The sequence below is a fragment of the Cygnus olor genome, chromosome 10, assembly GCF_009769625.2.
Source record: "Cygnus olor isolate bCygOlo1 chromosome 10, bCygOlo1.pri.v2, whole genome shotgun sequence".
Taxonomy (NCBI): domain Eukaryota; kingdom Metazoa; phylum Chordata; class Aves; order Anseriformes; family Anatidae; genus Cygnus; species Cygnus olor.
In genome coordinates this window covers 19,360,055-19,469,990 of record NC_049178.1, presented here as the reverse complement: position 1 = coordinate 19,469,990, position 109,936 = coordinate 19,360,055, and the positions used below count along the sequence as shown (strand labels likewise).

Genomic DNA, 109,936 nt, shown 5'->3' with positions numbered 1-109,936 from the left:
GTGAATACCCTTTCTGAAGGAAGAACACTCCTTTCCTGCAGCTATTTTTCTGGGCATTCATCAGTACCGAGTGCAACCTCTGGTCAGAAAGGGTGAATCCTCCCAAAATATTCAGGAACAAAAGGTTGCTGAAGAACCAGATTCAAATACAGGCTCTGTTACAGTAGAAGAGATTGGACCTTGAGTATTCCACATATCACTTAAGAAAAAATCAGGTTTTCAGAATTTATATGTTTTACACAAATAAAACAGATCCTTTGGGCATCTAGGCTGAGAGAGAAAGAAAGAGAGAAAAAACGACAGGCTTTGCTGATGTAGGCTTCTACTCTTTTTCTGCCTAACCCAAATTTAAAGAACATTTGCAGAAGAAATTCTCATTCCTCTGGTTATCAAGGTGCATTTTGAAGCTGCCAACGATTTATAACCACATTCAGTTCCACAATAGTTGCATACTTTGAAACATAGAGACATATAGTTTGAGAAACTTTGAGAAAAAAAGTTTCTCTGATATTTTTTATTTTGAAAAATCTCACAGTAGCAGCCTCCTAAGGAGATTTTACGTGATGCTTGCGTTTGGTATTGATCAGTCATTGCTGGCATTTCCTGTGTTGCCCTGGAGTGTGTCTCCAGCAAACACTTTGGGTCAAAGTATGCTAGGAAACCTCAGACAACATGTTCCCTCAGTGCTGTATAGCCAAGAAATCTTAATGAGAGTCAAGAATGAAGACTGACTTCTAAACATTTGTAGAAATTAAATATTTAGTTGTATTTCTGAATGGTCCAAGACATTGTAGTTGTGACTTACTGACGCTGGTCACCTGCCCCATACTCTCTTTCGGTCCTTGTTTGCTATCTTTCTAATCTGCCAGGCAATTTCTATGGGGAAGCTATTTTCACCTTGAATTATAGTATGATGTAGTAGCTGGCAACTATTATCTCTGCCTGGATTTCACCCTTGAAACATTCAGTGATTAGAGATGTGTTACACATTGGCCTGGTAAGTGTTTTGAGATAAGAATTAGATAACTAACTACCCACCAGGCAAATAGCCTGAGCTCTTGAAAAAAAATAACAGATATTCTACAGAATGCCAGCCATGTTTCAGGTAATATCATTTCTGTGCTCTGCTTTTAACTATTTAGGAAATTTACTAATTAAAATTAGGTAGAACCTCTAGCTCCAACATAACTCCTCTGGTTATGTGCAGATAGTATTTTTATGGTTTCTTGACATATTTTGCAAAGATTTAGGAAAAAAAATAGTGAATATATATTTTTTCTCCTGCTAGTGGCATCTAGACACAGACATGACTAGTCATGTCATGTCTGTCCTGACACATTATACATTAGTGACCAAGGGTGATTTCTGGATCTGTCCTTGAGAGGGCCCTGCTGCAAATGTCCATGCCAGGGACAGCCCTGCCTTAGCAGCCTGCCAACCTGTCTTTCTATTGGGATTTTTCTTCATTTTTACTTTCCAGAAAAGTGTTCTTGCTCATTTGCACTCTCTCCCTAGAAGCTTAACCCAGCTGCAGGACAAAATCCAGTCAGATATTCAATAATACAGCATGTAGCACTTAGCAGACAGGCACGCACTTGAACATAGGCTTAGATGAGCCTGAAAAGCTGATTTTGTTGTATTTTTTTTTTCTTCCATCCTGATAGGTTATAAAAGCCTAAGAAGGTAGATCTGATGAAGAAGGGGACGCTGAAACTAAAGAGCTCAATAGAAAAAGAAATACGAGTTGTTAGAGGAAGGGAAAGAGCAGGTATGAGTTTCCCCAGAGGCCTCACCTTTGGCCCAGCCACGTCTCTGCGGGCTGCTCATTGGGGTGAGGTGGCTGATAAAAGCAGACACATGCTCAGCTCTTGGAGAAGGAAAAGCAGAGAACGGGAAAGGTTTGTCTCCTCCAATTACCTGCAAAACTGCATTAAGTAATGCTCATTTCCAGAGCAGACCACTAGACACAAGTTTAGAAATAATCCGCAGAGAGGTTAAGTGTCCTGACTGGAGGCGATGGGCATTTTCCTGCCCAGCCTTCCAGAATTTCTGTTCTTTTACACAGAAAAACAGTGGAGGAATAAGGTTACTATTAACAGCACCTTTGTACACCTGTTAAATTCTTCATTAGGATGTGATCTGGAAAGGAAGTATTTGAATCTTTACAAGGCAAATAAAGTTTTGTAAATACTTAGAAGTTCTGTAAATGGAAGACATAAACATTGTCTCCTATTTAAATGAAAGCAGCCACCTTCTTTCATATTGGCATGCTCCAAAATCCCTGGTTCATGACAGGAACCCTGAGACTGCAGTGAGCACAGGGGTGGGCCAGGGCTCCCACTCTCAGCACACATGCAATAAAACCTTCCTGCTCCTATGTTCATAAAGGAGGTTCTCACAAAATGCGTGCTCCCTCAGCTAAGTCTGCCACTGAACTGGGTCACAGGGCAAAAATCAGAAAATTGAGGCCATTTGGGGTGTGTGCTGTGGCTGAGGGGATAGTGGCAGCCACCAGGCCCAGCCCAGTCACCTGGGCAAGCCCTTGTGAGCAGGGCCTGCATGCTGTGGAGCAGTTGCTGAGGCCTGCAGGCGTTTTCTACCAAGCAGGCCATGCCAGCCAGTGTGGTTTTGGACAGCAGTTGCTGTGGCAGGGCAGCCCTGTGGCAAGACCCCCCCCCTCTCTATGTCCCAATTTCAGGCTCCCCCAGGAGAGCTGCTGCCAGTCTGCAGCCCACAGCATCACACCAGCAACACCCCCTCACCAGACACCTCATGTCTCTGGCTGCAGTGAAATACTAATTAATAACCCAGGCGTTAGAATAAAAACACAAAACATTTAATTATATATATATATATATATTATATATATATTTGCTGCCAAGGGAGCCCTTGCTATTTTTCTTCATCCAAAGCCGTGCAATTTGCCATTTGTTTGTGTGCATGATGGGAAGGTTCATGGCTGGAGACACCATGCTGTTTGTGGAGGCTCAGAGGACAACTTGCTGCTGACTTAAGTTTGCACACATACACATTTTAGGTTACTCCATGGGGTTTTGGAGGGAGATCACTGATTGCTGGAGGAGATGTTCATCATGTAGATGCTGCTGGGGTTGGAGGGGTACAAAGCCTCATTCATCTACAGTATGAGAGCTGGAGCCCAGGCAGCCCTCACTTGCCTTCCTCTTCAGAGCAAAGCTCCCCAGTAAGCTCCCAGGTGCGTGGGTGAGCTCACAGGCTGGAGGGGTTCTGCGTGCTTCAGAAGAAAAACAAAAAAAGCACAACGTTTCTACTGTAGCCAGCCATCTCACTAAACCAGCTCTGCCTGAGGAGCGTTGCATATGAAGTAGTTGTCCTCATAATTTCTTTCAGTACCCTGTGGCTCAACCCTCTGTATTATCTTCTGCCTTCCCAGCTCTCACCTGCAGCTCAAGGAATATGCCTGAGCAGTGGCCCTAGACTTCATTAAAAAAAATAAAATAAAACTGATCTATTTTTATTTTAGTTTCAAGAAGGAGGAAAAAATGTATCTTCCACAGCTTGCTCTCTTGAATATAAGACTTCCTTAAGGGATGTGAAAAGTTGAAACAGGCAGGGTTCTTGAACTTTCCTCCAGCCTTAGAAAACAATGATGGTAGTAGGAAGGCACCTAACGGTGTAATTGCTCAAAGGTGTGTTTTATAGCCATTTACAACAGCAGGTTGAGATCTCTGTGGGGACAAGGAGGATTAACCAACTCCCTGGGAAGAAAACCCTGCTTCATCCCACGGCATTAGTGCAGCTGGCACTAATGGCAAAGAGGAAGTTCAACTCATTTAAAAGTTGGAAAAGAGGCAGGGATTGATTTCTTAAGCGTTTGATCTCATTTGCAGTTTCTGTTGACCGTGAGGAGAGGAGAAGAAAGAAAAAAAAAGACAAAAAAGGGATGTAGAGAGGAAAAAAAAAAAAGAGAGAAGTGGCTTTGGCCCTCATGCTGAGGAGAGGTGTTCTGGTGGGTGAGTAGGCTGTCTCTTTTTTGTTCATTTTAAAACTGCTAGGGAACTGCATTAAGACTTGGCTTTGGACTAGTAGGCCTGCTTGTTGTTAAATGGGAGACTGTATGATGTTTTCTATTTCAGCCCATTTTTCATGTTCTGTTCTCAAAATGATTGTATAACAATTCTGATTCCCCTGAGGTTAAAAACTATACAATTCTCCTTCTTAAGGTAATGAGAGAAAACGTAGCCACAGGAAGCAGCATCCTGTGTTATTTTCTGTTTGGATTAATGGTCCTGATGAAAATAACTGGAAAAACAAGGCAGGCGGCAATTAGAATGGCATAAACAATGAAACCTTGGGTTACATTTACATGCCTTCTCTGTCATTACTTTCTTAGATGTCATCCCTAATGTTTTTGTTATATAATCCAAATTTTGTTTGTAACATATTCACAAACACAAAATGACACCATTAAGTAAATTCTTCACTGCCTCGTACTCTCTGCATGTTTAAGCAAACTGGAGTAAGTTGCTTGTTATCTCTGGCTTCTGTGACTACCAGATACTGCCCAACCCAGCTGACACAAGTATAGAAGACCATAGGAAGCCTCTACTCAAAGATGAGATCCTTGCTAAGGTGTTTGCTTTGACTTACCGAGGCCTGAAAACACCTTTGTGTGTGTGATTCTCTTGGATGTAAATTTCTGTTGATTAGGAGGGCTGCTGCAAATTTTGGTGCTATGAGGACTTGTTTGTATTTGGCAACCGTTTGCTTTCTGTCTTGCTGTGCTAGGTTTAAGAAATAGAACTGTGGTACTTTATTATTTTTGCCATGAGAACTTTCACCTTGTTTTCTGATTTCATATATATATATTTTTTTCCCCATGGTGTCTGGGTTTTAGTGGCATTGTGAAGCAGAAGTGATTAGAAGGAATTTTACCCTTGCTTCCATGAAAGATCAAAGGTTTTTACGATCTTATCACAAAATGGCTATGAATTGATAAGAGGAAGGTCACTCTTGCCCTGAATTGGTGGTCTCAGTATGAAGCCTCTGGTGAGCCAAAAGGCTGCCAGAAGAACTGAGCCTGTAGCAGTTCCTCCAGAGCATTCAGCTAAGTTCTGTTATCTCTTAGGTCATCAAAACTTGCCCTGACATGGGGCAAGCTGCTGTGTTTTCTCCAAACTCAGTCTAGATTTGCTAACAAGTCTGTGGAAACTGTCCTTCCTATGCCACTAAATCAAGTTTCAGTTGGCAAAGAAACCTGATGGTGGTTGAACTTTAGTGTGTTCTATATTTGATTTCATCATAACATCAACATTCTCGTTGCTACATCATTCATTTCTGAAAGAACTATCAAATAACTCTTGCAAATAAATCAACAGAGTACAGCCACATGTGAAACAGTCTCAGTAGGTGTATTTAACCTCATGAATCAGTTTCAATTCATACATGCTTAGTGCTTTATGAAAACTTGTTTTTATCTGAATCTTGCAAATTCTTCAGTGTATTAATTTTTTTTTTCATTGACTAAAGGTCAAACATTTGACAGATAGTCTAATGAATTATTCTCCTGAATGCTGATCATTACTAAGTGGGGTTTCTTGTAGGCTATTTAAAAAGAAAACAAAAGGCATCAGTCAAGCTAGAGGACTGGGCTCTCGGTTAACACCTATCCCCTCCCCACAGTAAGGGTACTGAATTCATGCAACTACATGAGCTATGTTCTTCTAGTGATGCAGCTCAGACTGAATCTATTCTCCTGCACTTCTGAATTGCTGAGAATTTGCATAATTGGGGGGGGGGGGGGGGGAGTTCTTAAGCTATTGTTGCTAGGGAAACTGCCACCTTGATATTCGCCTGGTGAGAACAGCTGTCTCTCTTTGTATCTAAGCAAAGGAAATCTGGGAGCAACTCTTAGTGATGGCAAGGTTGGATATATTATGAGAACTGTGTGGGATTAATGATGGTGCTTGCTCAAAGGGAGTTAGCCTGCTGCCGTGGGTTGGGGTGGAGGGGTACTTTTGCTAGGTAGCCTGGTGATCCAAGCAACCTCTGTATCATTATTTCTAGTTATTCTTTTTAAACTCATGGAGAGCATAGATCAGTGCTCACCTGTAAAGTATATCTTTCCTTTTTTTCTTAAATAATGCTATGATTTATAAGCCATACCAATGAGTATTATGGTACTGTTCTGGTTATTTTTTAGATCCTATGGCATCTGCAACAAAAAGATAAATTGTTTTAAAATTCCAGTGAGTGATAATTGAGCTGTGAGAGTAGAGCATCGGCTTACCTAGAAAACTAAGAACTTCAAGCTATTTACAAAAAAAAAAAGTATAATCTAAGATAAGTTTTCTTTCCTTTTCCTTTGCTTAGATTTAGAGTTCTAAACACTGCCCATAAGGTTCTTCCTAGTTACAGTATACTCGATGGAGATAGCTCACAATCAGACCTTCTCCAGTTTTTTCTAAAAAAAAAAAAAAAGCTTATGAAGAAATCCCCACCCAAAGGGGTGGGAAAAACAAAACTTCTTCAGCCTTACCTTCCTTATGGAGACATCTTACTGTGTATCCCTCTGTGTTATGTCATCTACTAGTGGTTATAGTGTGTAAAACTTCTTAACTTCTATTTGAAAAAGAAATTTGAGGGAAAAGTATCTTTGTAGTCCCATCATGTTTCCAAGATGATCTCTGCCTTCCCGCCCCCCCGCAACAGTCGTGTGCACTAAGACTTTCATGATTGTGTTTTTCAGGCACTAACTATTGGTTTAACAGAAGTCTTCACAGGGTATTATATTCCTGAAAATATATATATATATATGTATATGTATTATCCATATCTCTATAACAACATTAATTTTTAACAAGTTTGGATGTTCATCTTATCAGAGAACTGCTTGAAATAGAATAAAAAAGAATAAAAGATTCAAGCTTAAGATACAGAACACTTTTTTGTAGAATATGGCACAAAAGTCTATTAATGTTTGAAGTGATTTTAGCTTTCCTGCACTCTTTGTGTGTCTTTAGCATTCTCTGGTCTCTCTAATCTATACTGTGTCACTCAGTGCTTTTAATCTTAATTCTTTGTGCTTGCACTTTGAGCATCAAAAAGCACATTCGATGCCCAAAAAACTTCACTCTGGCGTTTGCTCTTCAACAGAATAGTTTTGATACATGGATAGGGAACAAGAATAAAGTGCAAACAGTGTAAGGAAAGACAAGAATGAAAAGAAGAAATGGGCTCTAATGAGAAAGACGGTGAATGTACAGTGAGTGCAATGCAAGAAAAAGATAAAAGTCCATGTAACATGCTGAAATAACACTATTTGTTATTTCTAAGAAACTCATTCTGCATCTAGTAGCAATCTGTGGAGCTCTCCAAGGCCTACCCAAAGCATTTCAATTCTGTTTTTAAAACAAAACAAAACCCCTCAACTTCCAACTAAGCAAACGATTTTTTGAGGTTTGAGCAAAAACATAAAGTGCAAACAGTGACTTCCCTGATCTGATAGGAGGCCAGGTACAGCTCTATCTAAATGTGACCATTGCCCTGGCCTGGTCAGAGCTTTGTTATGGAAGCATGGTCAGTGACTTAAGTAATCTTGGAGTTCCCTTGACCTTGTTATTCCCTAACTTAAATTTGTGTAGTTCTGCATCTTCTTGTCTTGTGTGCAACTCCCTGTAACAGAGAGAGCCTCTCAACAGTAGGGGAGCAGCCAGCCTTTGTCTAAATACCTTCCCTTTCAGTTTCCAATGTAGACCTACGCTGCTGTGCTGTAGGGATTTGTTTTCCCCTCTCTCCTTAAAATAGAGGCTTAAAACAGCTTTGTAACCTGTGGGACCATTACCATTTGGACGACTGTACAAAAAACAACTGTGAAATGGTGTGTGGCAAAACCCATGTGAGATGTGATGCTGGGGAGGCAGCTACCTCCAGATGAGGAGAATGGCTGTACGAGTTGTTTCATAACTTAGTGTTCAAATATAAGCACTCTTTCTGTGAATTTAATAACTGAAACAGTGGGCAGTCTCTTTCAGTATTCCTACCTGGAAGAGACAAGGCATGTCTTCTGCAAATAATCTTTGATAAAAGAAATGAAATTAACAGCTTAGGAAAATTTTAAGCAGCTAATTATGGTCCACAGAAGAGGTATCATCTGGATTATAAAGCTGATTGTGCCAGAGAAGAAAATATGCATTAACTTAGCTAGAGTTTTTAAATGTACATTTTTATCATGCAAAAGGACCATTAAAGAAGCCTTACAAGAGTCATAAAAACTATTCCAGGAGATTTCACTTATTAAAAAATTGAAAAAGGAAGCAAGACAGAAAGAACTAGTGAAGCTTTCTTTTTGTCTGAGCTTGCTCTCTGTTCATTGCTGAATGTTTTACTGGGTTCATTTCATTTTTAATTCTTAATGTATATTCAATCCTAACTGTAATAGCAAAGGGGAAAAATGGGAAGGTAATAAAAGATGCATTTTCTGACAAAATGCCACTCTTTTTTACTTTTTTTTCCTTTCCTGATCTAGAATGATAATCTGTCCACAGACTGAAGGTGCTGATACCATAATTCTTGCCAGGAAAAATACTGATACTGAGAAGGTGTTGTAAAGACATGTACATTAGAGCAAGAGCATAGAACGTAAAAAGAACAAAAGAGCTTTTCTTTGAGAAGCAAAGAACAAACCTAAGTTAAGAAACTACCTAAAGTAGTAGGGGTGGGGGGCAGTTTGATTCTTAGAGCCCAGGTGTTCCCTTGGGAGCTGAAGGTACTTGGTGAGGCTTTCCAAAAATACTAAGCACCATTCAAGGTGGGCAGTGTGCTTTTAATAGTTTGGATTAGACTGACAGCATTAGGTAAGATGCCAAGAGTCTTTACTTTGAATAGGTCATATATAGAGCAGAGCACGTTTTGACACGTGATGCTTGGTGGTATGTGCGTGTTTGAAAACTGTAGTCAAGCCCAAAGTTAACGCTTGTTGCTTTCTCTGTGTGACAAATAGATTGGTTGTGATTATGGTTCTTCTGTTTATTTATATATATATGAAATGTGTATATATAAATAAATATACACTCAGACTATTAGAAGTGCATGATGTAGGTTTTGCAATGAAATTATGTTCAGTGAGTATCTTCAGAGTCAGACAGGAGTTAATTCTTTTCTAAATGGTCATTTGTAAAATGGACAAGTTTTGTAGAGGAGAATTCAACTAGCCAAAGCCTTCTAAAATTTATCAGGGCTTCAGGTCAGCTCAAATAAGTTTTCAGATGTGTTTTTGTCAAAAAAAAAGACTGATTCTATCACTTACATTGTTTCTGCATTGAAGCATCACAAACCTGAATATTCATCTAATAAAAAACTGCAGGAATCCTCGGATGTTAAAACTTTCTGAGAAACAGGCTACTGTTTATATCTTAAGAGCAAGGACGAAGTGAGAATTCCTTTAATGTCTTTACCTTCATCAAAATATGACATTTCAGGAAAGATGATTCTGTTGAAATCTTCAACCTGTTCCATCAACAAGAATGGTCATGCTGTTTTTCCAGCTTCTAACAATCTCCATTCCTTCACATTTCTGTTTTTGTTCTGTGAACAAAAAGAAAATTGCAAGTTGATTCATCACGGGCTGGCTTTCCTGTCCACAAGCAGCCTTGTTTTAATTGACTGCAGTGGGACTCCCCTTAGTACCAGGGAAGGCTTTGTGTGTACAAAGGAAACGATTCAGGAGGGAAGAAAGTTATTCTTTGACTATTTGACTATATGCTGTGTTGATATACTTTCCTGTGTCAATAGTTGGTAGAAATACTTCAGCAAGAAATATTTTAAATGAATACCTGTTGGCACTGTTTTAGCATGTTAACTTTAGCGGAGGTAAATACAAAGACACTTGAGAGGGTATAGATTGGGGCTTCCCCTTTCTGTATGAGCTTTCAGAAGATGTTCAGCTTTAAAAATCATAAGAAATAAAAAGACAGTATTTAAATTCCAGTTTACACCAATATTTGAATAAAAACTACATAGCATGTCATGGATGTTACATTTTATTTATAGTGATACAGAGAGATCCCATAGAATTTTCTCAAAGTACTCTTGAGCATTGATTCTCCATAACTAATATTACATGTTTATGGGTGGTCTCAAATGTCCACATACATGTTCTGGGAATATTGCCCTCCATATCCAGAGTTCCTCTTGCTCAGTATTCCAGTATCTGAAACAAAGCTTACTGGCAGCAAATGATACTGAAAGTGTGCTTTTTCTGTAATAAAAAGTCAAAGGGCCATGTATTTCACAAATCTTTCTTCTCAGACACAATGCAAGTTGGAAGACTTGTAGAAAGGTGTTTGAAGCTGTAGTTCAAGACAATGAGTAGTGTGGTTTTGCTCTACGTGCAATCTTTCCTGAGTGTCAGAATGTGGATTGAAGACATGTTTTCATTGTTGGCTCTATAATATGCAAAATAACTACATTAAGAAGCAAAATAATGATGAGGAAGCAGAAATCCATTTACTGGACGTACTATAAAACCACTTCAGCTGTCTAAGCTGGCTACAATGAAATGGTTGCTATTGTTTCTGTTTCCTATACTTGTAGGACATCCAATTTTGAGCTTTGGAAGAACAGGAAAACAGCCAGCAGGATCTAGTCCAGAGTGAAAATTAACCACATGTTAAAAGTTGAAAGTGCTAAGGGTAGGTCAAGAAGTAATTCTTGCTTATGGTCTATGAGATTCTAATTAATTCTATTACTTTAGTATCCATAGGGCTCTCAAAAAGACATCTAAGACACTAAGGCTAGAAGTATATCTTGTTGGTGTATTTAGGAAGAGTTTCCTAAACTTGGCCGGTGGGGCGTCGTGACTCAAGATACTTTTGTACGTGGCTAACAAGGGACTTGCTTTCATTCTGATGTTGAATATAAAAGGTATTACGTTGCAGATGATTTGTACCTAACCCAGCCTGTGTTAGTGAACAAAATTGAATAAATTTGCTGTGAACCTGAGGCTGTTAGATAGGTAGGCTTTCTTTAAAATAATGAGCGGCTTTCTCTTCCATGCTGTACACTACCTCTGTACATATGCCTTAAGAAGGCATTTCCCAACTTTGAAAAACAGCCTATGTATAAGGGTCTAAATTATCACTGCAAGCCTTGAGGTGCCTTAATTTCTAAGTCTGATTAAACAGAAGGAAAAAAGGATTGTACAACTTGTGTCATAAATAGAGTTTAAGATGTTTTATAAAAATGTAAATATTTGCAGCTCATTGACAGCATGCTTCATCAGACATACCCAAGCTGGCTTTGAGGATGGTTCTTGTGCTGTTCAAGAGAAGAGTTGTATTTCTACACAATTAACTTGATTGGTTTAAATATCTGAATATCATTCAGATATTTAAACCAATACTCGATACTTTAGTTGGAGATGCAGAATATTTTCTTTGCACATCTAATAAGAATCTGCAGATCTATATCAAGAGCCTTAATTCAGATAGTTGCATTTCTTAGGGAACATGTTAAAAAAAAAGTATCTTTCAATAACTTGACCGGGTATACTGCTCTCATATGAAGTCTGTTTTCCAGCTAACGAGGTTGCTGAGGTGGCTATATTCAGCTGTGGGTAGACTGTTTTGTTCTTAAAGGGCTTTTTCCTCCTACCCAACCCCTTGTTGTGTAGGCTCTTGGTGCGAGATTGAACACAACTAATCTGATCTATAGCGGCTTAACAAGTTACCACTTGTCAGCTGAGCTGCTATCAGTGATTCTGTAAGTGCTGTTAACTCTATCTCACTGAGCAATACAATGCATTCACCTAAGCCATCTATGGCAATGCTGAAGTGAATGCGTTTTACCTCACAGTTACAACAGGCAACATGATTAATGGCTGTATGATTAGTGAAGGAAGCTCAGCAGGCAGAGGAGAATTGTGTTGAATCTTGTACCTTTGCCCCACCTTTGATATACTGTAGTTGCTTGAGTTTGGGGAGGAGGCGTTTTGTCTTTGGAAGTTAGCATTTTCTTTTTAACTCAAATTGGAGCGATGAGAAATCCAGATGCAGCAGCTCTAAGAATGTAGGCAGCTGGCATCTGGGCTCAGACACCCAACAACTATGTTCCATATGGCTCAGTTTTAACACCAGAGAATTTTAACAAGTGAAAAGGACAAACAATCCATCAAGCCTGAGTACTGTTCACTTATTTTTAAGGAAAGCAATTTGTACTATATTAAGACACGTTGTTTGCAGTTACTTCTCTTCAGGAGCATTTATTCTAGCCTGAAATAGAGGAGAAATGCAGGTATGATTTCCTTGAAAAACACTTCAAGTTTTGCTGGAATAACATGTTTGAATATACCTTGAAGGCTTCTCTATTTTTACAATAGAGTACACAAATTAACGCCGCAGTTGAATGAGCACTGGAGGCTGACCAGGGCTCCTGTAGCTTCAACACAGCAACTGAGATAATAGCAGAGGCCAAGCATCATGCTGAGAAGCTTGCTGCTAGTGCTGCCCAAGCTAGTTTTTTTCATACCTCTGAACCAGACACAAGATATTGCAGGGTAGTCATCCTTAGTGTGGATGTTCTTTCTTATTGGAAATGCTTACAGTGACAAATACTGTCATTAATGAACCTTGCTGCACTCCTCTGCAGATTTCAACTGCACTGAATCAGTGCTAGCATACAAAAAAGTGTTTATTACCAAGTATGAAGAATGCGTGAGCAACCTGGTGGTTTTATACGTATTATTCTGGGTGTGGAAATTGGAACTGGGGGCAAGGGTGGTGGGGTGATGTGTTGTAACCTCATCATCTCTGTTTCAGTGGGGGTTTCCCAGTCAGGTAAAGGAAAGTCTTCCCTGCTTAAGCTCAACAAATACTTCCTCGGCATCCCAAGAGTGGAGTAATCAGCCACGGAAGATCTAATGGACCCCTTTTCCTCAGGCCCTGGTTGAAGGAGTGGTGCAAAAAAAGAGAGCTTTCTCAGTTTCAGTCTTGCTTTTCCTATAGTGTTTTTTATTATTTTCCAGTTATGGCATTGGCCTTTCAAAGCTCTTTCAGGTCAAAACCCACTATTCTTAAGCTGTTTATAGCTGAACACTTCACAGATAAGTCAAACTGCAGATAGTCTGAGGAAAAATAAGGCATGTCTATGTAGGCAATAGATGCGTCTATCCTCTAAGAAAGTACTTGGATAGCAAATTTTGGAGGTAATATAGAGAGGCCTTCATTTCCTGAGCGCCTGGTTATTAGGGAAGAGTTCTTTTCTAAACATAGATGGTATAGATCACACAGAAGAGTAATGTATAGGTAAAATCTAGAAATTATCCTGTGGCACTTTGATAAACATAGCAAGAAAGCTTGAGGTGAAACATCCAGTAGAATGACAGAAATTAGAATTTACTTGAAGTAAAACATGACAAATAACTTTCTCTCCTCTGCCTCAACTTGTGTTCCATCCTCTGCAAAAAAAAAAAAAAGGGGGGGGTGGACACAAATGTGGGGAAAAATACTCTGAAATTCCGTGTCTTTTTTGAAACTTTGTAAGCCAAAAGAACAAATTCATTCTGGAAAATTGGGAAGTGATGTTATTAAATTTAAAAAGTCATTAGTCATCTGTATGCGTGAGCTGTCATCACATGAGCTCTTAACTCTTTCAGAAGAAGCAGCCACCCTTCTGGGCATTCCCTGCACCATGTAGGTCTCGTTATTAGTTAACTAATACTAGTACAGATGTTCTGCATGATGCAAATATCTGCTGTGTTGACAGATGGTAAAATAGTTTAAAGCTCTTCAATTAAGTAGCTTCTTTTCAACATCAATACCACAAAGCAGTATTCTACAAGAGAATATATTTTCTGTAATTTACAATAACCGAGTAATTATGTGGTAAGGATGCAATTAGATCTAATTTGCTTATGTAAGTGAGCTGAATAAAAAGATCAATATTCAGTCTACACCTAGTGCAAAAAACAATTAGTTTAATTGACAAACTGTTTCAGCTTCAGCTAATTACATAAAAATGACCTAATAGTAATGCAAATTAGGGTTATTAATAGTACATGAGTATTTTAATTACATAAATCATCTTTACCTGTTAACTGGTATTCTCACTGTTAACTTAGGGATTTAATTTTCAGGAAAACTTCATTTATCCTGTTTTCACAAAGTTCTACATTGCTTTCAGACTACAAAATACATTTCTCTTAGGGTTTTAACCTAGAGTGAGATCCTGTGGAAACAATGGAACATCAGAAGTCATTGCTCTGATGGTCCAACTAATAATTCCTCACTAGGCAAGAAGGCCAAGCAAGTCTGATACCATACTGATGCATGGTATGGATGATATGGACACGCAAGTAGAGGCTATGAGCTGCACGGGTAATTCCTTCCTATTGCCAAAGCAGAGAGCAGTGGCGAGGGGGACAGGACTCCTTCAGAAGTAATTCAGAGCGCACAAATTAGTTTCCTTCTACGATTATTTAGAACAGAAACTTCTTGCTTCCTCTTCAGTCAAAGGAGAGGAGACAGCTTAATTCACATTTATCTATAATTAGGCTGTGCTGTACTCCCCATAGCATGGCTGAATGTGGAGATTGCAGTTTTAAGTTATTTTCCAATTTACAGATAACTGTTGCACGTTACCTGGCTGCGTTGTCAGATGATATGGTTCTGCTCTGAGCCCTTCACATCCCTATTGAATGTCACTGTTGTGATCAATGGATGTTGTAAAGGTGTGGAGGCGGGGAGGGAGAGGAGGGGTTGAATTGCTGCAGAAATTGTGTTCTGGTGACCCTCAAAGTTGAGGCCTTCCATGGGATATAAAGGGGTTTGGATTAAGCCCCAGTCTCTGGCTCTCACCTTACCTTCCAGTTTCATAGCCACATTCTGTACATTTCAGTAATGAAGCAAATATAGGCCAATGCGGTGGTTTTGGTCACTATACATAGGCATAAATATGTTTCCAGGAGGTGCTCAGATCTTGACACATCCCTGTTTTTCTGTATCTATATCTTAAATTGTTATTTTTTTTACATCCTCTTTTCCATCTAGTTTGTAAGTACATGCAATCTACCCTTGGAATAGGAGACTTCATAAAACCGATTTAATCATTCTTAATTGTCATCATTTATTGATACATAATATGCTATTCCATATAAAGTCTAGGGCTCAAAACTCTTCCAACCTTGCAATCCAGGAGTGTGTCTTGTATTTTTTTTAATGGGTCAGAAAGTAACTTAATAGATTCTTACCCTGCAGAGAACAAAATTCTCTGCAGAACAGTTGGTATTCTCTGGCTTTGAGTACTGCATGGTAATGTAAATGTCAAGATAGCATAAGGTAATAATTATGAGATCGTATTTTGCTGTTTAAAAGAACCAAAAGGTTTTGAAAAAAATAAATAAAACTTGTCTCTTACATTAAAAGCTCTCTCAGCCAGTACTCTGTTTTCATATGCTGGTGGACGCTATTTAGTGCTGTCTGATTGCAAATGATATTTATTATTATTATTATTGTAAGAGCTGTTTTCTTACAATTTCTTTCTAAAAGCTTACAGCCCTACAGCATTTCAGCTACCTAGCAAGACAAAATCTTTGGATGCTCATCTTCATAAGCATATGCCAGATGAGTTAAGTCGCTCTTGATTCCAGAGGACAGGCAGAGACAGATAATTAAGCATGCCTCTGTCAGTGGGGTGAGTGGTGGTTACCATCTTCTAGCATTTTCTTAAAGGTCAGCAGCAGTACTCAGAGATTGCTATCAGAAGAAAAGTACAAAACATGGTAATTTTCTTTTAATGTAGTGAGGTTTGTCTTTTTAAACCAAGAAGTCTAGGTAAAAATGGTGGCAAAATAGAAATCGGGTAAACTTGGCCTTTGAGTCCTAGTTCCCTGTCCTGTCTGCTAGAGTACGCTGACTGCCCATCACTCTCCTAAGAATTAACTAACCTTTGAAATGGCAAGGACTGTCCCTGCAAAGGAATAGAGAGCCCACTTTGGAGCAGAAATGAGCATCAAAACCTAATGTTTTTGTGCTCACAGGCTGACAAAAGAATCTTTATTTCTGCTGCTCCTTATTCTTCCTATTTGTCATCAAAAAACGTTGTACTTTACTACATGCTGCTCTTCTGCACGATGCATCATTAGTATGCGGGGGAGATTTGAGCATATTACCACAAATTACATGAAGGTGTTAAGCATGAATCTTCACAATGCCCAAGTGCATATTACAACAGTCCTGGTGACACTGCGAGCTATGTTACATTTCTTGTTCTGAAGGGGTGCTCCTCCGAGAGGAGGTAGAAAGCTGTATGCTGTCAGGGAGCCTTGAAGTGTTTCTAGCCATAAGTTTCCCACTTGGAGAAACAGAGCAAGGTGTCTGCAGGAAATGCCCTGACCTTGTGCTGGGCTGTTCACCCATAGAACGAAGGACTAGCGTGATGGTTAGACCCTCAGATCTTAAAGAAATGAGCAAAATAAGGTATCTTGTGAATTTTTACCTACTACACCTAGTGCTTAGCATGTCTGCTCCAGCTCAGCAAGACGGGGCACCATTTCATGCTTGCTGATAAATTCCCCCTCCTACTTACGGTAAACAATTTTCCTATACCTGCCAATCTCACAAATATTTACATGCTTTGAAATGAATTTGAGTGATTCACTTGTCAATCTCATGTGGAGCTGTGACCTAATGTATTACTGTGCTAGGCTGTCTCTTGGGAGACCGCGTTGTCAAACGAGTCTAAACAGAACTGCTCGGTTTCTTTGCAGGCTCCGGGCTGTGAAAGCTCACAGCTTTTCTTTCTGCTGGGATCACAAAGATCTTTGCTTCCACTTGAGTTAGAGCCATACAGGATTTTGTGGGCTAAAGCTGATGCTCTGCAGATAATTCAAAACTGAACCCATGCCCAAATGATGGAGCAGAGGTGAATGCCATTCACCAAAGATTTCTAATAAGTATGTTGGCATACATGTTGCAATTTACTAATGGTTATAGAGTAGATAAGTGCTCTTTGCTTTGATTCTTTGATGTACACATCTCCACAACACCTTTAGCTACCTTACTTTTAGTGAGATGAGTCCTTGGGTTAACCATGCTGCAGTGGTGGGGAAGACAAGAAACTCGAGTGTTTTTCAAACCTAGCCTCACTTCTGCATGTCGCTGAATGAGCTGGGGACTGGGCAGGAGTGGATTGCTCGGGGTTATTTGGGTGCGGCTGGAGGAGTTTCACTTTGAATAAGAAGCACTGTTGATCATTAAAAATCCTAGAGAGCTTTTTCAAAAGTGCCGCTTCCAGTGGCCTGACCAAGTTTTGAGCCAGGAGTATGCTCTCCTGCAAGCACTAAATAAATTCTCCCAGCAGATTCAAAAGTCAAAGCGTTCACATGCTTCTGGACCCAGAGATGGTTTCCCAAAGCATGGCATTTAGATTCAAGGCTAGAGAACAAGCCTCTGCAGATGCAATGGAGTCTGGTCATTTGGAGCTACTGTTGTGAGCTGGTATTATCCATCATAACAGCAGCTGCACATCACGTAGGACTTCGTTAGCTGTGAAGTTGAGCTCATCATCGTCACAAGCCTGTGATGTTAAAGGTAACAGCAGAGAACGAAGCACTATCATGTACTTCACTGTATCGTGTATGTTTTTATTTTTTTAATCAAAAGAAAACAATCACAAAACTAATACTAGTTTGTTTTCAATTTGTGCAGTTTTGCCTGATGACTAATTGGAAAACATCCTTTTTTTTTAACTGTGACTCTCAACTTTTGCTCACTTAAAATAGTTCTGTGCATGCTTTCAAGCTGTATAAAGCTGTAACAAAATTGGAGAAGCCTTTAACCTTCTGCTTTTGAACCCCTCTTAATTACTAGCATACATGAAAACACTTTAAAATGTAAAGGAGGCTGAATTCAAAGGCGTAAACAATATCTAAAGTCATTGAGCTGAAAACTTTAGCAACAGGATTTTTTGCAAGTGACAAACCATATACCTCTAAATATCTCTACAAATGCAATGAAAGGTTTCCTGAAGAAAGTATGTGTGGGGGGAGAGCCTTTGCATATGGGGGGGGGGATGGCCTTTAAATTGAATCAAATTTAATGATACTGCTTTTTGACTGGGAGCTGTTGTTTGCATCTTCTTATGTCTGTAAATAAGAACAGATTTGTTGTTACTCATAACAGTTTTGACTAGGGTTTTCTCATAATCTATGTTTGTGGGTATGTTAGTCTTGGGAAACACAGTAGTTGTCTGTCAAATCAAGACTTGTCAGATCTATGTGCTTCCATACCATTAACGTGGAAAACGTAGGTTTCCTGTTCATTTAGGGAGGGGGAAAAGAAAAGTTCATAAAACATGTTAGCCATTAGGGGAAAAAAAAGAGGGGAGGTGCAGATTAAAGTAGCACTCATTCAGTAAAAAAAGTGTTTAATGGATGGAGAGTGTAGATACCTGACTAGCAAGTTCTGCCTGAGTTGGAGTTAGTTGTCACTAGTGACAAATACAGCAGAAGCACTTAAAAATATATATATATATTAGATGATTGTTCTAGGACAGTACTATTTATTGGTAGTAAATGGGTACATTCAGAGACAGCACTTTAGTTTCCATTCCTTTGCAGTAATCTTCCTTGAGTCTAAGCAGACTTATCTGAAATGTACATGCTCTAGGAGCAAAGAAAAATCCCTGGATTTGTCATATGTTTTGATTATGTATTGCCTACTCTTTTTAGATGAAAATTCATGCTTTACTGCTTATTATATATGTGGTAGCAGCATGTTATTTTGGTTGACCGCTTAAGTTATTTTCTAAATTGAGTCCAGTATGTGTTGAGAGGGCTCTGATTACTCACCATAGCACAAGTCTCCTGGCTTAAAAATGTTTTAATGGTCTCGAGATCAGGTCTGGCAGGCACCTGTCCTTACATTCTTGTGTCTACTTTAAATTTCATGTTTCTACTGATCAGACTTTCCAGAGCCACATCTGCAAACATGCTCATTCAGCAATTTTTATTTCTGCATTTGGGCACTAATGATCGGTTTCAATCCAAAGAACTATCAATATTTAAAATCAAAAGTAATTGTGCATACAAGCTTTAGCATTACTGTAAAATGAATGCAGGTGTCTGTAATGGTCAGTAAGGGGAAAAGAAAAATAAAAAGTTGGCCATAATGAGTCTGGGGAAGATGCGCTCTGAGCAGGCATGCTGAAGAGTAATTAATATACTTTTGAGTATGATTGAAATAGCATTAGCTGTGCAGCAGAGCTTCATTTTGGACTAAAAGCAAGTATTAGTGAAAAGTCATTAAACACTGCGGAGATCAAGTTTTTGAGATAAATTCTTTCGAGGGAAATCTGGCACTGAGCCAGCAGTAACATAGCAGAGAAGCATCAAGTGCTTCCAGCTGTACACATGGTACGTTGGGTCACAGGAAGGTTTTTACAAGCATGTACTACCTCTAAGTAAATGGTAATTCACAGAATTGAAGGGTATGACAAGAAAATCAATTCATGATAACCCTAGTATGAAGCTATTTGCAGGGGAAAAGAAAAAAGAGAGAAAGGTGCTTCAGTACTTTCTCATTTAAGAAGAAAGAAAAGGAAGTCAGTCAAATCAACGAAGTCCCAACCCCGTTTGTTTGAACTGTCTCCTTATCTTTAAGAGCAGCTATTCCTAATTTATGGTGCAGATCATCAGTGTTCTGTTGTGTGAGTGATGTGATAAATAAATTATCAAAACTCAGATGTATTTAAAACCTTTAGCTTAGGCTTAAGTTCTCAGTCTTCAGTATCGGCTGAATGATGCCATGGTGCTGTGTGCCCATTTTTCTTGGCTTAGACTCTGAGGTCAGACGTGGACCCTCTGTACTTCATGGAATATTTTGAGAGTAGCTGACAGAATGTTAATCAACATTCATATGTTAAGCATTAGTAAAAATAAATAATAAGAGAAAGCACTTCAACATTTCCTTTTTCAAAATTTTGCTTGGAAAAGGCAAGGTTCAAGAGTTAAAAAAAAAAAGTAGAAACTGAAGGACAATTCCCATGGGCAGACCGTCTTAATACATCCTAATACTCTTGCAGAGGCTGGTTTGTGTATTACACCTGTTTGCCTAGCTCTTTTAACACTTCTTGACACGCTCCCTCCTCTTTCCATAAACATCCGTACTGAATTTAAATTTTGCAGACTAAAATGAGCTATCGTGTGTGTAAGCATGCGGGTCACATCGGCCTCTCTGCAGAGCAGCGTGTAGGGAAGGCTGCTGCTAATGAGAATTGTCAAGGTGAGAAAACGTTGTGAGCAAGTTCCTGGGGCACACTGTGATTATAAAGTGCTCCGTTCCTCTATGTGTACTTGCAGGCAGGTAACTGGTGAATACAGGCTTGTAAACCTGCTGCACAGATCATTGTTTTACAGTCAGCCTTTTTACTGTAGATAAATTACAAATAGGCACTTCAGCCACCATGTTTGCCTTTGCAGGTGTTTAGACATAACAGACCCTTAATCAGAGGAGAAGATGTTAGCCTCTTACACTTGGGGTAGGTCAGGAGCACCTTGAGAGCTCTTGGACTAATCTCTGCTTGAGACTACATCACTGCTGCTCACAGGAATGCACCTTGGTGAGGGCTGCAGCACAACAAATGTCAAAAATATTCCAGTAAATGTAACGCTGAAAATAAATGGAAAATTAAAGTTCATTCGCTGACTATTTCAGTTCCACAAAAAATAGACCAGCCTCAGGTTTTCACTGCCTGTACTATTGGTATGTCTCAGAGCTGGTGGAAGCTGAAAATGTGTCCAGACTGTAAACCTGGTGCACCTAAGTAGACGTGCCTTCGTTAACTTCCATTGTGGCTGTGCGCTAGTATTATCCATTGTGTGAATTAAGGCAATGAATGTTGGTATTGTGCACTGATTGCTTTCTGAAATCTTTTTCTGCTGGTAAGTATGGCTGAAATTCCTTATGCTTTGAGATGAGTAATCTTGTGAGGAGAGTTCTGCATCCCTCACTTTACTCTAATTTCACGATAATAATCAATGGTTTTAAAAATGCTTTTCAGTCAAGAGCGTACACAGGTGCAGTGGTTAGTATTTAGGTTTCTTTCAGAAAAACATCTAAACACACAGTTAGTTCGAGGAAAACTTCTGTTGGACTCTTTCCATTGCTTCTCATAATAACAACACCCTTAAAAATAGAAAGGAAATATTTCTTAACGTTTTAAAAATAAAGATTGAGTTTTATTTTAGACATGTCTGTACAGTAAAAACTGGAAGAGAATTCCTAAGTCACATTTCTAATTTTCGTTGGAACGCTTCTTTTTCATGGTAATGACTTAAGCCGTTACTTTCAACTAGTTTTATGTAGGAATCACTCAAATTCAGTGGCAATGGCTGTAATAAGGCAAAAAGCTTTTGGCAGCAGTAACTAAATAAAAGGTTTGCATTTATTTTAAATGGCTACCTTTTTAATGTGCATAGCTACCAGGGCACTTCCATGAAAATAGATCTGTTCTTTTTGAAGTCTACTGGTTGATGTGTCATAGGAACATCAGACTGCAGTTCCTCTTATCTAGAAGGAATTCTGCTTGTATACCACAAGATATTTCTGGAGGATTTATGTTTTTCCTTAATTTTTATTACTGAACTGATTTGCATGAAAATAAGATCTTTGTTCCATAGGGATTCATTGGATCCAGATGTTTTTCTATGTGAAGTCATAATCTTGTTTGTGACATTGCATTGGTTGTGGCAAAATGGTGATGATGACAAACAAAGGGTTATGACTTGTGCAAGGGATAAGCACCTGCAACTGATGGCTTCTGATTGAACAAGGACCCTGCTTCCATGCAAATTTGTTGTGCAATATGAAATTTAAAAAAGGGAATGAGGCAAAGGAAACACTTATACAGAAGCAAAAAGAGTTAAGCTTTGCCTGTAAAAAGCCTGCCTTGCTGCTTGGTATGTCCTTCACTGCACCAAGGGTGCCCTCCCCATCTCACTACACCCTGAGCTTCTGCAGCCTTCCTTGTTCCAGCATTGTCCTGCATTGGGAAGTTTGTCTTTAAAGGTGGGAGCTATATCAGCAACATGCTGTTTGGACATCTGGTCAGGCTCTTTTCCTCAGCCCTTCTGGTGCTGATCCATGTCTGGTCAGGTTTTAAAATTCCCATTGCTATTAGGTGTTAATTTTTTCTGCCCAGCATCTCCAGTTCAGAGGAATTGGTGTACAATATTTTCTACTAGTGACACAGGGAAGTTAGTCTGCAAATTAAGACTTCAGGAGAGATTTTGCCTGCTGTCTATCTCCAGGGGTTTACAAGCAACACCTTTTACTACTCCTCCAGCTGTCTCCCTGGTTAACTCGAGTAATGTGCCAAAATCAAGGGGATTCCTCCTCTGCTCTTCTGGTTCTAGCTATTATCTCTAGATATTACCCAGTTCAGCTGGGAAGTATGTTTTGTTGCTCGTGATACACATGCACAACCTCTGGAAAAGGAAACTTGGCATAGATGCTAACATCCTGAAATCCTCAGAACACACTGCAGCAAAGAAGAAATGGAAAAGAAATGCCAGGGTGGACTTCTTCAAGAAATTTCATTATCTTGTCTTCACTTGTGTTTGCAGTTGGGAATCTTATTTTGGAAACTAAAGCTATGCCAAGCATACTGAAGCTGTTCATTCTGTTACTTCATCTTGTCCTGGTCACTGTCTCTCTTTGGAGAAGGAGGTAATAAAGTTTAGCGTTTTATCCAGGATTCATTTTAAAGTAATCCTACATCTTCACTGTTTTTCTTTTTTCTCTCTGTATAAGTAAACATCTGATTTGTTGACCAACTCTATGCCTGTAGGCACCAGTCTCTTGACTCCACTTTATTCCTCCTAGATTAAACTGCAGTGTGCACTTAGTTTTTTTTAAACAAGCATTCATTGTCTGGAACTCAACAATGCCTAATATTCTTGCTACCCTTTGCAGAAAATTCCTAGTTTAGCAAAGTCCTTTGACCTCTTCATTATCTATGATCTGTGTAACAGCAATGTCTGTTTGCACATTCCTATCTTTCAGTTTTTATTTTTTGATAGTGTTTGGTATCAAATAAGACTGATTCTTGAATGATTCCATTTTATGATTTTTTCAATGCTGCAAGATTCCAGTTAGTATAAAATGTGTTTATGCACCTTGAATTAATGTTTAGCCCTTAAATGTGCTTGCAAGTTAGTCTAGACACAAGCCCATGCTAAAAGTTTATAAAGGCAGTCTGTTTCAGTATCATTACGCAGGAGATAAGTTTGGGGCTGCACAGTATAATTTGTAATGCTGGGTGTTTCATCTTTATTAGGTTTAATGGTGTCAAATGTTCTGATTGTTTTAACAAGCTTGAGATGTCAAATCTAGTTAGCATCATTTATCAATAAAAATTAAAAAATTTTTGCCTCCAGCCTTGGGCTGGCAATTTTATTTGTGCGTGTCTTTGTGTAATGTATAGAGATTCATTGTTAGCTGTAAGAGAACAGAGATTAAGGCTTTAAAACCTAAAATAGGAAATCACATGCAACAGAAGGCTTGAGGGAATGTTAGAAACCATGAGTATTTGTCACTTCCAGGCTAAAGCAAAGTGGTTATAAATACATTGTTCACATTAACATCACACTTTCTTTTCGATAGTGCACGGAGGACTTAAAATAATTGTAATGAGGGAACAAAGTTACCAAAAAGAGTAGAGTTACTGGTCATAGACAGAAAGGTAGTGGTTGTGTACTAACCATGTTTAGCTGACTGTCACTGTAGAGAGATGAGAGGTCCTACCCAAAGAGTGATCTAATTGGTCATCATTCATCATTTCATCATTCATGTTGCTTATGAAAATGTCATCTTAATTCTGTATTTTCATAAGCGTAAGAGCTCAGGAGGAGAAAGTTTTCTCATACTTAGCCACTTAGTGCTTCATAAAAATTTGGAATAATTATGGCAAAAATCAAAAAGAGGAAGCCATGTGAATGGAATTCTTCACTTGGAGAGAAGGACTGGTACAGTGACAATGCTGGCAAAGTTGGTAACTCCCACTTCTGTGGGACTCGCTGGTGGTGACTTGTTTGTACTCAGTCTTGTGTTTCCCACTCAGAAATCAACTTGGAGGTTTAGCCAGTATGGCCTTTGCCTTTTTGTTTGGGGAGAAAGCAAGACTGACATCTTTGAGGTTGACATCACTGAAGGACTTTAGAACATATAGCCCATGTCCTAAAAGATCCATTAGAGGGATCAAAAGTGTAAATCAGGTGGGGGGAAAAGCCTGGCTCCTACGGGCGGTGCAGGGCATCTATTCTGTACCAGCAACAGCTAACCTTGGCCAAGCACAGGGTGTGAAATGTGGGCATTGTCTGTGGCACTGGGTCCTGTTCCAGGAAATGAGTTAGGAAGTGGTTGGATGGACATCCTGCTGCTCTCCCCAGGTCCCTGTTTCAATAGGTCCCTCCCTTCTTTAAAGGACAAGAGAGCTGTAGCTGAGAGAAACAGCTGAAGAAGCGACCCTGAACGGGAATGGAGAGGTGGAGGGAGAAGGAGCTTGCCCCACTACGTTCATTTTGTCACCATCTTTTGTCTCTCCTCGACTATTGCCCTTAAAGTTCGTAACTTGCCTTAAAGCTTTAGTGTTAAGTTCACTCCAAAACAAAAACTGTAAAGGCAGCTAATATCACCTGTGACACAGAAATGTAGAAAACTGAGGCATATGTTTTAGGAAAGATCTACACTGAAATTCAGTTTCTGCAGTGGTGTAACCGCTGCTCTGGGCTTTGCACGTCCTACTTTAAGCTAAAGCATCCATTTGGCTCCTGCACAGCACTGATCAATCTCAGGGCATCCTTAGCCCTTTGCAACTTGCAATAGAAAAGTAAGCATGACTCTCTTAATCCTGAATCAGTTCCAAAATGATTAGCATTTATTATGTAGCCACTTAATGGCTAGTGGCTATCCAGTCAAAGGGGATTTATATCTCCTTACAGCAGCTTAATGTGTACTTATGATCCCCCAGGGTCCATTGTCCAGCTGAATGGCCAAAATGAACATGTTCAGTGCTCTCTTAGAGCAAACTGTAGACCCACTGGCTACTTGCATGTGTTTATCTGATATATCTTGTCAAGGATAATGCTAATGTCAAGCTAAGCCATAACGGCAATTCTTGTGCAGGACCCTGCCTGCAAGAAACTGTTTTTGGAGACTGTCCTGAGCCGACAGAGCTGGTGATTTCACTATGTAGAAGACTGTGTGACACCATGCTACCATTTGGATACAAAATGAATTTGTCTAAAACTTTGGTTTAGATGGAACATTGAACAGCACACTCTCTATTAGCAATTTTTATCCTTCAAGTTAGGACATGCTTAGCATGGTGTGTGTGACCTTCAGGTATCCTTGTGTGAAATGCACATTTGGAGCTCCAGGAATGACCTCTGAGCATTTGATCTGAAGAACAATATAGGTGTTGAATGTACAGTTCACATAACTGTTCTTATTTTATGGTAAATATAATAAATATAATTTTACTATATTCTTGAGTACAAGTACAGACAGCCCTACTGAGGTGATAGATTAGCATCACAGCTGCATAGCATGGCAAATAATGCAGTTTAAATGAGTGTACTGAAAGAAACCAGTTGGAGCTGATGTTTTCTTGAAGGCTTTCTCTGAAAGCCCACAGTATTTGCTTATTTTTACGCTTCCTGTGAGGAGAGGTTAGTCCTTATTCGTGACAGAAACACCTCTGATCAAAGAAACCTGCTAGCTTCTTCCTGGGTGCGTAGCCACTCAGTTCTGGAACAAGGCCCAGTAGGACTAAAAATCCAGGGGGTGGGGAGAAGTCAATGGTAAATTTTAAGTGTTGACAACTGATATTTTTTTCTGATCCTCAGAAGAAAGGGAAATAGCCAGCTGCCTACATGGACAAGCAACTACCTGAATACTTCGTTCCTTATTGTCTTTGGTGTGTGCTTTGAGATTAGGGAAGAGTGAATCTAATCTTTCAATAGTTTCTCCTGTACTTTCAAACTGGGGAAGAAGGACTGCATAAGGAAATTCTCGTTGGTGAAGCCTACTGTTGAAGGGTAGCTGTGTATCATGGGGAATGCTTTTAAATTTCCTAGTAGAATGTCTCAAAAGGCTTGCAAGACTAATGCATTAAATCGGTTGTTGTCTGTAGTCAAATTTTTTGCTATAGGATCATTTGAATCCCAGGCCTATTTAATTAGAGCAGTCTAATCAGCAGTACTCGGAGAGCTTCCTGGCTCTCTTTGATTCATTTCTCCATTGTCCCACAAAGACAAGTGCCTTTAATTTTGCAGCAGTTAGAGAGCTATGCCAGTTTTACCTGGGACTTTGTTCTGGGAAGTAAACAGGCTCCCCAAAGCACCCACTCCTGTGCTGCCTGTAGCAGAGCTGTTTTGATGTGAAGCATAAATGACATAAAGCTGTATTAAAGACAGTAGCTGTCCTGCTTCCAAATGTAAGTAAATGTGTTGAGCCTCAGTGCTCAGAAAGAAAATAGTGTACTTTGTGCCCATAATCAGCATGTTTCCAGGAGACTAGCAAATGTTTTATGATATTATTCACAACTGTCGCACCATCAGGAACAGGCCAGCATTTCAACCTAATTGAACTACTGCTATGATACAGCCAAGCTCTTCAAGTGGTAAAATTGTAATTATAGAGTGCGCTTCTCTGGCAATTTCCATTGGATAGCTGCTTTTAAAACATTAAGCCTTCCCAATACCTCTGAAGGTTTTCAAGGGAAAACTTTGGTTGCACAATTCCTGTGCCAAGCTCCTGGCTGCCCGTGTGAGAGAAGAGCAGCATGTATCGTTTCTTGTCACGGTGCATCCTAATCCCATTTCCTTGCACAGCTAGTGTTGGGCTAACTCTTCCCTTTGGGGCAGGATGCTTGGAGGTAAGGTGGTACCCATGTTATTTCAAGCACAGGCCCTGTGATTGCTCTAGTCTGCATAGCAAAGTAGAGTGAGCACGTGGCGAGTTTTCCTATAATACAGCTGTGTTATGAAGTGTGCCAGTCTTCTGTAACTTAATGTTAAGTGTGCATATAAGCAGAGAGAGAACAGCACAGAGCTGGTGGTGATGTTAGAGCTGCAGTTAACTGTAGATTTGCAGCAGTTCCTAGGCAAGATGCGTTCACCCAAAGGTCTCAATTTTAAGCTGTCATGAGTTGTTTCTGCAGGATGTATGTATGAGAGGCAGAGTGACCCAAGTGCCTGTTTGTACTGGATAATACAGAGCTAAAATTAAAATGAAAGGTCTGCCATCACCTTCTGCTGCACTGAGTGAAAACGGTAGCACTTTAACATGTGAACTGGAAGAGTGTAGAAGTAGAAAAATGAAAATGTGGAAAAGTAGCAGCAAGTGTAACAAGGGATCTCCTACTTTCCCTTTATCTGCTGGTACTGGGGAACAAAACCATTACAGAAGCTCCAATTTCCAGGGGTCATGTGGGAACCATGTGAAGTGAAATTTGCTTTACCTGACCTCGTCAGAACACAGATACCACAATGGTAGATATACAAATCATACCTGATGCTTTCCTCCCATGTGACAGAATCCACCTTGTGGTTTCGGAAATTCTCCTGTTTCTGTTGTTTTGGTGGGGGTGCCTTTTTTCCCCTCTAACTTCAGCTGTTGCGTGCTCTGATGTTCATGATGTTCCATTGCTGTGAAAAGCTCTGGGACATCATCTGACATCCACTACTCATGGTGCTATATCAATGCAAATCATTGCTGGCTTTCCTTTCATACTAGACAGTCTGGCATTTTAATTGCTTGGTTTTAATATTTTCTGTCCCAAGGCTATCCATTTGTTTTCAATTTCTCCACCTGTTGGGTTGGCTCAGGTATCCCACAGAGTTTTGTCCTAGGCATCCACTACTTAAGTTAATTTATTATGCTCCCAGCTCTGGAACATAGGCACCCTGAAGCACTTTTACAAACAGGATTGCATTACATGGTTGTTTTTGTTTTTTTAGAGTTTTTGGCGGAGATGTAGTTGAGTTTTCTTCTCTATTTTCTGCATGTAAGCATTGTTGTGAAGCTAGTTATTATTGTGCTACATAAAATTAAATTCTTTGATGGATTTTCTGTTTAATAATGTTGTGCCCATACATTTTCACAGTGCAAGTGGAAAAGATAGGGAAGAGCACCTGAAGAAGTTTGTTTCCACATAAATTTATCTGCCTTTCCTGTGGTTAACCTTGAAAATGACTTTGTAAGTGGATGGAAACAGGCCAAATTTTGCTTTCTGCAGGGTGGGTTTCAAAAGGCAGAACTTAGCCCAAGGAGAGGCACTGGAAAATAAGCTGAAATGGCATGGCTAAAAGGAACAGAAGGAAAAAATGTTCTGTCCTCTTATCTAGAGTTCAAAGCCTATTGCTCTACTGTCTCAGTATAGGCAGACTAAGAACAGCAGCAAAAGTCTTGAGCTACTTCTGCATTAGGTATGTTGAGACTTCTTAGGAACGTATCTGTAAATTAGTGTCTTAAAGGCTGATATAAGAAGTTGTTGGCCAGAGAAGACCTAGCAGCTAGAAATATATAAAATACTGAGACATGAAAGCCACATACTTCTCATTCCGCCATGTCCTGTGTACTGTCTGAGGCCCATTTACCCTTTTAGGGGATGAGATGCCCTTTGCACAGGGGTAGTTTCCAGACAGCACTTACTAGGAGAAAGGCAGAGGGAGTCTATTACCACTAGATCAATTAAAATATCCAGAATAGGGCCCCAAAGCTTTATTCTAAGTTCCATGTAAGAAGTTAATTGTTCATATTCTCCATCTAAGGAGAGAAGTTGTTCATTATGTGTTTAATAACTGAATATTGGTATGAACTGAAGAGAGGTTGTAGGACAGCATGGTTAAGCCTTTAACCACCTCACTGCAAGCATAGATAGGCCCAACAGAGAACTATCCTTCATGGGCAGGATCTAGCAGTCAGTATCCTTGATTGTCTCCTCAGCAAAGATTCAGGTATAAACTGGAAGATCTGTGTTTTTATGAAGAGATGCAAGAAAAAAGTCTTTACAGGATCCATTCCATGATCTTTTGATAAGAATGTTAAGAAAATGACTTCTGTACAAGAAAAATCTCAGTCACCTTGGTGACAGTGGCCACTGCTAAATTGCACTCCATATAACCTACAATTTTTCACTCTTCCCCCTTTGATATATTAATACTAAAATATTGAATACTTTGTCTAATCTATCTTCCTTTTCTTCCTAGCAGACAAAGAAAGTAAAAATAGCTTGAGCAGTGGGCTTTCTGTTTTTGCTGTGGTTTAGTCAATTTAGTTTTTGATTTGTGTGATCCAAGAATGTTTGGGGCAGGAGGTCTAAGTAAGAAAGGGAATGAAAGCAAACCTTAAATCTCTTAGTAAAATGCTTGTTCTGCTCTTTCTGCTGGAGGAGGAAAAAAAAAGATAAACAGCAGAGCTATTACAGCTTGGCCTGAGTCCAATCCCTTAGTTACATCTATGCCTTTAACTCTGCCTGAGAAAGTCATTTTAAAGAAATACAGTTATTACATGCATTAGTCCTCGCATCCTGGGAGGTACATCTGTACTCTTCAATCTTTCTGGATTACCTCAAATGTTTCCTGAAGGCTTTTAAATCCAGTGAAGACTGATCTGAGACAATTCCCTCTGCAATTCTTTTCTTCTGCTGGCTTCATAGTGAGAAAGATTCTGCAAATGGCTCACAACTACATTTTGAAAAACAGGAAACCTAGCAAGAAAATTGAACGTGGTCTGTAAAACCACTGCAGACAGGGAATCTGACAGAAGCAGAGCTTTCCCCTAGAATGAAGTGTGATTAACTTCTCAGATTCTGATCTCATGTCCATGTTTTCTGAGAATACAGGCTGTTGGCTCAGCTGGTCAAAATTATCATGGCTTGCCTGATTTCAGTGAATATGTACCAGCTTACTGGTGCTGAAAATGTGACCCTGCAGGATAAGCGTGTACAGCCTTCAGAAAAGACTCCAAATCATACACTTAATTCTGATAATGCTTTAATTTGCCTTTCACTGGTGAAACTCAATGGTGTGCTGTTCCCAGTTTACATTGATGTGAGCTGAAACAGGATCAAGTCCAGCATCATGAAAATTGTGATCATTTGGATTCTGTTGTTGGGCATAGATCTGAAATATGATCAGGGATAATGCCCACTCTCTGATGTTCTGATGTAAAAAATAGGCCAAAACTGAACTCTTTGTTATAATGCATTTTTCAGTAAATGCCTGTCTGTTTGCTTGGAGCCATAACAAAATCCCAATTATATTCTGCAAAATGATTAATCCAAAAGACAGTTGTTAACTAATGCTGCTGGTCCTACTGATGCCACTGGTAACGTTGATGACACTGCTCCATGTCGCATCCCCTGCTATTGGTACTACTGTGCATTTGACTTCTGGATCTGGGCCACAATGTATTTGCCATCTGCATAGCCTGTGTGGCTTGGCTTCTCTCTTTGATGCTCTTCCTCCAGGAAGAAGCAAATAATGAGCAGGCCTGGTGATGGTCAATTGAGCCTATGGAGAAGGTGGTTAGGACACTGGGTTCCCCACCATGGCATACAGATGTATACTATCCTAACAGTGCCAAGAACATTGTCTGAATGGCTCGTCTGTTGTGGAAAGCAGATGGTTTGCCTCAGCTAGTGGAGAAATGTGAATTAAAGCACAGTCCTTAGTGCGTTATAAACGGGAAGAATGAGAAGATCTATAAAAATTGCTTATTGTGTTAAATACTGTATTTGCTTTTTCTGTGGAAGTTTCCCTGTGCCAAAACTAGTTGTAAGGGACTTGACTTTATCTGCAGCATAACTTTCCAAGAGTTCCTTCTTGACTCTTTTCTTTCACATTAGCAGTAAATATTCTTTATTATAAACTAAACTGATATGTCACTGATAGGATTTGTTTGGGTGATTCCCTTCAAGCTGGTATTAACCATTCCATGAGAACAATCCTGCAGCAGAGTTTTCAGGCATTGGGGTGTTCTGCAGATCTTGGAGCCTCAGTGGAGACCTGAAGTATGTTTTCATGTGAAATGCCTTACAGCACCAGAATCTTGTTGTCTGCAGATTGACTCATCTGCGTGGAATACATAAAGATGAAAATTTAAAACGCCAAAGGAATGATAGGATTTGCTTTTAAGTTAGTGTTAGGGAATTAATGCACAATATTAGCACTCATTACAGGCAACTTTTCTTATAATGTTATCATGAAGCTCTTCTACTCATGATTTAGTTTATGTGCAAGACAAACCTGTTTTTTGCTTTCTTGTAAATTGTACAATTCAAAGGTCAATAATGGTATCATGTATCACAAGTCAGTTGCTATGCCACCTAGAGCTTAAGGGTGCATGTTTTAATGTCATCTGTGTCAGCCCCTAGTTAACACATTTAGTACTTGTAATATATTAATAGTTTCATTTTTAGATTTAGCTTTCAACCCAAATAACAGTGGGAAATTGATTACCAGCTCGGTGGTTTCGGAATGGAATCAAATTGCTGGCCATGAATTACAACCACAAAAATCACAGCAGGAGCCTGGATGGGACATGACAAACAGTAGATGCTTTATGCATTTGCAAAGCCTGGACACACCTGCTTTCATCAGGGTAGTCTAAAGGATAGTGTGAATTCTGAGGCTTAAAGAAAAGCCCAGCTGGGAGCCTGGGTTTCTATTCATGCAGCGCAGCACATACAAGAGGGTCACTGTTTGCTTCCTCTTGGTGCTGAGAGGCAGAAGGCTCAGTGTACCCCAAAGCTCAAGGCGCAAAAATCATCCATCGTGCTACTGAAGTCAGTATCAAAACTCCACTGACTTTACAGAGGCCCAAATTCTTCTTCCTATGCTTACTCTAATTATTTCTCAGATTTGAAAGAACGGGGGAGATATTTGCCAATGACCATGGTCTCTCTGTTCACATTCTGCTGTGAAAGGACGGGTCACTTACTAATTTTTTTAAAGGAAAAACTCATTCTAGGCTGAATAGTGTTGCAATTAAGTAACAGAATCATCCCTTAATGATAGATAACATGCCACATTCACCTACAACTCAAATTAGTATTTATGGTGAGTGCTCTATCTTAAATACTGAAGGAATAATAATTACATGTCCATGTAAATGATGTTAGTCAATCATATCCCAAGGATGCTGACTTATTAAAACAGAATTATCAAATTGTTAAGTAGTTAATTCATTTAAATTGCTTTTATATATTCCAGTTTCTAATGGGAAAACTTTCTATTTGTTTTGGTTCTAACAAATCCTATTTGCTCTCTAAATCAAAACTCAGGTATTCAGTAATGACATGGAAACTGAAATGTTCCAGCATACAGCAGACATGTTATTATATCTGCAGTAATTATTTGACACAACCAAAACAAAGTCATTGTAAAATAACATTGTCAGATCTATCTCCTAAAATTATCTCAAAATTGCAATCATTTTACAGAATATAAATAGCTTCAGAATCTCACCCTTTGTAGTGGGAGCTGATGTCACCCTGCAGAGCTGTTCTTTGCACAGATGTCTGTCTTGTTATTTTAGCATTCCCTGACTATTAAAGTGGTCTTTCTGTTCTTTTCTAATCTTTGCTCTTTACTGTTTGTATTTGGTTTTCTACCACCTCATTTTCTGAATTTTGCTATGCAAAAAAATTTTTAAAAATAAGCATCCTAAATTAATTCTTTCTGTGGAACTTTTAAAATTCTCATAAATGTTTACAGTAATCTTCAGGTTCTCGTCTTGATAGAACTTATTAAAACTGCTAATATTTTAAATTTCAAAAGTAGAAACTTTGCAGTGTTATTTTAATAACTTCAAGTATGCAGTTATAATGGTTGGACCAGATGATCCTGAAGGTCTTTTCCAACCTTAATGATTCTATGATTCTAATGGTAAAACCTCCAAGTGCTATTAGCTAGCTTTCTCACTGAAGCGTAGACTCCTTGAGTTGTTAGCTGGTTTAGTTATTAACTTACTGTTATAAGAAAAAAAGTGTTAATAAGAAAGGTCCAAAAACAACTAAAATATTTACTTATACAAAATTCATTTACAAGTACAAATATAACTATCCTATAGTACAGCCATTCCGTGGGGATGCGGTATTGCAACACATTAAAGAAAACTTAGCAGAATTATGTATTTAAAGTGTTTTATTTAGCTCAGGTTATCAGCTTGGCTTATGGCATCCCCACCCTGTTTACTTACCCTGTACCAGCTTTTTCTTGGAATATTTCCTCTGTTTGGGCAAAACAGGGCAGGAAGTCTATTAAAGTATATAAAAATATCGCTTGTAGTGGAAGAAAAAATTGTGTTCCCACTTCAACAATTTGAACACGAAAAATGCTTGTGTTCGTCCCCTGTTTACTAGGCAATGTGTGCTCATTCCTTTCTGCTAAGGCAGACACATTTATTGGGTAAAAAGATCTGCTTTCTAATGGTTGCTACTGTTTCCACTAGCTGAAAAAAAAGCCCTTTAATTTTTGTTTCATGACATTATAAAAGCTCTTGTATTTTTTCTATATTGATTCATAAAAACCTATTCAGAGTAAAACTGGCTGAAATGAACGTTATTTGCCACCCTTTTATGCATGTATGTCTTATTCATTTAACTTTTTTCAAAAATTTCAGTGCTTCAACAAGTTAGGTCTAAAGTGCTACTGGAGTCATGAAATGATGACATGGGAACTGCAGGAACTGAAGCTTCTGCCTGCAAAATAGTTTTGAATGAATTTGCTTTATATGTTGTGTTAGCTCAAGGTAACTTCTGAGCCTCATATCATGGAGGGGGAGCTAGGGGAAACACCCTGAAATATTACAGCATCCTCCAACACGGCAATGATAAAACCATCTTCCCTGGTGGACAGGTGCATCCATTCAAAGAGCTGTGTTTGCTTCTCAGATCAAGTAAATTAGAAGAAAAATGTCAGAGGTGCATGGGTGTGAGAGACTGTTCTGACATACCTTCTCCTTATGGGGTTGAAGTAAGTGGGAGTTCTTCCACTGATCATATTGGTCTTTGGATTAAATCTTTGGGGCTTTCTAGTGTCTGCATAAAGAAACTGATGTCGACATCTTCTAAAACCCAGGAATTCTTGTTGTTTTGTAAAATAGAATTACACCTGTTTTCAAATCAAAATTATTTTTGCTGAATGTAAACAGAGGCAACTTTTTTGAGAAAGACAAAACGGTCATATTACAGGGAAAGGAATAAAGATGTTAGAGTTGGCTCCATTTTGCTGAAATTAAAAGGCTTCTAGCTAAGTTTACAAAGCGGGACTTTCCATCGTTAAAGAGACGGTTGTGCCAAAACCATCCACCACTGTTTGCCTTCAAACTCTATTTCATCATTTATGCTCTGTTTTCTGCTGATCTTCTTTTGTACTGTCAGCTCATCCTCTTTCATGAGCTGACTACAAGGCTCAAAGATCTTGATAGGAACATAAAATCTTGTATAAATTGTCAGCAATAAAATATTTGTTTATTTAACCATAAAAGCCTTACAATATAGCTAGCCCAACAGTAACACACTTGAGCAATTTTTAAAGAGCATTACCCTCTATCAGTTACAATTGCTGGATATTTCTTGCCTTTCTTTGACTGTCTTTGACAAGGTAGGAAATGAAAAATAAGCAAACTCATGTCCTTGGTTGCAGATGTTTGAAATTAGTTTCTGATTATTAGGTTTTTGTTGCTTTGATTTTTTTATTTAAAAAAAAAGGCAACAACATAAAGAAAAAACACATGATTTTGCTAATGAAACAAGTTGCAGATATGAATCCCGAATTTTTGTAGGGAAAAAAAAAAACAAGCATTTGGCATGAAGTGGACTTGGTTGAATTCCTTCTGCTCCCACCTCTGTCCTGGGCTAAGTTGCCAAAAAAAAATGAGGAACAGCAGCAGTGAGGGAGTGGTCAGATGAACATCAGAACTTGTCAGCAGATGTGGAGCACCAGAGAAGCGGTGTGGTATGACTGATGGTCTCTTCTTGGCCATATGCTGGGACAGGGCAGCATTGTGCAAGGGTTAGGGGATCTGCTGTCCTGGGGAAGCTGCTGGCACACACGGGCACAAGGGGTTGTGCTAGAATGTCCAGCCACAGTTAACCCCTGTATGTGTGAAGTCCAACGTTGCAAAAAGTTAGCAACCTCAGGCTAGAAGTGAGAAATGATCTCTGCTGAGTGGGCTTGCTTTCCAAGCCCCTTCATTGAGTGAGTCAGACAGTGGTTTTCAAGACTGTTGCTAATATCTCATCTGTTTGTTTTGCTTCTGGGTAAAGCACAACCTTTCAAATCCCAGGTCTCTGCAAGGAAATTGGAGAAAACTGGCTTATCTAGAGTGCCATAAGTCATTTGTTCTCCCTAGATTAGGTCTATTCAGCAGCTTGTAGTCTTTAACAATCAATTATTTAAGAGCAGACATACCAAAACTATTCTCTTGTGTCCTTAGCATAAGAACTGTAAGGCAGAATACAATAAAAGATAATCATAAGACAGTACAGAATCACAAGATATAAGAGTACAGGTAGTTCATAAAAGCACAATGGAATTCATAAATCATATTTAGACAAGTTTCCCCAATTCGTCACACAGCCAAACACCGCTAAATGAGATTTTATATTGGCTTGGGGGCCTGAAGTTTGTAGCTTCAGAGAAGGTTGTATGTTCTTCTATCACTGCTGACCAGAATACTTCTGAATAACAAATACCTCATGAAATCCTTGATGGTTGTGGAGTTGTTGTTTTCCTTAGTTATAAACACGGATTTCAACCATGTTTTCCTATGATAGGCAGACAGGGCACAGCCACAGTCCAGAGAGGCTTTCCATGTTTGTGTTGGAAGTAACTCAGAATTACCCCTAAACTAAGAGAAGTAGGAATAGAATATATCTGTTTAAGGAATTAACTTGTCCAAAATATTTAGCTATTTAAATCTCTCCAGAGTGGTAGTGAAGCATTTTGGTGTTCAGGAAAGGTTAGTCTTATGTATAGGGACTGCCTGTGGCACCAAGGGTAGCACTTTCTGTGCAACTGGAAAACGAAACGAGGCTACTGAAAGGGCACCAAAGAAAACAAACCTACCAACCTACCAAACAAACAAAAAACACAAAGTGAACAAAACAAAAAAAACTAAATTGCATCTCAAAATGGGAGTGAGCCTGAATCATAATTTAGGTTTGCTACCCCTTGTCAACTACAGCCAAAGCTCAATGCAAAGTGTATTGAACTAAAATATGCGGTAGTGCCCCTAGTGTCATTTTGGCCAAAGAGCTGCTGCTTCTTCTGTGATGAGGCAGAAGGGGAAGAGCCTGTGCAGTGGAGATGGAGAGTGTGAAGCTTGGCAGAGCAGTTTAGCAGGAGGAAAAGGCACGACAGTTACCCTCTTCAGCCAGATTTCCCTTCTTGTAGATGAATTCCTTCTATTAACTCAAAGCAAACAGTCCAATTGAATATGTTTTGAGAAGTTTTTGAAACAGCAAAGGAAAGTCTTGAAGAGCTTTAGGTGTTTCATCTGGAAATAGCAGCTCCTCTCCACAAACAGAGCTGATAGCTGGGAAAGACTGGACCACATAGCTATAAGGAGCGTGCTTTACTGCAAGCTTCCTTCTCCTTTAGCAGTACTCATCTCTTCTTATTCATTACTGTTTCCAGATGTAGTGAGCTCTGATTCAGTGAGTTTTATTGGCACTTGGCTGTGGAATCACTTTCTTTATTGTAGTATGTATGTCTCCCTTAGGGAGGAAAGGGGTGCTGGGGTTTTTTGCAAAGTCTTCAAAACCAGAGACTGCCAAGCTCACCTGGGTTTGTATTGCATGATGTACTCTAAATCTTCACAACAGAGAAATTAAGCTCATCAGACATCCTAAATGAGACTGCAGAGAAAGGGGAAGAACACCACAGAGACAAGAATTAGACTCAGGGGACTGCCACGTGAGTCGGGTGGATGATTTGGTCTCAAGGGATCCCTTCGTTACGCTGACTAAACCCATGACTTAGGTGTCTTACCATGGGCAATGTGTGTGAAGTCATGCTCTGTTATCTGTGGGCACTTCTGCAAAAGAAAGAAGGGGGAAAAAAGGCCTAAAAATTCTGAAAACCAACATACCAGTTTGGCCCAAAGCCTGCTGTGTAACCTGACCTATGGTACTGTAAGCGTGATGTACGCCTGCAATGTAGGCTTATATGTATCTCACTCACTGCTTGCTCATCCTGAGCCAAGCCTGTAAACTAAAAGCCATGTCCTCAGCTGGTGTAAATGGACAAGGAGATGAACTTGGTTTTCCTGAGGCGACTGCTGAAGTCACGGATTAGGCAGACCTGTTCTCCTGTCACCCCTGGCCTGTCATAGAGGGGTGCTGCTTGGGCCTCCCTGCTGCGTGCCTAAAGCTCTGGTTACATTGCATTCCCCCTCCGTAGGCAGAAATGTGCTCACAGATTCTTTAAGGGTGAAATTATCGAACAGGTTCTTGTTGCCTTATTTCCGTATGTTCATGTTTTCTGTATCTGGGTTGTCTCAAGTCCCTGCTACAGTGGTGAAGGGCAGTGAGTGACCTGAGTGGGATAATCCGTCCTGTGATCCAGTCTCTGTTGTACAGGTGTTTGGTTCGTAACGAAGTCCTTTGCTCAAGAAACCCCCAAAGAGGGAGGCATATAAAAATCCTAGCTTTAAGTTATGATTCCTTAAAGAGCAATGGCTACAGAATGTGCTGTTAAGCTGAGGATGTGATGTGGGCATAATGCTGCTTTTTTTTTTTGAAACAAAATTAACTACCAAGTGCCATCATTTTAAGACTATAAAACAGTGTAACCTATAAAACACTTACTGGGAGTCTAACTCTTCTTTTGGATATCTTAGTGAAAGGAATAAACATAAAACTGAAATCAGATGCTTTAGGATTTATGAAGTTGATACCATTTTTTTCTAGCGACCGTTTTAACAGCCTATTAACATCTTCCCCACAGCAAATATATAACAAAATTGATATTACAGAATTGAGTTAGGATGGTTCCCATGAGTGTACTTAAATATACCGTAAACATCTAGCACTATTCATCTGTATTATGGACTGTGCATATAAAGTACATCTCTATAAATTCTGCTAAAGCAAATTCTTCTAAGTTCTTCCTGCGGAATAAAAATTAAAGGTCTGATTCTGCAAAGGGTTGAGCACTCCTGCTAAATTCCCAGCTCTCATGTAAAAGGATGGTTCTTGCTCAGTGCTTTCAGGGCTGCTCACAGAAGGCTAATTTTCTTCTTTTCAAGTGAAAGCAGCTGAAATCAGTTGTCACTGTAGTAAAAGTCTTTTTACAGATGATTTGTCTTGTTAATTTTTTAAGTGTCAGACATGAGTGCAACTAATTCATTGCAAAAGTGAAAAGGCCATTAAATGTTACTAATAAAAGAGGAACTTGATGGCTGTGCTGCCCAACATGGCTTTAACATTTATCTGTGTCCTGCAAGCCCTGTTATAATATTAGCATAGGTTTACTATAGTAGCTAAGGTTTTAATTGTGCATATTTTTATCATGTCTCATCCATCAAAATTGAATAAATACTTTTGAATTAGACCAGCTGTTTGATAAGCCTGAGCTTAGGAAACAGTGTCTCCTTTTAGTTCTTGCTTGAATTTTTAAGAGTGTTAAGCTTGGTGGTAAGGACTGTGTTAAAAATAATGCAAAGCACTTGTTTGTGTGCATGGACAATTCAGCATCCATCTCAGCTGGTCTCCTTTACCTTCCCTACTTATTTTGTTTGTTTTCTCTTTAGATTAGTAAAACATATCTGAGAACAGTAAGTTGTTTGGAATAGAAATAGCTGTGTTGCATCCACAGTGGCATATATGTGTTTATAGAAGATTTGTAGAAGGGATTTAGATTTGGCTTATTTAACTCTGAAATTTCAGAAGAGTATATTGATTTCTGTACAATTAAGACAGGGCTCCTTCTGGACATGTATATGCTGACATCGGTTCAATTTTATAATTAAAAAATAAACTATATGACTGAAGATTTGTATATATGGGGCACTTGTGACCTCAAGCAGAAAAAAATCCAGGCCCTTCTCTAGAAAGGAATTCTGAATGGAAATCTTTCCCTGTAGCTGAACTAATTCTATTAATTCTTCAACTGTTTTTCTGTAATACACTGTTCAATCTGAACATGGGTTCCATTGAATTACTTGCAGTTCATCTCTGATCCATTTAACATAATGGAGTGAATTTTGAGACAAGATTAATTTGATTTGACAGAGTAAAGTAGTGATCTAGTTGGCACCAAAGTCTATAAACTACCCAATGAGGTGAATCCTCTTCTGCAAGGGATGTTTAACTATTCTTGCAGTTTTGAACAGCAAGAGGAAGACACTACAAGTTAAACAAATCAAGTTACTCAATTACGGCAAAGATTGGAGACAAAAAGCTCTGTATTCACAAATAAATTGAGATTTATTCTGGGTTTTTAAGTGAAAACACAGTATTTAAAATTTTGTGATTTCAGAGAAGTGGCTGTACTGAATGCATGCAAAAGTAGAGTGAGGCATATTGATAGGGAAAAACTCAGTGTGGAAAAGCAGGAGTACCGCTGCTTCAGGAGGCATCTCTCATCGGTTGTAACCTTTTGCCTGATACAGTAGTTTTCTCTTAATGTTTGGCTAACTACCAGAAGGTCAAGAAAATCAGAGAAACAAAAGCTTCAACTGCTTGTCAGCTCATTCTTTTTGAGTCTTAAGTATTACCAGCATAGTGGCAGAGAAATTCATCTGTCTTACTGATGATGAGACTGGAATGGGACCTCTTTGCATCCTTATGACTCTCCTTAAGTTAAAACACGTAGCGTGGTCAATGAATAACCAGCCTTGGCAAGTCAGGGGTACCATTGACTTACGAGCATTCAAGTATGCTTTGCAAAATTATCAAGTCTTCATAGAAGACCTTGATAATTTAGTTTGTGCAGCAGGATAATTTCACTAAGGATTGGATTAAGCATGGTACTTTGGGAAATTATTAGCTTGAAGGCCTTCCATGAGACTACTTGATGTGAAGAAGTTTGAAACATTTTAAGTATCTTGCTCGTCCTGTTGGTTCTAAGTATTGACATCACAAGTTTTTCTTCCTGTAGCTGATGCTTTGGCTGCATCTGTCCATTTGCAAAAAAAAAAAGGCAGAAAGCTGGATATGAGCGTTCAGATCTGCCTATTGTTATCGCTTGAGAACATTAGAGTGAATGAAATTTCGGGTGATAGTCGCTACGTGTGATTGGATTGAATCTCCTTTATGCAAAATATTCTTTATTTTTGGCAGTGATCATGATCTCACACTGCTCTCTGGTTACAATGAGAAGCTCAAGTTTCAGAGTACTTTCAACTGATCCTGGCAGCAATTACAGCTGAGCTAGAGGCAGGAAGGGTGAGTAATCCCAAGCAAGGTCATTCTCATGAGTTTCAAACCTCTGCCAGATACATACTCTCTAGAGAGTTTGGGTAAAGTTTGTCAACAACTCCTACTCTAGCTAACATGGCGTCAGCTTCCAAAGCACTTGAATTTGACCTTCACAGCTTCTTATGGATCATTTCTCAAAAGCCTGAGAGATATTTCATTTTATAATATAGACTTGGACCAAAACGGAATTAATATTACACTTCAACAGCCTACACTGGTCATTTCACATTTCCTTTAAACAATAATATTTTTGTAATTTCAGAATACAAGTTGGTAACCAAAAATAGATTGCTCTCAGGCAAACTAATCTATTTACAACATGCATTGCAATCAGTCTACCACAGAAAGACAAGATGAATTGGAGCAGCTGGCTTTGAGCGTGGTCCTCATTTCACCCATGTTTCTGGCTCAGTGTGATTGTGAAACAAGGTTGTGTAGCTGCCTCAAGGTTGCCAAATGACCTGCTCATAAAAAGTAATGAGGTAATGAAGGATTTGCTCGTTCCACCCTACAATGTATATGTAGAGAAACTGATGCTGAACAAGTCCTTGGTGATTTGAGGATGGAGGGAAAGATTTAAGCTTGAGGAAGGGAAACGTCCAGAGGGATTAATCCTTCATAACCATAATTTCTGTTATCCCTAATCTCTCACTTTCTCTCAAAACAAGGCCTACAGCAGATCTGTGGGGATTCAAGGTAATGCACTGGCTTGTCCTTTTTCCAAAGACACATAAGACAAAGCTGATACATTAGCCACGGCTTTATCAGCAATGTAGTGGATGAAGAACACAACCATTGAAAATAATTTTATTTGTATTTGGAGGGCAAAGGACCTTTGTAGATGGGTCCAATAAAACACAGAAACCTAAGAGCTGAATTTTCATAGTAGTCATATTCCTAAATATACAGATCTGTCAAATGGAAATTTCAAAGGAGCTTGGCTGCATAACACCTCTGTAAACCACTGCAATGACATGTTTATCTGCGTATGTGGTTGCTTTTATCTTTAATTACTTGGTTTTTATTACTCAAATAAAAGCACTGATTCTATAATGGGTTAATCAGGGAGCTACTTTTGAAAGTCCTGCTGAGTACTTTCCTGTTTTTTAATACCACAATATCTTGGAAGATTAGGTTTACGTGATTACTTACTTTGCACAAAGGTGATAGAATCAAGCTTGTAATATGTAGAAGAAATTTAACTTCAATTTCTCGTACGTTCAAATGCATATTTGTATATGTGCTTTATGTTAAAATTATAGTTCAGCTTCTTTTCCAAATTTCTAAATTCTATTCAGATGAAAATAGTAGATCTACTGAGCATTAAATGGGAAGACATTAGTATTTACATACAAGTTTCTGTACTGTAAATTAAAATGTTATTTATTGTTTCTCTTAGAAACATGGCTGTTTTAAATGCACATTAATGTGACATTCTAAGGATTTTTATTAAATTCCCCTTAAATTCATAGTTGTTAGGTTGTATGTTTTTACAAAAAAACACTTATTGTTTTTCATAAGACTGCTTTCATGGCAAAAAAAAAATCTTCTGCTTTTAATAAGCTTCTATAAATTCTTTGAAATGATATCAAGATCAAATGGGCTTAATTTCTTCAAAGTAAATTACAGTGTTTTCCGAAAGGAATTATAAATCCTACAAGCATGTTACTGATTTTCAGAATGGCTGTATTGTGAGTCCAAGACATGTTAAATCTTCAATCGCTAACTGTTTTATATTACTAATAACTACCTTTTATTTAAGTGCTTTCTGAGATTCTTGTTTTGAAGTGTTGTAATATGCTTCATCCTTATTTAGCAGAACATAACTCCCAGAATTTATTAAACTGAGATCTACCACAGTACAACCTGACCTGAAGCGGTACAAACTTCAGCTTATATTGCTTTTATGCACATGGACAACCTGCGTTATCTTAATACTGCTTCAGCAGAAAAAGATATACATCTTATACAGAATTTATTTTTTTGAGCTGGTGTTAAACAAGCATCCTGAACAACAAATGCAGACATCTAGATTGACCACTTTCAGTGAAGTTAAATGTGCTTTGCTTTAAATGTGACTTATTTTTTATACCTGCTGACATAAACAGGGAGGGCCCCCCCTGCTCCCCTAGCTGAAGGTTTGTCTGTCCTCTATCATCCGCTTGAGTTGTTTCCCCCACCTATTTGATGGTATGTTTGTTCTGAGTTTTACAGATTGTGCGTGCTTTTTAGTTTATTGCGTGAGCAGAGGAAAAGACGTGTGACTGCAGCGGGGCTACGCTGAGCCCGTGCCAAGCCTGCACCCAGAGGCATGGTATGGAAACGTCCCTGTTCCTCTCCTGCCTCGTGCACTGTGGTCTGGCTTTGCGGCTTGTAGGAGTCATGACTGGTGACTAAATCCTCATTTAATCACAGTCCAGCCAGAGGGAGATTCCAAAAACTGGTAAAAGGCTCTCAGGAAATGATTAAACAAAGTCATCCTGTCGTGATTTGCTGTAGGAGAGCAGCAGCTGGTGGGGTCAGCGTGTGGCTGCCTTCACACAGCTTGCAGACTGCTGCTCGAGCTCTGCTTTTGTGTAGTGCCAACCAGGTGGACATGGACAAGGCGTTCATTGGGCTGGGGGGACTGTTTTGAGGACAGCATCTAAACAGTGACGTTACATGACTGAACGTGGAAACTACATCTGGCTTTAAAAAGTCAATTGAAGACCGAGGGGAAAGATTGGATGATTTGTAAGTGTAACTCGAATAGCAAAGAAAACTTTCGATCACTTTTAGGGGTGTTTTCACTCGCAAAAATAAATACTGTAAACATAGTGTGTGAGAAGAATTGCAACTTGTCTGCCTAAAAAGTCCCAGTGATGTTTTGTTCGTATAGTGAGATAGGCTTACCTCATTAACCTGCCATAATCCCCATGCGTCATTAATCACAATGTCTATCACTTTGTCAGACATCAGATTTTTCCAACAAGATAACTGCCTGTCATCTTCATGATCTATAGACAGCTTACCCTTTTGAATGACAAAGACTGTTTTATCTGTTTTTTTCATGAGGCTCCAATTCCATAAAGAGACTTGCAAGTCTAGTCCTTAACACAACTCGTTCACGTTTTGCCAGATGTCAGTAACCTGTTTAGAATTTTATATTGATAACTAGTGAGGAGCTACAGTAAACATGATTTTTCTTTTTTCTGTAGATATTAATACCTAAAAAGATGTGCATTTCTATATTTGTTCATTCCAGATGTAGCCAAATTGTTCTGAAAGTTATTGTGAAGTATGCATAGCTGCTGTAAGTTCTTCTCCAGATAAAAGAAAAATACTAGCAAATGCTGCCAGGATGTGTGGGAGAAGGTGTGCAGTACACCCAGCCACGTCCACAATGCTGCCTGGTGTGGGTCCCCTCTGTGCCCAGGGACACCCCCCTCGCCTCCCCTTCAGGACCACTGAAGCCAGTCAAAATCAGCTGCACTTGGCAGGTAGCAGCACAGAAGTTAAGGTAACGTGGGCTCAGTTAGTGCAGATCAGTCGTGTTACCCCAACAGGAGCTGCCTGGGGATGTCTCTGCTGCAGGACTTGGTACAACACATGCCTGGTGCGCTCCTTGCACGTTTTCTGATAGCTGTAGAGTGAGATAAGTGTGCCTTCTGCCAGGCAGTGGATTCTGGGTGGTACCAGCTTCAAACTCAATAATTAGACATCAATCCCTGAAACACCAGGGACTGGATAACTACCAGAACTTGGAAGTAACTTCTGTTCTCTTTGATATGCTGGAGTAGTTCCCATGTCTTGGGTCTTATTCAGAATCAATGAATGAATTAGTCAGGTTTTCTCTCTCACCTTTTAAGTATAGAAATCAATGATTTAATGTTGGTGGAAATCCCATCTTTTACTCCAACATTTTAGACAAAATAGCTTAGTAAATGGTAACAAAGAAGCAACACAAACATACGTTTTTCAATCTTCTTATATTACTTACAAAGCCCATGAAGTTGTAATGGTTCATAACAGAGTTCCTAGACAGTTGCTACCTTTTTTAGTTTAAAATATATTTTTCCCCAACTAATCCACCAAAGATGCATCTAACAAGTACAATTAAAAAGTTGTTTCATCTCATGTGAGGCTTGAAGATAGGCGGCTAAACTTCTCCATGCTGAGCAGAACTTTCTAATTTAATTTCTTTTATGGGGGTCAAAAAAAAAAGTACTCCAGCTGTTTAGGCTGAAATAGTTAAATACAAGAATAACAAAGATCAGTAATCTGCAAAATGCATATGCTGTGGTTCTTATCTCTGCTATGGGGAATTGGCTAAATAATCAGGTGGAAAAAATAATTTCCTCAAATATGTTTGGGGGAGTGGAGGCAACTCTTAGTATTCATAAAGAAAGGAGATGAGCATTGGTCTTGGAGTCAGTCCAGAGTTCTTGGATTGCTTTATTTCTACCCAATATTAAGGTGTCTTCCAGTGAAGAGCTCTCAGCTCTGCTGAAACCTCTCTAATTAATTGCTTCCCCCTTAACACACAAATGTGGAGTTAAAGCACTGGGAAGAAAAGGCACCTAGAGGTGCTGATTTTGTGAAAAAGGCAGGATTCTCAAATAGGCTGCTGCAAACTCCCTGTGCCCTTATTTGTGGTGCATAGGACAGTCAGACAGAACTCAAATTATTAAATGACAGCACGTAACAGCATGTGGACATCTGTGAAGGCAGACAAACCTGCCCAATAGAGCTTCACAGATTTCAAGACACCCTGGTTCCAGGCTGTTGTTCTGTTATTTACTATAACAACAAAACATAAATGTACAATATTGTATATATGCAGTATGTATATACTTGTATATTTTTTAGGGTATTTACTGAATACTTGACAAAATACTTCAAACTTTGTTTTATTTTGCTAATTTTTCAAATACTGTGTTCCGTAGGAGCTTTCCCCTGAAAAGCTGAAAGTGAAAAAGAGCCTCCTGAGATGGCGACCATGTTGGCTCCTTGGTTGGCTGTGACAATGCTGATGAACGTCTGTGAACAGTGGCAACCCTTCTTGGTGGCTTCTGTGATTTTTCACTTACAGAGCTGGTGAACTGGACACCTATGGCATGTCCCTCACCACCTGTGGCCCTTTACATACGTGTCATAGTTGTAGGCTCTGTTGTATGGTCTGTTTAAAGGTGGGAATACACGATGGTTTCTGTGATTAAGAAGTTGCATAACACCTATAAAAGATAACCATGATCTTTCTTTTGGCCCTAGGCCACATCACAAGTAGTTGCAATAGTAATAATAATGCTTTCAGGCTTGGAAATATAGCTTGTAAAACCTTTTGTGAAGCTTGCTGACTGCTGTAGGGTAACTGCATGATCAGCATCATATAAATGCTAGTCATTAAGAAAAATAATAATGATCATCAGTATAATAAAAATTAGTCTGTTCCTTGCTTGTCTAAATACTGTGGTAACTACAGACAACTCATCCTCACTAAGCTACTGGTGGTACAATGACCGAGCTTTGTATAGGCAGCGCAGCTGATCAATAATGTAAGCAGAAGCAATCACTTTCATTGACTTGAGCAGGTAATTTGTGTTCATCTGGCAGTGCAGCTGCATATGAACATGGCAAGCAGCAAGCTGATAAAAGTGGCAGCACATCAGTTGCTGCTGGTGGTTGGGGACAATTATTAGAATTAAAATAACCTTTTTCAGACTGCAGCAAGATTAGCTGTTGACCCTGTTGGCCTAATGCATTTACTATTATACTTATCATCAGTCCTTTCCCCTGCCTTCTCCCTAAATGAAGGTACCCATGCTTGTATGTGTTATTTCTGCTGCAGCCACGTTCTGTGGATTTGAAAAGTGCCAACATCTTTCTATTAGCAGAGCTGGAGGATGCTAGTGTATAAAACAAGGGGAATTCAATTCAAGGTTTAATGGATAAAGAAGGCCACTAAAACCATACTCATTGAACTCAATGAATCTAAGAAATATAAGGACTCTAATAATCTCTGCATTATATGAGACTCAATTAATCCCTTATTGCATATAATTTTTCTCCATTAGAAATACTTTTTTCTTCTCTCTGTCTAATGAAGTGCAGGTAACCACAGAAGGATATCACAAAATGTCTGAAAGCCTCCAGAACTGGTGTTAATTCATGCCCCATCCGTAGATTCTGTAAAGGGGAAATTAATGATGCTGAGACCCTGATGGGACTCCCCAGGGAAGCAGGACTTTGCCCCAGCCTGTATCCGTGGACTTGCCTTGCACCTACTGACTTCAGAATGATGTTTTAGAGTCAATTGGGCCTCCTAATAATACCTGTATGTCTGAAGCTTTTTAATATATTGTCCGTTTATTATTATTGTTTCTAAGCTGTAGGAAATTACACATATCCAAATTGTCATGTATCAGACCTGGCACATGATCTTAGTATGATCATGATCACAGTTGAAGGCACAACCAGAGCATGCTAATCCTCAAAAACCTCTGAACTGTCAGAGTTAACTGTCTCAGTGATACATTGTATATTTTCAGTGAGGATGAAATATCTCATACTTTTACGTAGAAAACATGAATGCATGGTCTTGTGCCTGACTGGAGGCTTTATAAATGAAATGGAGAAGATGCCTAACTTGTCAAAAAAGATTCCCACAACCATTGCATGGAAGGACTGTAGAACTGTTTTCCTTGTTGATTTTGTTGCATGGAAACTGAGCTCATCCCAAGAGACTGCACTTTAAAGGCTGAAAAGCAAAATTGACCACTTCAAACTCTCTGAAACCTTTGCACTTTTCTCTTCCTGCAGTGACTCGCATGTTGCCTTATTTAAGTTACATTGCACAGTCTGTAACTAGAAGGTCAAGCAGCAATTGTCATCTCCTAGGTAGTTTCATAATAATTTATTTTCCTTTGTACAAAGATACAGGGAGAATAAACTCAGGAATCAAAAGGGCACTCAGCTCTTACAGCATTATTTTTCATCAATTCATCTCAGTCTTTCAAAAAGGAGGTAAGTATTGCAGTTTCTCTTTTATAGGTGGAAGATGCAGACTGGCTACAAAAATGTCTCTTTCCCTAAAAGAATTTATCTGATATACAAGCCATGAAAATTATTGTTAGATAGGGGCACAATAACAGACCAAACAACTTCTGGATTATCAGTTTTCTCTTGAGAGCGAATGAAACCAACTGGGATTAGAGCATATGTAGTGGAAATGAGAAACCATGAGCCACGCCTTTGCACTGACAGTGAAATGAACAGCCATTGGGAAATCTGCGAATACAAGTTCCAGATATGCTGAAAGCATGAGTGGGGGCTGAAAACACTTCCCCAAAGGGAGATCCTGTTGAAACAGCATGACATAATATTGCAAGAGGAATAAAATCACTATGCAAACCACTCAGCTTAAGGGAACAACCAGCTACTGTGTCATTAGGCTTGAATGAAATGTCTAGCTTGCTCTTGGGGAATTGGAAGTGGAATGTCACCGTCAGGAAATATGAAATGTGGGATTGTTTTTTTCCCCGCAAGAATACATTTCAACAGAGACATTTTCACAGCAGGAGTGTAAAAGCCTCTCAGGAAGGAAAAAAAAAAAATACAACCACAACATCATAGAAAACAATAGCTATTTTTTGAACTTTCATGTAATTCTTGCTGTTTCCTACCTGTTAAAATAAATAAATAAATAAATTGAAGCTGTAATTAATTTAAACACATGTACCAGTGTAACTTGTGCAAGAGAGCCATGCACTTCAGTGAAATGTATCCTAAAGTATTATTTTTTTAAACCTGTTTTTCTGAGAATGAGAGATTTAGCTCTTGGGTCTATATTAATGTATATCCTCTCTCTGAGTCACATATAGTCTGGAATTACAGACTAAGATGTTATATTTATACAGACTATTTTACAGAAGTTATTGAAGGTGAGTAAAGAAGATAAACTATTCAGAAAAAGTACATGAGATTAAGAACACAAGGTCAAATCTTATGAAATAACTCAAGTCAGGTATAATAAAAATAAAAGGAAAGACATAGACCATAAAAGTGATTTGAAGGGACAGGATGTTAGGGGAGGACTGGATGCGTGCTAAGCAGAAACCCAATAAACCCAATTACTCTGGTTATTACTTCCTCCACTACTGCTACAATGGTAGTTCAGTAACTCATTAGTCATTCCTTGCAGAATTATAATCTATCATAGCCTCATTTTTTCCTTACTCCTTTGAGAATACAGAAAGGAAAACAAATCTGTAAGTTACCCCTTCCACCTGTTCCCAAAAGACCATTAGAAAAGCTTCCTCATCCTTCAGAAAAACAGTCAATATTAAGCATCTTTTACTTTGCCAATGATTGATTCTTCCTCATTTCCCATTATTCATAGAAAAAGGGACATTTGTTTTATTTATTTATTTTAGGAGATTATAGAGATGGGATGGGTATCTGGAAAGTTCATGAAAACTACATGGCTATTTCTTATACAACTTTGACAGCAACCTTGAATGGGGATGCCCCAAGAATGAAAGTTTTTCTTATAGTAGCTATCCTCTAAACTTCATGAACATGCAGTAGTAGACAAGGATTACAAGAGTTTACACTTCATATTATGAATCCTTCTGTTACCATATATCAAAGAATTTTGAGGTTATTCTACTTGTAGGATTTGCAACTTGAAATCAGATACTTTTCAGATTCTGCCAGTTAGTAAGAAAATTTATTCTTATTCAGATTTCTCAAATAATAATAAAAAAAAAAATCAATACTAAAGTATCTCTTCAGGTAGATTTAAACCGGCAGTCTGACTGCTGAAATTACTGGGATTTCCAGATGATTGTTATGTTGGTACAGATATAAATCCCACAAATATAAAACAAATAAAAGCCCTTCAATTTTGTTAATCTGTTTTTGAAAGTCCTAACTACTGGATATGGTAGGAACGTAGACCTGAAAAGACCATCTGTGTTACCAAATGCAATTCCTCTATAATTTCTGGAGTTCTGCAACAGATGTTTAGTTCAGAATATGTTCACAGTCAGCAGAATATTTCTTGGTGTTGTAGAGCAATTTCAGAACCTTTAGCAAATGTTGAAAAATGCAACCATAATGTGTCACAGGAAGAGGAGGAGATTGCAACAATATCAGAAATTCTCCCTGCAGTGGTAAGAATAAAGATTCTCAAGAAATTTTGGGAAGTAAACTATACACTTGGCTCTTGAAAGAAAGCAAAGACCTTTGTGTTGAATACTGCTTTTCTGACTTTTGGGGAAATTCTCTTTCCATCTTAAAGGAGCAATAATTAAAATAATGCATTAGGATAAGCAGTCTGCTTTTATTGATCCACTTCAAGACTGTATGCTATTGAGTCTTCAGCAACGTTTTTTTCTACAATGTTATTCCTTCTGACTATAATAAAGTTAAATCAAAGTCTAGAATATTGTGCTAGGCATGTTCAATTAGTTCCACAGTGTGTCCGTGCAAGTTAATGAGATTTGAGGAAAGCAGAACTTGAGTGCTCGTATCAGATCTGTGTTCATTTTTTTTAAATTCAGGCAGATCCTAGCATATGTCTGAATAGACTAATTTAAAATTAAATGACAAAGAAAAAAGTTTGCATCCATTTACAATGATTGAACAAAAAAAAAAGAAAAGAAAACTGTATCTTTTTGTTTGCTTGGTGTATAGTATTTTGGTAATGCTATAGCTCGTCTTCCTAGTGTCCCCTCAGCTCAATCTGCAATAAAATATGCAGACACCAGGCAGTATATTTTCATTGCAAAGCTTGCTTTTAATTAAGCAAACATTCTAAGTTAAACAAACATTTGGATAACACGGTGCTGTCAAATAATCAGAGGAACTGAAGAAAGGGAGTAAGAAGATACTGTGTTGGCCTTCCTCAGGCTTGAATTTTAGCTACCCAAGTATGGGCTTCAGTTATTTAGGAGAATCAGTAGTCCTAGCTCAGAAGTACCTCCATGTACATTGAAGGAAATAAGGAACTATGTTTCCTGTGTGGGATCAAATGATTATTCCATCTAATTCTTTTCTAGAAAAGACATTTATAGAAATTAGAAATTTTTGAGTATTCCCTGCAGTTTTCTTCAGCTTCAAAGTTGTGTCATAAATAAGGGAAGAAACTGAGATGTTTGTGTTCTGAGGGCAGTTCTCCTGGATTCCACCTGTGGAGGTGCCACCCTGCTCCTTCTGTTAACTGCTAGGGACTTCAGCATGATTTTGGTCCAAAGATAAGTAAATATCTCAGGAAAGATGAATCCAGGCATAGGCATGAGTTATGACTCAAATACATTTTTAATGAGTTATCTTTTACCAGAGATCTTAAACAACTCATGACTTCTACCCAGCTGGAAATCTAGTCTTTATAATTCATGATAGTCTTTCCTTTATATCGTAGAATGTTTTCATGTGATCCTTTCCTTTCATGTGTTAGCTACACCAGGCAGCTATAACCGTAATACATTTACACAGCTTGGTAAGCCTAGAGCCTTAGTGAGAGAGTAAGGTCTTGAGGCACAAAGCCAGTTATGGGACAACAGCTACCAGGGAAATCACCTGTGACCTTTGTTAATTGTTTCCAAGGACTCTGGGGAGCAATTTTAAAGTTAAATTTGCCATGTAGAGGTTCTGTTTGCCATGTTAGCAGCTTTCTGTACTGGTGCAGAAGGGGTAATCACACTAAATGCTCACTGCTTTCAACTGCTCCTTCCATTGTCTCTGGTTCACTACTTGTCTTATCCAGAAAAAGGGAGATAACTGATGAGAGTGTCCTAATTCTCCAGCTGTGAATCTCTGATAGTGACCAGGGTCATTCCATATAAAGGATCTGAAATAAAATAAGTGTTGTCCTAGGAAGCACAAATCAATACAAAAGTTGTACTATTCAATATTCGTGGCTTTCTCTGAAACTTAGAGGAATGAAGCTCTAATTGCAAATAATTTCCAGGGTATGTGAAAGGTAAGAACATGTATTTGTATTTTAAATAGGTTTGTTTCCTTTTCATTAATTCTGAGCCATGGCTCTTGGGGCCAGCCTAGGTGACTGTATTCGGCATGTAAGAGCAGTCAGTAGCGTGGCTCTAATGCCACAAGTTTAATAGGGTGAGCACACTTTCTGTAATAGAGAATAATGGCACAGTTTAAATCTACTAATACATTTGTTCCTTTATCCAGTAGAGCATATCGTGCTCTGTGTGTGGCAACCAATTAGCCTTGGTTAATTTTAGCATTTAATATAGATAGCATTTTCTTGGAAAGATAAAGTTTACGCATCAACTCTGCAAACTTCTCACACTCTCTTGTCAAGGTTATGGAGCCTGGCAGAAATGAGCTCATGGACAAGGAGTAGCAGCAGGTAAAGGCTGAATTCAGGGAGGATGGAAGCATTGTTGTTCAGAAAGGGGAAGTGCTTTAAATTACCAACCAAAACACTGTTCCTCAAAGTACTGTGAAATCTCCTGGATAAATGGGTGCCAACAAGTTAGCTAAACACGCTTCTCACCTGCTGCTCCAGTCTGAGCTTTGCCTCTTCTTTCAAATAATCTGCCACAACAACACACAAAATTGTCATCTTCAGCCTGCATCACTGGCACTTGTGGATTACCAGATTTAATTTGCTCCTCTCTTGCTGCAGTGCCAGACTTCATACATGGGGAACACACGTCTGAAGAGAAATTTAGCTATTCAATTAGCTTTCCATAATGCTTTGAAGTAATTTTGTATCACCAGTGGTGAGGGATGTAACACAATTTTGAAATCCCTCCTTGAGCACATTGTATCTGAAGCAACAATAAAATGGATGGGGGAACATAAAAACTAAAATACAGTTGATTGCATGGAATTTTTGGAGGAAACAAGAACACTACTGCTTCTAGTCCTGGGATAACCTGAAGTTATGTGTTTAAGGGCTACATGAGCTAACTCCAGCAAGGCCAGGAGTAGGATTTTAAGCTTGACTGGCTACATGGAAATAGGGGGCTAAATGTTCCTCTGATCTGCTTTCCCTCTGCTCCCCTCTTCTGCAGAAACAAGGCATAGAAGCTGAAATGGTCCCTGAAGTCCCCATTAGATGTCAGTTGTTGTGCTGTAGGACAACTCTTGCCTATAGAAGATAGATATATGACAGCAATAGTAATTATTTTTAACTTGCATTTCAGTAATTTCAGTAGTCAGGTTATTACATGTATAAAACTTCAATTATAATTTTAAAAGGCTATTTGGATGTGCTCCAATGTGCGCTGTAAAAGATGAAATATCCATTGCCCCAAACCTATCAAACCTGTAATGCTTTCAAAAATCAGTAGTAGCTGAATTTTGGTATCATTTTTATTTTGGTATTAGGTAGAATTCACAGAAAAACAAAACATAGTCACCAGAAGGAGGAGGAGGAGATTTACACTTCTCTGAAACAGAGTTGTTTACTAGCAAGTTAAATGTAGGAGATGATTTTCTGATGTGGCCTCAGGATAGATCAAGAAGTTTTTCTTTTATTTATTCACCCATGTAATTTGTTACCGAGTGATCTACTTTTTATGTTATAAATATACCTATCTATACATTTCATTATTTGGAACTGGATCGCGATTCGAGATAACTGGATAACAGTAAGACATTCTTCCTCTTAAGGCTTAGTGAATCTATAAGCAGGTATCACAGTTTTCCAGCATGTGCTCCAATATATCTGATAAGTATCTTATGGAATAAATATCAAAGAATTTAACATAATGAAGATTTTTCATAAGATGTTTTCTGGTCAAGGCAAGAATAGAATTTGAACGTTAAAAGTGAAGAAATTGCAGATGAGGTTATGTGAGAAATAACCAAACTCAATGTTTTGTTTTAAACAGAAGGCTGGGAAGAAGCTGTAAGCAATAGACTTTCCATTTTTGCCTCCAGCAGAAAACTGTAGAAATGATGCATGAAGTAGCATGAGAAGGAGGAGAAGGAAAACAGACTGTCAAGTGTTGCTCTATTTTGCTTTTAATGAAGTGCACAGAAATTGTTGTAGACAAAGGGCATAATATATTGGTATCTGAAAAGTTATGAACCCAGTTCTCCTCCTTACCAATACAGGAGCACAATCTTGTCCTTTAGAGCCACCATTGCATCAAGATCAATCGCTTTCATCTCTGACTCCCAGCCCTGCTGTACTGCTCTGGGAGAGCAGAGCTCTGCTTACCTTAAGCCTTTTCACACCTGGAGTCTTTCGGTAGTTTTTCAGGAAGGAAAGCTCCACTAATCATATCATTCTTTAATAATTTCTTTGTCTTGAAACATACACTCCTTTCACTTACCTCCCATCTCTGCTTTGCAATTAGCATCTCCATGGGGAATTGTTGCCAGCAGGTGTGTGCTCACCTTGCGTCTCTGACAGCTTTTGCCATAGCAGCCTTCTCACCGCAAAAGCTCCCGAGAGGACTGCATTTCCCTTCCTGCCTTAATTTTGACAATTTAGGAGCTTTGGGGTCTGTCTCAGCTATTCAGAAGCATGAAGGCAAGAAAAGAAATGTATTTCTGCAATTTTACACGCACTTCATTTCTGTTCCAGTAACTTGCAGTCTGGGTAGAAACAAAATCTAGACTTGCCAGATTTTTCTTTAGTCTTAAACTATATGGTTTGGAATATTCCACTGAATCTCATAACGTATAGTCATATTTCTGAATGATTTTTGTTTAAAAGAGAGCTGAAGAACTGTCAAACTACCAAAAATAAGTAACAGAAACTACTGAAACATAGGTGTGTAAAAATAAATAATAACAATAAAAAGGAATCAATAGGGCAAATTCATTTTGTCTTTAATAACTAGGGAGTCCTACAAGGATTATATCCTGACATAAAACCCAGCTTGCTGGCTGACCATTAGAAGTTCATTCAATTATTTAGATCCTTATCATTGCTGAATTATGACTGTTCTTTGTAACTTCAGAGAGGATTGTTTGGGGATTGGGATTTTTCCCCGTTATGTGCAATATGGTATTTTATTTATCATTTCGTAATAGTCAGAAATAAAGCTGAGATTGTCCACAACCAAAAAGCAAACAACAGAACAAAATAAACAAAAACCTGCACTACCCTAAGAAGGACAGACAGGAGCTGCACTTAAAATTCAATGCCACGTATGTATCTACCACATGCATACCTACCTCAGTTAATCTCTTTAACTGCCAGCTCTAATTTTTGAGCTGGCCGAGTGATAGGTTCATCTGCAAAGCACAGGCTAACCTAACCAGACACACATTTGCAAGTTTTCTATTTAAAGGCATAAATCCCTATTACTGTCATCATCAAGTTTACATACCCATGTGGGCATGGAGTTTCTATGTGCAGATGTAATTCGTTTCTTCAAACAGTACAGATATTGAGACTCTGAGTACACACGTTGTATTCTGAGAACTTCCTGTGCCCTCCATTCACAGCGAGGACTGTAGAATAGCTCATCCTTTCACTGAAAGTAATTATTGGCAGTACTATGAAACTTGAACACAGTTATTCTCTTTGTGGGTCATGTTGTGCTGTTTATGTTACAAGCAAGGTGGGTCGAGCTTTGGTACACAAGAATAAGATTAAAACATGGTATAGCCATTCATGAAGACCAGTTAAACATTCCAGACTATTCCACAGCTAACTGGAAACCAAAGAGCATATTTCTTGAGGATTCTTCAGTTTGTCATATGGAGCTAATTCTTGAAGAATTTTATTCATTTGAAATGATTATAAAGACAGCCATAGGCTAAAAAATACTGTGCTTATACGAGTGACAGATATTTAGAAAGGCTTTTTGTTGTTGTTGTTTTTGTTGTTGTTTATTGGTTGGTTGATTTAATTTTTTTGTTTGCTTGTTTCTCAAATGCATTTCTGTTTAGTGCTAATGGAATATTTTCCTATCCAGAGAGATTTACGTACTCAGAAGTCTTTGATATACAAGTAGAGGTTTATGTGTCGATGTGATTCATTAATCAAAATGTATTTGTCTGTGAGTACAAATTTAGGCCTTTTTCAGGCTTTTCTCAGGCATCTGTAAACTCTCCACATATGCCTGGATGGATACAAACTATAAATGTGACTAGAACTGCTTACACCTTTAGCACCAAAATCACAAGCTTGAAAATTCTTCATTTCAGCATTTAATGGAATTGTAGCAGATGGGAAACTTTTTCTAGTTGTGCTGTTTAAGATATCCCTCTGAAACGTACTTCTTGTTCTATATCTTTTTTCCCTCTACAGATAAACAGCAAAATGGGCTTCTAAAAAGCCAAACGACCATCACTTCTGTTTATAAATATAACAGCAAGCCCTAAAGTGAATGCAATCAGAGTTTTCACAGATGTTTTTCCTAAAGGGCAATAATAATTGTAGACTTTGAGCAACTTTCGTACCTGGGAGCTTAAAATGTCCTTGAAGAAAATCTTCTCAGCTCTACCACACATTTTGCAGCGCCTCTGCCAAAAGATAAGCATAGAAAGAAAATATATGAGCACAAAGTGTCTTTCAGTACATTATGAAGCATGGGGAATAATACTGCATTTTCATTCAGGGCCAAATTCAATCCTTGCAGGTTATCCCATCCACCACTCAACAGGAGAGAATATTTCGACTCACGGTCCTCAGCTTGTGTTTGGGCTGTGCTGATAAAAAGCAGGGAAGCTGTACCTTTTGAACAATGTTTCTTTCCTCTGTACTCTAAATCTTGCTCAAATTGCCACCTTCTGATTAGTTTAATTAAAATCAGTTGAGATCTTTTAGGGCAAGTGAGATAAGGACTTGTTTCATATCTTCTCTGCAGACTTTCTCTCTGAAGGGTGCTCCTTCTCCAAACCACTGTAAGAAGAAATAAATGGCACACAGAGTGCTTTGAACATGCACGCGTTAGGACTGATGCATTTGGCATGTATAATAATTACCTTTTTTTCCATTTGCTATAAAGAAGCAGGCCAACAATATCCAGGTTTTTTCTAGGGGGTAGATTATCCACTGTTGTTGTAATTTCAGAGGCAATCCAATTACTAATAAATATCCTCAACACAAAGCACAGCAATTTTGTGCTGGAGTGACTGCTCTCACCTACCCCTAGGCTGAGTCACTGTGCTCTATGCTCGTCCAAAAGTGAGGTCGTTGGCAAGAAAGATATTTTTGCTGGAATTCGACAAATGCAGGTGGTAAGGAGAGTTAATTATACAACAGTATGAATGCTAGATATCCTAAAGGATGATGAGCATTTTCCACTGATCCTAATCTGATTGGGAACAAGTAGCACCTGTGAAGAAATATTTCCCATGCAAATGGAAGTTTGGAGGTGCTCAGCACATGGTCCTGCCCCAGAATTCCTTTTATGCTGAATTTGAACATAAAAAGGGAGAGAGAAGAGTTCAAGTCAACAGCTGTACGAGGACAGAGTGATACTGCAGAGAAAGACACAAACGTATATGTCTACTGGAAAATAAACACACATCAAAAGAGAGAAGAAATGATAATACAAGATGGTTATGGAGTTATACCAGGCTGCAACACAAAAGTGGCTTGAAATGAAATCTTGCTTACAAAAAAAGACAGCTGTAGATTTCTGCTCCTATAGGAACCTCACTGTAGAGAGAAAAACCCTTGCCATAGGTAGAATGTCCCACTGCTGCTGGAGCCATGAAGGGAGCTGCGGGTGCTGAGTGGTCAGCAGCACTGGCAGACCTGGGGGGAGATCATGCCCTAATTACCAAAGTCGTTAGGGCAGCAGAGGGTTTGCATCACATATTCTCTCTCCTTGTCTGAATCCATCTGCTACCCTTTGTTTTCTGCTTAGCTTTCTGCATTTCTTGTTCAGGGTGTGCGCCACGGTAGTACCATCAGCACTCCAAAGGATTTCTAATATGAAATAACTTTAAAAGCGCTTATGAAATGACTTCACAGTGTTAAAAGTGCAAAGAAAGGTTTTGCATGCATGTAGCTTGGGTAAGCAGGGCTAAGACAAACAGAAACGGGGAACTGGTTTTAGGTCCAAGTAGCTGAATGATGTGTAAAACCCTGAAAACAGAGAGCACTTTGAAGTGATATGAGAGAATGAAATTGTGTTACAAAAAAAAATAAAAATCTGTTCCCAGTGTTGACTCTGACCGTCCTGTGGTGCTTCTTCATAGAAATCAAGTTTGCTGCAGTGTCCTAACCTTCAGCATTCATCTCCTTAGTGTTTTGCAGTTAGGAGGTCTGCCTTGGAACTGACTGTATTTTAAGTATATATGGCCTTTTAGCGACTGAACCTGCTTGGGCGTCAACTGGATCCTTTGTAGGCTCAGGTGTAGTGTTGGCTGGAGATTGGAGCTGAAGCAACCTCCCTTTCAGCAGCTTTAGGACGTTTTGTTTCTGTCCTGGTTATCCCATCTGCCCGCAGATTGCACGCCCGCCATCCTCGCCGCTTCTGACAAAAGCGCATGGAGCTTGACGGGAATTTAAAAATGAAATGAAAGGAATGCGGTGGGATCGTGAATGCTCGGCTCCTGCCTCGGACAGAAATAGCCTGTGGTTTGTCAGCGGTAGCGAAGGCAGAGCGCAGCTGGTGGCTCGGTGTGTCTGTCACCAGGCAACGTCGGCCCCCCTCGCTCTGGGGGGGGACACTGATATATTTTTCATAGGATAATTGGTCGGTGTCTGCCTTGCCAATACCTAATAATGAGGAAAAAGTTAAATTGTATTTTTTCATATGGGAAAGGATCGCTTCAATTCCCCTGGTCTCTAAATGAGCAATCAGGCATGTAAATTAGCTTTTGATTTTAAGAAATGAAACATTTTGGGGTGTAGGGATGAAAATTTACAATAAGAGGATTTTAACCCTTTTGTAACAAAAATATACACTTTTCTTTTTGTGTGCCATTATGCTTAACAACAGTGCAATTAGAGGCTGAACTAGCAGCACTGACGCCCGGGTTACGGGTCGTGCAGCCACCTGTGATAAGACCAGTGCTACCACCACAACCACTGCCCCAAGCTGTGCCCTGCCAGCAGCACACAGCTCATGCCTCTTGCTTACCTTGGGATTCAGCCCCACTGTCATTTATATTTCAAAGGTAAGGTGCTAACGTCTTGAAAAAACCTGAGCCAGTCTCATGCTGGAGATTTGAGAAAGGTCCTCAGCTGTGCTCGCTTAGGGAGCTCAATGTGTTGGCAGATGCAGAGGATGAGGGGTGGGTGCAGGATGTGTCACCTTGCGTGGGGCTGGGGCAAAAAGGCAGCCCTGAAGTACTCAAGGAGGACAAATGCCTTGGGGCTGAATCTGCCCAGCTGGTGGCGTACGCTCGGTTCTAGAGGTGAAAAGAAATGTGAGGGTTAAATGCCACAAGACCATAGTGAGGTCTCAAAATGCGTGTTTGCAGGAGTGAATGCGTGATACAGGCTTCTACCCTGTGTTCATAGGAGTGAGCAGGGGAAGATGTTTTATAGTGCTGCCCCTTGCCTGTAATCTCGTTGCAATTCTCGGTGCATTTTGTTCAGTTTTACAAACAGGGAGGGAGGCAAAGTGGTTATTGAACCACAAACCAAAGTGGCAATTGAACCACGGAGAGGCAGTCAAGCTTTGGGGTGATGGCTTTTTAAAAAATATCCTATTAGCAGCTGTTTGTCATGCTGGAAGGAAGACATGCTGCCACCCGAAAGGGAGCATAAAGGCGCAGGTATTTAAGAGAGTTCTGCCTCCTGTTCAAAGGGGCTGGATCTTCAAAAGTGCTCAGTGCACAAGAGCTCCCACTGTTTCCTAAGCTACTCTTTAGAAAAGCTGTTGAAATCAACAGTATTTTTTCCATTCACGTGCTTGGATTTTGTGTCATATCCATCTGGGAGATGGAACAGGCCCTTAATGGTATTAAATTTATTACCACAACTCAGAATGCATTAGAGATTCAGAGCACACACTGAGTGAGTGCTGTCAGCAGATTAGCTTTTACCTCTTCCAAGCTGTCATTTTCTGAAGTGTGTGAGGTAAGGAGAGAGGTGGTCAGTACTTAAAATTGCTGCCTATTGTCAGTCGTATCATTTAGTACATTGTTATATTAATGTGATATGACTCATATATCTATGTGGGTATTTAAGCACATGCACGCAGCAGAGCTGAACCCATTAAGCCAGGACAGGTAAACATCCACGGAGAATCCAGGACGTTACCCACCTATCCAAATCACTCAACATGCATAAAACACAGAAAATGTCAGTACTTGTTAAGAATGGAGCACGTTTACATTTTCAAGTAAAGTATAGCTTACTTTTTTATCACAACATGGTTTATTTATTTATTTATTTATTACGGAAGCTGTTGGAAAGTTCTTTGTAGCCTGATTAAAGCAGATGTTGGGAAACAAAAGCCACTGCGCGTCCTGCTGCAGAGGCAATTTCATCTTGACTCTGGCCTTACAGAGTCACAGAATTTTCTCCAATTTCACAAGGCTCCCATTTCCACAGTAAATAAATTCCTTTGTCTTGTTTCCTGAAGCTGTTTGCTTGTATTGCGGTGAAGAAAGATGAACTTTATGTTGGTGCCTCTAAAAGGCTGAGACTGGGAATTCTCCCAAAATCCTGTAATTTAAACTGAAATTTGCTGGGATAAAATGAACATCGGTCCAGTGTTGTTGAGTGGAGGTATGTTCTGAGGTCAGGACCTTAAAAGTCCACAGATCAAGAAAGATCTGTGAGACTATTCCTGGTCTCACAGATCATGGTGAGATACTCCCCTTACATCTGAAGAGCCAAATGGCATAGTAATAAATATTAAATGATCTTTCTAGCTAGAAGATGATCTGTATTCCACAACTGTATTTCATGTATTAGAGAAAAAGAAGTGAATTACCATTCCACGAAGATATTTTATTTATGTTTTCTTATTTCCAAACTTGATAAACACAGAAATAAAATGTTCAAACGTGTAAAAACTCCTCTTAGTGAATCTAGCTTTTAATATAATTTTGCTATAATTTAATTATTTAAGAAGAAAATAGAGGGAAAAAAATCCTTGGAGTTAATCATAGTTTGGGAATCAAAATATGCACTTTTTTAATATCCACTAAAGAGCAGAAAACAAGACATGCCAAGAGAATCTTAAAAAATTTGTATTGCAGAGAGATGAAGAAAGCTTCCATCAGGTGGGAGTCTGTTCTCACATACCTTGGTTTCATCGCAGGCCATCTCCTGATCTCAGCGGGCTTAACCCTGCTTTACAGTATAATTGAAAACAAAATAAACCCCACCGACTGTTGTAGACAGAGTTGCATAAAAAAAAAAACTGGTTTTAGCATTCATCACTCTACATGGTCGTATTTTAAAGGACATCTTTTTGTATGTTGCTTTCACGTGGGCATTGCAATATTCATGCCTAAATTTGGGGAAGTCCTGGGGAATCCTGTCTCTGCTGACCCTGGATTCAGAGATCCAGCACCCTCAGGGCGGTCACACAACTGTCTGTTACCTCTGCATGAGGCCAGGTCTCCCGTGAGGAGCTCTGCAGGTGGCCTTTGCTTCTTTAGGTTGCGTGGGCTAGTTTGAAGGATTTCCTCTGGCTTCACAGAAGGCCTGTAGCTCAGCTGGTCCAATTATTTTTTGCAGGTGGCATGTTTTTCAGGGTATCATATAAACTGGGGACTACACACATCTGCCTGCCGTTTCAGGATGCTTGGCAAGTTTCCTTTCCAATGATGCTGCTTGGCTTTATAGCCTCAGGTGAGGATGTGTGCCTGCTGCTGGGAAGCTGGCTCAGGACTGGTGGCGTTGATATGGGATTACTTGGAAAATGTTGATGGGTTTTGAACCACTGATCATCTGGAATCCATTAAATTCCTGCCAGGGAGAGGGAGAACAGAGTGCTCCAATTAGCCGATGCTCATTTTCAACCATGTCAGTTAATTAGTCCAAGACCAACCAGATGGGAAAAGATAGATCATTCTGCTTTCAGAGGCCCAGGCACTGGAGGTTGCCCAGTTCAGGCATTTGGGATTTATTTTTATTTTTATTTTTATTTTTTTCCAGGAGGAGGAAGACAGTTAGGGAAGGTGGACTCCCAGTTCTTTGTTCTTTTCGGGGATGTGTTAGGTGCTCATTGGGCTTCAGTTTGCAGCACACTGGTTGCAACCCAGCTGACTTTGCCACCTAAAACTGCCTCTCATAAAAGAGGCAGCTATGTTTCTGAATCCGTAATGGATGTGAGCTAGAAATGAATTCAGTCCTTCAGGTACTGAGGTAAATTTGCTAGGGAATTTGTCTTCCAGGCTGATGTCTGCCTGTTGCTGTGATGAACTTGGAGCCAGAAGGGGCAGAAGCAACAAGATGAGCCCTGCCTTGCAGGCTCATGGAGGGGAGCCCTTAGGGCTTTCTAAGCCCTACACATCTGTAAAAAAAGGGAGGTCACGGTGTGGGTAGTGCAGCTGATGAACGGCACTAGGAAGAGATTTGTGGACTGCAGGTAGAACCCTGGTTAAGGCAGGAAATCTAACAGTCTTTTCTTTTCTATTCCAACACAGTCTCCAACCATCTCAGAGCAGTGGTATCCTGGGCTGTGGGCACATGGTTGAGTCCATGTCCTGGACATTGATTATATGCAAATCAAATGGTCTCATTTTGAAATGTCCCATGTTTAGGCATGAGCATCTGCCTCTGAGAACACTGCTCGTGTCTTGCCCCATCTGCACGTCGTTTCCCCTATCCTTTAATTCTTAGAGAACTCAACTTGCTACAGGCAGTTTCTGACCTGCCTCCCCAGACAGCCATCTTTGGATCCCTCTGCCCAAACTCTTCCGTGGTTGCTCACTTCCTTTGACATTTCTGTTATTACTCTCTTGTGCACAACCTCATGCTAACACATTAGAACAGTAATATCTTTTTGTAGCACTAATTGCAATTAGTCTATACCTTCCCCCGGGACCACTGTTTGCTCTAAAGCTTTCTGCAGGTGTGTATTTTGCACTCCTTGATTCACCATGTTACCCATGTTTTAATACAGCTGCCTTGCCAGCAGCTTGTGGTGTTGGTTGCTCTTCAGGTCACTGTCCAAGTTTCCTCCCCAGAGTGCAGAATTCTTTGATGTTGGCTGATGAAAATTACTGGTGATATAAAGAATATTTTTAATGATGAGAGAAGAGAAAGATGAAAGTGGACACTTTCAAGCTACTTTTGTGCTTTCAGTATTCAGAGCCCACTTGTTTGAAGGGAAATCCACATCTGACTCTCACAGAAGACTTTCAAGAAGTCTTTCTTTCAAATGTGTTAAGACCAGAAATGGAGAAAGCAGCTTATAAGACAAATAAGGAGGTGGAATGATACAGTGTAAGTAAGCGTGTATTTTATTAGTGTTTTGCTGTACTTACAATGACTAATTTCAACACCAACAGGGAACAAAGTTATACTAATTGTGCTATGAAAGCCTGCAGATCTGCTCTCTGAATCTGCCGTACAACGCTTTCATATTATTATACACCTGTACAGTGTCTTTGATAATTTCACAGTGTCCTGTCTTTAGCTGGTAGGGTCCATAAACCTTGACTAATTATTTTTACATTCTACATATTCTCATTACAGCATGTTTACCTGAAGCTCTGTGCCATGCTGTTCACAGCAAGTTCTGTGAAACTTATCAAATCAGCAGCAGTTTTCTTCTCTAAGTTGTGGAAAATACAAAACCTGGCAATCCTCTCAGTTTGCTTTCTAACACCTGGTATCTTGACTTTGCTTATCTTGGCCCACTTAATTAGTCTTCTGTTTGTATGCTGTATCTCACAAATTAGCTGTAAACAAAGCATTTAGTGTAACAGTGGCCATTTACCCTAGCTCTGTATGTGCCCTGCCGCAGGGTTCCTGTGTAAACCCAGAAACCCCTGATCAATGCAGTAAGTTCTGGTTCAGTGGGACAAAACCAAGGAACTGCTTCAAATTTTCAGAAGGACTTCAGCCTGGGATGGAGGAGAGAAAGGAAACACTGTGCTCTTTTCTGGCCTTGACAAATCCCATCTTGTTCCACTCGTATACATTCAGAATATTTCAGTAATGAATATTTAGTTCTCTAATCTGAGCACTTCATCCCCCTGCCAGTGCTCTCCCATTAGCTCCTCTTTGTGTCATGGCAAACATAAGCTACTTGTTCTCATTTTCATGACCTCTCCTCACTCAGTTATCTCTCAATTCATTACTGGGATGTTGGCTTCATGGCCCTATAACACCAGGATGCATTTGCTCATCTATTACGCTTCCAGGCTGCTGCACACATCTCCATCTCCGCTGGGGGAAGAGCTCCCCCACCTGCACGGCCCCTTCCACGTTCCCCTCCCAGCTCCAGCTGGGCTTTGCCATCGCCCCTGCAGAGCCCAACAGCCTGGCACGGGGTGGGCAGGGTGGGCTCCCCTTTCTGTCTGTCTCTGTCCTTTTGAAAATTAAGGCACGAAGCATCAAGCTCGATGAAGACATAATGCCTGAAAGGCTGGAGATACATATTAGAAAAAAATATATATTATTCTGTTTGTGTACGTGTCTGCTTACATTTTGCATGCAAAAAACCCTCCAGTTTTGTGTTCCTTTGAGCTTTGGCCATACCTTTATGCTGGCAGGGAAATCTGTACCTCTGCAGCACAGGTCTGTCTCTACTAACTGGTTTCTGCCACACGCAGCTTGATTTTTTATTCTTTCATTTGCTAACTTAATGAGCTGGGAAATCATTCCTGTGCTCTTCATGCAACTAGAGAAGAAAGTGATTTTTGTAATTAGCTAATGCATCTATTTACGTATTTTTTAACATGCTTTCCTTAATCAATTACCATTGCAGAGTTAGTAAAACTGCTTTGTGGTGCTAAGCATTGTGTAGTGGTATCAGCTTAAACTTCTGTCTCCTTCCACTCAGCCATTTATTGCAATGTTAGCCTGGCACACTGCAACATGATGATTACAGTGTGATATGTTGTATTATTTTCTTATGCCAAATTCCCATGGATTTCAGCAGGATTCTGGAGGAAAGGAGGTGAGGATACGACTTACATTCATATGTGATAATCCAGAGTTGGCCAGAGTTTATATGAGGAGACTATAGCTTGAATTGTTCCTAACAGATTAAGAAGAGAGCAACATGGACAACATTGCATGTTCTGTTGGATTATTTTCTTCATCAAGATGAATAATGACTTGAGGCTCTAGACAGTCATGCAATTTTGGTTTATTTCAGTTTTATGCATACTTCACTCTTCTCTTCTTGCCTGGTGGTGTCAAACATCCTGTTCTCTTCTTGTGTTACTTATGCGGAGAGCAGATATGGAACCAGAACCTGAGACTGTAATTTTTCAGTCATTCACTGCAGCTCCTCTCAGCAATATTCATCACTTCAATTATTATCCTTTCAAGAATGAAGCCTGAAAAGGCACAGCAGCAGTGGTAGCAACAGCCAACAGGCAAAAATGCCTTCCTCTAATGCTGGGCAAGAAACAGTGCTCGGGTTGATCCTCCCCTCCATGCAGGAAGAGGCAACATGACCCTCACTCAGGTGCAGGATGAATGTATAATGGTTCGACGTGGAGCAAACAGAAAAAGGTCTTTTGTTCTTCAGTAAATTCTTATTTCCTTGGGATTAACTGCTTTGTTTATGCCATAGGTGACCTGTGAATGTGGATCGAGCTGGTGCCTATGGAAGTGCTACTTCTCCATGAGAGGCTCAAAGACTCAGGAGAATTGGCACATACTCTTGCTCATTAAGACACTGTGATTTCTGAACCTACGCTCTTCTGACAGATTACTAGCTTCAGATGTATTAATTACCTTTTTAACTATTGATACACTATCAGAGGACAGAGTGTGCTTTGGGCTGGATGGGGGAAGGTCATAAGATTTGTTATAAAATAAAAGACAATTTTTATATCCTAATGCCTGAAAATCCATTATGCCAGAAACCTTCTCACTGATTTCAGTGGAATGACTTGTCTGGCTTGCAAGGAGTTTTGTCTTAAACTGTACTGCCTGTACAATTTAATAGAGTTTAGAATAAAAGAGTCGTAGAGAAGACACGGAAATAAACAATTATTAAGCCTTCAACATTTGCAGACAGGGATTTGGTACAGTTTGTCTTCCCAGTGGTGACTCCTTGGAATGGTTTTGGTCACTTAGCTACTTATTAAGCCTCTCATAAAGCTTTCTTTTTTTTTTTTTTTTTTTTTTTTTGTATTTCTTCTGTTATTAATTACTGTCACAGAAACTGAATTTAATGCTTTCTCTCCATACTACAGCCCTACAACATCTAAATTCAGTGAGTGGAAAGTGCAGTGATTCAATTATGAACCTGGAAAAAAAGTTTGCAGAACTTCCTTCTGACACACATGCAGTAATTTTCACGGCATATGATGTACATGTGCTGAATCTGCTGTTATATTTAGAGGTAGCTGAACCTTTTTATTTCGGGGAACCTTTTCAGCTTAGCTCCACAATCATTTTTGTTGGAGATAATCTATCATTTGAAAATCTTGCAAGTGGAAATTAGTCCACAATAGCCCACCCACAGTCCAAAGCAGCTCTGTGGCTTTTATAAACATACAGAACAGGCTCCTCTGAGGAAATAAACAGGGCTTTTAACTGTTTCAGTGATAAGAATCAATGCGTTTATCTTTGCTACAGTGTCCACCCACCATTTTCTTTATTCAGACAATTAAACACCAATTTGTGGGACAAAAGTGTAGATAAAAGAATTAGCTCATGCTTCAGCGATTCTCCATTAATAAATGGAATTGGTCTGCCAGGGACGTGACAGGAACAGCCTTACTGCTCTCCTGAAGTCCTGCTAGGAAGGCCAGACCATCCTGGTGAGGTGTGATGTACGGGGGGACTGGTGCCAGGCCATTTGTTCCCTCTGAGGATGTGGTTCCTCACCCATTCCTCCAGGTTTTGCCAGGCCTGATATGTGCAGGAGCAGAGATGAGTGGGTCACCCACACCACAGGCTCGGGTCTAGCTGGACATCAGCATGCTCCCGGGTGGGATTTCCAAATGTCTCCAGGGATATGGGATCCCCTTAACGTTACTCCAGGAGGCCGTGGGCATGGGGAGCCTTACAGCAATGTCGAGTGCTCGGAACAAAACCATCTGGGGCAGGCAGATTTTTCTCACTGCTGTGTTTTGGCCCCCTTTCATGCCCAGGCAAACTGGTTTGAAGCAGGCAGTGTTAATGTTGTACCTGTTTGCATTTACTCCCTGCACAGTAAATCACGCTGCAGCGGAGCTTTCAGGAAGGTGTCAGCCGATGCCCATTAGAGACCCGCGGGAGAGCGGGGTGCCACAATGCCTCAGCAGGAGCCACAGAAGCATTAGCTCTGGATGCACAACCAACTTGATAACTGCTTTGGAAAAGTCATGACCTAGCTGTCTCAGTGTCAGATCTGAAAGTAATAAGCACAAAAAACGTTACTACCTGGTGTTTCCTTTCATAACTGAGACATACCTCTGGCATGGCCATTAAATAGGTTGCATGTGAGACAAGTTAATTTCACCCAGGAACAATACGTAATTTCTTGGTTGGTTTTACTTTGCTGGGATGCTACAGCCCACGTCCACATTCATCCCCCACTTCCAGAAAGGGCCTTCTGCAGCCCACAGCAGCTCTACAAAATACTTCCATTCCTAGAGGAGAGGAGAGGTAACAGCTTTGGAGCATCACCCTGATAGCTTAATAAAGACTTTTTAAGAGTTTTTATTCTGTGATCTACAGCAAGCAGAAGAATCATACACATAATAAGTATAGAAGCATTACATACTTGATATTTTAATTAAAAGTTGTATTTATGGTATTGTCTTCCATTTGAAACATTGAGAATAGCTCTACCTTCAATGCAGGAAGGATTTCTTTATCTACACATTTTAAAATAAAAAAAGGAAAAGGAATATGGCTGTTTTTACATTTTAAGTGTCTTTATGTCAAGAATAAACTGGAATCCTAGATTTTATTTTTTAATGAAACTTAATTTAGCCTAGTTAGGAAACCAATAACCATATTTCCTAATTCAGTTTATTAAAGTAATAAACACAGCTATTCCAGGAAATGAAAACATTTCTGGATGCAAAATGCAGAGTTCTCTGAAGAAGATATTCAAGTGTGGGTACCTGACATTTAGCTAGTAAAACTGTATATTTTGCTATAAAACAGATTTCTATATTTCCAAAGGTTCTGAGCATCATCCAGTCTCACTGATGGCTGTGAATGATGCAGATTTTCAGCACTTCTGAGAATATGTCTGGCTTTATTTGGGTGTTTAAGGTGAATTTAGATGCCTGATTTTGAGCAAAAAGATATTCATGTGCTTGTACATGGTTTTCAAATATGAAGATAGCTTCAACGGCATTAAGGAGCCTGAAATGACAGAACTGGAATTGATATTTAATAATGCACTGAACTCTTCAGGGGCTACAGTGCAAGAATACTGAAGTACAGCATAGTTATTAAGAGAGGCCATTAGTCAAATGCAGCAGAGTGTTGTTCATCACGATCACTGAATTTCTAGAGATTCAATAAAAAGTAAAGTGAAAAATACAAAAATTGATCTACTGCCATCAAGCTGGAATAGGAATGTCTAGGTTTGTCCTAGACAAGGCAAGGGCTCTTGTAGCTTGTTGTAGAAGATTGTACTTGTTTTGTGTCTTCAGAAGTAACAATCATGTCTGGGATCTTGGAGCTCAAAAAGAAAGGGTTAAAATTTCCAGGGCTGGGGCTGGGAGAGCCTGGAGAAGCTGACCTTTCCCACATCCTGAGAGTGGTGTCTGAAGGGAGACAGCTCTGCAATTTTCAGATTTTCTCTACAATGCTGCGTTAAAATAAATAACATTTTAAAGAGGCTGCTTGGCTGCATGTTACCCCAGAGGGAAGAGAGGTGCAGGGGCTGGCCAAGGCCTGCTGGCCTCAGGTAGCAGAGCAGGGACTGAAAGGAAAGTCCATTCGAGTCACTGCAGAGCTCAAGGCCTGACCCAGGAGATGGATTCACTGCCTGACACAAGTGGAAACTGCACATTTAGTCTATAAAATGTAGATCCTTAAATGGTGAGAGGCATGACTTTTTTTCTCCTATGAAAATGCTTGTTTAGAAACATTGGAAGCATTAACAACCTTTCTTGTAAATCAGCACACAGATAATAGAGGTACATCATAAAGCTAGAGAGATTTCAAGAGAGCATTTATGGAAAAACATAGATTTTTGAGCATTGATCCAAAATCAGCCAATTCTTGATATTTCCACCTTTCTATCTTTTCCATATTTTAGTCTTAGTCTATGAAATTGTCCTTTCTTCTTTTGTAGGTATTATTCAAAAATGTAAAATAGTAATTAAAAGAGAGAGAGGTAGTGGTAAATTCCTCGATTAATGAGAAAGTTTGCCTGGCATTCAGTGGAGGTCACTTTCATTTGCTGTCTAATATTTTGTGAGAATTGCAGAAGGTGAGAGACAGGTTTCCCGTGAAAGCCACGTCTGCTGCTCTGGAGATTCCCTGGCAGTGCTGTTCCAGGTGACTGATCTTTAACTTCTCTCATGAATGGGACTGAGCTTGACAACTTTCTGTTCCCCAAGACCTATAGGAGTTGCAGTTCATTAATACTTTAATATTTTCTTTTTTTTTCTTTTTTTCTTTCTTGCTTCTTTCTTTCCTTTTTTTTTTTTTTTTTTTTCCCCCAAAGGTATTTGCTCTGATTTGTAATCAAGACAACAAAGACTTTTTTTTTTTTTTTTTTTTTTTTTTTTTTTTTGTGAAGAGGCACCATTTCACTCCATGGCCATTGGTTTCACACAGGTGCTTGGCAGAGTCCCCAGGAGATCACACACCTCTTGTGATGCAGGACAGAAGCTCCCAGACCCTGGACACCCTCAGGACCTGCCACATCCACCAGGTACTAAGGAAATTCTGATCTCCCTTTTTTTGTTTTGTTTTGTTTTGTTTTTCTCCTGTGTCTTAGATATCTCTATCACTTGCTCCTGTGATTCTTTAGAAATATTGGTTGGTTTCCCTTAAAAAGAAAAGGAAGAGGCAATTGAGCAGCTCTTGACATGAGGTAGCCAAATACACACAGACAACTCTGGGTAGCATCAAAAGCTACGCCTTCCATCTGTGCAGAGGAACAAAATATTTAGCAGAGCTATAGAGACTATGATACAAGGAGACTACCAGTTATTTCCAGAGCCCAGGTAGAAACCAATATGTATTTAGTGGCAATATTTAGAATTTCAGCAACTTTCTACCACACTCCAGGCAGAGCAGATCTGTAGAGAGTGCTTAACAGGAGCACTCAGAGTAATATGAGAGCAGAGGCAGTCATGAGAACCAGCCACTTGGAGAAATGCTTCTGAGATAGCTCCCATGAAAAATTATCACTTATCAGCAGCTGCTGAATGACACGGCACTGCTGCCAATGCACCAGTCTGCAGCACCTGGTCTCTGCATATTGCTTTTTTTGGCAGTGAATTGGGAAGCATCACACTTGTCCCTGCAGCTCCCCATAGCAGCAGCTCAGTATTGATTCCTCGGCGTGAGGAAGGTATATGCTCCTCACAGGAGCAACACTTTCTCTGTGATTGCGTTAGCCACAGAATATCATCTGGATCTATTTGCATTAATCTGGATGTGAGTCTGCTGAACTTATGGCTTTTAACCCAGAAACTTTTCAAAATCATTTAGTAAGGTCACTCCTTGTTTGTATTTCAGGTCAGTGTTTACTGCAGTTTATGCTCTAAGAAACAACATCAACATGCTATAATACATTTGAATAAAAGTATTTTATTTCCTACCGGAATTTCATGCTGCTTGTGAATTTATGAATTGGATTTCAAAGGGATAGTACTAAGCTCAAAGCAATTTTCAAAGGGGCAGGCAGAAAGTCATTAGCAACACTTTGAAAATAAATTCTTCCTGTTCTGCGTCAGTGAGATTTGTGATCCCCTTTGCATATATTTTATTATGATTATTCACTGGTTATCTTTTTGGTACTATTAAAGTAATCTGGAAAAAATATATTGCATATTATGAGTACTGCTTTTATTATACCAGCCTCCTAAGTAGAAACAAAGGAACACTGAAAGAGAAGCAGAAGTGGGAAAAGATCTCCTGGGTTGGCATATCCTGTCTCCCGCTAGCACATCACATCATATAATTCCTTTCACAAATATATGTAATCTAAACCTCTGTGTCCTGTTGAATTTGAAAGAAAAAACATTATTCTAATATGTCTAGAGATGACTAAAATAAGCCAATAATAAATATAATTATGGTGAATCATAATAGATAATGTGGAGATTTTGTCCTTAAAATTGCCTTATTTTGAGGTTTTCGGGAAGAATTTGTTTTGTTCCATTTAGCTGTCATTTGTTTCTTTGAGTGTGCTTTGTTGAAGAAATTGAAATAACTTAGGTCATTTCCTCTTCCATAGCCTCACACAAGAGCAAGGTTTTGCCAGTGCATGTTGTAGGTGCTGGGACACTACTACAGGTTGTGGATCTCTAACTCCTCTCTATGGCTGCCAGTTGAAGGCTCCTGCAGACGCAGGTTGGGGAGGTGTTACCTCCACCCCGAGCCATTCCTGGGGGGCCTGCAGCCTGTGCCGCCTGCTCCAGGCCTGTCACATGAAGAGGCAGCTGATTCTCCATCCGTCTCATTAGGGGACCTTGCAAAGCTAATGAAAAGTTTTCTGTGCAGGTTTCAGTTATTTTCAGGTCGTACAAAAGATAAAGCCTATTTCACTTGAAAGTGAAGAACTGTTCAGCAGACCTGGTTTTGTTTCCATTGCTACAGTACCCCCATCACACCAGAGCAACAATTCAATTATTCACCATAGTGTTATCCTGTTCTCTTAAACAAAAGGACTGCATATGCATTAGTGGATTTGTTCAGCCCAGACAGGAGTACACTTTTGACACACACCTCCTGCGTGTCTCCCCCTGCTCCATTTTGGTTGCCATCTCAAAGTACCTGAACTGTGTGTCTTCAGGAAGATGTTCACCAGGAGCACACTTAAGTGCTCCAACCACACCTGGAGTGCATGGGTGATGGCAATGCAGTGCATTCAGAGTGATGGAAACCTCTGCAGCATGGTCAGCAGGTCCTCAGGACCAGTTTGCTCTGAGATCTCCTCCTACCAAGCTGTGCTACTACTACTACGATAGGTAGTAATCTTCGTGTCAGATGATGACAAGAAGACACCATGTCCACTTGCTCCAATAGCATCACCTTCATTTCTCATCTTACCATATAAATGAGCTCCTGTTTTCTCATAAAGCCTGAGAAACAGACTTATTACCACACAGAGTAAATAAGATTTGCTCTTATATATCCCAAGTATGAGATTTATTTTAGGCTATAGCAAGGATTTAATCTAAAAATATTTTCCAAAAAGGAGAGAGAAGCAGCTGAAAAAAAAACAAGTTAATTCCTCAGCACCTCGCCCGCAGCATTCATTTTCTTCCAGCAGAACCCGGTGGAATTTAACAGCACAGTGGCTGAAGAGCTCTTTCAAATTATAGAGAGAGCAAAATAGCTCCTGTAGTGTTTTTTTCCTAGCTTGTTTTAGCTGTTTCTCTCTTTCTGGTTGAAACTGCCTGAAGTGAGACTAATCAGCTATTCCTCCAGAGAGAAAGCCAGGCGACTGGAAATAAAAATAATAAATCATGGCATTTTACTATAAAGAAACAGTATACGTTGAGGGAGTGACTTTTACAACATTATATTGCTATCTTCAACAATAGCGAGCTAATAGAACGAGAAGTTAATTTGAGTAGGATATTTCTAGCAAATTTTCACGCAAATGCTGCCATGTCTACATGCACATTTTCCACTTCAAATTGAAGTTAAAAGTTAGGTTTTGAGAAAGGGCTTTATCTTTCCTATTTGTTTCTTGTATTCTGAACCTTAATTAATGGAGATTACTTTTCTTATACAGAAGAGCACTGCAAGGGATGCAGTTTATTAACAAATGAGCATTTTTTGCTATGGCAAATTAGAGATACCAGTTACAGTAATTACCATTTTATTCTGGTGTGTACCAAAGCCTAGATTTCATCTCAGGACAAGTTATTTTCCACTTGGATTTCTTTAAACGCAACTCAGATGATTGGATACACAACTGCTTGAATAATTGTGCTCTTTTTTTGTTGTTCAGCTACGTAAGTTTCAGATAAATAGTTTTCTTATGATTTACTCCTATGACCTAAACAAGAAAACCACTGTCTCAAACAGTGGTATTCTTTCAGTCACTTGGCTCCACATCCTAGTGCTTTCTATATGTTTGTGGATTTTGTATCACAGTAGAACTCAACATCTGGATGCCACAGCAATGCTTAACTTTGAACAGGACCAACACAGAGTGTATTTAAGGCATCTAATGGTGTGAGAAGCATGCAGTATGGTACTGTGGTGTTTCATACACAGCATGTGGTCATAAAACTGAAAGATTGCTGTAGTGCAGGAGTCTGAAAGGTAACACAAATGCTAAATTCATTGTATCATCATACATTGTATAGAACCATCTTACAGCTTTTCACAAACCAGATAAATCCTTCACGATCTGTCCCAAAATAGAAACAGCAATAGGACTCAGTGAAGTTGTCAGCAAGGTTTCTTGAAGGAATTTCCACACATTTCTCCTCCAGGAAAAGGTTTCTATAGCAAATATTTCTACAGTAAATTTCAACTTTCCACTGTCTATTAAAAATAAATAAATAAAAGATTTAGTAAGCCATAGCTTTTAGGTGTACTTGAGGCACTGAGTATCTGAGAAAAAAAAAAACAACTTCTTGCTGAAGTTCCAGCTTGACAGAAGTCAAATGAAGTCAAATGGCACTGCCCTCACCTTCCCACACTGCTGGGGTACTCCATCCTGGACACTTCTTGCCTAGTGCATGAAGCAGCCCACCCCACCGAGCACTTCACTGCAGGCTGTGTCCAACACTGAAGTAAATACTGCCCCAAGCCACGGTCCTTTACAAAGGTTATTCAGCTCTCTCCCTGTGAGCTGACACACCCGTAAGTCAAAAAGTAATTGTGTGTATAGTGTGTTTTGTTGAAAAACTTTGTAGTAGCCCACTTCAGAGTTTGTCAGGACCAAAGCAGCTGTTAATCTTCCAGTGCAAATGCATCATTGTTCCTGATTAGGCACTTCTGATGTTGGAAGCACATTCAGACTCCTAATCTGAAGAAACTCAGGTAAATAAAAGTGATGGAGGTTTGTTAATGTATTGAAATGAAATGCAGGATATATTTCCCTACTGGAAAGAAGAATCAAACAACTTCTTTTTGAGAGCATTATGAAAAATATTTTAAGTTCTTTTTCCAGCAGCTGTCTTTTAATTACAAACAATTCAACAATTCAACACAGTTTGTCACATCAAAACACATTTAGGACTGTTCTTGAATTTAATAAAATGGGTGAAAATATTACATTTTTACTGCTGGACTTCTAACTTTAATCTGTTTAATCATTTGATTATTAACCTTGACATGAAAAGTGATGGAAGCCTTTAATGGCTTAATAACTCAGAGGCATCCTAGCTTTTGCATGAAGTTCATAAATGTGGCTTAAAATTAATATACGTTATCTTCAGGCGAATAGATGCCATATCCTTGAAGGATAGGGAAGGCAGCTTAAACAGAAAGATTCTCTGTGGAAATGAAATTTTGCTTAGGATTGTTTATGTTTTCACATCTCCAGATGTGTTGCTTTTTCCAGCTGATATATTCCTACATACTGCTTAATTATTTTGGCATTCCATTTGATCAGAAGACGGAGAGCAGACTTCTACCATTAGAAAAAAATGCATATATATACATATATGTGTGTGTGTGTACGCATGTGTCTGCACTCTGAATTCTAATTCTGAGTCCAACTGAAAGGACATTTTTCTGAGCATGCATTTATATGCAGCTAAATTATGCAGCTTCTGTATTTCTTTGTTTGCGGATATTACTGCTGTCAGTCTCATGGTGCCGGCAGCATGCTCATCAGGGAGGCACTTCATTTTATGTCTGTCTCCCTTTGCTTTGTGACACAAGTGATTTTGTGCTGCTAACTGAATGAACGTCCTATGTGCAGCCTCTTCCTTTCGACACTTTCTATTAGTAAAATGCTCCTGTTGCATTCTTTGTAGTCCAGGCACTGCTTACAGCGAAGTCGTGACATTCAGCCCTGTTTGTCTCTTCTCTATAGGGCCCTAACTTTTACTGAATACAACTTTCTGGGCTGGCTTTTATTGCCCTTATGCTGATCATATTGTTCTCTCCAGCCTTGTATTTAAGTCCATTTTATGTCTCATCTTTGAAGGCTCCTTCTGGTGTTGAACCAGTTGATGGTTACAGTGTTTGAATAATAAATGTAATTTGTCAGTTCAAATAAAAAAACCTTGCATTTCTATATTTTTTTCACATTATTGTTTCTTTTCTTGTAAATCTTGACTACTTGCTCAGTCTAATTATCTTGATCTTTATAACTTTGTCAACAAATGGGATGGTTAAACAGGCTCTCACTGTAATATATTTTGCCTCTGAAGAAAGCTGTGCTTTGTGCATATTTGCTTCCCACTTGGTTCAATTTGTTGCAGTGCATTCTCAGTCTTTGAAAGCTTCAGTGTCAGCTCCAACACTACAACAATTTGTTCTGCTTCCTCCCTCTTTTTTAATACATGGTGTATCAAAAAAGGAGTAACAATGGTAACGTACACACTGCTCTTTAATTTTCCTTTTGACATGCTAGTAGGGGCCTATTTTCTTTTTCACTGAAAACATCTTTAACCTTAATTTGCTAAAAGCTTCTGTTCACTCTTGTAATTTACTGGGTTTGTTTTAATCTATATTTTCAATTTCATTCTATGTATATATAAATATATACACGTATATATGAACATATATTCATATATAACTGTGTGTGCACCCAGGGAATTTCACACCATCGTGTCAGTGAATGCACTTCATCATCTGTCCAAGAAGAGGAGAGCAAAGCTGAGCAAGGTCAGGGAATCAAACCCTGTAAGAAAAGTCCTTGCAACTCTGCAGAGACACGGGTGAAACTGGACCAATAAGCGAGTCAGTTGGTCTGCACGCTCTCATTTAAGCAGACCCAGGAAGGGGTAAGTCACTGCAGTGTTAACTAGCTGGGGCTCACACTCTAGCCTTACGGCTTTCTCTCCTACTGAAGCTAAGCTACTCCCCAAATCCCAAGTAGTTATTTTTTTCAGCTCTTTCTATGTCTTACAGGTATCCTCTCTTATGTTATACACATCCTATATTTCACACGTGCTCCCTGCTTAGGGATTTCACTTCTGTGGTCAGCAGTCCACACGCACAAGATGACTATGTATCCCTTCAAGAAGGACTGCAAAATGTTTTGTACACTGGGACACTCATGTCTCATGCCATCACTGACTGTGTCTTTATGGTTATATATTTGCATCAACTTAGTAAAAAAGAAAAAGTTGGTAGAGAAATTCTTCTCTTTGTTGTAATTTCACTCTGTTTTATCCTATCTAAAAGAGCAAAATCATCACCTTACTGCTTGCAAGTGGTCACGTAAAGTTGTGATGCTGCCTAACAGAGTGCCAGTAGAAAAAGCTGAGGTAGCCAAGGGAGATTTTAGAGAAACTGGAGCCTGAGGGCAGTAGCGTTTATTTTCTAGCCTGAAGAAAAGACAAATATATTATCTTATGGGTTGTAAAGGTTGATTAATACCAGTACTCCACTTCCCCTCTCCGAAGTGTACAGGAAATGAGTCTATGGAAGCCAATGGATGTTTTCCACTGCCTTCCATGACTGGGCCACAGATAAACGGTGATTCATGGAGCCACTTACATGGTAAATGTGAAAAATGAAAATGACCTATCCATTAACTTAATCATCATTCCACCCCTTCTCTAAGGCAAATAAAGTGCTAGATGGAGGCAGATGTTGTTGTAATTGAGGTCTTTTTTCTTATTTGAAGGGACCAATTTCTAAAGGTCATTGATGGAACTTGACGGAAATAAGCCTTTAAAGTGTGAATATTGATGGCTGAATAAAGTGAGTCTTCAGAAGGAAGACTGTGAAAAAACCATAACTATTTTTAAAAAATTATGGGTCAAATTTTTCTCCCACTCAGGGCACTATAAATCTGATGTCATCTGAAGAAATCATTGACTTCAGTGTAAATGAGGTTGCAGCCTTCCTCAATGGAATGAGCTTAAGATTTTTATCCTCCTAGAGGAGAACAGAACAAAATTTACTATGATTTTGTCACAGCCCTGGTAGAAAGGAAGAGAAGAGATTATGACTGTCAGGCATCCTTAAGAAGGTTCATTTTTTTCTCTCCTCGGATGTGTCTTGCTCTGGTAGCCCTCGTTGTACCTGGCAGGGATGTGCCCGGTGTGGCAGAGCGTGCTGCCGGCTGTCAGCCGTTCCCTGTAGCTTGGGTGTCCTGCAGCTGCTCTCCTGCAGTGCATCATTTGGACAACTTACAAGGTAATAAGAAGGAGCTCTGTGACACTTACTTCCCTATAACAACCCTCAACATTTAGTCCTTTTGGTCCAAGAAAAGACACTGAATGAACGGTTAAAGCATTGATACCCTCACAAGTGCACAGGCTGGAAGGGAAACAGAAGCTCAATTACTTTTCAACGGCTTTTCGGTTACTGGATTGCCCTCTGATTGGGTTTGCTTTAATTATTTGCTTTAATTCTCAGTCTTAAGATGTGGCATCAGCAATCTTATATTTCCGTTGAGGAATGCCTTTGCCTTCTCTATTCCTAACACAGAAAGTCTGTATGGCTATATGAATTGTTTTAAGGTATTCTTGGAAGTTCAGAAACATCTTTAGACACCACCTAGAACTTTCCTCTAGATAAAGAATTAGGCAGAGGTGAGCTTTTGTTTTAATTTTGAAGACACACTATATCTAAATATATCATAATTGTTATATTTACTTTATGACAGTTTTTATATTTAGATACACCATAAAAAAAAAAAAAAGGATTCTATCATGCAAGTAAAATTTTTGCATAAGATAAATTCCCCTACTGAAATAATAGTAATTTATAGTTACATGCCTATTTATTTTGTGGTTTAATTGTTTCTATTATGTGTTTTTAATATATCACTATATTTTATAACTACATAATTGATAAGTGTTTATATAAATCATATAGATTTATAAAGATAAAAAAAATACCTTAGCAAAATCCACAGATTTGTAGAGCAAATGTTTATGGCTGCTAGAAACTTTTGAAGGATGTCATTTTTAATACTTTCCTGACACAATCTTAACTGTCATAGTGCAAACAGTCCTACTAAAATTCATCTCCTTTGGACAGCTGGTATGGTGTGATACCTAGCAGATAAAAGAAATCAAGGAGAAGATGCAGGATATTCTAGAATACAGGAGTGAGATATAACATATCACAGGTAACAGTCTTTCTTAGCCAAAAAAATAAAAAAAGAGGAGGTCAAATAAGTTCATCCTTCTGTGAATAACATATCGTTCAAATACGCAGCTCCTCTCCAGACAAATGGAAGATAAATTTACCAACATCCTAGGAAAAAAAGGATGGATCGATGATGAGAATTATGCTGCATGATAGCAAGCTCTAGTACCGTAGAAATGGAGAGCTGAGCAATAGAAATGTTTTGAGTAGGAAAATCAGGGGGAAGCTGGCAGGAGAAGGGATTGTCACCATGACAAGGGGTGACAGCTGGGAGGATGCTAGCTGCTGTTTGGCATGCCTGAGGAGTGCAGAGACAAAATTAACTAGGTAGTTAACATGCACAAAAGAACAAGATTGCTGAGGAAAAGAAATATGTCATGGATTAGCAATCATCCAGTAAGCAAAACAAATGCAGATAAAGTTCAAAAAAATAGAATCCAAAAGGTGCAAGTACCTTGCAAGGTAGATTGCTGTGTGGGTAAGACTCAGGGTAACTCCTGGGCCTTCGTAAGGCAGAAAAACTAGAATTGACTTTAACCGATTTATGGGAACTCTTCAAAGACAAATGTAAGCACTTGTTATTTTCAATAATGTTTACTACAGAACACTGCAGCCTCGCTCTGGTTTGATTCTTAGAGGAACTGTATGCTGCTAGTCTTTCAAATAGTAGCAATAAATAATCCCAAGTGTTTATATAATGCAGCAGTAGGTAGCAAAGACCATTTTTTATTAGTACTCCAGTGTTCCTCTCTATTACCATAGTATCTACACTGCACGTAGCTACTAATACTGTTATGAAAGACACTACACATCACAAAAGTGCCTGTTTTGTTGTTGTTGTAATGTTTGGGTTTTGTTGTTGTTGTTTTTCAAGTTAAAAAGCTGCAAGGAAAAATCTTCCACAATTTCCCAGGTAACAATTGTTTTTCAGAAATTCAGTTTTCCTAATTAAAAATGCTATTTCAAAGGTAAATAGTCTTTTGTTTAAGGACAGAAGAATAAATATCGAATAAATAACTTATAGAATTAAGCAAAAATAATTCTATTAAATGCTGTTTTGGAAGGCTTTTTAGTAGTCCGGACTGTATAGACTTACATGTTTTTCCTTTCAGACCTGTAAAAGCAACTGACAAAACTAACTGACTTCTGCAAAAAGGTTCATAAATATCCCCCCTTTACTACATTGATCATGTTTTCATGCAGAATCTGATCAAAGAGCACTCTCAAAATCCCTACATTTTTACAAGTCTTAGGAAGTTCGATTCTGATCACTAAAAGTGATTTTTTTGTCCATTTGTATGCACAAATTTCATTACTTTCTAGCTGGTGATGTATTTTTCAAGCCTGCCTGGAGTCTGACAAATATGGGAAAGTCAAAACAACAGAAAATTAGATTCAAGGATAGATTTAGTAATGTTATAATTTTAATCTGGTCATAGTTAAAGCTTCCCATTATTTCAGAAAATAAACATTATTCAATCTGATCTTTCTGCCTCAAAATATTGCATTTCAGTCATGATTTTGGTATATAATCACCGAAACTTGAACTGAATTCATCGAACAGCCTGCTATCACAACAGATAGCAGAAAAGCAAGGAGCAGCAGCTGGCAAACATTTGTTAATTTATTAGGACATTACTAAAATTGTTTTCAGGCACCTGAATAAATATTGGCAATATGGTTTTGCTACAATTCTGAAAATTTTCTGTTTGAATTGAGACCACGCAGTGCACACACATGACTTGGGATAAAAGTACCTGTGTTATCACTCAAGTTATATCTGCAATTTGAACAGAATTTTTATCCTCCCCAAAGTCTGTGAAGCATGACTTGTCTTTATTATTATTATCAGGCTTTATTGCTGGACATTTTCCACTGACACATTTATATAAATTCAAATACAAAAATGTAAAATGTTTAACCTTCTATTCAAGGCTCATGATTCACTTGGTGTGTACAAAACGCCAGATAGTTGTCCATTATGTCCTCAACTCTTCCAAATTTCCCTGTCTGTCCTTCACACCTAAGCCATCTGTTTGTCATTTCTTGGCGGTTCCCATACCTCTTTCACAAACGAACCATCTGCTCAGCGCCTTTAAACTTCTATTTACAATACATACTCTTTTATCTATTTTACAACTCTTTGCATATGTCAAAATTTTAATTACATAGTCACATATTAGGATGTCATCGGCTCAGGGGGCTTTTTCTAACAACAGTGTCTATGATGGGCTAGGAGGCATTTAAAATGTGTTTTATGGCTCGCTGCTATATGATATTTATGAAAAGTGCAACAAATTTTGAAGTGAAGAAGCAGATGATGCATGAAGTCAATAATTGTTCCAAGACACCCCCAAGTGATTGATGTCTACATAATTCCATAAATGCTATTGCTTTATTAAAATACAATAACAATATTAATTTATATGAAAATTCAGTTTGGCTAACAACTAATGCATTTAAATTTCATATAATCTAATGCAGTCCGATCTCCTGTTTGGTTGGAAAGAAAAAGAAGTTTATTTCTAGAAATTTACTACATACCTCTGGTGTTATAAAATATAAACAGGTATGAAAGGTTTTTATAAACGCTATAAATGCAATTAAGATATCCTTCTCCTGAACAAAGAGGGCAAAACTGATTTTCCTAGATGCAAAACAGCTAAGATAATTAAAAAGTACCAGTTATGGTACAAGTGCTGTATATACGTACATAATGCGTACATACACACAAAGCATTTGTTCATCCCATTCAGATGGAGTTTCATCCACACAGATGCACACATTTCATACATGTTGCTGAGCAATGTTACCCGTTCTTTCTCGATGAGTGTGTTTTGTTGATTCCATTTTAGGACCCTGCATATTTTGCATGGTGATTAGGACAAGACAAAGCGTTAGAAGAGAAAGTGGAGGATCTCTTGCCACACGGTCCACAATATAAATGAAAGAGGAATAACCAAGCATTAGCAGAATGAGATTCCCTTCTGCTGGCCTTCAAGGGCTTTGCTTGCACCTATCTTGTTTGTGCTCTAAGGTGTGAGGATTAGTCAGTCTGTCTGTAGAAAGGAAGCATATACAGCAATGAAATCTGATAATACATCCAAAGTACATTGGTAGAGAAGTGTTTGGGGACAAAAAAAATAAAAAAAAAAAAATCTTGAGAGAGAGATGAACAGGTTCAGCACTAGGAGAGAAGTCTTCCACTGCATCATGTGTGATATGAGTCTGGTTGTACCAGGATGGATCCCAATAGAAGGGGTGGCTTGAAAATCACCCTGGCTCTTTTGCAAAGGCTGCAATTGGCTTTTTACACAACCAAGACAAGCTATAGAAACTTTTGCTTCCCCATCTGCTTGCAGGGAGGACACAGAAGTCCTATAGAGTAGATTCTAATCAAAACAACATTGATTAAGTACAGAAACACTTGCCTGTATCTAAATGAAAAACCTTTGAAATGGCTTAATTTACTGTAAGTACAATTCTAGGAAACACTCATTGAAATTCAGCTGCTTATGGCAACTACATTTCTAACTGAGCACAGAACCACTCCAAAACACTTGACAGTAAATTGATCTGTGAATGTATTGCAGGTGGCTTCTCCAGGGTAGACACAGATACACGCATGTCTGAAGACCAACAGAAGATCAGCTGGTGGGATCATAAAGACAACTTTCCTACAAATGTTACAGACACAATACCAGGAGTAAGTTGCAACCCCCAAAAAAACGGATTCAACTTTAAACAACCCCATCCTCAGGACTCCACAGCCAACTGGTAGACGTACACATGCAGCTGTAGTGTGGCCCTGTAGACCATTTCGTATGTCATTTGCTTCAGGACAGCTGGGAGATGTAATCCATAGAGAGAGAATCAACAACTAAATGGCATCAAGGAGAGTGCATCTCTCCCTCTCATTTCCATTTTATCCCTTGGCACATTGCTACACTCAAAAGACATTCTGTGGTACAAAACACCCCAGTATTTCTGAGAGCAGGGGTGGCTTTGCTGCAAGGTAGTGAGAAAAAATCATGCGTTTTGATATTTCTTTGCCTCTACCTAGTCGTGTGCACAGTGTGATGCATTTCTTTGTGAAATTTTATTAGCTTGACTAGAGTGAGCAGCTGTCCTAAGTCTAAAATTACACAGAGTATTGGAGAGATACCAAAAGAGCTATTCTAAGCATGCAAATGGAGGAGACAATCCCACCTTCTTTTTTAATTAAGGTAAATAACTAAAGCCTGGAACAGCTCTGAAGGAGCCACTATACTTTAGTATTTGAATTACCCCCCTTCCCTTTTAATTGTACCTCTCTTTTTAATAATGTAGCTTTTGAGATCACAGACATAGCACTGATAGAAATTTGAATATCTCCATCTAATGTTATTGTATACATACCCGCAATCATGGCTTTACAGAAATTACAGAATCCCAGTTCCTCATTATACATTAAAAAATTCTTTAAAAGATTGTCTATCATGATCCCTCAATTTACCAACTGACGTTCTGCTTCCTAACTAGGCCTACACAAATTAATGGTAACAGATTTCAGTCATCTCCAGGCAATGTAATTTCTCTTCTCCACCTATTCAAACAGCAGGGATTGTACTCATAATGCAGATCGATCAATACTACCTGATTTAATACCCTATTTTCAGTTGCTTTCAAATCCTCAAATTTAATCATGCAGCCTGAAGGATCTCATACATTGTTTTGGAGAAATTTCAATTTTTTAAAAAGGCATTCATTTTGGAAATGAGATTGAGGAACAAGTTATGATATTCTTTACATAAAAGTTCTTATAAATTTTCAGCTGAAACACTTTAATGTTTCTTTGACTTTAATGAGTGACTTGTAATGCCTTTTCTGCTCTTCAGAAGTTGATAAAGAATTGTAGACAGCAAAATGTATTTCTTTCAATATGGAATTGTTTAAGTTACAGATCCAAATAGAGAAAACTCATTAGATAATAACTCTTCCTGTGGTGTCTACATTGGTTACATCAGTGCTTTTTGTAGTGTTTCAGAACCAGCAAAACAAGAGTTTAGAATCGATTGATCTATATTTTCTCACCAAAGTTGACATAAAAATATGATACTCTGTGATATATCTGTTCTTTTTTTTACTGCATATATACAATGAATTCATACATATTTTATGAAAACCTTTCACCAGAAGCTCTTGCAATCCTATAAAAATGCCTGTTTGTTGTGTTTTCTGAGACACAGGAAGATTGATATTTGGCAAGATGATGGACTTCAAAAATAACTTTGGATTCTCTGACCTGCTTCACTAATGCACGCTGCAGTAAAACCAGGGTGGGTGAGAAGTGTGTCAGATGAATGTCTTGGAGACGTTTGAAGTCCAGTTGTTAGATGTGCTTCCAAAATTCACTGGAGGAGCCCTCCCCACGTCCAAACAGGGATCCAAAGAGAGGAGCGACAGGTGGGTGAAGGCAGACACTTGCTGCCATTGCACCACAAAAAGCAGGGGCAAAAGCCCATGGCCAACATCCCCTTGCCATGCTGAGGCCGCCAGCAGCAACTCCTGCCCACAGGTCCCCTTGGTTTTGTGGACAACCTCACTTTGCAGGCACTGAGAATAGTCCCTGGAGCTGCCTCCTCCTCTACCAACCCACCACACCTGGTGAGGGAATGCACCAGCCCCCTCAGCATAAGCACAAAGGATCAATCTGTGCTGTAAAAGTGCCCATCTCTTGTGTTCTGCTAATTCCTATCATAATTTAATCATTTTCCTGCTTTCTAGCGCTCTGTGATCAGAGGGAGATGGTTACACCATTTGTTATTAATGTCTTTTCCATCCATTCTAGTTGCCACAATAGCTCCATCATCAACAGACTTGAAGTATGAACAATTAGATCATGATTTTCTTTAAGCATGCAGAAGAATCACAAAAATCCAGCTGTGTGAACAAAGAATCATCTTTGAGAGCAAATGTTGTTTGCAATCTTACAATTTGCAGACTAAAAATTAAATGACTATTTTTATCCTCCCTTTTCTGCTAGACACTAACTAAATTTGTCAAAGTAAGCACGCTTAGGATTAAAGTTTTATTGATTTTTTTTTTTTTTTAAAGGCAAACTTCAAATATGACACATAAAGTTTTCATAGCTACATTAGAGTGCAGAAGTCTTCCTGACTCAGATTCCCACTCCTGCTACCTCTGGTTCTTCTGCTCAGAGCTCCCAGCCCCAGCATCAGTGACAAGCTTCAATCCACTGTGGCTACCTGGCTCATGGCTCAGTCTGGACCACCAAACTCACGTACAAAGGAGTTCTTACAAGATGGAAAAGTGTGAGAGGGAGACTGAGCAAACATCTATGGGAAAGAAGGATGTCAGCCAGTAGTGGGCACCACCTGCCCGTTAGTGGGGATGGTCCTCAGCATGGGAGCAGGCTGCAGTCATAAAGGGAAATGGGTTTATTCAGTGTTCAGTCTGAAAGGCTTCTGTTGGAATAATTTCTGATGAAATATTGTTTTTATTCCTAGGTTTAAAAGATGACTTAAGGCCTTAAGGCCTTTTATTTTTGAACTTCCATTGGCATTGTCTTTCATATCTGTGAGCTGTCTTCTATTCCCTTCTTAGCATGCACCATATACAAATTGGGATTTTTAATATGAGAGGAAAAGCAGAAATGTTTGAAGAACTGCTGTTTTCCATGTCTCCCGATAAACTGCTTTCTGAAGAGGTTACCACCAGCTTTCCATGAGTTTCTAATTCTATTCTCTTTAATTCAAGAGAGTCCTATGGTCTTCAGTTAACTAGGCTCTATTGGGCACTAATTTTTAACTCGTTTGCCAAATATCTCAGTGGCATTCACTACTTGAGGTGTTTCTTGGGTTACCATGAAAGGCTTAGATACCTGGTTTTATATCGCAAAATTCAACAGCTTTTGGAATATTCTGATGTACTTACAATTACATAGAGAAATAATTGAGTATGAACTGTTGCTTTTTGTCTGTGACTACAGGAGAATGAAGCCAAAGAAGCAGGTCCTGGAATCTTGTATTATGTACTCCACTGAGTACAGCTGAATCCCTGAAAACTTCTATATGTCAGTGAAATTAATTATGTGGGATCTGTAACCATAACTGCTAAGAGATCCAAGAACAACTGTAGTAAGAGAAAAAATAACCAATTTATGGAGTCACTTCATAAAAATAGGAGTAATTTTAATGCAATCCAGAAAGATACACCAGCCTACAGCAGCTGGTGAGACATCAGCTCCACCTACAGAAAAGGCTGCTCTATAGCTCTTACATAAGCATGTTGAACAGATCCCAAACTTTGGCACCTGAAGTAGTCCCTCTAGTTCAGAAAGATTACCTGCCTATAAGGAGGTGCAAACAAGCAGCAGATTAAAGAGGCCTGGAAGGAATTACTGAGTTCTATGCAACTTCTTATAGGTGAATTTTTAACAACAGGGACAACTAACTATTAGAAGGTACATTATTATGTAAAGTACAAAAACAAAATTGGCATGTCTTCTTCCTGAAGCAATCAGGATTATTCATATTTTTATTGCTAATTGAAAATAAGAAGAAATAAAACACATAGTCTGCCCAGCAGCATCATGAGCCTCAAATATCTCTCTAGTGGTGAGTATGATCTGTGGTGCCAGCTATGCTGGACAGGGTAAGAAGTTTCCCATAAAATGATTACCAATGTCAATTAAAAATTTTGCACTTGCCTCTTAGTTTATCTGAAACTGAAGAGGGCTGCTCGCTCGTGCAGTCAAAACATGTCATATGCATATTCTCACACAGAAAGCAGTAGAGGCTCTAAAGCCTATCTTAGAGTGTGTTTGATTTTCTGGCTGCCTTATTTGTTTACAACAATGCTCTTAAAATTGTCTCTACCATCTGTGTGGTTTCTAGTTGTTTGAATGAGAATGAGATATTAAAATGCCATCCAGATGTCTAGATGCATATCAGCATTAACATATTATGCAAATTGTCACAAGGATGGTTTTTTTTCTTCTTAAGCAAAACAATATTTTTAGATGGAATGGAGAGAAATAAATCTGTGAAGGATGGCAAGAAAATAAATGCACTGAGAATATTCAGCTGAACTTTTCAATCATTTTTATGAAAGGGTTAGGTACAAAGTGTCCTTAGTTGTTTTGACTATAAATCTATAGAAGAACAATTGGATGAAAACATAATAATAATAATAAAAAAAAATCCAGATAAAGCAATGAAGCACCACTAAACCTGAGGATCTCATAAAATGAATTCAACAAAGTGAAATATAAGAGTTGCCTCTGTGTATTTATCTCATGAGAACAGGACTTCACGAACAATGATAACAAATATCTGTTGGCTGCTAAGCATCCAATTTAAAGAAACCTTTGGCTCTTTTTCTACAGATGTTTACATTTGGAGATAGGACCTCAGAATCAACAGTACAAGATCAGACCTGTGCCTTCATTGCTCTCAAAATAAGAAGTGGGGTTAGAAAATTAAGATAAATGTCTTTAACTGAAATTATTATTTTTTTTTTTTTTCCTGGGGCTTTGATTTTTACAGCTAAGAAAAAGCTATGATGTCTATTAAATTTCTCCTTAAAGTCTGGTGTTAGGCTGGACATTTTCAATGTAAATTTCCCTTGCAATTTAATCATGGAAATTATCCTGTCTTCTCCATGATGACAAGGAGTACTCTTCACAGCCTTCCTCCTCACCAAGGAAAGAGCTAGACCTAGCCCCATGTAGGTTACAACCTTTCAGTCATGTTAAGGCATTTCACCTTCCTCATCATCCTTTTCCAGACAAGCTCAGTAATTTCAGTCTTTCCTCATGGTTCAGGTTTCCTGCAGTTCTATTTTGCACGTTGTCTTCAGAACTCCCTTTAATTAATCCATGTATCTTTAGAAGTATTGGGCCCAAGACAGGCCAGAGTAACCCAGCTGTGGTCTGACCAATGACTAGGCTTGAAGAATTACTTTCAATTTTAAATATACTATCCCTATTTATTTATCCTGATTTGATGTCTGCTTTTCTATGTTAATGATGTTCCTAGCATCTCCCACTGTAACTCCTCTCCTACAGGCTTCCTGCTGCTGCTTCCCTATCCACAATCTCTTACCTTATCACTGAAAGGCATTAGGTTAGCTTGATATGGTTCCTCCTCAAACCATCCATGCTGTTTCTTACTTACCATCTTTTATCTTCTGAGTGCTTAAATAGATTGCCTGACTATTAATTCTGGTATCTTTCTGGGCACAGAGTGGAGTATGATTGCTCTGTAATTCCTCAACATTTTAATAACATATTACCTTTTTATAGTTTTTTTTTTCTTTTCATTTTTTTTCCCCTGGTTGCTACCAGTGGCATATAGTCTTCACAGAGAGAGTTTATTATGTGTATGCTGAGGGCTTAACCCACAGAGAAATGGAGAAGAAAGGATTGTACTTCAGCAGCTACTGCAGCTACTCCTGAGCAGGGACAGCAGTCCCAGCATGCAGTGGGTCAATGATAAGAAAAAAATTCATCTTTAATAAATAGGCCTGTAGTAGAAACCATATGCACTAAATGTTATATACATTATAGCAGAATATATGCATGCTCCCATCCTAAGGACGGTGAAGATAGGTTTTATATCTTTCAGTTTGCTGCATTTTCTGTTTATTGCTCTAAATCCACCAGAGACTTCTAATGATCATTCTGAAATGCCAATCTAATGTCACAAGAGAAAAAAAAGAAAGAAAAAAAGAAACCTAACCATATATTTTAGTTTCTTCAGTCATTAAAGCAGAAATCCTAGCCTGGTTGAAAAAAAAAATATTGCTGCTCTGAGGATTGCTAACTATTCAGAGAATAAATCTGTTTGTGGATTATTAACTGCAAAGTAAAAGCCTATTTGCAGTGTATGAACAATAGCTGCTTTTTATATTGGTGTGTTTTGAGTGTCTGCAGCCAGAGATACAAACATTTGTAAACAATCCATGCATACAGCTTCATTTTGAGTTCCTGAGAGTTATGCACTGACACCAAGAGGATAATAAATAGACCGCCAATTTTTTTTAAAGTGGGTTTTTGCTTGGCATGCAGGGAGTTTTAGTAATTCTTCTTAAAGCAATAGGGTTTTTTCTTCTGCACTGCAGTAACAGAAAAACATGAGATCCTGTTAGGGAACGCCACCAAATGCTAAAAGTTACAACGTACTGAAACAGGGGTCCAAACTCACCATAGTACAAACTTGGGCACCTCAAAAGTTCAGAAACGACCTAGCAGAAAAAGTTTTTGAGATATGGCTTTGGAAAGAAAACAGTAACAATCACTTCCTTGGTTACAGACTGCGCTTTCCTCCCGGATGGTAGCAAGTCCTTATTTACAGTGTAACATTAGTCCTTATGTACAGTATAACATTATCCTAAAACTCTAATTAAGTGTAAGATCTCTGAGCTTCTGTTGTCCAGATGTAGCAGAGGATGAATGTGCTTCTTGTGTGCGTTGTTGCAAGCGGAACAGATCTCTGCTGCCGCTCTGCACCCAGGAAACCCCTCGCAGTACCGAAGGCCAGACCAGCTGGTCTTCAGGCATGCACGTGGAAGTTTTAATTCATCCTCTCGCCAAACCAAGGCATGAATGACTTGTATAGCACATTCTAGGTTGTAGCTGTTGTCAGTCTTCTGGCTTTTCTCGTTCCTCTCACACATGCCGGACAGGCTGCATTTCACGCGGGGGTAAGCACAGGCTGTGCTCTCAAATGTTCTCACATACGCAAGAGTGTTTTAGCGTGAACTATTTTGACACTTCCAAGAATGGCTAATTATGCACTTTTAGAGGTCTGTTTCAAGGCTGTACCCAAAACATATTGATCTTCCATTGACTCCCATTGCCCTTAATAGACTGGTGGGCAGTCAGGCTCTTTCTGACTCATTTGATCTCTGCTGTTTACCAGAAATGTGATTGCTTTTCCAGTGGAGATCTGGACACGTTTTCATTTTGCATCTTCCCACTTTACCTCAGTAGTTGTTGTTTTTCCCGCAGTTTGAACCTTCTACACAAAGTGCTTCAAGGGAAATAACAGAACTGCATCAAGGGAAATAAAAGATTTGATGTAATCCTGAGACATGTTTTAGTTAAACACAGGCAATTTGTCTTAGAGCAGTTCGATATCAGGATGAAAGTGTACGGCCTTTGTATACATGAGATGGTATCATCTATCCTAAAAAGCGATGAATTTGTTGATTAAAGCCAATCAAGTAATAGCAATAATTTTACTGGCATGTTAAGAAATAATTAATTTTTATTTGAGTTTCGGTCCTTCAAAATGACTTACCTCAAGCACTTGGTAAGTGAGCTTCAGTTGCAAAAAATATTCCTAACGCACTAATTTTAACTATAAATATTTTCCTTGAAGTTACTTCTTAAATGCTTTCCAATTGCTATATGCAGAGGTAATATTAGCCTTTCTCGATTTACAGTATTACTTGTTTGTGTATAACTGTCATCTGCGGATACAATATCTGGTAATTTGCTCTCAAGCACCAGTACTTTTTCAAAAGAAATACTTTTAAACCTACTCAGAAACATTTCACAGAGGAAAAGTGTTGAAATTAAGTTACTGTATTATTTATGATAAGTGATTTTTTCAGCCCTATGCAAAATAAAGGAGCATTTTTAACCCATTAAATCAAAGCCCTGAGAAAAGTGGTGAAAGTGTATTATTTTCCTCATTTTCTTGGCATTATGGAAGAATGCCTAAATTACTTCGTAGGCCTTAATTTCACATGGCAGCTGTCAATAAAGAGCTGTGTCTGAGTGGGTGGATGATAAAACCATGTGCAATACTCTAGTTTTCAGGAGCTGTAAAACTGAGGTTTGTCTTCTGAAGTGCATTTGGGCACTGGCTCAGCTCTGCACTGCGAGATGCCTTTGCAGGTTCAGAGTCCTTGGACCAGGCTGACCTGTGTGAGCTTTCCAGCCCTACAGGGAAGCATTGCTTGTGGTCCACATTCCTTTCAGGGCTGCACTCCTGGTTGCACCATGTCTACTAGCCTGGCGGACAAGAGGTCTCCTGTACACACATAGGCAGTTTGGGTGCATAAAGCTATAGCTCTGCCTGTACTGATTGCAGCTCACCTCACGTAAAGTGAAAAATACAGGACTCGTAGATCCTGTACAGCCAGGAATAGTGGCATTGCTACCTGAATGTCTCTCCTCTTTTAGCTGTGATGTCTGTGTCTTTTGCTTCAGGTTTCACACAGCATGGCTTCTTATACATCCTTCTTCTTCCTGCTTTAATTTTCTTTATATGTAGTTGTAACAAAGATATTGCAACTAGAGAAGAAATACAGTGCAGAATGGAAAATGAATTCACGTGAGGCATGCAGGTACACCTCAGTGTATAATTAATAGCACAGCTTCCTGCCTGCATGTGAGACTTCAGAACTGATTAGCTGGCAGCTTTCACTGCTGTCCCACCATATAAGAAAGTATTGCTATAAAAGAGGATTCAGCTTCACAGCATCATATAAGCTGAAGTTTCATTGATAGTAACAACATGAACAAGAAAATGTGAGATGTGGGGAAAATATCTCAGGGTAAAAAAAAAAATAAAAATAAAAAATAGGAAAACAATTCTTCAAACCTAAAAATAAAAAAGCAGAACAGCCTACCAACTGATATAACAAATTTCTAAACTGAGATTGCAAGAGAAAACACTTCAATCCCACAAGAAGCAATTAGAAGATCCTGTGGAAGTAGTGCATTAAAAAGATGAGTCTCCAGAGGAGCAAACTGCTTTTTCCTTACCTCTCTCTCTTTTTTTTTTTTTTTTTTTTTTTTTTATTGTTCACGTGGAACCCATCTGACTGTGTATTCTCTCCACACAGTTTGAATGTTGCTTTCCCCTTTCTGGATGATTATCTGTCCTCTATTGTAAAGAGGTATGAATAAGCAAAAGCTTTCAAGGCTGCTGAAAAGGATGAAGTACTTTTTTATTTCTCTTTGTAGAACACAAAACCTGTAGGAGGGAAATTGCAAAATATTGTTCTTCTCTAACATGCTTTAGAGAAGTGCTTGGTGTATTTACTCATATCCCACCTGAAACAACCCACAGAATCATTTAAATAAATAAGCTTGCACTGCACAGTAGGCTTATATGCACACGGAGTAGGGTAAAGAGAGTAATGGAAATTCTCTCTTCTGCAGAGTGGATTAGTCTGTGCTTAGACTTTTTTTTTTTTTTTTTTTTTTTTTTTTTCCAGTTTTAATCTGAGAATAAAACTTTCCCTTGTAGATTGAGTTTGAGCTGAAAGAGTTTGGGATTCTCATAATCCAGGGCATTTAGTCCTTGGTTTTAGACACTTTATAATCTTCTAGACTAACTCACATGTGGTTTAAAATATGTATGTCATTTTAATTCTCCAGTCACAGTCATTGGGAAGCTGAAAAGGCCTTCATATAATTGAATCTGTTACCTGCTATCGTACTCTTAGTGATTACTGCTCTTTCTTGGAGGTAACTGGAGGCACATTACAATCTAGGCTAATAGGTTTTATGATCAATCAACTCAAAGGCACATACCTGTCCTATTAATAATGCAAATGTGATAGGATTATTGAGTTATGAGTAGCTTATACAGAAATATTAACCACTAATACATTAATTAAAGCTGAGAAGAGTATTAATTAGCTTTGATGCTGCTGGATTGCAGAATAGTAGATAGTTTTACCAAGGCCTGCTTGAATTGATTAGTGTGATCCCATGCTGTGCACTGTGTTTCCACAACAGAATTGAATTTTTCTTTTTTTTTCCCCAGATGAAGACAAACAGCATTCTGAGCAATATTCAGAGGCGTTTCTGACTAAGCTTGGTTAGGTAAGTAAATAATAGACGTGGTCTTCTTTTGCCCTGAGTTTTACCAGAGTTTTACCTCATGTGTAATCTTGTAACCACTTTAAATTTGACGTGACTACTTCTAGAACAAAAGCAAAAGTAGAATAAAAGGTTCTGCATTGTCAATGTACACCACGAGGGTATAAGCCACCTACCAAACTGGGATTATTCTCCAGTATTCCTGGAATGCTATGTCCTACACTGATCTTCATGTTCTGTCAAACATATTTATCACGAAACCTTCAGCTTTGGCTTTTCCAAACTACAAGTGAAAAAAATCCTCCGTGTGATAGTGTCTACATAGGCAAATGCCTGTAGCTCATGCACAGTACTGAGCCTTAAAAATGAGGCCCTCAGTAACCATAAGCATTCAGCTTAACAGTTGCGAAATGCGTCTCCATACTCACATGCAAAGCTCAAAGTGCTGAATTTTGTGTAATTCGAACATAAATTATATCTAAGTAAACTCAAAAGCAAAAAGATCACAGCTAAAACATGTTAGTTAGGCAACCATGCACTCCTCAAAGATGCTCAGATAGTAGTACCATGATGAGCTTTCTGTGATGCATATGAAAGCCAGTTAAATTACTGTTGCAGAAATACAGTTATAAAATATCACTGGCAATCACTTGACGGAGATATATGTGGTTGAGTAATTCATGAAATAATTGAAAAATTGTTTCTTATTTCTTCTCCTTTCATCTTGGAGGAATGAAGGCAAGAGTCATTCATGGAAAACTTTCCTAACATGGTAAACACTTTAGATTTCTGTGCTGGTAAAAGTAAGAGTAATCTGGGCTTCTCAGCATGCTGGCCATCAATGAAAGCACTGGTTAATTAGGGTATAAATATTGGTCATATACTTTAATATTGCACAGGTTTAACGTTTTTTTTCTCTATCTTTTTAAGAGTTCGAGACAAGCCCGTGAAAAACCGCAAGATAATTTCTAACAGTATCACTGGCCTAAGTTGACATGGTGTCATTTCACTGCACGTACTGAGGTTTAGAAAAGTTCTTCAAGATTTGACCTGAGTGAGTGCAACACAGAGATGATTATTCTCAAGTTCTGAAAACAGTCTTGACTGAGGAAAATTTCAGTTTCCTCCCATTTTTTCCCCAACTTTAGATGACTTATTATCCCTGTAATATTAGTTCTCTGGCTTCTGAAATAGCTTTTTCATTTGTAGCACTTCACTGATGGTGAGTGGCAGTTGTCCATTAACCATTATCTCTTCTAATTTTCTGTGAACTAATTGTAAGGAGTATAAGAAAAGCTATTAGGATACTGGAGCACTGAGAGATAAAAGAAGAAAAAGAGCAGGTCAAGATTATATTGGGTCATCTCAACTTACAGCAATATTTCTTTCCAGAAATGTGAAGGTCTAAAAGTCAATTGTTAAAAATAAGGCAGAAAAAGACCTGCTAATATCAATTCAAAAATCAATAGAAACATCCAGTTTGACAAGAACTTCTATAGAAATTTCTAGGGAAAATACTTACCTTAAGACACAACAAGCATCTTTATCGCATAGGTTAAATGAGGCAGTAAAGGGAAAATATTGCTACTGTATTGGAACATACTAAGACAACTGAAGAGCAGACGTATCCAGGCACAAAGATATGAAAACCAGGACCAAAACAAAAACAAACCCTACTGGAGTTGATAAATGCAGAGCAAAGCTGATATTTGAAGAAGGACCATTTATCTGACTAATATTTTTCAGAACTTTGAAAGAACTAGAAATAACATTATTAAAATTATTGCAGGTTATGAGTAAAGTAATTTTAGTCATGTCTGCATTACCTTGACTAACCACAGCAGGAGATTTCTTACAACCTTAGCTGATTATTAATACAAATCATCAGGTTTATATATATCACTCATGGTTAAAAATTCATTTTTGATAGCAATGAATAGGGGTGGTGAAAAATTATAAATCAAAATATGTACATGAACAATGTCCTGTTGTGTCGTGATGAAAAGGTAGAAATGTGCGAGTGACAGTTGTGGGAATTAGTTTTTTATATTTCCTGTCTTTCAAAATTTAGACTAATAGGTGGATGTAGCATGAAAAGATAAACAATGATAGAAAAAAAAATAAAGCTGCTTTGGTCGCATGTAGCAAACAAGATATAGGCATCTTTATAAATCAAATCTACAGCTAGAGCACAGACAGATTAACAGGTGGAGAAACAACAGATGACATATACAACACTGATGGTGAAGAAATATGACCAGGTTGAATAGTTTGGACAAGCTTTAATTCAACATAGCGCACTTTTGAAAATTGATGGCTTTTAAAATACCTTAGGAATGATTCTGTTCTGCCCATGTTGCCTGCTGGCACCCGGGACTAGGATCTAATCCATAACTATTGTTGGGATAATGAACACTAAAGCAGAGCAGTTGCTCATATTCACTTTGCACCCATTTGAAATGATTCTCACGATCAATTACTCAGGTTGTGGCTGCAATCAGTGACCACTGAGGGGTGGTTAGAGTTGTCCTGACTATACCACATGGTATTTCCACAGTTCTTGATGCACCACTGGATCAGAAGTTAAAATGTTAAAGTACTTCAAGGCAAAGGATTCATTGCCATGCAGAGGTTCCCACTGTTTAGGTGGGGATGGGGGGAAGGGTATTGCTGAATTCCTTGTGGATGAGGCCAAAAACAAATGTTAGCCTTGGAGTAGATTAAAGGCAAGTAAACAGAGCAGCAGAAATATCAGTCATAATAATGAAGGTGGAAGTAGATGGCTTTTCCAGATTGGTAACCTTCATCAAACAAATGCAGGATGAGATCATTTGAACACAGTCTGGAAGAATTATGGAATGAAAAATAAGTTGAGTAAATCAACAAGCATGTCAGGTGATACTCTGCAGCGAAGATGGAGGTTTCTTTTTTAATTTACTGAAAAGGTACATTCTATTCTCACCGGGATGAAGCTATAAGGACTCATTGCCAAGAAATGCTACTGGATACACACCTCCACCCCCTCACCCAGGGGACTATTGATGCGTTTGCATAGCAGAGATATTTATGAAGATACTTTTGTGCAAGATATGAGTGTACGTACATGTGCACAATTGTCTTTAGTGCTAAATAATTGCCCAATATGCAAAATAGATAAAATCAGAAATGTAAGCAATGCAATAAGTGAGTCTGAAAATTCAGGTCTGTACCCTTTTTCTCCTTTAAGCTGGTCAGAGTTCGTTTTCTGTAAGAAACCTGTTTGCCTGCTCCCCAGGCTGGTAAAAGGCAGGATTGATTTGGGCCTTAACCTATGCAGTTCCAGCTGGGATATTCAGACTGTGCAGGCAGTACCTGAATGATTTTTGAAAACAATAATATTCAATCACTGACGATACCAAGTAACAGTAGGAAGAAGGAAGGGTTGTGATTTATACCACGTGTCATGATGCCAGTGGAAAGGGGAAAGATCTACTGAAGCCTCTTTGTGAGAACAGCACTGTGCTCCATTCAGCTCAGGATTGTGCCCCAAGGTGTGTTTTGACCAAGGGAAAATAAAATAGTCATATAAACAGGTGGGTACCTATAAACCCATCAATGACAATATAATGGTATACCAGACAGGCTTTCAATCTTTTTAGACTTGTACATCTGTTTCTACCACACCTGCCCTAATTTTGCCCTTGGTCAAGTTTTGAAGCCTCTTCTGACTTCCACACAATTTAATTTTCTATGTAGATATCACTAATATTTTTAAGCTATTGTTCATCTGCTGCCTAGACTCTTAGACATCTAAGTCTTCCAAAATAACTGTACCATCTGTCACAGTCTAAGAATTACCATTCTAGTTATCACCAATAAAGGGATGGAGTCATTTGATACAAAATTTATGCATAGCACCAGACACCCATTCACCCAGTATACAATTGAATATGCCATTGGGGGATTTTGGATAACTACTGAGTCAGAGGCTGGGTTAATCATATGCATAGAGGGCTAAGAAGAGTATATTGGAGTCGTGTGGATATTTTGAAAGGCTTGGTATGAATGAGTGTATGTGAGACAGAGCAAGAATTGTTTTTTAATTGGTGATGGCAAAATCAAGCTGTTATGGAGCAGTGAGGGGATGGGAGATAGGTATTTATTCCAAATAATGGATTATACCAAAGCTAGATTTACCTAGAGTTTTCTACATGAGTACAGGTGCAAGGCAAGATTTAGCACTCCGTGGTGAGTGTGGCTGTGGTGACTACAGATTAAAGCACCCACAATGGAAGAGGAAACCAGCTGCTTTCCAAGCCCTACCCCAATGAGTTTGTAAAGACTTTATGGCAGTTGAATTTATGCAAGCTGAACAACTTCAAAGAAACACCGAGAAGTCCCCCCTGCTGCATAACTGGTGGCCTCATTCAAGGGGCCAGCCAGGTGACAGAGCTCAACCTCAGTCTGCCTCTTTGCGGGCCAGCATCCCAATTAATGGCCTTCTAGGTGAGAAGGACACAAGGGGCTGTGTTTTGCATGAAGTCCAGACCTCACCATCTATCGGCTTGGGTCCTTTGGGCATGGCAACTCAGGGAAGGCCAGCTCTGCCAGCTGTGACTTGGGCTCATCTGCTCGGCCAGCGCAACAGCCCGTAACTCCAGGGCTTGGTCACATCTGGGCGAAGGTTTTGAGGGCATTCACATCCAAAATCACTGTTACAGAGATTGAAATACTCTAGTGGGTCTAGCCCATAGCACTAAACAATATAAAAGTTGCCTTTCCTGTGATGCAAATATCATATGATAAAAACCAATATAACAGCAACCGCTGATAGTCTAAGTGGGTTAATACAGTTATTACCTAAGTCATGCTGCAAGCTGTGGACTGATATTTTCCACAATCCACTAATTGTTAATGAACATCCAAGCTAACATCCAAATTAAAGTAAACCCATTTTATCACTCAGATTTAATAATTTTCTGCTCGGAAATGTTCAGAAATGTCCTTCTTTGAAATATTTATGTCACCAGCAAATTCACCATCAGTTGTTTGTTTCTTCTCCACTGAAGGTTACTCTGAAATTTTCACATTTTCCTTTTAAAGGTTTGTATATAGGATGACCACTGCCAGCACGAAGAACTTTTACTTCTCCTTGAGCTTTTAGTTTGTAATTGTGTTTGAACATTGTAAGCCCGTGAGTACTGTAACAAAGTGAACATTCAGATCCAGAAATTTCAAATCCAGGTGAAGTGAACTTGCTGATTAACTCTGTGAATGAAATTAGTAGTTCAGCAGAGGTTCTGATGACAGCAAAGGAAAATCTGTCTTAAAATATAGTAAAACCTGCAGGAAATACAAGGCACCTGCTGAGAAATCAGCTTTCTCTTTAGCTATAATGTTTAATCTTTTTGACTCTTGCCTAGTTCTTCTTCTGGGGTAGAGGGAATGCAGGTACAGATTTCACAGTGCTGTCACTGCCAGTGAAATGTTCATATTAATCTAGATTTGTATGCTGTATAGCTGTTGGCAACAAGGACAGTTAACATTCCAGTATCACTTTCCCTTCAAGGATATTGAAGAGCATTAAAAACATTAAGCTTTGAGGTTGGTAATTTACTAATGAGAACACTGATTCAAAGAGAAATTAGAACCTTAATCTCTCATCCATTGAAGCCAATAGAAATCATTTTGTGATTTCCTTGGGCAGACTCTGTGTAGCTTGTAAAAGGTCACAAAAGAAATCACAGAAAAATTAGACTGAAGTTCAATAATTTTTTGCTCATCCAGTAAGAGAAGAATAGCTGCCCCTTATGCTATGCCTGTGCCCTTTATATCTGAATCCCTTTTCCTTAATGCAACTGAGAAATATTCCAATAAATTTAGATTTCTAAGATCACATTTCCGTGTCACCACCAGCTGTGTGCTGTAGCAGAGGAGACATGGAACAACTGATAGCTTTGGAGCGCTATTAGTTTTCATTCAGGCTGAACATCACAGCTCTCCTCCCCAGGATCCAAGCTGGAGCCTTTCCTGGTGGTGGATGCTGAAACTCCAAGCAGATCCTGGAAACAAAGATCTCTTGGGCAAGTTTCCTAACAGAAGAAGCATAAAGCCAGTCCCACCAAACTGAAGAACCAAAGGCTTTGCATCCTATTTGCATGCTCACAATTAAATTAAGCATTTTAATACAATGGAAAACTATACCTCATGCCACATAAATGAAATTTCCAAATTCATGGAAGTAGTTAAACTTCACCAAAAAGCTATTCTGTACTGCTGAGACCTTTCATTGAACTAAAGCATCTAGTTTTCAGGGTGACATAATGACATCGAAGAAATCACAATTAAGTTATTCAAGCTTGTTGTTTTATAGGCAGTATTCTCAAAGGCCTGATCCAAAGCACTGTGTAGTCAGTAGCAAACATTTCAGCTTGGGCCTCATGCAATATTTTGCAAGAAACATCCTCCATCTCTGGTAATAATTCAAGCGGTTTATTACAGAATTTCATAATGCAATATGCATTGCTTGTGTGGCTAGCAACCTTTATATCAACAGTCTAGATAAATGCCAGTATTGCTATCATAATACACTTCAACTGAGGTAAGAAATATAGTGCTGTATTTACAAATTTGATCCATTCAGGACCCAGGGCTGTAGCAACTTATATATAGGAGCATTTATGCACAAAACCACTGGAGCATACACATGATTATTTATCAAGATGGTCTACATGTAGTGCTGGTATTATGCATTAGCACCTACTTGATATAACAAGAATAAACATTTCATGAAAGAACACAAAGGACACTGGAAAGGTATATCACAAATTTATATAGTGAACCCCTGGAATATTTATGTTTTACATTTGACATAAAGTGTGTGAGAGCTAACCATGTAAAGCCCTCCCAAAACCAGGTAAGAAGGACAATTTTATAATGGTGATATAACTGAAAGAGCTTTCATTGACTTTAAGTACAAACCTTATATTTTCTATTGATGTTCCTTCAACTTATGAATCCCATAAAGATCATTCCACAATATGATAGAAAGAATAGATGTATTTCCATGATATGCAGAACAGATTTAAGCATTTACACTCATCTGGGTTTAGCAAACTACAGTGCGCAGTGAGTGGCAGATGTATTGTTCTGCTGTGCCATATAAAGTATTATTTCAGATGTTTGAAATAATGCATATAGTTAAAGGCTATGGTAGAATAACATTAAAGAAATTCATTGTTTCTTGGCCTGATGGTAATATGAATGATAAAAAGGTGATGACTATTATAGCCTTGAAGCATTACAGTCATTTTGCTATGATAATAGTCCTCAGATTTGGTTATAGCCCTAATATGTTACCTGAAAGTTAAAATCAGATTCACAGGTCTGTTGGCACATAGTGATTACTTATTGTCTAGAATGTAATTTCTAAAAGAAAAGGAGTGTTGGTCTTGAGGATAAATCCTGGTTTCTTTCTTTCTTTATTTTTTTATTATTTATTTTTAAGAGGAGCTAAGCATGGAGTTTTTATGTCAGAGAATGAATCAATTCAGGATTGTCATTTCTACCTTGAAATATGCCAAGATGAATACCTCTCCTGCTCCATGCTTTTATCACTCTTTGTACCAAATTATTATGGACCACAGGCAGCTGATGTTTCTGGCATTACAAGCAATACAGCAAAGCTGTCAAGTGACCGAGAGCTTCAAACCTGCCCCCGCATGATTTGAGAGCCCCGATGGATTGTTTTGGTTTTACTTTTGAGATATTTGGGGATATTGAAGTGCCCATTACCACAGTGTTAGTACTTCACCATCCTTAACACTTGTTTAATCCATCAGTTTTAGAGTCCCAAGTCAAGGACTCACTGTCAGTGAATTACTGCTACCAATGCAATGCAAACTGTCAGATTGCAATCTTAGCCATAAGAAGGTCACATAATAAAGCACAGAACAGAGGAAAGACTGCAATAATTATTCTTTTCATTGTGTATAATATCTAAGTACATACTAAAGCTTAGTAGTAGACAGAAGAGCTGTGAAAGTCAAGGCATTTCCTTTGTGTTTCTGATTCTCTCTCTCTGAACAGAAATAAAAATAAATAAATTAAAAAAAAAAAAAAAGAAAAAAGATAACAATAATGTTCCATCTAAAGCAGAGCTGGTTCCAGACAAGCTGAGAAAGAAATGAAATGGTGTCACAATTATGACAATGCAGAATAGAAATTCAATATTTGCTCTGTAGTTTGTGTTCTGTGTTCCTTTAGGGGACTAGAAACTGTTTGATTAAAAAGGGAGTCATGTTCACGGGGTGCATTACTCATTCCAGATTTCACATTGTAACTCAGGCTAGTCAAATACGTTTCTTAGCCCAGAATCTGTCTGATATCTCTGTATTTCTAGAGCTTCACAGAAGTGATTGGAAATCAAACATTCACGGGAGATAACACAGTAAAGCATTAAACCTGATGGCTTTTATGTGTCTAGAGCAATAAGTGATCTCATGTTATGCTAACCTACTCTGCAGGTTAAAGCAGTGAGGACAGCTCCATTTCATAGGGTAGTCTATGAATTATTATTTTTAAGGTTTTTAAATACACTGAGGCGATTTACATTTCTATTTCCTTTTTTAAACATGAAGAATATGGGGAACACTTGCACAGGCAATGGAAGAAATTCATCCCTCAAGTTTTCTGAGGAAAAAAAAAAAAGTGAAATAAAACAAAAAGTAAAATATTAAAAGTACATTATTTTTTATTTTTTCAAGGAGGCGGTTATATGTTTATTCTTTCTCTCTCTTTGTGCTGCCTGCTTGCTACTTGTTGTTGGAGTGTGTTCCCTCCACCTCTATCAGCTGGCGAGGGGTTGGTGGTAGCACAGTCTGAGCAATTCCTGGCATTTCAGAGTTTAAAAACAAACAAACTGACCCTCTTCTGAGCATTATATTACCAAAAATGCATCAGCATAATGTCACTGAAGACAAATCAGGAGGGAGACCCACTCCCTTCTCGATGGGAAGGCTTTCAAAGAAGAACAGCTACTTCGCCGGTGTGTTGGTAGAAGCAGTGTCTTTCTGGTTAATGCTGGAGTAAACAGTCCCTCAAAACAGAAACAAATCTGTATTCCAAAGCACTGCTGTTTTTTAAGCACATATGATAAAGTAAGGAAATAAAGAAGGTGTTGGACAAGATGCCTACTTTCCATTCCAGGGTATATAGCCTTTTCTTTCTGCTACAAATTAATTTCAACCAGTCAGCAGAGCAACTTAAATGTGTCTCTCTTAGTTTTCAGGTAAGCTCCCTAAACCACAAATAAGGTAGTCTACCCTGAACTGCCCTCAGTCTTCCCAGGTGTTACTGTCTCATTTAAATATGTTACACCTGAAAAAGAGAGGCTGCTTCTTCGGGCAGCTGCTGGGGCACTCAATTAAAACAGGAACACCAGTCATATATGCTATGCCAAGTGGAAAACCATTAACTCCAGGATTAATTTACAAGATAATGTCTTTTTGCCTACTGTTACCAGGAACTGCCATGACCCAGTGCCTGTTGAAGTAACAGAATTTCTACTTCAATAAGGACCAAGTCAGACTGCACGTGGTCAGAACCCACTTCTTTTTCCAGGTAGTTTTCAGTGTGTATTTATGGTGAGAAATGAGTGTTGCTTTCTTTTTTCACATTAGGACCGCTGGGCTGAAGAAAATGGGTATAACTTTTCTTTTAATTCTATAATCTTATTATCCTAGTTCCAATAAAAACTGATAATGAAATCTGAGGATATTGAGAACTTGGATTTTTTCCATTAAATTTAACTTGATATTTTTTTCAAGCAATGTGGTACTTACTATAGTCCAACTCTTTTAAGACTATCCAGGGAAACATAAACCCTTGCAGCGAGCCATTTTCTGTCAAAATTACATCTGACCTGCATATTTTTGCAATTCTCTGATGCATTATACAGTCAGATCAGGTTGTTCCTTGACCAGTTGTTCACCCCTATCAATTGCATTAGCATTTAACCTGTCAGTTTAAATTAAAAAGGTAACAAAGGTTTAGGAAGGTTACAATAGATCCAATCTTACACAGAAGTGTAGAAGAATAATCTTAAATCATCCTTCAATGCGAGTGTTATTTTTTCTCCTGACATACGTATACTCACCTTCTAGAAACATCACTGTACCTGTGAGCAACTTTTTATGGTGAGGAGTACATGAGATCAGCAAAGCATGTGATATAAGAGAAGTACCAGCAATAACATAAACATGTATAATTTATTTGAAATGAGATTACATCTCCTGTACCTTTTCCCATTTTTTCTTCTGTTCTTCATCCTTTTCCATTGTTAAATTTCCTCTTCTCTCTCCAGAGACTATATTCTTCATGGTGTCTGATTGGTAAATTAGGTCCTATTCTGTAGTTTCATAAGCACTTCATCCAGAGCTGGAGTCCATCAGATTCTATTAAATATTGATCCTTTAGACCTGAAGATACTGTGGCTCGGAGAGGGAGAGCCCAGCTTCCCAAACTGTCCGTCATCCTGTGCTGCACACTTACAGATCTACCACATCAGTTTATATGGTTTGGGTGGCTTCTCAAGTAAAATGCCATCAAACACACATAACCCAAGAATGCAGAATTGCTATGATAGCACAGCAGACGGAGTCAATGTGAGGACAGTCCCTGCTACCTGCTCAGTTATTTTCAACCTATAATGCCAGCACGCCAAGACAAAATGCATTCTCTTTTAAGCAATTGAATATGCTTGGAATAGTCTAGAATCATATTCATTTGGCATGGGATCTTTCAAATGTGTTTAATGTGTGGATAACATGAAGGCAAATGGCATCCTAGTGCAAGTCCTGTGGGGTGGTTCCAAGGCAGAAGGAAGATCTGCAAAATGCTGCTCTCCAGCCCCATGCTGACCCCAGTGCATCAGGAGAGCAGAGCAGGAAACCACATTTCAGCTGGCTCCCAGAGTGTGTCTATGAACAATGATGTCAGAACTGCAACTACGGGTTGTCTGAATACAAAATCTGACATAATTCCTATTGGTACTACCCTGCCTATCTCTCTGTACACCTCCCAGCATCAACGCAGGCTGTGTAGTTACACAAAAGCACTCCATAGACTTTTGCAAGGCTAAATCAGCATAGCATGAGCCCCAAATGCCACTGATTCAAGCAGAATGGAAAAACGAACAAACAAAAAATTACAAAAGCAAAATCCTAATCCTGCTAACCTGTAAATGCCATGAAACTTCCTTCGTATTTTATTCCCTTTCCTACTAAGGGTGAAACAAAGGGCTTCTGCCGATAATATTCATATGCACAAAGCTCATATCAAAGTCATTCTGTCTTTTGTCTGCATGGAAACTGCATCATTAAGATAATAAAGAAGCAGTCCTAAAGGTAAAGCCAGATTGTGGCTGTTACTGAGTTCAGGAAATGCTGTTGCATATTTCTTGTAATATATGTAAATATTTTTAAAATATTGTTTCCAGTGTGTCCAGAATGCATGTTAAAAAGGCTCTAAAAATAACAATGTCTGCTCGTATATTAAGTTTTAGCAATGGATAAATGCCGAAAATAATGTCATTGGAAAAACAGTTGAGGCGTATATCTTTGTATGCTTGCACAAATACCAACTTTACCACATGCAGCTGTGTTGCATTAGCTGTGCCATGATGAATGTTTAATAAGCAGAAGGGAGGAGGATGGCCACATTTGCAGAGTGCATTCGCTGACGGAGTTGGAATATGCAGGTTCCTGCTCCCTGGAGGCCAAGCAGCTGAGAGGTGAGGCAGGGCTGGGCTCCGGCAGGGCATTCAATAGCTGAAATTGTCCAGATATGTAGATATGTTATGATATACTTAAGCTACATATATATCTTATGATATATGATATACTCAAATGCATAACTTATTTAAGATCATTATGAAAATCTATTGAGTATTCAAATACTCATTGCAACCCAGTGCCACTCAATATGAATTCCAATGAGTGTTCAGAGCCATACAGGCATCAAAAAGACAATCTTCACAGTGACAAGAACGACTCAGGTCTTATTGATGTAACCCACAGTATTAGGCTCTTGAGCAAAGACAGGTAGATTACTCTACGGTTCCATGCCAGGTTTTATTAAAGAGTGCATCGGGAATTGTCAGACTTCTGAAGCCTGCCATAATATCTGTACACTCAGAAGGCTCTTATGGCCTTTTCCCAGCAACTCATGTTCTATTCTCACTATATATAGAAAAATGTTAAAGAAAGAAACAGAAGGTGATGTGATTTCCATATTCAGTGCAATGTTCACTACTTTACAAACACAGCTGCAGATTTTGCTCTTCCTTGCACAGAGGCAGAGCTAGAATTTCAAAATTTTTGAACCCATCACACCTGCTGTTTATAATGAGACCTATCTCAAACCTATCTTAACTGGACAGCTGCCGCTCTTTCTCCAGAGGAAGTTCCTCTACCAGGTATGATGGCAGAAGATGTCCCCTGGCAGTGTAGCAGGGGAGAGGGTGGAGCTGGTAAGCTGATTCACTCAGCACACAGTTGGAAGTTTTTTAATTTTTGAGGAGCAGAACATTAAAACTATCTAAAGTGAACTGGCTTCAGATTTATTTTTTGTTGCTTCACTGTTATTTCCCTCTTTCCCAAAATATGCAGTCTTCATTGTGGAACAGAATATCCACTGCCCCCAAGTGTTCTCAAGAGCACAACAGAGAGATAAAGTTGAATCAGGGAGGTAAAAATATGAGCAAATAACAAAGCCACAGACTTTCAATCAAGGCTAGTATTCATGTCCCAACAGCCGCAATCGAGCAGCCAAAGCTAAAGTTAATTAAATATTGCTCCTAATCCATGCCTTCCAAAATAAAGTAAAATAAAATAAAAATACGCTTTTCCATGATTTCATATACTGAATTTTCTGGGGCCACAGATCCTGGCTGTGCTGCTCTGATATATTTGGGTTGTCAACTATAATGTGAGCATGAGGGCACTGCTCTGTCTTCCAGCAAAGAAGTGTTCGTGGCAGCAGGAGCCAAATCAAGCCCTTATTTCTGTAATACCCAACAAAATACACTGAGTGTTCTCTGTGGGACAATTTATAGGGTTAGTGCTTTTATTTTCATAACATAGGATATTGTGTCAGCTTTTCATTGCTGGGCAATATATAGCCCTGAATATCCAATACTCCATTAGGTGATCTCCAAATGCTATCAGTATTCTTGCTGGTTCAGTGCTGGCATTTGTTCTGTTGATATATTGAAAAATACAGAGAAAAACTTTGTGGGGAAATTAAAAATGCAGTGAATCACATTATCTGAGTGTCCGACTTCCATGATGGTCCAAAAAAGTTTTTATCAAAAAAATGGGAATAGCAAAAACCATTCTACCCACAATGGCAAGTGGAGACTTGCAAAAGATTTTTGAAGAGATGAGAGATGCAATTTCACTTGCAGAAGTCTGAAAAGTTGAGTGAAAAAAAGTATTTTCTTTTGGAAGGAAGGAAGGAAGGGAGGAAGGAAGGACGGAAGGAAGGGAGGAAGGGAGGAAGGGAGGAAGGACGAATGAACTTCCCACTTTCTTCTAGTCTTATTCCAGATGTATTCTCAATATAAATGAAATTAGGTCATGTATTCAATATGGCATACATGCACTATTTATGGTATGCAATCAAGCTTCATACTGCAGAATTCAGTGCCACTGTCCATCATGAAGTCAGGCTCTGAGGCTAAATAACTTAATATCCTTAAATTTTGTACCCACCATATATTCATGCTTTGGAGAGCAAATGCCTGAGCTGAAGGCTCCAAAGTAATTTGTTTGGAGTTCTGGCCTTCCTTTGAAGTATTACCAGTATTTGTCACTGTTATATTCATAATAGTAGATGAAATTTAACAGTCCTTGTTGCCTGTGTTATCAAATTGCTTAACTTAAATATTTAAATGCAAAATGGTTTTTGCATTTTTACTGACATCTGGAGTAACTCAGATACAGGATCTTTCTAGTACAGTGGAGGGAAATTCTTCTGAAGCTGGGGACTCTGAGAGTCCTGGTACAGTCCTGCTGTGTTCATGTGTAACAGGGGAACTCCACACAGCTACTACGTTGAATCCCTGACTAAAAATGGGAACAGAAAGAGAGATCATTTTCAGTCTGCACACAGAAAACTATAAGGCTCTACTGGGCCAAAATCCCATTTTAGTTTTCTCTATGTATTCAAGTTTTGTGGATTTTCTTTGAACGCATACATTTAGTAACTGCCACCCTTCCCCAGACTGAAAAGAAAATATGGAAAATAAAGAAAAGTATGCTTGATCACAGAGAGAATATCAGGGTCCAGTAATTAAATGATTGTTTCCAATGCTTACTTCATAATCCTCAAATTCATGTGTTTTAATTGTGCTCCTAATACTACTGGAAATCATGAACACCTGTAAGATTTATAGAGCCTCCTTGCACTGAAGTTCAGTAACCTGGTAACATAATTTCTGCAGATTCTTCCAAAACACCCAACTGTAAAATTAGACAAAAACAAATAAATACTTTAAAAGTCATTTTAGATGTCTCAGTTGGCGCATGCCTATCAAGTCACCGAAAAGGTTTTCTTCCCTTAGCCCCCCCAAAAACTACGGATAAAGATTGAAAAAAAAAAAAAAAAAAAAAAAACATAATCAAATTTACTCCATGTTTGACAACATTCAGAAAACCACTGCTGACATATCATAGGTACAGTGCTTGTATACATGTGAAAGAAGTTTCAAACTGCTATACAATTGTATGGGGTTAATTAATTAGGGGAATTTTATACCTATTAAATTAACCAATACAGAGCTCAGTGTGAAACCCCCTAATTCAATCCCAATCTGTTTTTATTTGCTTTGGGAAATGTACAAGCAGAAACTACATCAAGGAAATCAAATAGCAATACCCTTGCTGCTCTGATATATGTCTCCATCTGAAAGCTTCCCACAAACTTAAGTGATTTTTTTTTTTTTGATGGTGAGGGGTGTCAAAGAAATAAAACCTCTGTATTTATACAAAACCACTGCCTTCTCAGATATCATCTCTCAGAGAAATAAGAATAATATTGGGGACAGAGAACTGATCAATGATCCCTTCAAAGTAGACCGGTTAATTGCACTAATTAAATTAAAAAGCCTGAAGATTAGATCTCAACAACGAAGCATATGCTTTGTCCTCAGCAGCTTGCTAGGTGGGACATTTCTGTGCACCCCGCTGGACCCCTGATGCAGACACAAACCCCTGGGAGGGCCACACCCAGCACGAATTAGAGGCCCCAGCAACTCATTGCCTGTCCAGACAGGCCAGGTACTTGCAAAGCACAAAGTTCACCTTTAAGCATTTTTCCACTTTATTCTTAGGAGCTGTAGCTCCAATCTTTTGGGAGATGTTCCCAATGGTTAGGGTCACAATAAGGCTCCTCATTTCATTAATGACCTTCCAGTCCTGAAGATCTGCTCCATTGTGCTTTAAATGCAGGGAAGACAGACGGTGGGCAGAGATCACAGAAGTGTGTGTAGCTCTGTGTGTCCCCTCTTTGCACACCCATTCAAGAGAGGCAATACCTGAAATAACAGCCACTGCACTCGTTTTCATTAGAGGCAGCCACAACACAGCCTTGTCACATTCAGTCACGTTGCGTTATTGCCTCGTGTCAGGTGGTTTTGGTACATTGTCAGTCTAACAACCACTCCAGAAGCACGAGGAGCAGTCTTTGAAACAAGCTGTTCCACAAGCACAGCATCTGAGTGAGCATACAAGGCGTGTGCTTGGCATGGGCCTTGCTACCTGGGTTTTGGAGCTGAACAGGGGAGCTAAGCAGCTACCCCATTGCCTCCAACTACATAGCCGGCTGCGTGGCTCCCTGCTGCATGGCAGGACACTGCAGTGGCCTGCAGGACATCAGGGAGATGCCCTGCAGGCTGCAGAAGCAATTGCACATCCCACAAGATGCCCTGTGTCCAGACCCAGAAAGCCAAGTGGCCATGATGCTGACTATGGCCTGGAGCATTCCAAACACCTTCTGGCAGTATACTTTCTTCTGAAGAAAGTATATTTACAAAAGAAAAGTAAGCATCAGAAATACCATCCCATATCATCAGTAGCAAGAATAGCCCTATTTGCATCAGAAGAAAAAAGTTTACAGCAGACTAAAAAGAGGTTACAGGAAACTCTTGTATTTCTTGTCAATGTACATGGCTTAGAAATAATATTCTGCTGAGCTAAATGCCTTTTATATTTGCTGTTTAAAGTAGTAACCACTTTGTATTTTAACTATGACCTTTCCATTTATTGGGTCAAGGATATTGGCTGGCCATGGAGTTGGAAGTAAAATAATTCCTGACAGATTCTGCATTTTATTTCCTCAAAATGACAGCTCTAGCCTTCGGCTCCTAGTCAATATCTTGAAGAATTATTATGATTCTTGTATTTTGCTAAAGAAAAATGGATAATCACATCTTTTCCCCAAACTGCAAGGATATATTGTTTAGTCTCTTTCTATCCATCCATCTCTTTCCTACAGCAAATACTATGTGTTGCTCAGTCTAACCTAAATGCAATCACCTTACTAAAAACACAATCTTTAGAACAATTATAGTCACAAAAGTCTCAGGCAATTTTCCTGCGGAGTACAGCAGTAATGTAAAAGGAAAAACAATAGCTCAGATTACTCAATCTATTATTAACGTTGTGGCTTTACTGAGAAAGTTAATGGCAGTATCACAATGAGATGCTGACACACATGTCACAATAACATTGTCATAGCAGGTGCACATGCCAAATGTAACTCCTGGAAATGTTTGAGCAATCTCTGCTACACAAAGCGAGGATACTCCTGTTGCAGCAACTTTGCCATTACCTAAATGTGTCTAATTTGGATGCACATCTTATTAAGGCTGAAGAAAAAGAGACGAGACAATAAAGAAAACAACCTGTATCACCTACATGGAATATTTTACATTTGTTTTTGCCATGATCAGTCCCTGTGGGAAGGCACCAGGACAGAGACAGTCGCTGGGGCAAAGTCTTCTATGACAAGAGCTGTTGAGGTTGTCTATCAACAACCATCTGGCTGCAGATTTTCGGTAGGTGTTTTGATACCACTAGGCACTATATAAGTTTTAAAGGCACATGAATATCTCAATGCGCTTGCAGAATATCACCCTTAAAATATTCCCCTTGTTCTGGTAGACCTAGGGCTCTCTGGTGCTTGATGGCATTGATTTCTGTGTAATGCATTGTCACGTTAGAGAGCAGACGCTTTACTCTCCCGCGAAAGGTAAAATACAAAGGAGCTAAGGAATAACATAGGAAAACTTGTAAGAAGAGGCGGAGAAGGTGAAGCAATAACTTCTGTAAAGGTGAAACTGTTCTGCTGAATCTGGTTCTCTCAGGCAGAACTGAAGTAGATAAAACACATGTTGGCATCTTAATCCTTAGTTTTTCTTTCTTCCCTTTTCTTTATCATAAAATGAAGGAAAGTATTTCCTCTCCCATCTTAGATCTACCCGACAGACAACAGATCAGTAAAGCTGTGTTAAAAAAAGAATAATGTTTCCAAAGCAATAGAAATACTTGAAGAAGTACCTATACATTTGCTTGATAAGTTATTTCTTCATTTCTATATTCATACAAAGCACATGTATTTTCATGCACCATTGAACAGAAAAATACTGTGAATTTCCACAGAAAGCTGCTATTGGTTTATTTTTTTCTTTTGTTGGAGGAATTATTTGCTATGGATTTTCAAGGCATAATAAAAAACTCTGCTATCCTTCCTGCACCTTATTGAGTGTAAGTGCAATTTTTTTTTTTTAATGTTAATAATTGAAGATAATTTCAGATTTTACTTAAAATAAATTCAAGTGTTTTCTCTGTATTTTCAAACTAGCTTGACAGGAACTTGATATTACAGCAATGTAAATCTCAAGGAAAGTCCTTACTAGACATGCATTAATATCAGTTTGCCATGAAAATGTGAAGTTCAGTAGGACTAAGGCAAAGAGGAGATGTTCAGCAAGGCTAAGAAAGACTGGTGTAAGCTCATACCTAGATTCAAAGAGTCCCCAGGCTTCTGGAAAGGAGGCTGGTAAGTCAAGAAATGTGTAAAACAGATAATAATGGAATGAGATAGAGAATTTTTCATTATGAAATTGCATATTTAATTGAATTCCTAAATTATGTCATGGCATCTAGACCTGTGACTGGAATCAAACC

The 109,936-nt window shown here is 38.9% G+C and overlaps 1 long non-coding RNA gene across 1 annotated transcript; it reads left to right on the top strand.

Annotated features, from left to right (window-relative positions):
• The first annotated feature begins 3,840 nt into the window (after positions 1–3,840).
• On the top strand, positions 3,841–85,919 carry LOC121075608. The gene is made up of 6 exons (XR_005823067.1): positions 3,841–3,992; positions 69,227–69,323; positions 75,349–75,540; positions 81,457–81,569; positions 83,086–83,308; positions 83,960–85,919. It is a non-coding gene; the product is annotated as an uncharacterized LOC121075608 (long non-coding RNA).
• The last annotated feature ends 24,017 nt before the right edge of the window (positions 85,920–109,936 follow it).